The 144,179-nt window shown below is 42.9% G+C and overlaps 2 protein-coding genes and 1 non-coding gene across 19 annotated transcripts in view; all 3 read left to right on the top strand.

The window, feature by feature from the left end:
• The window catches only part of DMXL1 (Dmx like 1), a 139,838-nt gene extending 129,645 nt beyond the window's left edge, over positions 1 to 10,193 (top strand). For 5 of the 14 annotated variants that reach the window (XM_006081119.3, XM_006081120.3, XM_023745553.1 and 2 more), the window contains 3 exons: positions 1,198 to 1,250; positions 6,041 to 6,258; positions 7,936 to 10,193. In XM_006081119.3, coding sequence (XP_006081181.1) covers positions 1,198 to 1,250; positions 6,041 to 6,258; positions 7,936 to 8,160 — 496 coding nt within the window. In that variant the 3' untranslated portion in view covers positions 8,161 to 10,193. The other 9 variants (XM_023745296.1, XM_023745097.1, XM_023745477.1 and 6 more) reach the window with 7 other exon arrangements.
• Positions 10,194 to 67,447: 57,254 nt separating this feature from the next.
• On the top strand, positions 67,448 to 133,246 carry TNFAIP8 (TNF alpha induced protein 8). Of its 4 annotated transcripts, XM_023744757.1 has the most exons (3): positions 67,467 to 67,894; positions 96,618 to 96,820; positions 131,558 to 133,246. In XM_023744757.1, exons 2-3 carry the CDS (start codon positions 96,631 to 96,633, stop codon positions 132,121 to 132,123), a joined length of 756 nt encoding a protein of 251 aa, XP_023600525.1. In that variant the 5' UTR covers positions 67,467 to 67,894; positions 96,618 to 96,630; the 3' UTR covers positions 132,124 to 133,246. The 4 variants fall into 4 exon arrangements, with proteins under 4 accessions (XP_006081177.1, XP_023600525.1, XP_006081174.1 ...); XM_006081115.3 differs by lacking the exon at positions 96,618 to 96,820 and having other exon boundaries at positions 67,448 to 67,894; XM_006081112.3 differs by lacking the exons at positions 67,467 to 67,894; positions 96,618 to 96,820 and adding an exon at positions 91,366 to 91,754.
• Positions 133,247 to 142,246: 9,000 nt separating this feature from the next.
• On the top strand, positions 142,247 to 142,403 carry LOC111825626. Its single transcript, XR_002828811.1, has one exon. It is a non-coding gene; the product is annotated as a U1 spliceosomal RNA (small nuclear RNA).
• Positions 142,404 to 144,179: the final 1,776 nt, after the last annotated feature.

The raw sequence follows: 144,179 nt of genomic DNA, 5'->3' as shown, positions 1-144,179 counted from the left end.
AACCCCAAAAACTCAATTAGTTATTGGCCATGCTATTTAGTTAATGCTCACTATGGCTCTATTAGCTAGATAAGCGATTTTCAACCTTTTTCATCTCATAGCATACATTAACTATTAAAATTCTGCAGCACACCTAAAATATATTAATTTTTGCCCATCTGACAAAAAATAGGTATAATTTTGATTGACATAAAAATTATTATCTACCATATTTGCTCCAAAGTGACTTTTTTAAAAAAATCAGGTGTCTACACTTGTATGTAAGGATTTCTGGTACCAAGAATTAATCAATCAGATGCAACCTTTTTATGTAACATGACCAATGAGATTCGACTCTATTATATGATCTATATATTTATGGTTCAAGACAGGGCATTCACACCGGATGGCTATTGTTGTGTTGGCTGTTGTCATTTTTTTAATTTGACAATCTAAGGGAAGAGAGGTCAGTATCCCTGAATACATAGTCGGGTATTTCATGTTTTAAAAATTCTTGCAACCAACCAGTTGAAATCACTGACTGTTTCACAAAAAGAAACTAAGATTGCTAATTGTACATTAGCTAATAAGTGATAGCCTGTCTCCATCCCCTCAAAAATCTTTAAATATGTCTTTCTCTGCCTCCATCTCCACACCCCCACTTTTGACTTCCTTCATACAGCTGAGTTATGAGGTCAAGGCCAACTGAGGCTGGTGAGCTTTTATATTTAGGGGTACGGCCTCATTTTGCCCTAGAAATGGGACTGTAGGAATATGGAGTTTTTAACCCATCTTCCATAGAAATTCTTACATATATTGGTGCCTCCTTTGCAACTCATGGAAAGGCATAAAAGCTGCTCCCATTCATAGTAGAAATAAGTTTTCTTTGCACTCCAGAAAATTCAGTGTATCCTATTTGTGTATGGGAGTCTGTTAGAAAATCAGTGAATATAAAAAGTAGCTTCCCTATTCAGGCTTCATATAGTAGTATTTGTAAATACATGTTAATGTGAATTACTCAATTTTATGAGTTATTAGTTTTTAAATTTTGTTTAAAATTAATCATACATAAATATATTGGTTACTTGTATTTGGTGTGTTTATAAATTTAAGAACTTTCTGAGAGAGCAAGGTTTAAATGTTACGTTACAATATGAGACATACTTTTTATTCTGTTAACTTTGTGTCACTCAAGAGTAATCTTTTTTTTTTTTCCAGAAACATATGTTTGTGGGATACTCTTGTAGCACCTGCCAATAGTTTAGTTCATGGTAAGTTTTGAAAGCATTTTATAAATATTGAAAGTCAAGAAATTCATAAACTAAATATTATTTTTAAATGAATATGGTTTTTTAAATGGCATATTTATTAACCCATGAGGTTTATTTTGCACTTGGTGGCACAGTTTAAAAGCAGAAATAATGCAGTATGCATAATTAACCCTTCACTATACCTTAATGAGGGACAGTAGAACAGATAATATAAAAATCATTTGTCTTTACTTTGGATCTGATGGTTATAAGTCATCATTGTGAACATCAATTATTGCATAACATTTTGTTCCCACTCACCATTCCTATTTAACTAACATTGTACTGGAAGACCTAACTAATGCAATAAGACAAAAGGAAATAAAAGGTGTACAGATTGGAAGAGTAGAAAAAGAATGTTTTTATTCACAGGTTGAAACAAATATCTCTGTAGAAAATCCCTAAGAATCTACAAAAACCACTTCCAGGAATGAATGTCTGAGTATAGCAGAGTACAGAATACATGATCAATACTAAAGTCAGTTGCTTTCCTATAGACCAACAATTGGCATTTGAAATTTAAAAAATACTACCATTTATAATATCCAAAATAATGAAATATTGAGGCATAAATCTAACAAAATATGTATAGCATCTGTTGGAGAAAAAAACAGATAAAAGAAATCAAAGATCTAAATAAATAGATATTCCATATCCACAGATTGGAATACTCCATATTATTAAGTTGTCAGTTCCAACATCATAGATTCAATCCTATCTAATTAAAGTCCCAGCAAGCCATTTTGCACATATCAACAAACTGGTTCTAAAGTTTGTAGAGAGAGGCAACAGATCTAGAATACTAAGAACTTTAGAAAAACAAACTTGGAGGACTCACATTACCTGATTTTAGATCTTACTATAAAGCTATAATAATTAAGATACTGTGATATTGGCTTAAGAATAGACACATATCATAGAACAGGATACAGACATACCTCAGTGATGTTACTGGTTCAGTTTTGGACCACCACAATAAAGTGAATATTGCAATATAGGCATACATCATTTTATCGCACTTCCCTTTTTTGAGCTTTACAGATGTTGCATTTTTTACAAATTGAAGGCAAGATCTTCCACTAGCACAAAGATTACTACTTGCTTTATTGCTATATTCTTTTATTGCAGTGGTCTGGAACTCAATGGCAGTATCTCTGAGGTATGCCTGTAAAGCGAGTCACACAAGTTTTTTGGTTTCCCATTGCCTATAAAAGTTATGATTACACTATACATACTGTAGTCTTTTTAGTAACTATTGCTCTGTGGTATGTGATGCTGTTTGATAGCATTTTATCCACAGTTGAACCTGCTTCTGCTTAGTCAACTAAGTTTATGTAATATTCTAAATCCTTTGTTGTCATTTCAACAATCTTCACAGCATTTTTACCAGGAGTAGATTCCATCTGAAGACATCTTTCTTTGCTCATCCATAAGAACCAACTCAGCATTTACCAAGTTTTAGCAATTCGGTCACATCGCCAAGCTCCACTTCTAATTCTGGTTCTCTTGTTATTTCCATCACTTCTGCAGTTACTTTCTCCACTGAACTCTTCAACCCCTCAAAGTCATCCAGAAGAGTTGGAATCAACATCTTCTAAACTCCTGTTAATATTGATATTTTGACCTCTTCCCATAAATCACAAATGTTCTTAATGGCATCTAGAATGGGGAATCCCTTCCAGAAGGTTTTCAATTTACTTTGCCCAGATCCATCGGAGGAATCACTACTTATGGCATCTATAGACTTAGGAAATGTATTTCTTTTTTAAAAAAATATGTTTTTGTGAGGAAAGAAGAGGTATAGGGAGATGGAACATTGTCAATTGACTGCCTCCTATGCGCCCCTTAATGGGGATCAACCCCACAACCTGGACATGCGCCCTGACCAGGAATCAAACCCATGACCACTTGGTTTCTGGGTTGATGCTCAACCGCTGAGCCACACTAGCCAGACAAAATGTATTTCTTAAGTAATAAGAATTGAAAATTGAAATTACTGATCCATGGGCTACAGAATGGTTGTTGTGTTAGCAGACATGAAAATATGAATCTTGTACATCTCCATCAGAGCTCTTGGGTGAGCACATGCATTGTCAATGAGCATTAATAATTTAAAAATAATTTTTTTCTGTGCAGTAGGTCTCAACAGTGGGCTTAAAATAGTCAGCAAAGCCCTAGCCAGTTTGGCTCAGTGAATAGAGCATTGGCCTACGGACTGAGGGGTCCCGGGTTCAGTTCTGACCAAGGGCACATGCCTGGGTTGTGGGCTTGATCCTCAGTAGGGGCCGTGCAGGAGGCAGCCAATCAATGATTCTCTCTCATCATTGATGTTTCTCTCTCTCTCTCTCTCTCTCTCTCTCTCTCTCTCTCTCTCTCCCCCCCCTCTACCCCCCCTTCTCTCTTAAATCAATAAAGAAATATATTTAAAAAAATAGTCAGTAAAGCACATTATAAACAGATATGCTGTCATTCAGGCTTTGTTGGTTCTTTTTTTTGTTGTTAATCCTCACCTGGGGATATTTTTACATTGATTTTTAGAGAGTGGAAGGAAGGGGGGGGGGGGAGAAAGAGAGAGAGAGAGAGAGAGAAAGAAACATCGATGTGAGAGAGACACATCAATTGGTTGCCTCCTGCATGCTCCCCAACCAGGGCCAGGGATCGAGCCAAGGTAGATGCCCTTGACTGGAATTGAACTTGGGAACACTCTATCCATTAAGCCAAACCAGCTAGGGCATGTTGTTGTTTTTTATAGAGCACAGGCAGAGTTGATTTAGCATAATACTTACGGGCTAAATAATATAGGCTTTTTGGAGTGTAAGTGAACATTAGCTTCAGCATTTTGAAAAACCCTAACTTAACTCTGGTGCCGTGTCACATATAGAAATTTTTTGATATTTGCAACCATAGTAAAACAAAGATTTATATTTTTGATATTTATTTTATATATTTAAATGCCATTTAACAAAGAAAAATCAACCCAAAAAATGAGTTCACGTGTCACCTCTGACACGCGTGTCATAGGTTCGCCATCACTGTCCTGGATGGTATCTTCTTCCAATATAAGGCTGTTTCATCTGCACTGAAACTCTGTCATTTCATTATCTTAGCGGGATCTTCTGGATAACTTGCTGTAGCTTCTCCATCAGCACTTGCACATTTTAAGTTTTGAAGACAGATTCTTTCTTTAAACCTCACGAACCAAACTCTGCTAACTTCCAACTTGTTTTCTGTAGTTTCCTCACCTCTCTCTGTCTTTATAGAATTGAAGAGAGGTAGAGCCTTGCTCTGGCTTAGTTTTGGCCTAAGGAAATATTGTGGCTGGTTTGACCTATCTGGACCACTGAAACTTTCTCCAAATCAGTAATAAAGCTGTTTTGCTTTCTTATAATTTGTGTTCACTGGAGTAGCACTTTTAATTTTCTTCAAGAACTTTTCCTTTGCATTTACAACTTGGCTCTCTAGTTCAAGAAGTCTAGCTTTCTGCCTATCTTGGCTTTTGACATGCCTTTCTCACTAAGTTTAATCATTTCTAGCTGTTGATGTAAAGTGAGAGATGTGAGACTCTTCCTTTCACTTGAACACTTAGAGGCCATTGTAGGGTTATTGATTGATCTTATTTCAATATTGCTGTGTCTCAGGGAATAGGGAGGCCTGAGGAGAGGGAAACAGATGGGGGAACAGCCAGTCAGAACATACTCAACATTTATTAAGTGTGTCATCATATAGGCATGCTTCATAGCACCCCAAAACAATTATAATAGTAACATCAAAAATCACTGACCACAGATCATCATAACAAACATAATAATAATGAAAAAGTTTGAAATATTGAGAGAATTATCAAAATGTGACAGAGCCACAAAGTGAGCAAATGCTGTTAGAAAAATGACGCTAACAGACTTGCCCTATACAGGGTTGCCACGAGCAATACAGTGTCTGTGAAGTACAAAAAAGTGAAACAAAGCAAGGTATGCTTGTAGGTAGCCCAGTAATAAACTCACACATAAATAGTGGATTGATTGTTAATAAAGATACAAAGACAATTCAATGGAGACAGTTTTTCAACAAATAATTGGATGCTGATATGCAGAAAAATTAACCTCACCCTTTTCATGAAAATGAACTAAAAATGGATCATAGAGTTAAATACAAACTACAAAATTCCTAGAACAAAATGTAAGAGAAAATCTAGGTGTTCTTGGGTTTGGTGATGACTTTTTAGATACAAAACCAAAAGCATAACCCATGAAAGAAATAATATATTTAAGATTTTTAAAATTATTCACTTATCAACATTTGAATAGCAAGTAAGCATACGAAATAATGTTCAGCATCAATAGTTATCAGGGAAATGCAAATTAAATTCACCATAAGATACTACTCTATACACTGAAATGGCCAAAATTAAAGATTCTAGGATAACAAGTGTTGGTGAGGATATGGAAAACCCGGAACACTCATGATTTATTGATAGAGGTATGAAGTTGCACAACCACTTTGGAAAACTGTTTGGTAGTTTCTAATAAAGTTAAACATACACTTAATATGACCCAGCAGTATATATTCATTCATATATATATATATATATATATATATATATATATATATCCATATATCCATATATCCATATATCCAAGAGAAATGAAAACACATGTCCACAAAAACACATGTTCTAACATTTCACCTTGGCTAAAAGCCAGAAGTCTGTTTCTTATACTATTAAATGATTTTTACTTTTTTTTTCCTTTCAGCTTTTATTTGCCATGATAGTGGAGCCACTGTTTTAGCATATGCTCCAAAACATCAGCTACTAATATCATGTGGCAGAAAAGGTTTTACATGTGTCTTTGACCTTCAGCAACGACAACAAAGGCAGCTTTTCCAGAGCCATGATTCTCCTGTTAAAGCCGTTGCTATTGATCCAACTGAAGAGTACTTTGTTACAGGATCTGCTGAAGGCAGCATAAAGGTAAACAGTAATGCCACAATATCTACAAAAAGAAATCTTCAGAAACCTTAGGCCTTTAATCATAATTGATGATGTTAGTCTCTTTAAATAATATATATATATTAACAACTCCTTTGTAGTCAACCACATTAATTGTTATTTAATAAATCTTTTAACAAATGAAGTAATGATTAACTTAAAAATTATCTTTTTCAGATATGCTTAATTAATGCATATAAAAGAACTAGATTTTTCCATGGATATAAATACATTTCAGATGTTAAAATTAGTCTTGACTGCATGTTAAGCATTACTGAATTCTATTTCAGGTACCATGAAATACACTGACATATTTCCTTATGCCATTTTTATTTATTTATTTATAGTTTAACATGCAACTACTCAGTGCCTGATTCAGTAATTCTGAATGTACCTGGATAAGTCCTGCCTATAACAGTCCTTAAACCCCACTGTGTTTAAAACCAAGGGGTTTTTTAAATGTTAAGCAGCTTATTAAAAATGTACCCCACTCCAAAAATTCTATTGTTAGGTCCCACCCCAAAAATACTTAGTAAGTCCAAGGTTCAGGAATGTGCATTTTTATAACACAGACCTAGTGGTTTTGATGGAGAGTCCTGTGGCCACACTTGGAAACATCTGCAGAAATAAGTTAGTTTAGAGTAGTCCCTAAATTATTCTAATGGTCAGCAATCTACTGGGGGTGTTTGATTTCTTAGAATCCATTAATTTAAATGCTAGAGAGTCTATTTAGTGCAAATAAATTGGACTACTTTGTTAGAACTGGCATATTTTCAAAATTCTTAGCAAGGAAAAATTAATTATATTTGAACTGCCCTCAGTTTAGGCAGTTTATACTGTGTTTTAGATTCGTTCTTTATTTTGTACTCAGTTTTATTATCTAATTGAGTAAAAAAAAAGATTTGAAAGTAAACAATGTAGTATATTCAGAAGTCACAGTTTAACAAGTATGTCTAGAATGGTAGAAATTAATTTATTTCTTAAAGAAAAGTAAGATTTTTGTTAATGAGATCTAAAAATAAATAAATAAATAAATTGGTTTCCCTAAATTTAAAACAATGTCCTGAAAGCATTTAGGTTCCACATAAGTGAAGATTCTTATCAATTACTTTAGGGACAGACATATTTATTTAGAAAGGGATGAAAATAGAAAGTTTCTATTTAGTAAATTAATTATTCTGAAGTTATAATAATTAACCTTATCTTGTAGCTGGAACATAGATTTGCCTTATCTGAGGCCTCTAGGTATCTAGTGCTTTTCAGTGGTTCTGATCCCCTGGGGGTATTTTACATTATAGAGACAAGATTACTTCACTATAGAACTACACAGCAAAAGCTTTGCTGAGAGATAGGAAATTTTTATGGTAATCCCTATAATATTGCAAGTTTTTGTAGCATTGTACACTTAACATCCTTGTACCTGAGTTTTCTCATCTCCAATGCAGGGTTAAAAATACCTCTCTTACTGGATGGGTTTTGAAGAATGTAATAATATCTAAGTGAGTTACATTCTATTCAGAACTCAGGCCTGCACAGGCTTTTCTCCATCTTTGTTTTAGAAATTCCTTTTCTGCACAGGAAGACAGGCCTACATATTATATTTGTACTTTTTAGGTAGTCATCAACCCCAAGTTTTATTTTGTTCTTAATATCTTGCAGATTTGGAATCTCTCTACCTTTAGTCTTCTTCACACTTTTATCAGTGAACATGCTCGGCAATCCATTTTCAGAAATATCGGAACCGGAGTGATGCAAATTGAGACAGGGCCAGCAAATCACATTTTTTCATGTGGAGCTGATGGAACAATGAAAATGAGGATACTGCCGGATCAGTTTAGCCCATTAAATGAAGTATTGAAACATGATGTGAAATTTATGTTGTAACATTTTGACCATAAGATCTATAATTTAGTACCTATTCCATAGAAGTGGCCAACACATATAATGTACATTGGTTACTCTCAATGCCACAAATAAGCTAATGCTTTCTTGTTTCCATATTTATTTTATGGAGCTTTGCCCTTGATGCACTGATGCCTTAAAAATTAACAAGGTCATTCAGAATTAGACTCTGTTGCCCAAACTAGAATGTATAAGTAATGCTGTAACATTACATATTTATAGTGTGTTATAGTGAGGATGTCACAGTGTCAAATGAGTTTTGTTTTCTTATGGTTGATAAAGTCTTCTGCAGATACCTCTGCATGAATTTCTTCCACAGTAAAAATACCTTTTATGTAAAAGCAGTTGCATATCCATCATCACTTAATTCACCATGCTCTCAGTTCCTTTTTCAAACTTATACATCTGAAAGTCTTCTCTTAACTAATGATAGATTGATATTTGAGTAAGAATCAAAAAAATAATGTACATCTCCATTAAAACTATTATTGGGACTTCAGTGATAAATGAGCCAAGTGGCTCATTATATAAATTTTCAAGTTTCCCTACTGGAGCCCAAGTGTGTGTATGTGTGTGTGTATATATATGTGTGTATGTGTGTGTGTGTGTGTGTGTGTGTGTATTATATATACACACATTTAATTACTTTATACATATATATGTATATATATGTATATATATGTATGTATATATATGTGTGTGTGTGTGGTTGTGTGTATATATGTAATATACCTTGCACATCTTATTTGAACATACTTTGTGTATATATTAGAAAACTACAAGTCTTTTCATGTGTTTTTGCGCCATCATTACTACTACCACCAGAATAACAACTTTTTTTGCAGCTATTTGTTTTCATGTTCTTAAAAAAATTTTTTTGAATTCCCATCGAATTTTCACATGAATTTCAGGAAGACTTCCAGGATTATTATTTTAAAGATTACATTGAGTCAAATATGTCTTAGCAGGCAATAACAATTCTGTGTTGGTATATATGAGACACTTAAAAGTAAGTTTATAAATTAATGAAAGGATTTTTTGATCATCAAACAAACATTTTACTTAAATTTTATTTTTTAGGTGCTTTTAGTCTCAAAAGTTGTGAAAACCTTATAGCACATTTGTTTTAAAAACAAATGTGAAAACAGTCAAATTAAATAGGTAGTATTTACAAGTGTAAAATACCTGCCAGATCTACCATTAATAGAAAATAAACTGAACCTTATATTTTATTATTTTTGCCAAAATATATTATTTTATTATAAAATATGACCAAAATATTAAAAATGCAGTGCTTTTAACTTAGATGTGCTAACCCTATTTCTCTCTGTTTTGCTATACCTTTTCTGATTCAGAATTATAGAAAACTTGATAAATACTTGATTTTAACCAAGGAGACAGGCGGTTGGAACTAAGTGTTTGAGGGACAATTATATGCTATTGAGCTTAAATATATTTTGTTAATAGGGACTATAAGGACATTTTTACGTAACAAAGTATAAACAGCTATTATATTGGAAATTAAAGAGTAAAATAAAACAAAGAAAAGAAGGGCTGGTAAAATGAATTTTGTAATATCCTCAGGATACTTTTATCTTAAAAGTATATTGTTAAATATTTTGTAAATTGTATTCATAATTTTAAATGTGTTGAGCAAGTTGCAGTGAAAGTACTGTCATTATGTAGAGAGTTTATGTGCACATAATAACCTGTACCATAAATTGTGCAGTAACAGCACGTGACTGTTGCCATGGAGGAATCTGTGACAGCATTGCAAACAATACCATTGTTTGATGTAGTTAAGCTTAAATTATTTTTCAGTAATTTCTTCACAAATCAAGATTCAAAAGGCTTTAAACATTTTTAATAAGAAAATTTATTATGCTTAGAAAAAAGGCATTGTGGGTGAACTATTATGCATTTTAATTGAGGGTTTATATGAATAATAAATTATGTAAGCCCATATGTAATTACATCCAGAGTCATAATATTTTAAATAAACAATCATGCAGTGACTTTTTTTTAGCATGCTATTGTTTTAAGTAATATTTATGAGACTTGAGTTGACTTAAAGTATATGTCACATTTTAAAATGGAGAATTTCTGTATTTGAATTTGGTTAATGTAGGAAGGATTGAATACTTTTCCCAGTATTCCTGTTCTTCCTTTTCTACATCCTTTTAACTTAATAGGTAAGCATTATTCAAAAAAGATGAGAATAAAAATAGTAGGAATGCATATCTAAGTATAAAATGATGTACATATATGCAAAATTTCATTCACATTAATGAGGTGAATACATCAAAATACATTTTTTTAGTTGTGCATTTTCTGAGAATGTGGCTTTATAATGATGGGACAATTCACAACATTTCAAGCCTCATTTTCTGAAATGTAGGTATTTGCATATGTAGAATCATGCAACAGTCAACGCTATCCTCCTTTCTTGCTCTCTGTCTTGCCCAAATTCATTTCTTCTTCTTTTTTTAATTACTTAAAAAAAATAACATTAAGGAAATTTCTCACATTAGTCTCAACAATCAGAACACAATACAAAGATACCCACTTAAAATCCTTATACAACCTTAGAGGTGTGATCTTACTAAACAAAATTTAAATCTCATATGGCAGGGAGCCACAGCCAAAGTTAAAAGAACAGGTGACTAGAAGAAATATGTGTATAGTAATTGAAAAAATATTAATGTCTCTGTATATAAAGAGAACTTTCAAATAATAGGCAGATTATTGGAGAAATCGGCAAATAACTCCCAGAATAGGACATTGAAAAAGCAAGCATGAAGTATGGTTAAAGAAATGTTTCTATCAGATCGGTTTAAAGTTAAAACAGTGACATCAATATTGGTGAAGATGTAAGGAGATGGGCACACTCAAACACTGCTGGCAGAACTAAACTGCTACAGTTACCTAAACATATTGAGTAATCCTACTTTTGAGAAATTATCCTATAAAGATAAAAGCACCCTTACACAAAAATATATGTACACAGTGTGTATTGAAATATGTAAATGTTAATTAGAAAAAAATTGAAATCTAAATGTTAATTAGTAAGTTCTTGAACAAATTGTGGCACATTCGTACAATGGAATATTCTCTCAACACTAAAAGAATGTTAGATTTGTATCTGCTAATCTGAAAAGAGGTTTATGAGAAAGATTGCAAAGTCAAAGGTGTAATATCCCATATTTGTGACAGTTTAGTCCTGTATAGGTTTAGAGACAGAACTATGTATGAAAGAATACGCACAAAACAAAACTTTTAACATAGGAGTAGGAAAGAAGGAGGTAATATTTTTCCAAACTCCTTTAAACCCCACTCAGTAAGATGATACCAAAGATTGTTGTGTTGGTGGGAAAAAAACAACTGTAATTTTAATAGGACTAAACTGGGAGCTGCTCTGTTGAGTAAGGTCAGGAATCCTTTTTGTGAATTGCTGGGATATTTTTGGTGCTTGATGTTACCTATGTAAGAAAGGATACCATTTGGAGTACTTGGAAAAAGTTTAACATAGATTACTTAAATGTACCTTTCAGTCTTCTAGAAGTGTATGTAGTTTTGCTGCAGTAACTTTCAAAGTTAAATCTGTTTTTGAGTTTTTCCTGATTTTTCTTCCCTTTTGCTTGCTTAGTATTTTTCTGTATGTATATGGCCTGACATTCAGGGAGGTAATGCAGTTAGAGTGTCACATTGTTTCACAAGGCTTCTTGGAAGAAAAATTTCTTTTGTTCTTCCACTGCAAATACAGATGGGTGGTACAAACAATTGATGTGACAACCTATTTCTTTCCGCAGTGGAAATGCTTTACTCATATACAGCTGATTGTCTACTCAGTGTTAGTACAGGTATGACCTTTGTAACAGAATTTAAGCAGTACAGTGCATCGACCTGGGATATGTGTTAAATAAGCTTTTAAAACTATATTCCCCCCACATGCAAAACACTCCCCAAAACTTCAGTATTTTCATCCTAGTCCATCAGGGTCAGACTTGAGCCCCAGGTTTCCCTCATCTAAGTCAGGTTCAGGTGTGTATGTGGTGCCTTGAATGAGATTCCTTAAGTATAGTCTAAAGACCTCTGAACTAGTGGGAAGTTATGTGCCTTCCACACACCAAGCATACAGTGATGAGGCAGAGGTAAGGTAGCTCCCATTCCTAAAGAGGGAAAATAAGAGTCACATAGTAGTCCCTGGTCTACAGAGATTCTGACATTTAGCTGGGCACATGTCAGCAGTTCCTTGAGTAATCCATTTCCCTGGAAGTAATTCTCTGCAAGTGGTAGCTCTATCCACTGGGTTGTTTTTTCCTACCTCTGAGTCATCCTTCCTTTTCCATGAATTTAACTGAGTACTGTTCTCAGCCCATTTCCTCACAAGAGAAGTTTGAGGATTCAAAGGCCTCTACGTTTGTGCTATCCCTACCCCTTATGGTTCAATTTGGAAAAAATGCTTTTAAAAACTGGGGTTTCATATACATTAAATTTTAATCCACTCATTAGACAAAGCCTACACCCATATTTTTTTTGTAAGACAGGCTCTTCTCTACCTTGGGCCACCTATGAGGTTGCTGTGGTGTACAGATTTTTAGAAATTTTACTTTCTCACAAAAGGGGTCTACAGGTTACATCCTTAAATCTGAGATCTTAACAAAAGGATTTATAACCACAATCTTGCCAGTGTCTTGACTCTGAGACCATTGTTGATCCACAGTATTGAATAAATTTTTTAAAAATTCATGAGACCATTGCTAGGTAGAGGAAGGAACAGACCTATGTGTGCACACAGAAAACTACACAGAAGTAAGTAGCACACCAACTCTTTACTGTGAGTATTGGTAATTAGAGGGAAAGAAGTGAGGCTGTTGAAGGAGAACATTGGACTCAGAACCCAGTAAGGGAGAGTGATATGCTCCCAGTGTTTCACGACTAAGGTGGGAGCCTCGTTAAAAATCAAGTAAAGCGCCTGGCCTGCCTGGCTCAGTGGTTGAGTGTCAACCTATGTATGAATCAGGAAGTTAAGGTTGGATTGGTTGTGGGCTCAATACCTACTGTGGGGTGTGCAGGAGGCAGCCAATCAATGATTCTCATCATTGATGTTTCTCCCTCTTCCTCTCTGAAATTTTATATATATATATATATATATATATATATATATATATATATATTTTTTTTTTTTTTCCAAGTAAAGCGTTGCCAACTTGGACTAGTGTCTCATGGGTGTAAATACACAAGAGACATCTATCAATAGAACTAGGAATGTAGGCCATATATAATTTATAGAAAAAGACTTTCACAGTAGAATTGTGCAGCCAAAGACGGAACAAAACTAGTCTTTGTAGTATTTGGGATAAAGCTCAAGTGAGATTTGAGACAGTTAAAAAAAAGTTCAGGTAAGGAAGAACCCACATAGACAAAGACTCCAGTGGCGCAATCACAAAAATAACATAAAAGCATTCTCAATTTCTGTTAAGAATGGCTGAAGGGGTGAACATCTAGAAACATGCAGAGAATTGGTTTCTTGGGGAGGGTGGCTGGTGGAAGTGGCTAAGATTGTGCAAAAAGTCACCCTTTGCTATAGCATCCTATTTCCAGGAAGGTGCAGCACCCTTGCCCTTGAGAGTAGTTACCCTGGGTCAGGGCTCCTCAGCAGGAGGAAGGTCTACATTCTAACCCATCCAGGTGGAGAGCTAGTCACAATGAAGTCCACAGGGGTAGCTGAGGCCAGGCTGGCTTCCCATAAGCCCATGAGACTTTAAGGGAGGAAGCCCTGCAGCCTCCGCGAGTGGAATCACAAGCGCATCAGACATCACCGGATCGACTTGAGGCCAAACAAAACAAAAAACCCCACGTGGGATTTCGAGGTTCATAGGGATAATCATGACAACAGATGCTCACATTCACACTTGCTTTTACGTGCCAGGCACGGTGCAAAAAATACATTTAAACATCTCAACACACTAGGAGGTTGGCATTTCATTTTTACAACTGAAGAAACTGATGCCCAGCTGGCATGACTCAGTGGTTGAACATCGGAGTATGAACCAGCAGATCACGGTTTCATTCCTGGTCAGGGCACATGCTTGGGTTGCAGGCTCAAGCCCCAGTGTGGGTTGTGCAGGAGGCAGCCAATCAATGATTCTCTTCTCTCTCGTCATTGTGCGCTCTCTCTCTCTCTCTCTCTCTCTCTCTCTCTCTCTCCCCCTCCCCCATTTTCTCTGAAATCAATTTTTAAAAATATTTTTTTTAAAAAAAGAAAGAAACAGAAGCCAGTGCCTCCTAGCCCCTCCTCCCGACCTTGAATCTTTTGAGCTTGTAGTGTCAACTCTGGTGCCGTGTCACATACAGAAATTTTTTGATATTCGCAACCATAGTAAAACAAAGACATATTTTTGATATTTATTTTATATATTTAAATGCCATTTAACAAAGAAAAATCAACCAAAAAATGAGTTCGCGTGTCACCTCTGACACGCGTGTCATAGGTTCACCATCACTGTGACCTAGCCAGTGGTTCTCAACCTTCTGGCCCTTTAAATACAGTTCCTCATGTTGTGACCCAACCATAAAATTATTTTCATTGCTACTTCATAACTGTAATTTTGCTACTGCTATGAATCATAATGTAAATATCTGATATGCAGGATGGTCTTAGGCGACCCCTGTGAAAGGGTCATTCACCCCAAAGGGTCGCGGCCCCCAGGTTGGGGAACCACTATAAGGCCCCTCCTTTCCAGCTCTCTTAGGCCCTTCCGCCCCTTCTTCCGGGGCCTCCCTATAACCTTCTCCCCGCCCGCCTTTGCACTGTCCCTTCTGAGTTCTCCTTCGACACTCTCCTCTCCCCTTCCCACAGGCCCACTCCACCCGGACTCTGACTTCTTTTCTCCCCGCCTGCTCTGGCGCGCTGGGTTGATCCGTCCGCGGGAGCCCGCGACCGTTGGAGCGACTCGGAACCCGTCCGCGGCGTCAGCTCGCCCAGCTCCTCTCCGTCCAAGCGCCGCCGCGCCCCCTCTTCCGAGTAAGTGGCTCCCAGGCGCGCGGGTCCCGCAAGCACCCTCGTGGGGCTTTCCCGGACGCTGGGCTGCGGGCTGCTACTGGGAGCGCGCTTTCCGCCCCCCGAGAGTTTCGGGAGTGAGTGAGTGGGTGTGAGCGGGTACGTGTGAGCGAGTGTGTGTAGCTGTATGTGCAGGCGCGCACAGCCTGGAAACCACCCGGACGGAGTTTTACCCAGGTCCTGCGTCGCAGCGACAATCCGAGAGATTCGGGTAGGAGCCCCTCCAGACTCGGGCCGACCCTGAACTTCCACCCCCTGTCCCGAGCCCCACTCGCAGTTCCTTCCTTCCTTCTGTAGACGCAGCCCCCGCTAGGTGTCACGCCCTCCTGGTAGCAACTCTTGCTGTGGAAAGGGACTGCCCGGGTTATCAGGGTGCCCCAGATTGCCGACCGAGTGCTGGCCTGAGTCTGTAATCCAACCCCGCATTGTAAAACTGGCGGGGACTCGACTCCTGCCGCGAAATCCAACGGTGGAGACTTCATTGAAGAAGTTGAGTGCGCGCGCACGTGCGGCGCTCCAGCGCTCAGCACCTGAAGCAGGAACACCTGATGAGCGCCCTGGGACTCTGGCGGTTGGCAGGCACTTAAAAGACCAGGCTGACCAGCCAGATTTGGGCACCTAAAGGGTGTTTATTGACTCAGTGACACCGTATCTCTAAAGCCATCTGATTTGCTGAAACACAGGACTGTGTAAAAAGCTGCCCCTCCTCTGAGGGAATCATGGGAGCCTAGGAGACAGTGGTTGAGTGCCCAGTGTTGAAACAACAAAGTCCTTGGGTTACTTAAGACTGATAATTCCATCCCTCCATACATTATTTTTATGGGGGGTCAAGATGAACTCAAATGTAGGGCATATTTCTGCATTTTAAAACAGTTAATAGCTTTAATTGAGAGCAATGCTGTTTTTGAATCCGTCTATGAAATGATTCCTTGGTTGCTGAGGTCCCATCCAATTCTAGTAGTCTCTGAATTCTTCTAGCTCTCAGTTTATTGTTACTATGTTCCTTCTGTGAAAGTGGAGATACCCAGAAAATCTCCCCACTTCCTTGATAAGAATTCCTTGAAATGACCTGGTGAGTAGAAATTATTCATTGTGGTGTGAGGATAACAAAAACTCTGTGGCTAAAGAAAATAACCAGAACAGAACAGCCTTTAGTTGCCATTGTGCGTTGGCATATGGAAGTTAGCGTTGTTAGAGCACTTCAAGTGCTGCTTATCGCACCAGATATTTTTATCCTGGTTTGAATCCTGTGTTACCCAAAAGTGTTTCCACAGAGTTTAAGTAAGGAAACATTATGCTTTGAAATGTAAACATATGACTCCATCTCTTTAAGGAAAGAAATAATTATCACACTTAATTAAACGCCTGGAAACATTTATTGCCACCTTCTAATTAGATCTGTCATGGGAAGTTAAGTCAGCAACAGCAAGCTGTTGTTAATACTGTAGCTGGTAACACAGTTACCTTTTTTATAGATTTTCTGGATGCCTGTTCCTGTCCACACATGGTAATTGCCTCCCCCACCCCTTGCCCGCTTTTTGAGGTTTACCTGTAATTCAAATAAGTAAAATTTAGGCAAGTGGATTACCACTTACCTCCCTGTAAAATAAGAATATCTTAGATATTGGATGTTTTGTATTAAGCTTTTGCATTATAAGCCATGATGTTCATCTAGATTATGTGGTAATTTAAGAATCATTAATAAATTGTTAATGTAAGAAGATTTCCCCCCAAAAGTAGTGATCCTCCACAAATGGGCTTTTACATTTTTTTCTTTCAGGGAGACTTCTATTGTGTTAATTGATGTTCCAGTGTTTAAATTAGAAAACGGATGGTGTGAGCTGGAAAATCTTCTCATCTTTGTTGTCTCTTGATTTTTTGTTTCTGCCTGTCTTGCTAGATATACTCTTCATTTGTGTAGTGAGGTGTGGTGAGGACAGGCTGTGCTGGGATCCCAACAGAGTGGCAGAAACTGAGAGTGAACACCCACACTGCCAGGGCCAGGAACAGAGTATTTTATGGGGCCTGTTCTCTGTAATTCTTCATTCTTTTGAAATTGGAGGAAAGGGTTTGGGGAGGAAAATGATTGCATCCAAACAGTCCTCTTTGGGAAATGCCATGTGGGGGGAGGAGCAGATTTCTAGGTCGTTTATGCCTTGGGGAATTGCAAGTCGGCTGACCCTTGAAGCTGAGTCTGCCACAATGCTGAGCACTACAGAGGCCTCCCAGTTCATGAATCCCCTTTACCCTGTTCTGCTTGGGACAGCCCCTTGGAGTGACACGTTTCCTTCTGGCCATGTCATTTGTACTCCATCAGAACTGAGCTTTGCCTCCACACCCTGCAGGATGGGTCATTTCCCCGCTCCCCCATTCTTGTCAGGTACAGATGGAAGGGATTGAGCCCGGGTAACCCCAGGAGGCTGGGGAAGGTCAGTGATAACAATAGGGGCCCCTGTTTCTCTCAGAGGGAAAAGGAACCTTAATGCAACCCTAGTGCCAGGGAGTTATGCACAGGGGCCAACCTGGGTAAAAAGTAGACAGTTCGCCCCATTTTGGCATCTACAGAGAATCAGCTCTGACAGAAGTGAAGGGAAGGCACTGTGTGGTGCCAGATTAACTTTTATCGCCTCACCCCTCCTCACACTGCCCACATCCTGCATTTAATACCAAACGCACACTAAGAACTCAACAAACACTGAAAAGGAGAGGTTTACACCCCAACCTTTATGTCCCCTTCTCTGTTTTTTATGACTTTGGCCCTAGGGTCTGAGCTAACCACAGGTTCTAGACCTTTGTCTGTCAGTGGTGCCTCTCAGTAGCTGAAAATGAATGATTCATTCAGAGTTTAAAAAAAAAAATCAGTGAACCTTGTTGCAAAATGTAAATGAGGTCAAACAGTATCCAGTGGAGGCTAGTTTGCAGTTTGCATCTTGGTGGTAAGAAGAGGAAATGAGCTACAAGTAGCGGGCAGATAATTCTGGAGTGTGAGAGGCGAGAGGCACTTTAGAAACCACCTGGCCTGTGAGTCTCAGACCTTTAACGTTTGCCATTCACAAGTTGGGAGGTGTTTCTCTCCATCTAGTTTGCAGGAGGTGAGCACCGTTCATTCAAGAGACTGAAGTGAGCACATTTCTTCTTTCTAACTTGTTTTTATTGATTGGTTATAGTGAGGAAGAGAGAGAGAGAGAGAGTGAGAGAGAGAGAGAGAGAGAGAGAGAGAACATTGATTTGTTGTTCCATTTAGTTATGCATTCATTGGCTGATTCTTGTTGTGCCCTGACCAGGAATCGAACCCACAACCTTGGCTTATTTGGACGATGCTTTAACCAACTGAGCTACCCAGCCAGGGCCAGCATGTTTCTTCTGATGTCTGTTTCAAATAACCAGTGTCTAACAGCAATACACCGAATTCCATAGGATTTTGTTTTCTTGGATTTTTATGTCAAGCATAGAAGTTACCTGAGAAACGTGTGTGAAAATGTCACAGGCTCCACAACAATCAGATAACACCCACCCATTCTTTTGGAGAGCGGTTGCTTTTTCTCTAAAAGCAAGTATTTATGGTTCAGAACCAGCTGCAAAGCTAGATGGGTGCTATCAAGTTTGTTTGCTAGGGTGGTGCTTTTCGATGTAGAACAAAGGGATCACAGACCGACGTGACTCTCTCTCCAGGTGCCTGAGGGCTAGGCATACAGCACGCTGCCCCACGAAGAAGGAAAAAGGGTGAGAGGTCACAGGAATGGGCTTCCATGGGAGCGCCCCATGCTGAGGGTTTAGTTGCTTACAGACAATGGAATTAAGTCCGAAATTCCACTTGTGGTGGTTTCCTTGAACATTGGGAATGAAGATGACTTTTTTTTTTTTAAATATATTTTATTGATTTTTTACAGAGAGGAAGGGAGAAGGATAGAGAGTCAGAAACATCGATGAGAGAGAAACATCGACCAGCTGCCTCCTGCACATCTCCCACTGGGGATGTGCCCGCAACCCAGGTACATGCCCTTGACCGGAATCGAACCTGGGACCTTTCAGTCCGCAGGCCGACGCTCCATCCACTGAGCCAAACCGGTTTCGGCTGAAGATGACTTTTAAGTTAGTCAAGTAGTGGTTGGTTCACATGAGTCTGCTGCAATCAGCTGTTCATGGCTCAGCCACCCCTGGCTGTGCGACTTTGGACAATCTACTGAGTTCTCTGAGCGTGCTTCCCCTGGAAACCGGGAGAGTATTTACATCAGAGGGTGGTTGTGAGGGTTAAACCAGCATGTTCCTCTCCTGCTGTCCTGTGTGCAGAAGGCGCCCAGCAAAGGGTAGGCTTTGTCGGATTGGCCAAATCGGTCTCATTTCAAGAGGATGGTGTTTGTAAGCAGCCCTAGTGGCGTAGAGAGGTAGAGAGGGAGAGTGGTATCTTGCATTTTATGTGCTCTTAGCACAAACTTCCTTTTTTCCAAAGAATGTAGCACAGGCAGTGGTGGCTGAGCCATGAACAGCTGGGTGACTGTAGCACAGTTTCAGTGATTCCCAGCTGCACTCAAGTGATTATAGAGGGAAATCTTGCTGCTGCTGCTGCTGCTGCTGAAGAGAAATGAGCCAGAGCAGGGCACCTGGGCTGTAGGTGTCTGGGCCTGAAGGAGAGCTTGGCATCCAGTAAGCCTCCCTGTGGCTGAGAAAGCTTGTAAAAGACCCATTACAGTTCAGTTGTGAGCAGTGGGTTGGCCTTTCACCACTGGAGGTCCTTGTTTAAAACAGGTAATGGGTGAAACCAGGTTATCCAAGACAGGAAGACTTGTCTCAGCCACTCTGGGTGTCGCAAAGGCGCTTGGGCCAGCACGTCCTGGGGGGATGGGGGAGGGGGGTTGTGAGAGTTCTGGGAGGCAGAGGGCAGGGACGCACCTAGGGTTACCCGTTGGGGCAAGTTTTTCTGGGGACACGCCATTCCGAAGGGCACATGGTTACACATGAATGTTTGCAAGGAGCCAAAAAGTAAGAAATAACACACTCGGCCAATACCTTCTCTATGCCTAGCTCTTATTCCTTCAAACCAGATTTATTATATGACTGTCAACCAAAGTGGCAGAGGCGGAGTTTGTGGCGTGTGCTTGTGGAGACCTACCTATCCCCGAATTCCGCAAAGTGCCACGGTGGTCTTCCGAGAAGAACTGCAGGCACAGCGTGGGCAACAGATGGCAAAGTTCGAAACAAACTTTGATGACGCAGACCTTTAAGAAGTGAGTCCAGTACCTGATCACACAGCTCTGATCAGGAAGCAACTCTTATTTTTCCTTCTTCCCCTTTAAAAAGAGGTTGTTTTCTGGGAAAGGGCTGGTGTTTGCTTAAATACTGTCACTGCCCTAGAAGCAAAGCGGTCTTGACTTAGCAATGGACTTGCTCCTGCCTCAGTGTAGACACGGTCCCCAGGCCCCCGGAGTGAACTGGGAGAGGTGAGTGAGCTCAGACCTCCCACAGCATGCAGTGCTGGCCTCTGGGCTGCACACGCTGAGCCATTTCGTGCCTTTGCTTTTATGCCCTGGAATGGCAGTGCCCGAGGGAACGGCTACTATGACTTGCCAGGGCGAGAGACCACGTGTCAATGGGGCGCCTCCCAAGGAAGCAGCGAGTCCCTGCCCCTGTGTGGGCGGTTTGAGGACGTTTTTATCTGGACAGCCAAGAGGTGATATGACAAATGAAACTTTGAACTTGCCCAATATGCTGCTGTATCTTAGGGCTCCTCTGGGGCCATAGCTCCCAACTTGACTGCATGACAGAATCAACTGGGAAGCTTGGTACCAAAGGTGCAGGTTCCCGGGTCCTGCCTCCTGCCACATCCCAGAGGATGGGCCTGGCGATCGGCATTTCTACAAGGTCGCCGGTGACTGATGTGCAGGGAATTGAAACCCCCAGCCTGGGAGACTAGTGTCAGTGTCTTGTACAGAGAAGATTATTCAGGAGCAGACATCTATAGGGTTCCCCCCCCCCCCCGCCAGGTGGAAAGAACAAATCTCTTGAAAATACAAACTATAGCTTTCAAGTTGAAAGCAGATTGAAACGAACACCTGTGTACCCATCCTGAGAAATGTTAAAGTGGTTTGAATAGTAAAGGCATTAAATTATCTTCCATGGCCCTGACTGGTTTGGTTCAGTGGATAGAGCATCGCTCTGTGGACTGAAGGGTCCCGGGTTCAATTCTGGTCAAGGGCATGTACCTTGGTTGCGGGCACATCCCCAGTGGGGAGTGTGCAGGAGGCAGCTGATCGATGTTTCTCTCTCATCGATGTTTCTAACTCTCTGTGGCTCTCCCTCTCCCTTCCTCTCTGTAAAAAATCAATAATTTTTTTTTTAAATTATCTTCCATGAAGGTTAGTCGGGGTTGGTCCGATCCAAAGTTGAATCAGTGACTCAGACACTGTCATCAGGGACCAGGTCTTTTTGTCCTTCTCTTCTCCCATCCTTAGCATGTCAGCTTTTTCCTACAGACTAGCCACCTCGTGGGCAGAAAATGGTTTCCTCAGCAATGGATATCTTACACTCCCCAACCTCATGCAAAGGCAGGAAGTGTGTGTGGACGTGTGTGTGTGTGTATGTGTGTGTGTGGGGGGGGGGGGGGCGTACAGAGAGGGCAGCAATAAATCTGTTCATCAGGGGATAGACTCTTTCCTGAAGCTCCCTCAGGCCTCATTGGCAGGAGCTGAGTCACAGCTGCCAGGGAAGCTGTGCAAGTGCACAGGGGCGTTGAGGGGGCCTCCACAGGAGGGGGTGCCAATAGGAAGAAGGGAGAGGGGCATGGTTATTGGGCAGACCAATACCATCTGCACTAGACCCAGCTCCTGTGCCCTGGAAGCTGTCTATCGAAGACCATTATTATTACTGATATAATAACCCCAGGTTTTATTGGAATGAAAACTGCCTACCCGTGATGAGTAGTTGGTAGAAAAACAGAACAAAGATGTGAACCGTGTTGAAAGGTACATATACTTAATTACAATGAGCAGTGACTTTCTAATGTCCAGGATCTGGGTTTATAAAAATAGCACAACTTCCTGTGGATGTCTTCATCCTGCCTTCATACCCGGAAGATGTCCATCAAATAGAGTGCTCTTTATGGTTCTGGAAATATTCACAACCCCAATGACAGTCATCATGACAAACATTTATTGAGTACTTAAAATGGGCAAGTGCTTTATACACATTGTCTCATTTCATCTCAAGGGATCTATGAGAAGGGTATTATGGTTAATCCGAGTTTACAGATGAGGGATTGTGGTTTGGGGAGGTTAAATAACCTGCCGCAGGTGCCTGGCCGAGCTGGGGTGCACACCCGGCAGCTCGGGTGTCTCACCTCCCATACCTGTGCTCTGAACTGCTGTGGAGTTTGACCCTCAATAAAATGCTACAAATTCCCTCATTTTCTGTGAACTCCCAAAGGCTGTTACCTCTCCAGCAGTCAGGGTCTTCTTCGTAGTTTGTGTCCCAGTTTTATTTTTCACATTTTGTTATTGTCAGTCGTAGGAAGGAGAACCATGGGAGGGTGCACTCACCTGGTGACCTTCAACAAGTCACCAGTCACGTGGCCCCCAGGATGCATGAGGGCTGAATTTTCCTGTGTACGTACACAGCAGCCTCTTTATTTCTATAGGAAACTCTATATGTGCTGCTCATCAGTTCTCATATCAGTGTCTTGAGACATTTTGATTGAAGCTTTCTTTTTTTCTTATTGTCTAAAGTTTTACTATGTCTCCTTTTTCCCTGACTGGCCTCCCTCCAGTCATTTCCACCCCCGAGGACAAGCCCCCAACACCCCAGTGTCTGTGTCCATTGGTTATGTTAATATGCATGCATACAAGTCCTTTGGTTGGTCTCTAATACGCCCCCCCATCTCCCCTGCCATTTGTCTCTGGATCTATTTTTGTTCATCAGTTTATGTTGATCATTATATCCCACATATGAGTGAGATCATGTGATATTTATCTTTCTCTGACTGGCTTATTTCGCTTAGCATAATGCTCTCCAGTTCCATCCATGCTCTTGCAAATGGTAAAAGTTCCTTCTTTTTTATAGCAGCGTAGTATTCCATTGTGTAGATGTACCACAGGATTTTAATCCACTCAACTGCTGATGGGCACTTAGGCTGTTTCCAAATCTTAGCTATGGTAAATTGTGCTGCTATGAACATAGGGGTGGGTATGTCCTTTTTTATTGGTGTTTCTAGTTTCTTGGGATATATTCCTAGAAGTGGGATCACTGGGTCAAATGGGAGTTCCATTTTTAACTTTTTGAGGAAACTCCATATTGTCTTCCACAGTGGCTGCACCAGTCTGCCTTACCACCAGCAGCGCACGAGGGTTCCTTTTTCTCCGCATCCTCGCCAGCACTTGTCATTTGTTGATTTGTTGATGATAGCCATTCTGACAGGTGTGAGATGGTGCCTCATTGTTGTTTTGATTTGCATCTCTCGGGTGATTAGTGACTTTGAGCATGTTTTCACATGTCTCTAGGTTGATTGAAGCTCTTTCTGCAGCAGATTTCTAGGTGGGGCTCATGGAAACAATATTCCCCCATTTTTTTTGATAACACTTGGTGAGCCTTTATTAGAGGTGAATTTTGTTAGATATAACATCCTTGGCACACATTTTCTTTCCTTGAGAGTCTTAAATATGTTACTCTATTTTCTTCTGACAAAGTATTGTCAAAAAATCTGATTATGGTAATCTGATTTTCTTTCCCTCTGTATGACCTACTCTTCTAAGCATTTTGAGATCCTAATTATATGTCTGTTTCCTTCCATCTGCCATCTACCTAGCAGTCCATACAGTGATTAGTGAGCTATTATGTTACCCAATCCAAGGTTATGGCTTGGCCAACCACGGTGCCAAATAAGCTCTTGCTCCTGTGAACTCAGAATAAGACATTTACTCTCAGAACCTATAGCTTTTCATCTCTGTAGCCTCAGCTGTACCTTGTACAATGTACAGCATTAGCACTAAAAATATGCTTGTTTATGAAATAAATGATGTGAAAGGATGTGGGTTTTGTCCTTCCCCTTTTAGCCTGTCGGGAACCGTCCAGCCCCGTTGACTCTTTCCCCCCAATCAGGTGACTTTGCCTCTGACACAGCTGTGCCCACTGAGGCAGTCTCTCCCCTGAGCCGAAGGGGTGTGGGCGCTGCACCCATTGTCTCGGGTTGTTCCTGTGTTCACAGTGTCAGACTCAGACCATGTTCTCACGTTACTGGGTTTCCAGGACCAGCACATGGGAACCCCTGGCTCACAGAGTGTCTGGCTCTACACTGAATGTCACCGTGACCTCCATACCCACTGCCCTCCCTGTGGTGGGTTTTAGGTAGGGCTTATGGGAACAATGACCGCTCATTGTGGGTTTTAAGGCCCAGGCCTCTCTGGGGGAGGAGGGAGGGGGCTGGAGCACCACCCGCTCTTTCCTTTCTTGGCTGACCTTTTCACCTCTCACTTCATGTCTGCCAGAACCCATGGCCGGACATCAGAGTGGGAGCCCTAGGCCCAGATGTGATCCCTGATGCATTTTGTTTAACATACACACTGTGCTTCATTTTTTAACTTTTAAACGCCGGCTAGTGGTGCCTACCTGCCGGTTTGGCCCAAGCCTCTGCTGCTCGCCGTTGCATTATCTCAGTCATTTATCGGCCTGCCTCCTATAGGCAGTGGGTTTGTAACAACGTCTGACACAAACTCACATTTCTCAGCACGTCCGTTACATGGGCAAGACCTTGGGCTGCCCGGCCTTATGCCTGGCCCACGCTAGTCCAGCGGTGTCCTGCCCTGGTTCTCCTTGTTCAGTCCTGGTCTGTGGGCCATGTAGACACTCTGTTCCTGTCCTCTTGACTATCTCAGTGCCATGCAATTAGCAGAAAAATAGAAAAGAAAAAACAAAAACAATGTCATGGGACATAATTTTAAAACACATTCACCGTACAAAAGCAATGGTGAGAATAATCCAGAGGTAACGGGATAGTGGCTCTTCCTCAACAGATTGAATGCTGAGGTGATCTCTTATTTCAGGTGTGAAGAAGTAGCCTTGACCACACAGGGAAATCTCACAGGTAACAGAGTTGGTGATAGGGAAAAGCCACCCTGACATGATGCTGACCCACTGTTCTGTTCTTGTCACGCCCCTGAGGTGAGGCGGTGAAGTCAGGCTCTCCGCCCCTGTGGCTGGGCCCAGGGGAGGCCGATCATCAGCCTGACCCACCCTGGTGCATTTTCCCCAGATGGAGCATTTCACATTTCAATTAAAACAGTCCTGGGGATGACTCTTTGTTCCTAGGAATCTCCACAGAAAGTATGGACTTGTGTAAAAATATAACCATTTTCTATTCTGCTTTTATTAACTCAACAGAGATCATGCTAAAGACTCTGCCTTCTTTTCCTTATTCCAGCTGCCTTTTGCCTTTTGCTTCTCATTGGCCCCTCTGTGAGCCAGGGTGAGGCTGAACATTTATTGAGCACTTACTATGTGCCAGGTATTGTACTAAGATCTTTATATACATTGCCAAACCCTAGGTTCAATCATTATTATCCCCATTTCAAAGAGAAAGAAACAGACCATGAGAGTTTAAGTCCTTACTCAAGGTCAACAGCATAGCTGATAGTCACATCCATTGATTCTTGACCATATTGCTGTATACTTACTTCCTCATGCAGAAATGCAGACTTCACCAAGCCAGCTTGCAGGGGTTTTTCTACATCAGTAACTGAGCAGGGCTCCAGGGTGGAGCTAGCTACTCTATGATGTTTAGATCTTAAACAGACTTCTCTCAGGACCTATTCAACACCCCTGATTTGGACTCTGTAGCATGAGTGGGAGGGGGAGAGGGGTCATGCAAATGTGGCTCAGAGAGACAGTTCCAGGATTGGAAATCCCCCTGTCAGGGCTGCAGACAAATGGACAGCTGCAAGTCTTGCTGATAATAGGTCAGCAGTAGTAGCTAACACCTCAACAAGAACGTAAGAGGGGAGGTGAACTTATATGTGTCAGTTTTGAAATTTGTTAGACACTCTAGTAGTGAATTTCATGGAGAAAGAAGTTAAAAATATTTAAAATAAGGTTTTTGAATTTCTTACTGTCTATGCTGTCTGTCTCTACATATGTCCTCAGATGGTCTTTTTATTTTGTTTTAAGCATCATTATTTCTACTCAGTGGAATATTACAGACAAATTTTGCTTACACGTTCTCTTTGAAGTAATTAAGCAAAGGATGCTGATGTTATTTGGTTAAATGGAACTGGAAAAGCTCGGTCAGGCCTGGGAAAGGTGGACTGCGGTGGCTGGCTGTGTGATCTCCCTGAGATATTCAACCCTCTAGGTCAGAATTACCAAATCTAAGATGTGAGGTGTAGGCTAGATCTCTCATCTCTCCCACCTCTGAAATTCTGCCGTGCTGACTGTTATCACCTGCATGTTTCATTGTCATTTTGAGCATGGAAACGAGGGGAGGCCAAGCCACTGACAGCAAGCGCAGGAATGCCTGCGGCCCTCGGAAGGCATGCTGTCTGCTGCGGTGGGACGGGGAATTCTGCACCAGCAGCTCAGGGTGGGAAGCCAGAACTCAGGCCCTGAGTCTTTCCGGGAGGCCCCAGGGCTATAACGAGATAAAACTCCATGAGTAAATTTATTTTTAGATTATCTTTGTGTTCCCCTTCATTGCTAAGATTAAGTGTTGTTAACTATAGTAACATGAGGAAATTTGCTCTCTTATTACACAAGAGAGCCCATCTCTGACTCTCTAAGTCTTCGAGTCTAAGAGGTGGATACAAATGACCACAAGTGAATTCAATTTGGGATAAAAAGAGTTCATTACAGTGCTGTTCTTAAGAATGAGCAAAACAAAAACTCTAAGACAACTTAAATAGGCATGGGCACCTGAAAGACATTATGGTACTTCCTGGAGGTGAAACATCATGCAGCTTTAGAACAAGGTGGCTCTCTGTGCACTGATACGGAAAGATCTCCAAGAGAGATTAAATAAAAAAGCAAAATAATGATCTCATTATATTTAAAAATAGGCATATTATATACTTATGAGTGCATAAGCATTTTTTAGAAGTATGAACATTATACTATTAATAATGGAATTATTAGTTGGAAGAGGGGAAAAGAAGTTTAACTTTTCATTTGATACCTTCTATAGTGGTTAAATTTCAAAATCAAAGTACATTTGGTAAAGGAGAGAATTTAAATTTCAGTTGAGATTTTGAGGCATTCTAATACTTCCTTAGAAAAATCTGTATGAACAAAGCATGCTAAGCAAAGCAAGATGTTGTCTATAAACATTAAGTAACTCCCCCATTCCATCTCCCAGCCTTTACTATACTTCTTTTAAAAAAATTTTTATTGATTGATTTGAGAGAGGGGCGGGGGAAGGGAGGGAAAGAAACATCAATTGGTTGTTCCACTTATTTATGCATTCATTGGTTGATTCTTGTATGTGCCCTGACCGGGGATCAAACCTGCAACCTTGGTATTGGGGTGATGCTCTAACCCAGTGGTCGGCAAACTGCGGCTCACGAGCCACAGGCGGCTCTTTGGCCCCTTGAGTGTGGCTCTTCCACAAAATACTGACTTCTGCGCATGGCCCACAAAGTTTCAATCGCACTGTACATGTGCGCCCGTACGTGGTATTTTGTGGAAGATCCACACTCAAGGGGCCAAAGAGCCGCCTGTGGCTCACAAGCTGCAGTTTGCCGACCACTGCTCTAACCAACTGAGCTACCCGGCCAGGGCTACTGTACTCTTCTTAACCCACAGCTGCTCAGTTGTCAATGGCTCCCAATATCTATCAAAAACAAGTCCAACAGAGCAATATGGTGGAGCAGCATAGCACGGCCTGCTGGTTTGTCACCCATGCATTCAGACAATTCTTTGCGGGCCTGTTGAGCACCAGGCACAGTGCTACCTTGGGGATGTGTAGGTGAGTGGCATGCTTTTAAGAGACTCTGACTTCTCACTTGTAAAACAAGTTTTCAGGACTAAATACAACAGCAAATGCAAGGCTCCTGGCCCAGGCCCCAAAGAATAATATTTGCTCACTTGCCCCACCCTTTTCTGTGAGGTCAAGGCAAGGCCTGATCCCCATTACTCTTCCGCATATTTCCTCCGGTTCTCATTCCTACACTGTGCATTGTTCTAGAACACAACCCACTCTTCTCTGATTTTTTCCTTGCTGGGTAAAGCCCCCTCTCCTGCCCATCATTTCTCTTTCCTTCGGGATCCAGTTCAGATGCGTCTCCGCCATGCAACCTTTCTTGACACTCTTCTTTACCAGGAACAAAATGACCAGAAGTAATGTCTTCCTCTTAAGAATTTGAATAGCTCCTCTTATTTCCCTGTTTTTATGTTGACTTGATCACTTATGGCATTTTACCTTAGTTTGCAGCTCTCTGTGCCCTTGGCCCGACTAGAGTATCTTCCCGAGGGCAGTACCTATGTTTTGTTCATCTCCAGAACTCATCTCTTTACCCATGTTCTCAGAAATATGTATGAATGAATACTCCATTTTAATGATTTGCCCAAATATCCTTTTTTTAAAAATATATATTTTATTGATTTTTTACAGAGAGAGAGGGAGAGGGATAGAGAGTTAGAAACATCGAGAGAGAAACATCGATCAGCTGCCTCCTACACACCCCCTACTGGGGATGTGCCCGCAACCAAGGTACATGACCTTGACCGGAATCAAACCTGGGACCCTTCAGTCCGCTGGCCGATGCTCTATCCACTGAGCCAAACCGGTTAGGGCTGCCCAAATATCCTTTTAACTTTCATTATTAGGATTATTTTAGTTTGAAGCAAAATTTTTTTTTAAATGAAGATTTTTTAAAAAAATCCACTATCATTGGCAGGTTAAGCAGAGTTTCTTCCAGGGGAAAGAAACTTGGAAATTGTGGAATTGCTATCCTTACGAAATTTTTAGGAAGAGACATACAGGCATCTATCCAGGGTGGTCACCGCCCTTTCCATGAGTAACTGGCTCATAAGTTTTTGTCTGATGAAGTGAGATCTTATCCTAACAATTTAAAATAGCCTTGGCTGGTTTGGCTCAGTGGTTGGAGTGCTGGCCTATGGAGGGTCCTTGTTGGGGTCCAGCCCCATCAGGTCCAGGGGTTCCCCAAGGTGTGGACGGAGTCGGCGAAGAAGGAATGACACGGAGGCAGCATTCAGGTGATCATCATAGCCAGGTTCCTCTTTATTGTCCTACTAGAGGCCCGGTGCACAAAATTCGTGCGCAGGTACAGTCTCGAATTCGTGCGCAGGTATGGTCCCTAGGCCTGGCCTGCAACCGGGGCCATCTTCCCTAGCTGCCCGCAGCCGGCCCTGCCCCCCATCACCACCCACCCCCCATTCCCTGTTTTCCATCAGGTGATTGGTGCCTGAAAGCCGGGGGAAGGAATCAAGAGGTGGTCAGTGCACCTCATAGTGACTGGTCCAGCGGTAGTTCTGGTTGTTCTGCCGTTAGGGTCAATTTGCATATTACCCTTTTATTATATAGGATTACATCTATATTTATACTATTTGATCCCATAAGCATGCCTCTATAATTACATCATGGTATGTTTTGGGTCAGGTTCTACAGTTCCTTGTTTCTTATCTGACCTTTGCCAAAAATCCTGTCTCTATCTAGTTCTGTTGATTTTAATCTTGTCTAGGTTAATCTCTGTGTTCCATTACAAGGGCTATTCCAAGGTCACTGCTCTGCTGATAGGCTACAGGGAAGTGACTGAAGGAGTTTATCCTACCCAGTAAAGGTTATGTCCTCCCAGCCTAGCTGCTTGCCTTCCCTGGGACTGCCCTGTGTCCGTGGGTCTCCAGGGATATAGGCTTTGGTGCTTTCCCTGGTGGGCAGACCCCTGGGGATGTGGGCCCAACAAGTCCCAAATTTATTGCCAACAGTTTTAGTTCAAGTTCTTCATACGTAGTACATGGTATTTCTGTAACACTAGGGGGATTTACTGATTTATTCTCTTCCTTAGTCCTGTTAACTCCTAATCTGGGGAAACAACCTTTCTTGGGGAGGTGGTCCTGGTTAAAACACATAGCGCTTAAGAGGGGGAGCGAACATATGTCATATATGCCAGGTCCCTTGAAACATAAGCTGTGCAGATGTTTCTTCCCTGCAGCGACTGCGTCAAGCAGCAAGGGTGGACCGGCTCCTGGCAAATTCCCCCATTTTATTTTTTAAATGACAGCGCGTGTAAATCAGCGGCCACCTCTTGGATTGGGTTGTTTAAGACTCGGAAGAAGACTTGTTTGTGATTTTGCTAACAGGTCAGTCCGAGGCTTAACCCTATATGGCTCCCCACAGGTCCTGGGTTTGATTCCCCATCAAGGGCCTGCCTTTGTTCCCTGGCAAGTTCCCTGGACCCAGTAAGGGGGGCAGTGGGGTGCACCTGTGGGAGGCAACCAATCAATGTGTCTCTCTCATGTGATGTTTCTTTCTCACTGTCCTCTGTCCGTCCCGTCACTCTCTCTAGAAAGCAATAGGAAAAATATCCTTGGGCGAAGATAAAAAAAGAAAGCAAACAAACTACACTAGAAGTAAGTAAATTAAGGTAACCACAGGAGAAGTAAATGAAATTTAGAAAGACTAAACATAAAGTTATAAATGTTCGTGAGAAAACAACTTCATTTTTCATATTCCTTTCCATCCTTATCCATAGTTATATATTACTAGTGGCCCGGTGCACGAATTCATGCACATTGAATGGAAATTAATTAGAAGAAATATTTTAATATTGCTATTCACCCTTTCTCTATAATAGAAGTGTCAACCAAACTCACGATCAACAATGACAGATCGAAACACACATGTGTGATTGGCGCCAGCGAGAGCTTTATATATATATAAACTTGCTTAATTAGACCTGCTTTCTGATTTAGCTAAACTTTTTCCAGCCCAGTGAAGCACCCCAACTTTTCTTTCAGGTAATTGTCAGCAACACAGCAGTAAACATCAACATGAAACAGATTATTATTGTAGATCACACAGGGAGAACAAAGGGAAAAATATTTAACTGCAGCAGTGTTTGACTATATTCTGTGCAGTGACAAAACCTGAAGTCATTTTCAAGGTCCACCATTTCTTACTTCTTTTCAGCCGGGTCAAGTTTCTAAGTTTTCTAAATCTCCATTTTTCGGCTAATGAAGAGAAAATAGGATTCCATCGAGTCTCCTATCTACCTACTCCAGGACTTCTGTGAGGATCAAATGAGATGAGGAATGTGAAAATGCTTCACAGACATTTGGTTAAAGTGTAAAATGTTTTCACCTGGCTATGAAGCAAGTCATGTTTCTGGGCTAAAGAAACTCCAAGGAGGCTAGTTGCTAGGGAGAGGAAGCCGGTCGTTGCTTTGTGGTGTCATTATCCGGTGCCCACAGCGACCGTTTCCCAGCTGGGCTGAGCTCTGGGCCACATTTTGCACTATGGGGTCTCGGCAGCGTTGGCTGTGATTTGGTGAGGTGTCGCTCTGGGGTGGCAGGGCCTGTGTCCCACTTGGGGGAAGCTGAGTGTTGCTTTTTGGGTACCAGATCTGTGGTGCCGTTTCTCTCTAAATGACCAGTGCGCATCATGGCAGCTCCTGCGTAGAGTGTCTGCCCCCTGGTGGTCAGTGCACATCATAGAAACCAGTCGGATGGTCGGACACTTAGCATATTAGCCTTTTATATATATAGATAATATATTGTAGCTGTGACCATACTATATATACACAGTTTAGTGTTCTGCTTTTTTCTTAACATTATTTTCTACACAGTTCCACATGTTTAATGAGCATTTGATTCTGTTTCTCACTGAATTGTTTGAGGTTCAGTTGAATGTTGCCTTTCTTGAGCAAGAAATGAAGATAACCAAGCAAAGATGTAGCTTGAGGGAGTGTCAGCCTTGTATACTTTTAAAAGATATGATCTTATTTGGATGTTGCTGAGATGTACTGGAGCAAAATATTAACCTGATTGAATTTTGCAGCACAATAAATGAGATTAAGATCATGAGCCACTTTAAAATGTTTTCTTGAATGAAATATGCGTCTTTAAGAGGCTGGACAGTGTTTGCCCAGGCAATGGCTCTTTATTTACAGAGGCTTGCAGGGAACAGCTGGAAGGCAGCTTTTCCTATCAGCAGGCTTGTGTAACTAGCCCCACGTTGTTTGCTAATGACTTCAGGTCTCCAGCACTAATGGGATGGAATAATTTTACATAGAAGAATCAATCTCTAGTCTCCTTTTTCAGAAGAAACTAATCTGACCAGTGCCTATAGCAATAAGGTGTGTTTAACATATGGAAATCATTAGGCTCAAAACCAGAATCTCTTTGGATATAGTCTACAAAGAGGGGGTAGGTGGGGGGCTTTAAAACTAAACTTCACAGAATTCTAACAAGCACTATATGCCCATTCTTGGAACTCTGTCTTCTTGCTTTGGCCCTAGGCTAAAGTGACTAGATTTGTACTTCCTTTATTGATTTAAAGCCACATTCACTCCTTTTTACAATGAGAACCAACTGTCTACTAAATGTTTTGTAGCTTTCCTATATAGAGATTCTTGATTATTTTACTACTTCTATCATCACTCAGAATCATTAATACAAATGTTGAGTCAAGGTAAATTTACCTTCTGGGCCAGGTTACCTGTTAGGAATTAGTATATTTTGTAATTATCTTTCTCTGCTCTGCTTACTGTGTATAATCTCCTATAATTCAACATAGGGATGATGATCAGATTTCTCTGAGTTTCCCAAAGTGGTGACTGCATTTTTGTGTGGTATCTATGGTTTGGCCTATAAAAAGACCCTTGAAAGATAGGTCTTGTTTTGTTCTGTTTTTATCTGTGGCCTAAAGAGAGGTATTCAGTTTTATTGTTTACCCAGCCCAGCTACAGTGAGTTCCAAGAAGACCTATGAGAAGGATTCTGTCAAGACCATGTCTACATAAGAAACTTCCAAACCTGTACAAAATTTTGATGAAACATCCAAATTGATGACAGGCCAGGGAGCAAGATCTCAAATGCTGCCGAGAATAACAGTTTTGCAGGTTCTTTTACTGATGCATTTGAAATTAAAGGAACAGAAAGGAGATTACATGGAGGTAGGAGAAAGCATGTGCTCTCTTGAGGGTGGTTTTGGCTTATTTCAAAGGCATGTTACCTTAGATCAGTGGTCGGCAAACTGCAGCCCCTTCCACGTGCGGGCGCGCACGTACAGTGCGATTGAAACTTCGTGGCCACACTCAAGGGGCCAAAGAGCCAAAGAGCCGCATGTGCCTTTGCTGACCACTGCCCTAGATGCACAGAAGCAATGCACAGGGCTTGCTCAAGGCAAAAATAAACCTTTTACTAAAAGGATATATGCCTGGGGAGTGACTACCCACCATGACCTGCCCAGGTAGGAATTTATGATCAGATCACTCTGTGAGGTTATTTTCCATAGAATCCCCATCTTTTGTTTATAACCATAACATTCCTGAATTCAAGAGGGGAACTGCATTGGGCTTCAATTTTCTTTAAAATATTGGAGGATTCAGAAGAAAGGTTGATTAGAAACCTGTGAAATGCCTTCAGTTCCTGCGACCGGGGCCAGAGCGCCTAGAGTAGGGATTCTGCCAGGTGTAGGCTGCTTAGACGTCATTGATGGACAGCAAGCCCTTGCTGTTTCTTACTTCCAGTGTCTTCCCTCATTACCATCCTGACTCCTGCCCTGTCCCACTGCCTGTTTACCACCTGTGACACTGCTAAGTGCCTTGGGCAAGTTAGGAATGTCAGGGTGGAGGCAAGTCCTGAGGCAGAGGTGAGGCAGGTCTCTCTGTATTCCTTGCAGTATTTCCTAAAAGCCAGGGATGGGATCACAATCCAAACTACCAGCTGCTCCTCCTTTTACTACACCACCCAGTCCTTGAAGTCAAAAATCAAAAAGTAAAAAAAAAAAAAAAAAAAATTAAATGACAGAATCATCCAAAACATATAAGAACTCTGCCCAAGGCACAACTTCACCAATAGTTTCATTTAGTTTTTCTTTTCTTTTATCATTCAGTCAATCAACCAATGATTACTAAGTGTCTTACTACAGCATGCAGAGAATTGAAAAATGGCAAAGAAGGTCCCTGTCCCCTGGGAAATGTAGATCTAGTTCTAAGAAAAAAAGTTAAGATGCAGCCTGGCCAGTGTTGCTCAGTGGCTGAGCATCAAACCATGAACCAGGAGGTCACTGGTTCGATTCCCAGTCAGGTTATGGGCTCGTTCCCCAGTAGGGGGTGTGCAGGAGGCACCAATTGATGATTCTTTCATCCTTGATGTTTCTGTTTCACTCTTACTTTCCCTTCCTTTCTGAAATCCATAAAAACTTATTTTTAAAAAAGTTAGGATGCAAATAATCAGGTGGGTATTGTTTCTATTGCTGCATAACCAAGTGCCCTAAAACTTAGTAGCTGGAAACAAGAATGAGCATCTATTACACACAATTTCTGTGGGTCAGGAATTTGGGAGCAGTTTAGCTAGGTGATTCTAACTTGGGTTCTCTCGTGAGGTTAGATTCAGGGAGTTGGCCAGCTCCACAAACATCTGAAGGTTTTGCTGGGGCTTTTTCTGTTTCTTTCCTGAGGATCCAATCCCAAGCTAGTTCACTGACAGAGTTGGCAAGTCTGTGCTGGTTCTGAGCAGGAAGCCTCAGTTTCTCACCATGGAGATTTCTCCAGAGGTTTACTGGAGTGTCCTCATGACATGGTGGGTGGCTTTCCATAGACTGGCTGATCCATCACTTCCACAGTATCCCATTGGTGACACAGGCTGTCCCTATTCAGTGTGGGAGGAGACTACATAAGGGAGTGAATGCCAGGAAGTGAGAATCATTGGAGAGCATCTTGAAGACTGGGTGTCTCAAGAGGCAAAGATCTTGTGCAGTAATGAAAAAGGAAAAACCGTGTTGGGGTGCTTCCAAGAAGGATGTTGTGGAAAAGGGTGTTGAGAAGGATAGGGCACCAGGAGCAAAGAGGGTTGATGGTGACAAGGTATGGCTGGGTGGAGCAAAACCTGGCAAGGTGATTGGGGCAAGGGCTGTGAGGTCTTGGAGGCCAAGCTAGGGAGTTTGGACTTCCTTCGATTGTTCGTGATGGGGCATTGAAGATATTTGAGCAGGCCAGTTACAGAATCCTTGGCCTATTGTAGCTTTGGTCTGTGTGTGAGCTTTAGGATTTCTATGGCCTTAAACCCTTACCGCCTTTTTTTCTCTCAGTATTTTCCGTGTTGTCAACTCTTAATTTCTAAAATTTTATAACACTTCCGCCCATGCCCCTTGACCACACACTACTTTGTACTGTTTAACTTTTCATGTTCTGTCTTATCACAAGTAGATTACAAGGGCCATAAAGGCCATATCTTTATCCGTTTCTATTTCCCCTGCTGTACCTGGCTCATAGGGTGTTCAATAAATATTTGCTGATTGGATAATAGCAGCCAATTATTATATGTGTGTTTAGCCACTGTTTCCGGACTATAGTGCATAATTTACAGTTGAACATTTTTCAAAAGAGAGAGCAATTACAGTAGATGTGATTTGTGTGTGTGTGTGTGGGGGGGGGGATTGTTCAGAATCAGTTTTGTGTGCTTGGCATTTGCCAACATATTTATAGGAAACTTGGAAGAATAATTTTATTTTTTAAAAACTCATGCATTATTTTCAGTTTCAAAGAGAGTTCTTATTTTGTCTAAATTGAGCAAATGGAATAATAATCAAATGTAGTGAAGTAAGGGCTGCTTGTCTCTCTGAATAGTGAGAGGCAGCCTCTTCCATGCACATATAAGACATGTATGGAATAAAACTTGTGTTTAGGGTTTGGGGCAGGGTTTTGTCTTCCTCCCTCTTTCTTAGTTTGAAATGATCGTTGTCCATGTATTTTCATCAGCCAAGTATTTCATCGTAATCTTATGAAAGTTGGAGACTTCTGGTTTCAAGCTAACAAAGGTAGTTTCTGAAAATCCCCCTCAAACAACTGGAAGAAAAAAAAAAAAAAAGCAAAAACCAGGAATGCAGACTATATCCTCAGCCCCAGTTGGGGCTCCTGTGGGAGGCAACCAATTGATGTGTCTCTTTCACATTGATGTTTTTCTCTCTCTGCCTCTCTCCCTCCCTTCCACTCTCTCTAAAAATTGATGGAGAAAATATCCTTGGGTGAAGATTAACAAAGAAAGAAAGAAAGAGAGAGAGAGGGAGGGAGGGAGGGAGGGGGGGAGGGAGGGAAGGAAATGGGAACTGACCTGGAAGTATTAAGGCATATATTCATAATGTACCAGAAATATAGTCTAATGTCTTATGGTCACAAAAACTCATCTAATTGTTTTGTGTTGGGGACAGTATAGGGAAACAAGAGTCCAGGAACTGGGAAGGGCTGAGGTAGCTGTTCCTAGGAATTCTCCAGTTGATCTTTAGGAAAGAAGACACCACTTAGTTACATAATTTTTAAGGTCCCATCCAGCTCTGAAATACTTTTGGTGTTTCAGTCCCCCTTTTTTTAGCAAGTAAGAGAAAAGAAGGATTGGTTATTCACTTACTAGATATAGGACCAAAATCACAGGACCTATTGGGGTCGGACTGGCCAGTGCATTGAACTGGAGCTTTGATCCATCTATTGTGTATGATCAGGTCCTTTAGTTCTAATGTATAGCTTTTCTGTAAATGCTTACTGGTATTTTGTGGACTAGAAGATCCTTGTACTCAGAGACAAACTCAAAAGGCTTGCATTCCAAGGGAGATATTCCAGAAATATTGTCATTCTTTTATGAGAGAAAATAATTTCTAGAGCATACTGAATAGTTATTCCCTGTTCTACTTCTAATATGTTTCCTGCTAGTCATTGGGTGAATGCTAAAAAAAAACAACAACAAAAAAACAACAACTCACCTTCCTCTGGGAAGGATGGGCTGAAAAGACTTCTGTTTCTGTGGAGAACTGGTTCTGCAGAACTGTCGCATTCTTCACCTGTAGCAAGTGGGACAGCTGCTGCTTTTCCATAGCCTCCCCTCCTTCCCTCTAGTCTTTTAATGGACATTTTATGAGCTCATCTCGGTGGGGGGGGGGGGGGGGGTTTGCGCAGCTGACCATCTTTACATCAGGGTTAGCTGAATCAGTGCATTGATTCCCATTCTTATTTAACACTGAAAGCATATGATCTAAGAGGGTTCACCTACAGAAACAAAAACTCAAAACAGCAGAACAAAGCAACTCTCCTGTCAAATGCAGAGGAGAAAAGGGGGGGAAGTGAAAATACCCCTTGATTTCCTTCCTGCCCTAATTTTGCCTCAGCGTTGAAGGAAGGATCCCTCCTAATGGGATTTCCCACTTCTGGGTGGAGATTTGATATTGTAAATGGTTATACTTTGAGCCATTACAACTATAATTTCTGCCTTCATTCACTTAATTTTAGCATGTTTTAGAACTTTACCTGGAAAGACTCACCTGTCACGTCTGCTCTTCTCTCCTCTGCTTCTATTTTCTGAGAAAGACCAACTGTTCCTGGGCCCTAGAGCCCACACAGCAGAAACCACAAACTAGGAAACTGGGGAGCTGGGGCCTGGTTTCCCAGCGGATTCCTTCAGGGGAACAGCTCTGCAGCCAGAATAAACATTCCAATTCGGTTAGAGATAACTGCTTGGTTTTCCATTACCCTCACCAGTGAGATCATTAAGAATATACTCACTTTAATGAGTATTGTGTTTTGTTTAAATTTATTTATTTCAGAAAGGAAGGGAGAGGGAGAGAGAGAAACACCAATGATGAGAGAGAATCATTGATTGGCTGCCTCCTGCATGCCCCCTACTGGGGATCGAGCCCGCAACCCAGGCATGTGCCCTTGACCGAATCAAACCCTGGTCTACTGGTTCATAGGTTGACACTCAACCACTAAGCCATGCCGGCTGGGCTGTTTAAAGTGTATGTTGTCTGGTAGAAAATGCTCAGAGTTTGGAAGCTAGAGGATTGCTTGGGTCCCAGTTAGTGTTTTGCTGCTGACAGTGTGTTAGGCAGAAAACACTTTGCCTCCTTCCTCCTCCCTCTGCTCTCTCCTGCCATACTGAGGGCGCTGCTGTGTGCTCCCAGCTGGGCTAACTTGCGCCTCTTGTGGGTCACCACAACTAGGCTTCTTGACTTGAGCCTCAGAGCCCTCAAACATTGGAGATAGGCTTTCCCCTTCTGCCATCACAAGGTGCCATAGTGTGAAGTAACATGAAAGTGTTATGCCCGGCCAGTGTGGCTCAACACTGATTGAGTGTTGACCCAGGAACCAAGAGGTCACCGTTCGATTCCTGGTCAGGGCATATGCCTTGGTTGTAGGCTCGATCCCCAGCGTGGGGTGTGCAGGAGGCAGCCTATCCATGATGTTCCTCTCTCATCAGAGTTTTCATCCTTCTATCCTTCTCCCGCCCCCCCCCCCCAATCAGTAAAAACATAGAAACAAATTTAAAGTGTTGTGTGATGGCATAGAAACCAGAAGGATGGAAGGCTTATATCAGGCAAATAAAACAGAAAGGGAAAACAAGTTGAGTTCATGTACAAGTTTCATGCAGTGTGTGCTGAGGAATAAGAGTAATCATGGCAGCAACAGAAACCGATGGGAGGAAGAAGGGTGAGCCTGTGGCACGCACGTTCATGAGATGATCACCCTTTGCGCAAGTTCTCGCCCATCACATTAAGTGAACCCTGTAGTGAGAGTAAATACAAAACAACCTTACTTGGCTTCTGGCACCTTGTGCAATAGTTTCCCACCAATGTTAGAGATGTACTATTTCCCCTACGTAAATTCACCAGGTAAGTGGTCTCCAAAGGTCAACATTTCAACCAGTTTGAATGGAAGTGTTTCTACCCCCTTTCTTTTTATCTTCTGAGTATAAATGGCAAGACTGCCTTCTCTGGGTCTTCCTCCCAAGGGCTCGAGTGATCCTTCCAAGAGACAGAGATCACCCTGTCATCTCCCAGCTTGAAATTCTCAAAAGGGCTCCCCCTGCTTTCAGGATCATGTTCGCCCTAACTCCTTCACCCAACATATTAAAGGCCTCCTTATCTGGTTCCAGTCCAACATTCCAGCCTAATTTCCTTCCCCTCTTCCAAGGGCCTCTGGGCTTCAGCTGTTTTGAACTATTTCTTATAGTTAGTTGAATCTAAACTTTTACCCATTTTGCTCCTTCTGCTTGGAGCGACTCATGCTTTGAGATGCTCCCAAGGGTGCCCTCATGCCCTGTAGCCCCTAGTGCCCCCATGAAAATTAGATGCTGCTCTTATGGATTCCTCCAGGGCATCTCTCCAGGACTTACTCTACTGTAACTGCAGGTCTATTGGTCTGCCTCCCCCTCTAACAATAATCATAATAGCCAGCATTTGTTGAGCACTTACTAAATACTAGTCCCTTTACTAAGGGTGTTATTTATATTAACTCATTTAATCCTCACAGCCACACTTTAAAATAGATGATATTATTAGCAACATTTTAAGGATGAGTAAACTGAGTCATGGGACGTTGTACAACTCACTGAGGGTTTTGCTGCTACTAGTTGGTAGAAGTAGGATTTGATCCCAGGCGTGTTGGCTCCACAACCTGAATCATTCCTTACTGTCGGCAGGGACTGGACCCCGTGAGGGCACACAGTGGGCATGCTGGGCTTAAGGGGACACGTGAATGAGTGAATACAGGGAGGCACCATGAGCTTACTGAGGCCAGCTGGTCTGAAACAAGGGATGTACCAGATTGGCATTTAAACGACTACTTCCTCCTCAGCGGTTCTCAACCTGTGGGTCGCGACCCCTTTGGCGGTTGAACGACCCTTTCACAGGGGTCGCCTAAGACCATCCTGCATATCAGTTATTTACATTACGGTTCATAACAGTAGCAACATTACAGTTATGAAGTAGCAACGAAAATAATTTTATGGTTGGGTCACAACATGAGGAACTGTATTTAAAGGGCCAGAAGGTTGAGAACCACTGTGGTTGTCAGTTTTTTATGTGATCCCTACTAATCTTACCTTGATCAGTAAGAAAAATCCTGAGTATCTTCTTGTTTAAACACAGAGTGAATTGCTTAGAGAAAAGAGCTTGTGGGGGTGGGGGCAGAGTGTTTACTACAGAAGGCAGTGATGACCTTCTGGAAACTTCCGGTCCTCAATGACCCACAGGGAAACCTGACCTCTTTCCCTGCCGTGGTTCATGGTGCAACCCTAGGCAAAGTCCTTAAAGCCTGCACTTCGGTTACATTCTGCATCATATTGCAAATCTTGTTACTGTCTTGTTAGGAATGTGAAATCCAAGACCGTGATTACATGAACTTGCTTCTATCAGATGAAAGTACCGTAACTATCCCTGTTCCCTCGCCACACACCTCCCCAGAGCATAATTTGCTTTTAATAAACTGATACTGTCCTTTCAGAAATTATTTTAAATTGTCTATGTAAACCTTGTACACAAGTTTCCCTTTTGGATGCATCAGGAAGCAAATGGAAACATCTGTTTAATACAAATTGATTTAAGTGGTACATTTTGCTAAATTCTAACCCTGTGTTTAAAGCTGCATTGCACCAGAATAGAAAAGTCCTGCAGGAATGGCAAGGTGAAAATTATCTTTAGAGGGCATATAATTAAGTCATGTGTAAGTAAGTCAGTATAATATGTCTCAATCATGATGTAAAGAGAAAAATAATATCACAGCGCTTAGAGAGAGGAGTGAAATAAGCTTAAATCTTTAAACTCCAAACAACAGAAGAGCAAGTTTTAGTGCTGTGAGCTCCCAGGTGCAGCCTCACCCAATGAGCAGAATTCAAATAAATAAGCTGACATGCAAAAGGAAATCCAGGCCTGAGAAAATGTAGGTTATTTAAAACACCTATTTGATAGTCATTTTAGAGGTTCCTCCCCTAAGAAATGAACTGACTTTTCTTCATTCAGAACTGTCAAGTTTATTAGGCTCATCTACTCTGAAAGAGAACAGACCATTACAAAATTGTCAAAGTTGCTTCTCTAAATAGAGCAAAGAGAACAATAAAATAAAGTGTTTGTTAGATATATTAGATACTCAGTGAACAGATTTGTTAAAGTGACCATTTTCTTAAATCTATGGGGGAGAGGGATACTTTCTAGTTGTCAAGGAGGAGATGAAATTTCTAAGTTTTTGTTTCAGTTTATAAAGACTATTAAAATATAAAGGTTTTAATCTCAGAAGATCTAGGTCCTTCCTGTTTGAATGGTAGCATCAATTCTAATTTAAAAACAAAATGCATTAAACTTTAAATCTACTTTTTACATATTACAAAGGTTGCCCACTTTACGTGACAAGTACAAATATCCAAATCACCATAGCTCGGGTTTGGACTGTTTGTGGAACGACTTTGCCTCAGACCTGGGTGGGCAGAGAAATCTGCTTTTTAACAAGCCCCCCTGTTGACTCTGATGGTGGAGGACCACAAAGTGAGAAACACTGCCCTGAATCTCCACCTTCTGAGGGTTCCTCAGGGCCCCAGCTGACCTGTCCTGGGGACCTGGCTTGTCCTGGCCGCTATCCAGTTCTGGGCGGGGTTGGCCTTGGCCTGCCACTGTCTCCTTCCTCCCACTTGGTCCCTCAGAGAAAGAGGACACTGGCTGTGCTTTGTGGCTCCATCCTTCCAGAGGACGGGACTTCTGCTGAATTCCTGACTCTCTCCCTCCCCAGCACGGAGAGGCCGTAGCTTTTGGCCAGACTGGCCTGAATGATCAGGAAACAAGTAGGAAGAAAACTCTGCTAGGTGCTCAGGATCTCTTAGTGAACCTACCCTTTCTTTGGTCCTTGCTTTTCATTTTTTATAAAATAAAAAGTACCATAGGGGTGGGTTCCTCAGAACAGGTAGCCTGTCCCAATAGTTGTCCAAGCCACTACCTTTATGAACCTGGAATTACTTACACTGTGTGTTGTTGTTTTTTAATGGAAGTAATACGTGTTCAATGAAACACCTCAAACCTTAAGAAAGTATATGGGCTTAAGTAAAGTAAAACAATTAAAACACTTTTCTTCCCCTACTTTACAGTTAGAAGTAGTTTTCCAGAAATTTCCCATGCCTATTGAATATGATATATATGTGTGTGTATATATATATATATATATATATATATATATATATATGGCATGTATACACACAAATAGGATCATATTACTGTATTTCTTGGACTCTAAAATTGATACACCAATTTTACATGTGAAGTTATGAAATGTGCATTCATAGTTGATAAAATATAAAATGTTACTCTTTTAGAGCTCACTTTTTCTCCCCACACATTCATTATTTTGAACATCAGTCCATATTGTCAGAGAGAGAGAGAGAGAGAGAGAGAGAGATCTACTTTATTCTTTCACTTCATTGTATTCCATATTCTAAATCTGTTTTCAAATACATGTTCATATTCCAAATTCATGAATGTATCATGATTTAAGAATTCCCTTAATTGTTGAACATTCGTGATGTTTACAGATTTTTATATTTCAAATAATGCTGCAATAAACATTCTTTTTTGCATGTCACTGTATATAAGCAATTATATGTATAAGGCAGGTTTCTAGAATTGGAATTACTGGGTCACAAATTGTGCACACAGTACTTTTTTGTTGTTGTTAATCCTCATCTGAGGATATTTTTTTCCATTGATTTTTAAAGAGAGTGGAAGGGAGCGGGGAGAGAGAGAGACACATTGATGTGAGAGACCCACATCCATTGGTTGCCTCCTGCACCCCCCCCCCCAGTGGAGCAGAGGATCAAACCTGCACCCCAGTACCTGCTTTTGACTGGGAATCGAACCAACCAGAGACTCTGCAGTGCATGGGCCGACGCTCTAACCACTGAACACCCCAGCCAAGGCACACAGTACATTTTTGAGAGCACGTTTTATAAGCCTCTTACTAGCTTCTGTGTTTTTGAGTGTTAGGAAGGAACCAAGCAGACAGATGAATGGCTTCTTCCAGGATCCCTAGCAGGGGAAGTTTCTGGAAAGGTAGACAGATACATCTAGTTAAGCATCTATACTTACCCATTCATACCACAGTCTTTCGATTCTAAGATGCATAGTTTTCATTTTTTAAAGAATTCTCACTTGGGGGTGTATTCAGATAATGTCATAGCCCTCCCCCGAAACCCCTGCTATAAAATTGTGTATCTTACGATCGATGGCATTTTGGAATTGAGGAAATACAAAGTATAGTGTATTTTAGTAAGTGTGTGTATAAGGCTTATCTGGAAAGTATCCTTATCTAATTTAATGATGAAAATATAGTTCTAGTTATTTTCCCATCAAAGCAGTCTTGGAAACCAGCCAGGGTTTTGCAGACAGAGTTTATCAGCAGCTACTGCTCTGCGTTAGTGTCTGCACGTGTCATTTGAAAGCAAACCTCCATTTACTCAAGAGCCCCGTTTCTTGGAAAAACCAAGTCCCAGGCAGCACCTTGAGAAATACTAAAGCCGTGTCCCTTAGGATGGCAGAATTTAGAAGCTGGTTCCACCCCCTTCACTTACAGAGAAGGAAACTTCTTATGGCTCAACACATGGGATTTTGTGCTACTTGCCCAGCTGAGAATTGGTATAAAAGAACATTATGAAGTGACTATGGCAGAGCTGGAGGCACACGGGGTCAGGAAGGGACAGCCTTGCTGCCGATGGCGCATCCCCGTCCCACTGACGTCCCTACTCTTCCACCTGTGACGGCGCTGAGGGCCATCTGCGTCATTTCCCAGGGGCCTGGGGTTGGCAGGTCTGGGCCCTCACATCTGTTTCTCCTGTTTAATTAGGTTGGAAATTAAACCACCGCTCTCCCCCCGACTTTTCTTTTTCAATGTCCCAGCTGGTGTGCAGTACTTCACGCAGGCTGTGCGCTCCTGCTCTTGGCACCGAAGGGCTTCCATTACATCAGGGACGGCCTTGGGAGTGGGTCTGAAACAGTCGGCACTTAATAAATATTCTTGGCTGTCGCAGCTTTTTTGGTCTTTCCTCAGACGGTTCTAATAGCGCGCTGGCAGGGTGTCTGAGCCAGGGTGCCCTCCGTGCCCCAGGGACGCCGACCCCTTTTCCCTTCAGCTATCATCTATCATGTCCCAATCCCGTGTGTGGAGAAGCAAAAGCAGCGTGCCCGCGTGTGATAAAATTGTCCAACTGTTCTTGTTAACTGTCAACTGGTATCGACGCAGACAGTTATTTTACATTTTCAGTTGCTTTTTGTGAAATACAAAGATCAAAGTCCTTTTCTGCACTTTCCTCCCCTGCTCAAACCACAACTTCCTTCCTCTGCAGTAAAAGCCTCTGCAACATGCATTAGTATTCGACTTCCTCACCCTGGGTGGCAAGTAGTCATCTCATTGGACCGAGATGAAATGCACCCACTTCATGTGTGGGTGCCTCTGAGTCTCTGCACGGACACACGGCCGTGCAAGACACTCAGAGGGCTGTATTTAGAAGCATATGTTGTTTTTATTTCTTAAATGAAAAAATACTTTGTGGAAGAGTCCTCAGTAGTTCTCAACTTCTTTTGGTTTGGGACTGTTCTGAGAATCTGATGAAAGCTCGGGGACAGGGACGGGGTGGAGTGGGGGGGTGAGACTTGGTAACCAAGGACAGCTGCGGTTCACTCCAACGTGGGCTCAGAAAACGGCTCCTTTCAGCAGTTGTTTAAATGATAAGTGAACAAGATGGTTCTAAGACTAATGGAAAGGCAGGGGATGGTTGGGGGAAGGGGGAGAGATCAGCCAAAGGACTTGTATGCATGCATATAAGCCTAACCAATGGACACAGACACCAGGGGTGAGGGCATGAGCGGGAAGGGGGTGGAGGGGGGGGGGGGGGGGGGCGGGGAGTAATGGGGGGATAAGGACACATATGTAATACCTTAATCAATAAAGAAAATAAATAAGACTAATGAAAAGATAACAGCACAGGAAATAGGGAAGAGCTGGTTCCACAGGAGAATGCAGCATCAGTGTCAGACTGGGAGACGCACAGTGGGAGGACGGGGGCACCACACCCAGTCTCAGCACATGCTGACAGCCGAAGCCCACCGGGGCTGCTGGGGGGAGGGGGTGGGCTTCACTGAGGAAAGTTCTGTTCTCAGCGTGACAGGAGCTGTGTGCCGGCCCAAGGAGCCCAGGGCGCAGGTTATCTGGATTTCAGCTCTAATGCTTCCCAGTGTGAGGCCTCGGCCAGTCAAGTGACTTCATTTCTTTTAAGCTGAGGTAATTTCTAAGTTTTCCCAGGGGCAGTGGGAAGAAATGGAAGCAGGCACACAGGACTGTGGGAGGCCTGCGTGGGATATCCCGAATGAAACACCTGGCGCATAGTGGGATTTCAGCGAGCGGCGGTTCTTTTCTCTTCCTCTGTGAGCCTGTGATGTCTTCTGTGGGAGAGCTTTTCTTTCCTAAGAAGACAGAGTTTAGAGCAACAGAAATCACTAACTGCCCTGAGGGAGATTGTATCTCTCAGAACTCAGATGCCTTTGCAGAGATAGGAAATAGGTGTTACTTCCAGTGCCACCCACACACAAGACGCCGCTGGGGGGCAGTGGGACTGGCACTGTCTCTGGTGGGCACTGTACGGACACGGGGAAGTCTGTGGAGCCATCCTGGAAGGGCCCAGAGGTGAGGAACCTCCCCCAGGACAGTCCCTCCAGCAGGGACACTGCCCAAGGCTGTAGGCCAAGTAGCTGGTCCCCCCTGGAGGATTACCTGAGGACTGCTCTCTGCAGTGGAGGGAGGGAAGGTCTCAGAAAGCTTGGAGGGGAGAGAGCCAAACCTGGTCAGGGCCAATGCCTAGTCTTTAAGGCGGTTGAAAATGCTTTGAAAATGGGGGTATCCCCTTCCCTTCCTTCTCCTTTTTCTCCCCTTCTCTGTTCTCCAAAATCCATAAGAGTTTTTGTTGTTGTTAATCCTCACTGGAGGATATTTTTCCCGTTGATTTTTTTAGAGAGTAAAAGGGAGGAGAAGGAAAGAGGAGAGAAACATCGGTGTGAGAGAGCCACATCAATAGGTTGTCTCTCACACACACCCCAAAATGGGGCAGGGAACCTGCAACCCAGGTACATGCCCTTGACCGGAACTGAACCCACAACCCTTCGGTTTGAGGGCCAGCACTCTAACCACTGAACCACACCAACCAGTGCATGTAAAAGTTTTTTTTAAAAAAAACCAAACATGATATTCCAAAAGCTTAAATATTCCTAGCTTTATTTGGTGTTCATTTTAAAGGGAACAAAAGGGGGAAATGGCAACATGAATTTTGAAAGGTAAAATGAAAATAAAGAACCTAATGAATGAACCCTTTTATACTAATGGTATGGGGAAATAAGCTGATTAGAAAGTGGATGAAAATTACTGTGAGGTGCTGATGAAGAGCCCTGAGGGTGTTCACTCGGGAAGGAGGAGCAGAGCTCCGGTGTGTGGGGTTTGGGTGTTAAGCAGAGGAATAGACCATCCACAGACCGCGGTGGTCCTCCTGAGGCTCAGCAGGATGTTACTTCGGTTGTTTCTCCAGGTTATTGCAAAGTCCGGAACTGGCTTCTTCAAGGCAAAGTGTGTCTTCATCGGTTTCCACTATACCCCTCAAGAGCCACCCCTCCCCTCTTTGAATTCTCTTTCTTCTGCATCCTTTCTATTTCACCTTTTTTTCTGGGTTTTTGGTGTTGTGCAAAATAGATTTAGTGTCATGATATGGACTATTGAAAATAGCACTAGCTAAAACCCTTGTAATTATAACTCAGAATCAGCATACATGGAATTCTTATGTAGAACATACATGGGTTCCATTTTCGATGGGAACCCAGGCATTACGTTTAGTAGAGGGAAAATGTTAGGTAACTGCAGAGCTGTACCAGGTCTGTGTGCTATGAGGGGATATCATTTTTCATACCTATTATCTGATAGGCAGAGTTTGATAAAGCCCAGGGTTGGAAGGAAATGGGCAAACAGAGGCATTCTCAGTCTCAAACACTACTGATAAGATTGCAAACTGGCAACTTATGTATCAAAATATAAAACCTGTGTATCTTTTGACCCAGACATTCCACTTCCAGGAATGTATTCTTAGGTAATAATTGGACACATGCAAGAATGTAGATGCTCAGATGTATTCTTAGGATAAGCATTGCAATATTATATGTGATAGAAAAAAAACTGGAAACAGCCCAAATGATCATCAAACTTAAGCAAACCTAATTTAATTCAAGATAACTTAGTTGGGGTGCTGCCGCACAATGGGCTAGTGTTGAACCATGACAGGAAGAATAAAGAACTATATACTGACTTCGAAAGATGTTAACAATGTATTATTAAACTCCAAAGTAACATGTTTAATATGATCTTTTTTAAGTAAGAGAGGACAGTGGGGAAGGGGTAAACATGCTTATTTGGGGTTCGGGGAAGCAGGGGTGAGGTGGTATCTCCTGCGGTTGTGATTTGCATTTCCCTAGTGATTAGTGATGTTGAGCACTTTTTCCTAAATCTTCTGGCCGTTTAAATATTCTCTTTAGGAAACATGCCTATTCCATTTCTTTGCCACTATTGAGTTGTGTGAGTTCCTACATAGTTTGAATACCAATCCCTGGTCAGATACAGGGTTTGCAAAAATTTTCTCTCATTTCGTCGATTGCTTTTTCAGTTTGTTGGTCATTTCTTTTGCTGTGCAGACCTTTATAGTTTGATGTCATTTGCTTTTAAAATTTTTGTTTCTAGTGTTATATCCATAAAATCATTGCCAAGACCAATGCTGAGGAACTTTTTCAGCCCCATGTTTTCTTCCAGGAATTTTATGGTTTCAAATCTTACATTTAAGTACTTAATTCATTCGAGTTAATTTATGTGATTGGTGTAAAATAGGGGTCTGTTTTCTTTCTTTTGCATGTGAATATCCAGTTTTTCCAGCACCATTTACTGAAGAAAGTATCTTTTCCCTATTAAGTATTCATGGCTCCCTTGTCAAATGTTAGTTGACTGTATATGCATGGGTTTTTTTCCTGGGCCCTCAATTCTGTCCCATTGGCTTATGTGTCTGTTTTTATGGCAATATCATGTTTCGATTACTATAGCTTTTTCATATAGTTTGAAATCAGGAAGTGTGCTGCTCCAGCTTTGTTTTCTTAGAAGTGCTTAGTAATTCCATATGAAGTTTAGGATTTTGTTTTTCTATTTCTGTAAAAAATGGCATTGGAAACTTGATAGGGATTGCATGGGATTATAGATGGCTTTGGGAAGTATGGACATTTTAACAATGTTAATTCTCTCGATCCACTGAACACCCAATATTCTTCCATTTGTTTGTGTCCTCTTCCATTTCTTTCATAAATGTCTTCTAGTTTTCAGAATACAGGCCATTCATCTTCTTGGTTCAATTTATTCCTAAATATTTGATCATTTTTGATACAATTTAAATGGGATTTTTTAAAATTTCTTTTTCAGATAATTCCTTGTTAGTACAGCAACTGCTTTTTGTGTGTTGATTTTGTATCCTGCAAATTTACCAGATTTGTTTATTAGTTCCAACAGTCTTTTGGTGGAATCTAGGATTTCCTGTATATAAGCTCCCGTCATCTGCAGAGACATGGATGCTTCTTTTAAATTCTGGGATTGTGTCTTATGAAGAGGCCTTAAGAGGGGTGGTTCTAGTTGGCACGTTATTATAACCATAACAAGATCCTTGTGCTTAAGAAGGGCACATACTCTGTCTGGGGAGACAAGGCTCAAGCCATGAAACATTTTCTTGCATCTAGCTCAGCTTATAAACCAAGTGCAAAATTGTACGGCATTGACTGATGTATTTATTCAACAAATATTTGAGTGCTTACTGTGTGCTAAGCATTTATGTGTGACATCTGGGATTAAATCCGAGAACAAAATTAAGCTCGTTTTTCTCACTGTAGACAGTAATTTCTTCACATGTAGTTAACATACAATATACTGGTATAGAAACAATGTAGCATAGGGGTAAGAACCCTGTGTCTGTTTTGTTGACCATGAACCTCCAACCAGTGGGACAGGGTCTGTCTGACAGAACCGTTTAGCAATAGCTGTGGGCTAAATAAATGCTTATGGAAATAGCCATGTGCTCTGGGAACTTTCAAACCACTGGTAAAATCAACTTTTCCCATCATCTATAGGATGTTTCTGTGTCTCCCTCATAAATACAAACAAGTTTCTTTGACAAATGCTAGGTTGTCAAGTACAGTGGCACTGTGTACTGTAGGACTTCTCATTTTGATTCAAGAGAGGTGCTGGGTATGGCACGTAGCACTTACTAAGCTCATTTGAAATGAATATGTATGAGTCTAGCATCTTTGGGAAAGGTTGATTTGGCCGCAAAAAGTCAGGAGAAGGAAGACTCCAGGAGTACAGGAAATTTTATTTCTTGTATTTATTGGTTTTAACACTGCTTAATAAAATTTTGGGGAGGAAGGAGAGCACCTCAGATCCAATTATCAGAGTGTCCCAGTAGTCTAGTTATTATATATATAACCTTTTAGCCTTTTATATATATATATATATGTGGCCTGGTGCATGGATTCGTGCACATTGAAAGGAAATTAATTTGAAGAAAGATTCATGCAGTAATTATATTACTGCAAAAAAATTACATGTCAAAATAGTATATATAATATCTATAATAATAAAAGCATAATATGCTAATTAGACCAGACATCCTTCCAGATGACCAGGGCTGCAAGGGAAGCTCGGGTCCTGGGTGCCAAGGGAAGCCAGTGCCAGCAGCCGGGAGAAGGAAGGCCTACTCTTGCATGAATTTCATGCATCGGGCCTCTAGTAGTATTATAAAATTAAAATACAAAATATTTTAATATCGCTATTCGCCCTTTCTCTATAATAGAAGTGCGCAAGTCAACGTTTATTTTTAAATTGCCAGTGCTCATTATATGTACCGGCCGGTTGGTGAGTTGGACGGTTGGATGGACATACAGTCGGTCACTTAGCCTTTTATATATATAGATTGAGTGCTGCAATAAAGGATTCAAAGTGAGGTGGGTCTTGGTTCAGACATGGAGAATGGGAGTCTCAGAGCCAGGTCACAGAGGTTGGTGTGAGCAGTGTTTGTGGAAGACAGTGGAAATTGGTGAGACTAGAATTTTGAGGTTTTATAGTGGAAAATAGTAAGGAGAGCACTACATGGTTAGTATAGGATCTGAGTAAAAGGAGTCTTCAGAATTGTGCAGAAGATTTTGGGCCATCAGAAATAGGGAACTTGCACATTGTTTAGCAGAGGAGGGACAACTTGAAAATGGCATTGAAAGATTTGACATCTGTGTGCAAGATGGGTTACAATTAAGCAAGCTGGACTGAGCCCACTCAGAGGCACTTGGAAATCCAAGAGTGAGAAATGAGAGTTCAAGCAAGGAAAACAGAGCATGAAGGGGGAGACTTGAAAGAAGAGTCAGTAAAGCATAGTGAGTATGAGGAGTCAAATCTGAACTCTAGGATTAAAATAAGTCAGGTTCTGAGTGCTCTGTGGTCTTCATGGTGGCGTCTGGACAAAATCTGCATATCATACATTCTCTCTGTGTCTGGGAAATTTCCTCCCAACCTAGCATTCCAAACCCAAATCAGTGAGAATTTGAAACATTCACAGTTGGTAGAGTTCAAGTCACTGATCTGGATTCTTGCAGAACCAGGGAGGCCACATTGCATGATGGTTAAGAGCATGGACTTTGGTGCCAGAAAGAAATGGGTCCAAGTTCTGGTTTTGCGTTGGATAGGATTCTTAAAGTGCCTAAGCCTCAATAACCTTGTCTTTCCAATGGGGACAGTAATGCATCTCCTTCACTTGCTGTCAGGGGCCAGCGAAAGAATGCATGTATAGCGCTTAGCAAAACACTGCATCGTACAACTCGGTACAAGTTGCTGATTGTAATTGTTCCTGAACTAGGAGAAACACCTCCTGTGTGAATGCATGTGTGTCTACTTGCTTTTATTCTAATTCAGGGGTCCTCAAACTTTTTAAACAGGGGGCCAGTTCACTGTCCCTCAGACCGTTGGAGGGCCGGACTATAGTTTAAAAAAAAAACTATGAACAAATTCCTATGCACACTGCACATATCTTATTTTGAAGTAAAAAACCAAAACGGGAACAAATACAATATTTGTATTTGCATGTGGCCCGCGGGCCATAGTTTGAGGACCCCTGTCCTAATTAAAGAAACAGCCGTCAATCTGTTAGCATAACCAATAGGCTGGCATGTGGTTGATGGGGAAGCCATAGCCAGTGACTAGCACTCAGGGGAACAGTGCCCTTGGGACAGTGTCAGGTCATTCTCTGCAAAAGTTGGAAGTAGGCAGGCCCTGTGTTGCTGAACAGACTGAGGAAGCTGGAAGGGGACACTGAGATGTAAAGGGCTGGAAGGAAGAGTATCAGCTGCTCATGGCCATGAGCTTGTGTACAGGTATCAAGCTTTGCTGTCAACTCCAGGCAAGTCTCTGGTAATGTCATCTACAGCGAGGATGCACCCCCCAAGAAGGGCTTGATTTCCGTTCCCACGTGGGTCTCTGGGTGTCCTCCCTGCCCACAGATTGTTTGTTTGTTTGTTGTCTGTAATGAGCTCAGCATTTGTCCAAGGCCAGTTTCGTGGCACTCAGTAGAAACAGCAGCTCCAAGGTTGTCTTCTCTGTAGAGCTGGTATTTTCACCCTGTGAGGGAAGAGTTCTGTGTTTCCTCTCTGGGAAGCTTGGTTTCTAAATACCCCAAACCACACAGCGGTAAGGTTCAAGTAAGTCTTGATGCTCTGGTTCCTGTGCAGCCAAAAGGGGGCGGGGGGAAGTTTGCAGGTCAGAGCCACAGTTCACCTTTATCTGTGGCCTCTGTTTTTTCCTGTTCACGGTAATCGTATAGATTCCAGAGCCAAGATAAGGAATATTCTACTTTGGGGGAATGCAGCATGTTTGTGTTGTGTCTTCTTGATTTAATGACTTACTTGATATCATCGATATACTCTAGGGGAGAGGCTCTCACACTTGCCGCACATTAGAATCTTCTGGCTTAAAAAACCTAGCCCCAAATAATTAAATCAAAACCTCTGGGGGTGAGACTTGGAATCAATATTTTAAAAAACTCCTCGGGGGAAACAGCATTCTTAAACAGTAGCTTTCAACCTGTGGCAGTCTGGTCCCAGGGGACATTTGGCAATATCTGGAGACATTTTTGGTCGTCACAACTAGGTGAGTGGTGTGCTACTGGCATCTAGTGGGTAGAAGCCAGAGTGTTGAACAACCGTCTGTGCACAGGCCAGCTTCACCATAACATACATAATTATGGGGCTCAAAAGGTCAACGGTTCTAGGTTGAGAAACAATGCTCCAGTGGTCGGCAAACTCATTAGTCAACCGAGCCAAATATCAACAGTACGACTGAAATTTCTTTTGAGAGCCAAATTTTTTAAACTTAAACTATATAGGTAGGTGCATTGTTCTTAACTTAATTAGGGTACTCCTGAGGCTTAGGAAGAGCCACACTCAAGGGGCCAAAGAGCCACATGTGGCTCGCGAGCCGCAGTTTGCCGACCACGGCTCTTGAATAATCAGGCTTACGAAATGAGGTGTGCCAGAGCGGAAAGGTATGCCCACTCTGAGGAAAGCATGGCATGCAGAAGTTTACATTTTTGGCCTCCCAGCAAGATGAGAGGAAGTGGCTCAGCAAATGCCTCTATCCTTTGAGCCTTCTCCCTCCTGCCCGCACTGTGGTCCTGGTCTGTCTTGTAGCTGGTGCACCTCCTGGCTCTGATTTTTTGGGGCAGGATCTCTTCCTGTGGGTCCATAAGTTACTGCACTTGAATGGCTTGGAAGACGACTAAGGTTTGGAAAATTAAACCCATAGAAATTAGCCAAGTTAAATAATTTAAAATCAAGCTTTTGAGTTGCTTATTTTCTTATATAAAGTTTCCTAAAATTAAGGAGTGCATTTAAAAGTGTTTTACATGTGCTATAAGAAATTTGATTTTGTGTGCTGTAGAGAGTTCTTTCTCTTCTTTCCTTTTGACTGGATAAGAGGAGGCGAGAAAAGGCATTTTTAATCTTAGCGTGGTACAGTTTTCTTTAATTTTGAGACATTCAGAAATACTTTTATAGCAGGTAAACTGGAATCTATATTTATTATATTGTATAATTTATGTTATGAACTTTATCTCTCCCCATCCAGTTTTCTAGTGTGACACACATAAAAGATCTTTGCCATAAATAACTTGTCTTTCTCCCAAGTACACTGTCAAATTTAAGGTGTTTAATCGAGGTGGCAAATTGTAATATTAAATATAATGTAACATATTAGATATACTAAAAATGTTTTTGTTTTCAAAAACTGATGAAAGTGGGTAGTTAAAGCTTTTGAATTTGCTCTGATTCATTGATCCTATGCAGGTGGTTGATTGCCAATTGTGTTTTTAAAAAATTTATCTCTCTCTTTTTTAATATATTTTATTGATTTTTTACAGAGAGGAAGAGAGAGGGATAGAGAGTTAGCAACATCAATGAGAGAGAAACATCGATCAGCTGCCTCCTGCACACCCCCTACTGGGGATGTGCCAGCAACCAAGGTACATGCCCTTGACTGGAATCGATCCCGGGACCCTTCAGTCTATAGGCCAATGCTCTATCTACTGAGCCAAACCGGTCAGGGCAAAAAATTTATCTCTTTAAAGGGATTGAAATAGATTTCAAGTGGTACTTTTAATGCTCTACATCAAGCTTTTGTACTAGAATTAAATTCATGTATATGAATGTGGGGTTATGCCTATAATAGTTTTTTCAGTTTTTTCCTTCCCTCCCCCCCCCCCCCTCTATTGCATGAGTTCTTTGACTCCAATGTAATGGAGTTTATTTATTCAGTATACATTTCAGGGCCTACTATGTGCATTTTTCATTAATTGCTATAATAGTTTTAAAAACTATTTTAGCCTGTTTTAGTGTGGTTTGAGGCACTCAGCCAATACTCTTGCATGCTGGGTGCCTTTTACACCTAGTGGTTGGAATGTTTTAAATTAAGACTAGACGAGTAACAGTTCATGTAATATTTGGCATGAACACTCCAAACTTCTGTGTTGGAATAACATATCCTGTTTCTTCATTGAATTTTAGTAATGACTCCATAATCCAAGGGGTAATTTAATTTTCATCTAAGCCTGGGTTTTGTAGCTGTGCTTTTAATTTAATTTATTATTACATTTAATTTAGTTTTCTTCCAATAGGTAAAAATTAAGGTTTTGCTTCCGACTTTGGAGTTTTGTTGCATGAAGTTTGCAGAAAAGTAATTAAGTTTATGGTATAGAGGCTCTTTCCTAAAAATTTGATTGTCATGAGAACCATTACAAAGTGTGCTTAATAATAAATGGTCAAATATTCCTTGCAGTCTGAGTGTGAACATATGGTGTGGGTGTGGGTGTGGGTGTGTCTGTGTGTGTGTGTATGTGTGTTGGGGGGTGGTTGTTCTCTGTTGGGACTGGGGGACAGGATGAGGAGAAAATAATTAAATTAGTGCTTAAGGATGGAATGGATCAAGCCTGAACTTTGAAGTAGAAATAACCAAATAACCAGGAACCATTCTGGTTTCTTGGAAGGGCAGCATTTGGGGAGTTCACCAATATATATATTGGTGTAACTTTATTCCAGAATGTTTGTCTACACCTTCATTATACTAAAGAACAGCTAGGTGAATTGGCTGCCCCTGTGTAGATATTTCCTAGGATTGGGACCGGTGTGTCCATACATGTAAAAAGAACCTGTTTGGCTTGGGGAGTACTGGAATAACAGGGTGGGGCAAGAGTTAATTGTTTTCCAAATGTTTGAAAGACATGAAAGAGGGATTAGATGCATTCTGTGTATCCTGTAGGCACAGAACCAGTGAAATACAGGAAAACAGGTTCTGGTTCAGTTCAAGAAATGTTTCTTTGAACTGAGACACTTCTTGAACTAAGGGGGGAAAGATGGAGGGAGTGAAGAGGTGTAGGAATTCCCTTCCATCGTAGGTTGTCAGTAAGACCACAAATGGGAATGGACACGGGATTCCCACACTGGACTGGAAGTAGACATTGGATTAGATTAGTGATTTTCAACTGGTGTGACTCGAGAATTTTTAAAACATGCAATATCTGACTATTTAATCAGGGGCACTGACCTCTTTTCCCTTAGATTGTCAAATTAAAAAACAACAGCAACACAATGGCTGTCTGGTGTGAATGAATCAAAACTATACCTATTTTTTTTTTTGTCAGATGGCAAAATATATAATACTAGGGGCCCAGTGCACGAATTCATGCACCTTGAAAGGAACTGTGGACTGCGAGGCTGTGGTGGGCACAGGGGCGGGTCTCGGCCCATTCTCTTCACCCCCACCCGGCCCCTCCCACCATGGCCCCTGATCCCCTGTCTGCCAGCAGCCCCGCTCCCACTGCCACCACTCCCATGTGCTGATGGTGCCGGCCCCGCTCACATCTGCTGACGGCGTGGAGCGATTGGGGCTGGCAGCAGCAGCAGGTGCGAGCAGGGCCAGTGCTGTCAGCAGATGCAAGTGGTAGCTATTGTCCCGATCACCTCTCAGGAACAGGGGGAGGTGGAGAAATCCTTAGGGGCAATTGGGGCCAGCAGTAGCCGCTCGCACCCGCTGATGGCGCTGATGTGATTGGGGCCGGTGCTGGGTGCCGGCAGCAGGTGCGAGTGCTGGGTAGGACTGCAGCTCATGGGAGCAAAGAATTTTCAGTAACCACCAGGGGCTCACCCTGATGACAGCAACCAGCACCCCACCTTGGTCTGGCACCCCCGCTCACCTGCTCCACCATCCCACTGTGGCCGACGCCCGCCACATTCTGCACTCTGCCCACTGCTGCTGATGCTCACTATGTTTCGCGCACACCCCCTGGTGGTCAGCACACGTCATAGCGACCGGTTGTTTGGTTGTTCTGCCATTCGGTCTATTTGCATATTAACCTTTTATTATATAGGATTTTTTTTTTGGTGTGCTGCAGAATAAGTAATTAACTTATGTATGCCATGAGATATAAAAAGGTTGAAAATGCTAGATTATATGGACATTAGACATTGGACTAAGTTGCATGCCAGTCTAGCCATTCTGTGATTTTTAGGACATATTACATCCCCTGAAAAATGAAGATACATGACATTTGAAGGGGAATTTCAGATTCATCAGTTCAATATCCCTCATGGCTGTTTCTTTCCAGTTTCCACAAGTGCTCCTGCAATTATATCCCCTCTATTACCACATTAGTATCTTTCTCCAGATAGGAATATCCTCTTCAGCATCAAAACATGCCTTTTTATTACCCATCTTAAAAAGCAACTGGAAAACAAAATTCTACAATCCAAAGAAGGCATCCAGCTCTGGCCCTGCTCTCCTCAAATAGGTTGTCCCTGCCTATGGTCTCCCCCGCTTGCTGCCCTTGCTCATCCCTCCACTCCTCCAAAATTGTTTCTGTTCAAGCCATAGAGACCTTCAGTTTAACAGTGTGTGGACTCTTCCATCCTCATCTTACTCAGGCTCAGCAGTATTCCTCAGGTTCCATCCTGCCCTCCTCCTCACACACTTTCCTGACTTGGCTTCCAGGCATCACACCCACTTTCCCCCACATCCATAACTCCCTCGTCTCTACCACTGAGGTGCCCAGGGCCCAGTCCTGGCCTTTCTTCTCCACTCTCTGAGCGGTGGATCTTCACCTGCCTTGGGCTCTTAAAAGAAGGGCTCAGTTTTAATTCGAGTGTAATCAATTCAGAATCGCTGTAGCTGCATGGGCATCAGTTTTTAAAATGTTGTTTGGGTTGTTTTCTGTTATCGGGGTATACTACTAATGTGCAGCCAGGACTGACAATCCCGGTGAATTCATCTAGGCCCGTGGAATAAATACCAAATACTAGCGAATGACTCCCAAATGAAAGTATGTAAAACATATTTTCCAAGCTCCTGACTTGACTGCTCTGTTATCTATTTTACATTTCCTATAGGAACAGGCATCTGTTTCCAGCCCTCCCAGCCTACTCCTCCCCGGGGCCTGCTTTTCTCATCCTACCCTTTATACATACAGCTCTCAGCTGAAAGTCTAGGCGGCATCTTGAGTTCTATTCCCTGGGCACTTCACAGCTAATCCAACTGCAAGTCTTCTCTCTTGTCCTTCCAAATATGTGCACCTCACACCTCAGCACTCCTACTGCCACCATTTCTCTTCTCAACAACCGTCGACTTCCCCAGTGCTCCTGCCTCCCCCCCTCATCACCTCTCCTGTAGTCAGAGTGCTCCTGTAAAACCCCCAGACCCTGTCATTCCCTTGCTTCAAACCCTCCCGTGCCTTCCCATCACAAGGAATAAAGTCTGCCTTTCTTACCACCAGCTAAGGACCCCTTGCCCAGCTCTCCAACTTCATCTCTTACACCTCCAGCTTTCCCCGCTCCTGTTAAACCACACCGACTAGCTGTTCCTGAAACTTCCCAACCTTGTTCCTACCCCAGAGCCTTGGCACCCAGCCTTTCCTCTGCCTGGAAGGCCCTTGCCCTAGCATGCTCTTTGGCTGTCTCCCTCACTCTTTTCAGCTTTCTGCTCAGATGTCACCCCAGGAGAAGGCCCCTCCAAAATGCTCCTTTTTCTTCCGGTTGATTCCCTCGCACTCTCCCATGGCCTTTATCTCTGTTGGACATCCTGTTTTCCTGGCTGCTTTGCTAGAACTTTGTCCCCGCTCTGTCCCCTGCACTGTAAACAAGCCATCCATCATAGATGACCAATAAATACTTTTGACTGAGTGACAGAGGGCCTGATCCCAGGACCTGCCTTGTGTCACTTCTGTGGCCCTTGGTCCCTTTTTCAGCCCCTGAGCAGATCATGCTGCCATAGCCAGGATCTGCTGCTAAGCTGATCTCAGAACCTAGTCTCTTACTCAGCCGCCTCCTCTTGGCCCCTGCCTGTGCACAGATGACTCTATAGAGGATGGGGAAGAAGTAGGGCAGCATCCAGCATTTTAGTGACCTCTGGGTGGACACCTGTCAGTCCTCTCTGGCCTGCTCAGTGCCAGTCCACACTGCTCCTATTTCCATATACAGATGCTTCCTTGCTAGTCCACTCTCCTGATTTTCTTCTTCCTCTTCTCTCTGCTCCTTCTCAATCACTTTCCTCTTCTTTGTCCCTCTCTTAAATGTTGGTATTTCTTAGGACTCTGGGCTCTCCACTCTTCTCTCTCCCTTGGTGATCCTATCCATTCCTAGGGCTTCACATTGTCACATGGCTATGAGCTCCAAATGTACGTTTCCAGTCTGACCTCGTGTCTAAGTTCCAGCCCTGGATGTCCAGCTGTAAAGTGTTCATTGGTACCTGGATATCTCATAGGCAACTCGAATTCAATATACAGGAAGCTGAGCTCACCTTCTCTTCCTGTCTTCCCCTCAGTAAATGAAACCTAGGAGGCTTCTTCCTCTACTCACCCCTGTCCCCTATCAATTGCCAATATTATCAGTTTGACCAGGAAATGGCTGTAGAACCTATGTTCCGCTTGTCACAGTTTACTGCCAGCGACTAAGACCAGGACACCACCGTCATCTCTTACCTAGATGACTCCTCGGACAGTTCACATGCCACATGCCCCCTAGTCCCACCCCACAGCAGCCTGACTCTGTGCTGCTGTTGGTCTTTATATCTACCTGATAGTCATCCCCTGGTTAAGATGCCTTGTTGGAGTTTTGATAAGGTTGAACGTTTAAACAGGGCTTATAATGTTTTTAATAACCTGTTCTCAAACTGACTGTACTTGTTGGAGTTTCTTGGAACTATCTGCCTCCCTCCTTTCATACTCCAACCCTGCTGTCCTAATACATCACATATCTCCTCCCGCCCCCTGGTTTACAAGTCCTAGGGGCTACTGTTGGGCATAGCAAAGCCTCAGTAGATATGTGTTGAACAAGTGTGGGAAAGCAGTGGCCCTGGATTGTAATTGCCAGTGTCCTCAAATTCTGACTTCAATTGTCTTAAAAATGTAAAGGCTTCCACAGTCAAAAATGTCTGTTTTGTTGTGTAGTCCTGTGTGTATGTTTTTCTGAGCTCTGTAGTTTCCAGGGGATTGTTAAAAACAGAACTAAAAGAAGTGTGTGGGGTTCTGCTAGCAAATCACTTTCAATCTGTGCTCTTTGAAGGGCCTTTGAGTTCTGAGCTTAAGAGACGCCAAACAGGACTTGGAACCAAACCGCCTTGGTGACCCAGCGGAGCAGGGCGGCGAATCGGCTGAATGGGCCTCTGCGGTGAGCCTTTTCAATGCGGGCATGTGTGAGCCGGGATCCAGATGTCTGAGGCCTGCTGTGACTCGTCTGAACGGTTTATGAAAGTCTCAAACCTGTTTGGGAAGAACGCTTGAACACAAAAGCGTGTTTGGGTCTTGAGCAGCAAATCTCATTTAAAAGAAATAGACAGAACTTAAGTAAGTTAATAGAAGTGGGACTGTTGGTCTCCCTTGTAAAGAGTCTAAAGAAGATTCGGGAAAGGTTTTTGGCCCTAGAAGATCCGAGTCAGAATTTCAAACCTCCCCCCGCCCCCTTTGGGTTGGGAGACTCTGGGTGAGGTGTCCGAGTCTCCCTCCTCCCAGAGCTCCTATCTCTAACTCCCTCAGAACAGGGATCAGAGGGGCTTAATAGTCAGCGCTGAGTCAGAAGGATAAGCAAGCAAGGAATGACACACTTCCTGCCCCGAGTTCCAGGGAGTTTTTATGGCTTGTTTTTCTGTTTTGCTTTGAACATCCCCTAAAAAGACAGGAGATTGCCCTGCCATCTTCTGATTGGCAGCCTTGATTTATTTTTGTGACCTCATGGGATATACATGCTGCCATACATTCTTGTGACTCACAGAGTTTCTAAACTTTTTTTCTTGTTACAGAAGTATATATAGTATATTTATGAACTACACTTTGACCAAAAAAAAAAAAAAAGAAAGAAAAGAAAAGAAAAATGGGGGAAAAAGGTATTCCTTAATTTCACCATGCAGAAAAAAACAAACATTGTGAATATGTCACAGCAGGCTTTTAACTGCATGCCTGTAGTTTTTCCTCTATAAAAATTATATACTACTTAGTATAATTCCTTTGCTTTTATATATTGCTTTGTGGCCTTTGTGAAGCGTTCTCATGTTATTAATTACTCCACAAGATCATTTTAAAAGGCTGTTTTACGTGCCACTAGATAGATGTACCATAGTTCACTTAGCCAATCCCCCATTTGGATAGTTGGGCTGTCTTGTTTCCACTGTTGGCATAACAACACACAGCTCCCTTGAACTGGAGCCGTCCACACTTGCCTGTTTCATTGGCTGTATTCCTGGAAATGGTTCAAAGAGCGTGTGGCGTTTGAAGGTTTTGATCTTTATTGCCACTTTGCCTTTCAGACACTTTTACCTATTTTACATTCCCACCATATCATATAAAGTTCTGACCATGTCCTGGATGGCCCTTACCTATTCTGGTCTTTGCCTAACTCCCAACTCCTTCTCACACCCTTCTTCCCCGTGCTTCCAACCCTGCAGCCACACGGCCTTCTTCCACTCCCTTCCCCGGAGCGTGTCAAGCGTGTGCTTCTGGGGCTGGACACCTCCGGCTCTGGCGCTCACCTCCATGCACCTCTGCCCCCGTGCGCTCCGTCACAGCCCCCTGTTCCTTCCCATCCTGGCAGCTCTCAATCTGTCTGGGAGTTATTTGTGTTGGCTTATCTGCCATCTTTTTCTCCCCGAATGTCAGTTTTGTGACAGGTGTTTTATTTCCCACTGCGTCCTGAGTCAGTGCCTCACATGCAGTGGGTTCTGGGTAAATGCAGGCTGATTTGGTCAAGCGAGGGAAGAACTCGCCCATCACCTACGACTGTGCAGTATAATGGGGATCGCGAGATGTGTATAGTGATCGCTGTCCCTGGAGCAGAACATGCTAGATGCTGTAAGAAGGCTTCGAAGTGACAGAGGGAGCTCGTGAGTGGGAGCTGGCGTCTGGCCACAGGGTCCGGGAAGGCCTCGGGTGGGAGACTGGCGGTGTTTTGTAGCTGATGGTGGTGGGAAGGACCCAGGAGGTCAAGGCAAGCGGGTGAGCAGAGGCCCGGAGGTGGGCCGGCAGGTTGATTCTGACCTTGAGCAGCAGTGCAGACTCTGACCATGAACAGTCGGGAAGCATTGCACGTTCCTCATCAGAGTGGCACGGTGAGGGAGGGCCGGGAAACACTTGTTAAACTCAGTTCTAGGCGCAGGTGGTAATGTGCTTTGGGAAGATGTGCCATGAGGGCACCTAAGTGGAAGGAGCAGGAAGGACAGGCCAGAGGAGGGGCTGGACAAGGGGAAGGCAGACAGGGCTTGGAAAGGTCGGGAAACATGAGAACTCAGTGGCTGGGGGTGGGGTGGGGTGGGGGGAGATAGTGAAAAGAGTGAGGTTCATGATGACACTGAGGTTCAGATCTGAGACTGACGGAAGGTGAGATATGGAGCCCAGAAGAGGGGCTGTTTGGGGGTAAGGAAGGGTATGTATATAGTTTCAGCCTGCCCTTTGCTGCATTGGTGAGCATTTTCTAGATTAAACTAGCACACCTGCCCTCCTTTGTCCTGAAGGCCTTGGGTGACGAGTAGATAGAGGGAGACAGAAACACACCCCAAGACAGGAGACTCTGGGCTCCCGTGGCCCCTCCTCTGTAGGAGCAGGACTGCTTAGTGGGAGGGAATAGCGGGCCCTGGACGCCTCTCCAGGGCACCAGAGGTGAGAGGCTGTTCGCTGGCAGTGCCTGCTCCCTGTCATATGTGGAAGGAGCTTATTTGATGTCAGCTTGTCTTGGGGTGAATTTGTTCCGTTGTCAGGCGGAGGAGGGTGGGGTGGAGGACCGGTGCTGTTTGTTAGGTACAGGAGCGAGGGGGCTCTGGGTACAAAGGGAATAAGACGCAGATGGGGTGGCACATTGTCCTTCCACTGCAAGTGGTCAGAACTGCTGTGTGCTTTTCCTGGGGGCTGGAGGGCGGGGGGCAAAGAGAAACTTATCTCAAGACAAGGTGTCATTTTTTTATCGCTCTTGAAATTTAAAAGTTTCTGGAAAGTTTCTAAAATTCAAGTTTGGAAATGACCTTGTGGGTCAAATGACACAATGGCAAAGCTCTCTGCCCTCGGCAGAGGGGACGGAGCTCAGACCTGCTTTGCGGGCATTCTCTGGAAAGTCGTCTTTCACAAAACCACCTTCTGCTACCTGCAAAGCGAGGGCGCAACAGAATCCAATGGACATGAGAACAGGAGACGCACAGATAAGAAGACAGCAGAGCTTGGGGAATGAGTGCCATCCAGACCAAGAGGAGGATTCATGATGACAGGATGACAGGTGGGGATGGGATCCAGAGAGGTCAACACAGAGAAGAAGGAGCGGGTTTGGCGATGCAGGGCAGGAGAGGAATTCAGCCTGGGAAATATCAAATGCTGCGTATTAACTAGAAATTCTAGAAATTTATAGAGACCTTTACTCTGAATCAGAGAGTTTTTCTTGGCAAATTGAGGGTTTAATTAATTGAATATTTTATTACTGGGGATCATGTTCAATTTCACACGAAGGTTTGCAGTGGAAGAATGCTATAAATGTCAAGACGCTGTTTTTACTCAGGTCAGGAGAAAATAAACCCCAGTCCAGCGCCAGCATAGTTATTGCAGCAGAGGCCCCGTGATTCTCTGCTCCGTATGCTGATGGTGGGTAAGTGTGAAGAGAGACGTGAGCCTGCATCACAGGAGACAGACGTGAGTGCTCATTCTGGAGTCCTAACACCGGCTCCCCCTGCAGCTGCACAGCCACGCAGCCAGCGGTGTGATTCCTGCGCCCGCCGTCGGCCTCCCTGGGCGGCCTCATTCTCTCGCTTGTGAAATGAGATTGGATATCAGAAGTCTGGCCAATACTGCAGTTAGGCGATTCTAAGAGAGAAAAGAGAAGGACAGTACTTTTGTGTTTGTTTCTGAGTAACATTTCATAAAATGTCTACTTGAAACACAGAAACACATTCCGTGTGGTAGCAAGGTCTGCGTCCCACACGTGTTTCCCGTGCAGCCCATTCGGGGGAGGCTGTGGATGACAGCTGGAACGATGACAGGCTTGAGAAGTCTCAGCCCAGCCCGGCCTTTGCTGCCAGCGCTGGCCCCCTGCAGCTCTGTTCACAGTTTAATTCGCTGCCAGGTGTCCTTTTCATTTTCCAGGCAGTTCCATATTTGTGCTTTCTGTCTGGTTAAACCAAGGACACGTTCATGATATGATATGAAGAGAGAAAAAGCCAACAGGTTTGGAGTAAGACGCACCTGGCATTGGGCTGAGGAGGAATATTAAATTTATGACGCTCAGTTTCCTCACCTGTGACCAGAGGGTGATGGAGCCCACCTCCCAGGGTTCTGACGAAGACTGAATGACCCCCGGGAGAGCGTCATGCATGCTGCCCAGCACCCAGCAGGTGCTCAGCCAGTGGGACTTCCCACCCTGGTGGAGGCATGAGCCCTGCACTTTTCTGCCCGTGCGAGGCCTCCTTGGGTGAGAGAGGGAAGGTCTGGCTCCGCCATCTCTGTGAGAATATCTATAAAACGCTCTGGAGCACCTTGTCATTCTCAGGCGGTCCTGCCTTCTTTCCTGCTTCACCGATGACGGCTTGTTCCTTGAAGAAGAGGAGAGGGACAAAGAGAAATTGACTCTAGGAGACTCTGGTGGGGCCACAGTTCCAGGGAGGCCCATAAGAGAGTGAAGGTGACTGAGAGTGCGGAAGAGGAGGGTCCAGAGAGGATGATGGGGAGTGGGGGAGGGGTTGCAGCTCAAACATAAAGAAAACACCACTACTCTAGGCAGCCCCTTATCATATCTTGCACCAGGGACGAGGGAGCGTCTTGGGAATGCCAAAGCAGGAAGGTCAAGGTGTTTCATAGACGTTTCCAGTTCTGCCTCTGAGGCTATAGAGTCCGACGAAATAAACAAACTAAGATATCTTTTTCATGCAGGCACATTTCATTATTCTTGTGGTGATTTTGCTGACTGTGTGGCCGATAAGGATGTAGGTGGCTATAAAGGAAGTATTTTTCTTGAGGTTTGTAATAAGCAGTCCATGAAACTGGGCCAGAGAGAGAGTGTGTGCTGTGGAGGTTGCTCTGGGAAGGGAGGGCCTAGCTCTTACGGCTTCTCTTCCCAGCCCTGCCTCATCCTGCAGAGCCCTGTGGAATATGCTGTTTGAGCTCTCTCCCTCTCTCTCTGCTAGTCTCTGGAAATTGGGATTGCCACCAACTTTCACTGGGTGTGAGGACAGCAAAATGATTCAAGCAATAGTGCCCTGCTCGGAGGAGATGCCTAGATGATGTGCTGATAACGAATGCCCACGGAAGAGGAGGATCTGGTTTTCTCATAGCCGCCGTCAGTCCCGTGGTTGCTGATAGGTGGAAAAGATATCAGATAAAGTGGACCCAGACTTCCCTAATGAAGGCCCATACAGTATCACCGTGAAGCTCTGGGTGCCTCTGTCACAGGCAATGCCAGTTGTACTCCCAGGGGTGCGGTCTGGGGGCTCCCTGCTTCAGCTGCAGAGCTGTGCTCCTCAGAAAAGGATGGAGAGCCACGTGTACCTGGTATTCCTGACCATAAGTTCCCCTAACAGAGCTGGATCTGGGCAGATTTCTGGTCACTGGGCCACCAGGCAGTGCTGGGGTCCAACCCCAGCAGGTCCAGGGGTCCCCAAAGGTGTGGACGGAGTCGGCGAAGAAGGAATGACACGAAGACAGCATTCAGTTGATCAGCAGCCTAGCCAGGATCTCCAGCCAAGTTCTGTCTAGGTTCTCCAGCGAAGTTCTGGCTAGGATCTCCAGCAAAGTTCTGGTGTTTATTGTCTTGTTACATCTGTATTTATACCAGTTGATTTTAATCCTGTCAATTTCTATTGCAAAGGTTAGGGCGTTTCTTATCTCCATTCCAGGGAGTAAAGATTATGTAGCTTAAGCGTGATTGTTTGTAGTTAAAGTGATTAACTACCCGCCTGGCACTTAGTTAAGGGGTTTTATCCCCTCCCTAACTTCAGGGAGAAATCCCTACCTGGGGAAACAACCTTTCTCGGAGAGGTGACCTTGGTTAAAACACATAGCGCTAAGCGAAGCAAACATATTAAGAACAGTATGCTATATACGCCAGGTCCCTTGAAACATATGCTGTGCAGATGTTTCTTTCCTGCAGCGACTGTGTCAAGCAGCAAGGATGGACTGGCTTCCGGCAAGGCAGGGTTTCTAGGGCTGGCAGTCCCTGCTGCCTCCTCTGCCCTCCCAGCCTCAGGTGCGGTGATGCCTCTGCATTGGCCACCAGAACGGTTGATCCTTGGATCTTCTGAGACTGTTCCAATTTGCAAGTCCTAGGGAAGCATGGAAGAGCTGTATTCATATCCACAAAGGCAGCCGAAGAGAGTTAGGTACTTTTCACATAAGGCTAATCTGTGAATTTTGACTGTTTCACAAATCTCCCTGACCTTTAGCCCCGGTCTATGATTCTTCTTTCTTCCCACATAAAGTAGGATGACCAGAATATAGAATTACAACTGCCGGGGCAGCTTAAAACAGCAGGCTTTGAATAGATCTGAGCATGTAAGACCCAGGCATTCTGGTCTCAAGGACAAGAAGAGGGAGGGATGTCTTAAGGAAATGATCCCCTGCCCGATTGGTAGCCCATCCAGATGTGCTGATGTGTAGTTGTTTTTATGGGATGCTGTACCACTCTTCCTCCAGCAGCCCCTCCCACAGCTGTACTTTGCTGCTCCTTCCTCTCCCATTGGTAGTGGACCGAGTGGTTCCTGGTAGCCACCTAGCCATGCAGCTACCTCCGGGGATACATTTTAAGGAAATGTGAGAGGCCCGTCCATCTGGTTATTTCTGCTCTTTGCACATTGTAACTTACCCTTGGACTTGCAACTGAATCAGGGTTTGGGAAGTCCTTGTGCTTTGGAAACTTGCACTTCCAGGGGGAGTATTCTCTTGGCATCTTCTTTGACCCTTAGTCCCTGATGAATTCCTAGCATTAAGGAGCCCGTCAGAATTTGGGATGATAACACAAAGACACGTAAAAGGGTGGTTTCTAGGGTGTAAAATTCAAACCATTATGAGTTAGTCACATGATACCGTAGGCTAAAGAAAATAAGAAATGTATAGTATGTTTGGAAGTTGATGTTGATTTGATATCTTTTTCAGCCTTCTCTCCAAATTAGTAGTGGGCATCAATGAACCGAGCCCACTAGATCCAGCACACTTGACTATTGCCTTTCACTAGGTATCTTTTCTGCTGAGTCCCTGGTAGGCTCAAGGCAAAGTGTTATTGCTTCAGTGGATAAAAATAAAATCAAGAAACTGACAGGTAGTAGAGGTAAGACAGATAAGTCACTGTAGTAATATAAGGACAACGTGAGTAGGTGCCCAGAAAGTGTTATCAGAATGCTCCAGGGAGCTGCCATGGGGTTGAAGGAGGACACTGAAATCCTACACAGGTGGAGGGGATACTCAGAAAAAGGGTTCAGGGAGGTGGTGCACTTGAAGCACATCAGGCAGGATCTTACGTGGTGGGGATGGGAAAGGGAAGGATTTGTGGGTGGTGATGACTGTCAGAGCGCCGGTAAGTACATAAGCATCTAAAGTTCTATTCAATAGTGCCTGTGCGTATATCTGTGTGTATGTGTGTATATATTGTGTGTGTCTAGGTACAGTCAGATGTACATTTTATTTTATTTTTGTAAATATATTTGTATTGATTTTAGAGAGGAAGGGAGAGGGAGAAAGAGAGAGAAACATCAGTGATTAGAGAATCACTGATCGGCTGCCTCCTGTACACCCAACACTGGGGATCAAGCCCACAACCTGGGCATGTGCCCTGATCAGGAATCGAACCATGACCTCCTGGTTCATAGGTTGGTGCTTCACCACTGAGCCACACCAGCTGGGCTTTTTAAAAAATAAAAACCTTATATTCTCTTCAAAAATGAAAGACCGAAGATTTTAAGTAGAAGCATTGCCCAAACTCTGTTCTCTAGTTCTGAGAACAAGAATACCTCCGAGCAGTACTTCCTATTAATAGACATTCATGTTTATACTGGCCAGGTAGGAATGAGGTGTTTTTTGATTTTCTTTTGTCCAGGCATCTATGATTGGGGCTACTCCCTTTTTTTAAAAGTATGTTGAAACATTAGACTTCCTGTTTCTGCTTGATTTTGAAAATACCTCCTGCTCGCCTATCACAGGTAATCTCTGTGTTCTTGTGTAGCCGTGGTTTACAGGTAGCAAGTGCAGGCAGCAACCAGTCCCTCCTCACTGGGATGTGGAGATCTATCTGGAGTCACAATTAAAGGCTACCGAATGCATTCCACTACAGGTGACGAAACCCAGCTCCCAGAATAACAAGCAGGACAACTTTTAAAGTGACTGTTGTTGACCAGTGTCTTCTGTGCATTTGCGTGGTAAGCTCACGGTGGATTTTTCTAAAGGACGGTATAGATTTTTCTGAATTACTCTCGGGAAGGACGGACTCTTCCTGAGGTTGAGACAGATGCCATAGAATACAACAGGGTGGCTGTGTGCGTTCCTCCGGTTGGTGTGACTCTGCCAAGACTCTGTGAGGCTGTCCTGATTGACAGGGAGAAAATGCTGAGACTAGGTGAGTTAAAACTGCCCTCACACTAACTTGGATTTAATGTGCGTGACGGAACCTGGTGGAGAGTTCAGATGACTAAGTAACCTGGTGTTGTCTACAAGGGAATGACTTTTGGTGGCAGCTTTAAAGTGGTTGTGTTCAACGAATCATGGCTTTTCTTTTGCTGTGACTCTGGGTGTGGAGAACTGGTATTAAGCTGAGGGAGGTTTGACTATTGTGGGTGGAAAAAATGGCATCTATAATTTGCATGTAGACAGTTTCATTTGTAGACAAATGAAGACTTGAGATGTTTCAGAGATGGGGCTCTGAAAAGATTGAATAGCTTTTTCACTTAAAGTTTCTTCTTTTTTTTATAATTTCCACAAGTTTATTAACTCTAAGGCATCTCCGGTTGCCAGTGGTCTGGTAGTGGCAGTAACGCCATGTGATGGCTGCAAACTCAAGGATGTTTATTTCTGTTCTCCCATTGTGTAGATGTTTGTCAGAAGATCCCTGCTACCATTTCCTCTAACAGCCAATAAGCAATTTTACCCTATATATAAGCCCTTCTTGTACTTTTAAAATACACCTAGGCTTGTTTTCAGCCATATTGAATGCTTCTACAAGTGTACTTAATTTTGTTAAGGCAAATTTGGAAAGTTTTTGAGGATTGAAATAAAGAGAGCATTTATACAATTTTTTCAAGTTTACGTATAATATTTATTGAAGTTTATCTAGAATTTTCCTGGTCAAAAAACTTTCTGGAGCTTAAATTGAATGTTAGAAAGGAACTGAAAGTGTGAAGACCTAGGTGGGCGTTAATAGATCTAGATTCTTGACTCATTAACTGAATGCTTGTCAGCTAAGACTATTATTTCCTAGACCCATGACTTCTTCTGTGATACAGAATGTGGTCACCGGCAGGCACATCCTTTGTGTTCAATGTTCATTTGCCTACCAGATGCCTGGAGCTGTGCACGTGATTCTCTGTCAGCTTTCTCTCTATACGCATATAGGCATATTCTATCTGATATATAAAAATGGTTCTGTGTCTATGACTGTATATCATGGCACATATGCAGTTGGGATCAGAGCCAAGTTTGGCTGGGAAGGTTTTATAGAAGAAGGGGATTTTGGGTAGGGTTCCAAAGGGATGGGGAGTTATATACTTTGGCAGAAAGAAGCATACATAAAGCTTCCAAGGCTGGAGTAAGTCAAACACATTCGGGAATAAGCATGAACCATTTCAGAGCAAGTGATACATTACTGGTTGAAGAAAGCCAGGGCTGAATGTGAAAAGGCAAGGGGATGAGTGTGGGAGAGAACGGGGGTGGGGGTGGGGGGACTGTGGGAGCTTCTCTAGTCCATGTTGCTGGTAAATGTCACCCTTGGATACCAGCACCCTGGCCATGTTGCCATCTAGTGGAACTGGCCCAGATGCACACGGGAGCATCACCCACCTCTTCTCACTTTAGGTCAAATTAATAGTGTGGTATTGGAGGTAGGGAAGCTTACTGCTCTTTCCGCCAGGGTATTTTAGATGAAGAATTAGCCCAAGGAGATGGATGTAACCATGTTCTCCAAAATTATATTAATTTTGCCTTAGGGAAAAAATGGAGCTGAATACCAATAAATATATTTAAATATATAGAACACATTTATCAAATATAAATAATTTCCCATACATAACAATTGCTGAGAGTGCAGGGCATACATGGCCCTTTGGCTCAGGGCATGGAGCGTGTGGAACCCAGCATTGGAGGAGTTCTGCAGCGGAGTGAAGGCATAGCCCATCTGGCTCTGGGCTGGCTTGTTATTTCATGTGGTTACAGAGTCCATCCTAGTACAGTGGTGAAAGAGGAGAGCCCTTGACATGGACCCCAGAGCCCACAGACCTCAGAGCTGGAAGATACTGTAAAGAGCTGTACTTAGCCTGGCCAGTGTGGCTCAGCAGTTGAGCATCGACCCAGGAACTGGGAAGTCGCGGGTTCGACTCCTAGTCAGGGCACATGCCCGGGTTGCGGACTCACTCCCCAGTGAGGGGCATGCGAGAGTCAGCCAATCGATGATGTTCCTCTCTCATCGATGTTTCTATCTCTCTATCTCTCTCCCTTCCTCTCTCTCTAAAAAAAATCAACTTTAAAAAAACATAAAAAACAAACAAACAAAAAGAGCTATACCTGCCCTCCCTTCCACCCATCCAGGCATGTGTCCATTCACCAAAACTTACTGAATTCCTGTTATGTACCAGGCACTCTTCCAGGTACCAGGGAAATGCCAGTGAACAAAGCAGATAGAAGTCCCTGCCCTTAGAGAGACAACCTTCTGGATAATAAGCAAGCAAATAAGTAGAACATTCAGAGGTAGAGCAGGGGAAGCTAGATCAAAGGAAAACTAAGCTAAGATTTATGTTAGCTACAGCTTTTAAAACAAGGTAATAAGGCTTTTCCTATGGCACACTTTTCTAGCTACCTCTGGCCTTTGGCACCTGTATCCTTGATTTTTCTTTTTTTACTAGAGGCCCGGTGCATGAAATTTGTGCATGGGGGTGGGCATCCCTCAGCCTGGCCTGCACCTTCTCGCAATCTGGGACCCCTCGGACATCCCTCTCGCAATCTGGGACCAATGGCTCCTAACCGCTCACCTGCCTGCCTGATCACCCCTAACCACTCTGCCTGGCTGCCTGATCGCCCCTAACCGCCTCTGCCTACTGCCTGATTGCCCCGATCCACTCTGCCTGCCTTCTTGATCACCTCTTACCACTCTGCTGCCTGCCTGAATACCCCTAACTGCTTGCCTGCCTGCCTGATCACCCCTAACTGCCTCTGCCTCAGCCCCTACCACAACAGCTTCATCCAGAAGGACGTCCGGAATGATGTTCGGAAGGTCGTTCAGCTGTCTGGTCTAATTAGCATATTATGCTTTTATTATTATAGATATGTTCTGTATTTTTTAAAATATATGAAATATATATATATGTATGTTATGTGGGATACTGTTAATGGAAAAGGAAGGACAAGATTTCTTTTAAGTGAAAGGGGGATAGGATTGTTTTGTGTGTGTGTGCGTGGGGGCGGGGGGAGGATTTGCTATCGTGTGTCCTCACTGAGAATGTTGAGAATGTGCTATTAGATTCATCTGAAAGATGTGAGGAAGCCAGGCCTGTGAGTATCCTGGGGAAGAGCATTCTGGGCAGAGGGAGAACAGATGCAAAGGCCCTGAGGTGGGAATGGGTGTGGTATTCCAGGAAAGGCCAAAGGGCTGATATGAGGAGGGGAGATGAGCCAGACAGGTGGTGAGGAACCAGAATAGGTGGCACCTTGTGGACAGTTATAATGAATTGACTTTTACCGGGCAGGAGATGGGCTAGTGTAATCTACTAATTTTACAAATGAAATGTAGGACAACGAAGAAGTCAACTCAGGTGTCCATGGTTATTCAGCGTCCTAGTGCCAGAGCTGGGATGAGAACCTACCTCTGACCCCAGCATTCTTCCCACCACCCTGCTGCTTGGTGGGACGTGGGCCACATACCGGCCCAAACTTCCAGGTGCAGTGGCTCCTCCAGCAGCTGTTGCAGCGGTTCATTCTGGTTGTTCCCCAGTGTGTCCTGCCCACCTTACAGAGGACCCGCTGCAAACACAAGAAAGGGTCAGACCTCTCATCTCCGAGGAGTCCCCTGCCAAATATTGCCTTTCTTTGTTTTGATCTGGAGATAAATCCTTCTGGTTTTCTAAATACTATAATCTCATAAACCAGAATCTACAATCTTCTAAAGCCTCCCTACGTTCATTGCTAAGTTACTTGGATACAGTTAACACAAGATAAGAGTGACTGATGGTTATTAAATGCAGTTTGACCTGGACAATTTTTGCTCAACATTCTTTGTCTTCTTGCTTTACTGTGAGTCAGTTCAAGCCTTTGTTTTTCTTCCATTCCTTTAAATCTTATGACTGTTGTCCTCTGGACACAGGCCAAATCTTCTAATTTCACTTTCTGTCGAAGGTCGGACTAGTGCTAAGTATTGAGAAAAATAACTCTTTGCTTACCTGAGTCATCCCCTCTCCTCTAGTCACCCATGGCCTGTACTCTGTGGACAGAGTAACGCGAGGTATTGGTGTAAGGTCGTCCCATCTTGTGGAGAGAACTAAGTCATCCCTGACTCTCTTGCCTCTTCTGTCCCTTTTTCCCATTATGGATACCTCAAGATTTACATTAGCATCTTAATTTGCATTTAGAATTGTATAGCCCTTTTTCTGTGTGTTTTTTTATGTTCACTTGTATACGTTGTCTATAAATGAGCTCTCAAATCCTGGGGTTAACATTGATTGGCGTCCTTTGGTATCAGTACTTCCAGTAGTTAGTTCTTCATCTACCCCTAGAGCATGAGGGCGAAGACCCCCACAGTCCTTTGCTTGTGGTCTTTGGGAGAGTTGTCCTCGCTGGCTTTGGGGAGAACCTGAGGAGGAGTGCTTGCTGGGGGAAATTCTGTGATCAAAACTCAGGACAACAAAGCAAATGCAGAATTATTTACCTGGGGGTTGCTACCAGCAGCAAGGAGGCCTTAAGAAAACTTGACAAGAAACATTTCTTCATTTCCAGCTTATGAACAAGTGTTTGCTACATGTGGGTGGTGGACCCCGAGAGTGTTCAGTTACAGGTGCCTGCAAAGACAGCCTGATTAAAATGCCGACCGATTTCCCCAGCTTCCAGCTTCCAGAAAGTCATTCTGTTAGAATTCAATGTTTCGGCTGTAAGACTGCTGAGTGGAAGTGCAGGAATGCAGTGAGCTGTGCACTGGGTGCCTTCCTCAAAGCAACCCCAGGTGGACTTCGGCATATCCTAAGGCAAAAAGCTGGCCTGATCCTAATAGCCCAGTGCTGCCTGTTCCTACTTAATAAGTTCCTACCCTTCACAAATGTGTCCCTGAGCGCCTTACCACACACCCTTGGTTCCTGGGACAAATCCCAGGGCAGGCCTGACCTGGCTCCTGGCTCCTGGCTCCACATTAGTCTGGAGCTTTTGCACACCTTTGCCTACCTTACAAGTCTTGCCCTGCCTCCTGTCAGGAAGGTGGCCACCCCTTTGTGGCAAAGATATCCCCACACAGGCCCCTCAGGAAGCCCATCGGGGATGGTGGGCAGTATCATGCTGGGAGTGGAGGAGGGAGCCCAAGGAGTCTGGGCCTGTCTCTCAGGCTCTCCTCCCTGCCTGTGCCGCTGAGATTTCTCAGCAAACCCCCCTCCCCTGGGGGCATGGCTGTCAGTTACCTTTGCCATGGGACAGGCAAGCCTTGGCCTTGCAGGAGAGGGGCTTCCAGACTGCGCTCTGGCCTTTGTTGGCGGCGAGCTTGAGGAAATGGAGAAGAATGGGCTGGTCATGTGGTGAAGCCGGCAGCAACATTAGAAGTCCTCGTTAGCTGCACAGGATGTTATATCAGTTAGGGCTCTTATGCAAGAGAGAGAAACCCAGTGTAGACTGGCTCGTACGAAAGAGAATTTTTTATTAGCTTACATAACTAGAATGAGTTTTGATTTAGCAGTTCAGTGATGGCAAGAACCCATTTCTTTCCAGTCTGCCCTCTGTGGTTGAATTTCATCCTCAGCTCGCTTCTGTCCTGGTGGTTAGATGTCTGCAGCAATTCTAACTTCATATCCGCAACACTCCGTCCAGAGGGAGAGAGAACTGACTTCCGGTGGCTCTATCACAGGAGTGAGTGACCTTTTCTAGAAGCCCCAGAAAATTTCTGGTGTTTCATTGACTCACACTGGGCCATCTGCTCAGTCTTAAGCCAGTTTACTGACTATAGAATGTGCTGTGTTGATTGGCTTAGGCTGGATTGCCTAAACCAATCACTATATGGCTAAGGGGATGGGAATACTATGTCTGAGTTAAAATGGTCAGGGCTTTCCGGCCGGTGTGGCTCAGTGGTTGAGTATCAACCTATGAACCAGGAGGTCTTGGTTCAATTCCCAGTCAGGGCACATGCCTGGGTTGTGGGCTCGATCCCCAATAGGGGGCAAGCAGGAGGCAGCTGATTGTTGATTCTCTCTCATCATTGATGCTTCTATCCTTCTCTCCCCCTCTCTTCTTTCTGAAATCAATAAAAACATTAAAAAGTTAAAAAATAAAACGGTCAGGACTGAACCTGAGAGCTAGGGGTGAGGGTAGTTTCCCCCTCAAACAGCACAATGCAGAGGAGGGGGGACGGCAGTGATGGCTGGTCAGCTACAGTGTCTGACACAGGCTTCCGTTCACTGTTTTTTCTCTGTTGCTTCTGGTGACTGGCTATGATATAACACTGTGAGCGGAGCCCTGCATATTGGATTCCACCCTCACTCCCCAAGACAATGACACAGATACTATCAGGGAGACCAAGGACACATACTCCAGGAACTGCGGATCAGGAAGGGAAATTCTCAAAAGTTGATAAAGTATCCCCAAGGTACCTTAGACCTGGTCTGGTAAACATTGAACAATGAGAACAAGAACTAGAGAAAATTATTACAGGCAACCTTTAACCTATAGTAATTATAAGTCCCCACAAAACACTTAAGTCCAATACCATTTTTCTTTTAAAACAGTGTAATACGGCCATATGTCCCTGTAAAGCAGCAGTTCTCAACCTGTGGGTCGCGACCCCTTTGGGGGTCAAATGACCCTTTCACAGGGGTCGCCTAAGACCACCGGAAAACACATATATAATTACATAATGTTTTGTGATTAATCACTATGCTTTAATTATGTTCAATTTGTAACAATGAAATTGGGGGTCACCACAACATGAGGAACTATATTAAAGGGTCGTGGCATTAGGAAGGTTGAGAACCACTGCTGAAAAGAATATCCCTACCTTGTATAGATATGAGCATAATTGCTAAAGTTGATTATTTTACCTATTTTAATTGGTATTACCAAGCTCTGCATAATATAAAGACTTTGAAGCTGCACACGAACAAACAAAACAGGGCAGTCAGTCCTATGGGGCTTGATTTCATTTACCCCAGACGAGACTCCTAGGAGACTGCTGTCTGGGCAGGGAAGGACTGGGACAAGTTCAGAGGGCTCTTGAGGCGTGAGAAACATGGTGATACAAAGGAAACCGCCACTTTTGTCATGAGTAAGTTGGAGCAGAAGAGCAAGCAGTTTATCTTTGCAGATGAAATTCATGATTAGGGTACAAGATTACAAACTTAGAGCCTGTCTCCAGCCAGGAAATATTCCCTGCCGTGCCCCTGCGGGAAATACATGCACAGAGGCCAACCAGGGCAGAGGAGCCTTTCCTTATGGGTGGGCTTTGACTGAATCCTAACGATGACCTTGAGTGAGCTAGCTAGACTCTCCATGTGCCAGAAATCAAATCCAGGAATTCTGGGCTGGATTGCAAAAGGACATTGGTGCTTAAATGCATGCTATGTCCCAGGGCAGCTGGCTGCAGAGGACACCTCCACAGTGGAGGTCTCGGACATCTAGTTCTAGTCCCTGTGAAGACACTTGTAGGACAAACCTTTGAGCATGTCCTATCAACTTGCTCAGCCTAATTTCTCATTCATGACCAAGTGTGAGGAATAAAGAAATAAAATGAGAGGGTGTGATAGGAAGTGTAATAAGGAACTGAGATGGGGTTGAAGTAGGGACTTAAATCCTCTGTGCCAGGACAGACAGACAGACAGACAGATGATGGCACAGTGTATTGCATGCTGCAGATGTCTTAAATAGCCACCAAGTGGCTGAATGGCTGATTGCCCCAAGTTGAGTGTCATTTTTTGGACACTACAGATACTGCAGTACAGCCACAGCTCCCTGAATAGCAGGGTTGTTTCCTTTGCCAAGCCCAGCTTGGATTGGATTTTGGCTGCCAGGCTCGTGTTCTGTGACATCCAGATGTCAGGGATCTTGTGGGATCAGTGTACATGAGGCGAGATCAGAGAGTGACTCTGGCAGATACTTCTGTTAAAAAGTGGTTTCAAAGCCATGGTCACATGGCTGATTCTGAGACTGATGAGCCCCACCGGTGTTTTTGGTTTCCTCTTTTGCTAAGAGTCTGATTGCCAGTGGTGTTGCATGCTATTGTGGTTTATCGTTTTTCAGCCATCCTATTGCTCAATAATCCACATGTGCTCCACTCTGAAACGGTTAACACCGGAGCTCTACCTGAATAGGAGAGAAGTTATTTGTTTATTCTTATTATCAGTTTATATAAACCAGTGGTCCCAAACTCAAATATCTGCAGGAACCAGGCAAGAAATACGACTGTGTACGTAAATGGTGCTTTGTCTGATCAGGGGCCTGTAGCCAACTTGCAGAGAATGGGTCCCATCTAAAGGCATTAAAGTTCAGGTGAAAAACAAAACGTATCCGGCCCAAGAAAACCCTGTGAACTGGATTCAGACCTAAGGTTATCAATTTGTGATTCCTGGGCCATCTCATCTGACTAATCAGCTATCGTTGTTATGTTTGCTCAGCTTCAGAGATGCCAGATTTTATGAATGTGAGCCTTTTGTAATTTTGTTTTTATAACACATTTCAGCTTTTTAACTTAGATTAAAAGACTGACTATTGTTGGGATAAGTGGTAAAAACCATAATTTTTACCCACAAATTGGAAATACTTCAAAAGAAATAATGTCCTCATGAAAATCATTTCTTTGGTGCATGGCCATTGGAGGTTGAATCAATTTGGAGAAGCAGAGATCGAAATCTCAATCAAAACAATTCTGAGGGTTTTACATCATTAAAAAAATTGCATCACTAAAGATAAGGAACCCCAAGCATTTGAAACATATACTTCTGCCCTGGAAGTTGTCTGCTGAGTATATACACTCCTTTTTGCCTTTTCTTACTGTTAGCAGGGGTGGGGTTAGTGACCAGGGTGGAATTGGAAGTGGGACAAGCTTTCTCAAACTTCCAGCCCACCCTACACTTCTACCATGAGTGCCATGAGTGAACAAATAAACCAGGGAGTTCATTTATTCTTAGATGTTAGTCACCCATGGGACTTTCTGCCAAGGGATGCTTGGATTTTTAAAAGAATCTGATGGTAGAACAGAAAATAGGGCTTAGTCCACAGTACCACGTCTCCAACGAGAGTACTTCCTGTCGTGCTGAGAAGATGATTGGAGGGTTGAGAGCCTCCCAGGTAACGCCTTATGTTGCCTTGCTTCCGGTAAGGCCCACTGGACTAGCACGAGCCACTGAGCATGGAGTGGGGTTCAGCTTCATTCTGTTTTAGTTACATTATTCAAACTCACATCAGAGTCCATGCAAATTACTGCAAATGTGTTTCTGTAAGGGACTGATGGCACCCAGCTTCCCTGTGTCTGGTGCTGGCTGGTGGGAGAGTTCTGGGAATTTAAATATGCCTTCAGCAAAGAGACTAAAAACTGTGCTGAAGTTGTGTTCTTTTGACAGTGCTTTCTCTTCAGGGTGCTCTCAACTTGTTTCTTTCAGTGAGACTTTATCAGCCACTAGTCCACCAGTCCTTTCTGGAACTCCATGCACTTTGGCTTCTGCCACCAGTCATGTTACTAAATTGTCTTCCTCAAAGCTCCCCAGTGACCACCTGGTCATCATATCCATTGGCCTTTACTTTAGCCTTTCTTTCTGACTGGTGAGTCTTTCACCCATGGACTATTACACATGCTGCTAACTCTACCTGGAACCATTCTTTCTTCTTTTCCCCCTCACCTCCTCTTCCTTGGCTAATTCCTGATCCTCAAGTCTTAGCTTCTTTCAGGAAGCCTTTCATGATGACTCCCTTCCCCAGGTTTGGTTTATGAACTTGTCCTATGAGCCTTCATAGCACTCCATACTTTTCTGCTGTTGTACTTATCATACTATATTTTGTCATACTCTATTTTAGTTAGTGTCCTCCCTTCTTCCCCGCTGTGCTATGGACTCTGTGAGGACAGGTACCGTGGTGGTTTTATCTATACCATGTGCCTTGTGCCTATACATGGCAGATGCTCAATAAATATTTGCAGAATGAACTACCTAAATGACGATGACATCTGAACAGTGACGTCTACATTTCCTGTAGAGCGGACAATGAAGCCCTGGTTTCCTCCATCAACCTTTGGTTCTTCCTAAGACCTCCAGTCAGAATATGTTAGATATTGTCAATAAAGAGCAGCTTCTGTCCCTGAGGAGGAAGGTGGCTTTCAGGAAACCCAGGCCATTCACATTTAGCCACTTCATGACTAGGGAGCAACTCTGTGCATTGCTTATGTTAAACAGTGATGGCTACCTGTCAATGAAACCAAAAGAGAGATGAGTTCTAAGGGTTCTGACTACCAACAGAGTGGGTAACACATCGTTCAGGAGACCAGGCTAATGGGTGATAATGATTTTACCATCATCGTGGAGAAAGAATCTGAATATAACTGATTGGCAACAATAGGGAAACATATACTAAGAGTTAGAGGGACTGATAAATGCTGTGTAGCTATAAAACTGTGTAGACAGTACTGTACTTTCTGGGCCATGTAAGGAATTTCCAAGGTAATTTTAACAATGTGCAGTTTCACTTTAATGATCTTAGAACCTAATGTCCCTCCTCTCACCTCTGAGAACATGATTCTGCTATATGACGGGTGTGACATCTATAGATCTATGTAGGCAAACAGGCTTTCTAGAGCATTTAAGAGAATTGTGAAATCCTGATCGTATGCATCTTCTTGTCTCTTGAAATTGGATAGACATTGTTGACTGGGTGTAATAACAATGAAAAAGGACAACTTTATTAGATAAGGTTTAGTGAGCAAAAAGTAGGTTCATATCTAAATTACAGAATAGTGTGATTAATAATATTAGTTTGTAAAAAAAAAAAAAATGATCCGTAGCCTTTGTTTAGTGAAGATTGCTATGCAATCTACTTTAGGAATATTTTCATCCAAAACTGTGCAGCACTTTCTTGAAGAGCCCTGGTTATATGGGAACCAGTCTGATAGAAGAGGCTCAACCGTGTACCCACACTGGTTGTCCTGCTCAGACCTCAGACTCAGGTGTGTGAAGTGGAACTCCTCCCTTCCCTCCTGCCACAGCCATTGCTCCTGGACTTCCCCTTTTCTATGAATGTCTAGCTCCCTCTTTCTCCACATCAGCCAGGTTCACAGCCATTGTGCTGGCTGTGCCCTCTGACCTCTTACTGCTCTGTATCCCTCTCGGAGCATATGGCATATTTGCTTTGAAATAGCATTATCTGTGCTCTGCTCAATCAGAGACACCATAATATAGAGAAAAATAGCAAGGAATGAGGTCAAAAGACCCACATTCTAGTCTCAGTTCACACTTAGTCTGATCTACGTGACCTTGGGCCAGTCACTTCATTTCTTGGAGGATCTGTACCCTCACCAGAAGCAAAGGAGCCAATAATACCCAAGATTTCTTCCTTACAGGTTTGTTATGAGGGTTTGTAGCCACATATGCAACAGCACATATCAAGCTAGAATGTCCCATTTTGCTGAGATGAAGTAAGAGTAGAGATATGTTCTGTGATATATCTTGCATTATACCTAGTGTGTAGTAGGTACTTGATAAGTTATACTTATTGCTGACAGTATTAAGAGATAGCTTAATCTAAACACAGAATTGTTTGGTTCTAAGCTGGTTGCTGGTTCAGAGTTTGCCGCTATGGCCCAGGGAGTACTTTTTCCTTCCTCTGGTCCAGATCACAGGATATTTGGGACAACCAAGGTGCTGGCTTTTTACATTCACAGGTTATTTTTATTCATTAACAAAACATATGACAACATTAATTACATATTGTGCAATGATGGATCCCAACGTGGCTTTAAAACACAGCATGTTGTGCCCTAACCAGTTTGGCTCAGTGGATAGAGCGTCGGCCTGTGGACTGAAGGGTCCCAGGTTCGATTCCGGTCAAGGGCATGTACCTTGGTTTCGGGCACATCCCTAGTAGAGGGTGTGCAGGAGGCAGCTGATCTATGTTTCTCTCTCATCCATGTTTCTAACTCTATCCCTCTCTCTTCCTCTCTGTAAAAACTCAATAAAATATATTAAAACACAGCACATTGTAAGCACAAACAGGCTCCGAGGGGAAGCTGGCCTGAGAACCTAGTTTAATAGAATGTTTACCACCTGAGAGAAGTTCATGCCTTGAGCAAGGAGGTGTCTGGATTGCCATCTGGGATTTATCAGTGTATCGATTCAGGTGGCCCAGTGCCGGATGTTAGCTCTTAACATAAAGGAAACAGAGCTCCCATTCCGAGGACAGGAGGTTGCTGCTCTTTTAAAGTGGGCAGCTGCTGCTGGTACCTTGCAGGCCCTGGAAATTCCAAAAACTGCAATGGAATTTTGCTCCATCTGTTTTATGAATGGTTCCTAGGACAACTGGTGGGTTTGGTAGGTTGCTGGTAAGGTTGCTTCCATGAAGATCAGTACAATCCATTAGGTAAAGCCTGGACTCGAGTGGCTTCGACTGCGGGTGTTTGCATTTGCTCAGCACTCTGTTTATGAAGATGTTAAAGGAAGTGCATCCATTCTGCGCGTGTTGTAAAACAGAAGGGTTGCAGCTGTCAGACTGTTTTCTTCTTGGCTCATTTTCTGATAGATTTTTTTTTTGTAAACCTGGTAGATTTATGAATTAGTGCAGATTATCAGCCTCAGTTCTGCAGATGCAATGCAAATTTCCTTTTGTTGTTTTCTTTCTTTGAAGATAACATATTTATGTATGCAGTTCGTTGTAATGTACTTTTTGCATAAGGGGAAATTAAGCTTTTTCTTATGTTGACATAATTCAATATTATGAAACGATTAAATAAGTAGTTATTTAGTTATGTCGTGCCTTCAAAGTGTCCAGCATGTGTTCTATCCTAAAAAGAAGCAGGGGGAACCCCACAAGTTATAATTGTGTGTTTTAAATGACTTACAAATCTGCCTTGAGTGGCTACTCAAGGTGTTCTGATTCATCATAAGGTTTGTTTCAAGTAATTTCCAGTTAATGAAAACAAGTAGCAACGTCTCTGAATGATCATCTACTTTTCAAATCATTCACATCTATGTGCAGGGGTGCACATTCATGATTTTGCCTCTAGTTGAGTCATTCACACTCACTTGCATTGCCCTTACTTTTTGTGGGAGAGACAGGTCAGTGTTTCAGCGGGCATCTGGGTGCCTCACCCACAGCCTAATGATCTCTGCTGCCTACATGGGTGTAGGGACTGGGGCAGCCAGCAGTGGTGGCGGGTATGAATGATGATGTTTCTAGCTTTGGTGGGCACTTGGATTTCAACCCATGGTCTCATGTAAAGGAATGTGTGTGTGTGTCAGTCTGTTCCTTCAGGGATAAGGATACTTCTAGACAGCGTGAGTCTAAGGAGGCGTTCAAGCAGACAGGTCTCAGTGGCAGCTGAAATATGCAGACTGGGACAAAGGTTCCCAAACATTCTTCACTCATGCCTCTATAGTGTTTTCATGTCCTGTCTAGGATAAAACAAATACCTGACAGTTTCCTTTATGAACTGCTTAGGTCCAAATAACTTAGTAACTAATTATGTACCAATACTAGTAATTTTGTAGACATGTGAAAAAATACACACAAATTGAAAGCTAGAAATGAATGTTTTTACTTCATTCTTCACCAGAGTTACTTACTAATGGCATGTGTCAGTCAGGATCCCATCAGGAGACAAACTACCCGGTACTTTTAATACAAAGAAATGTTTACTAACAAAACAGGATGGTGTCTCCTCAAAAAATTAAAAATAGTATCACTCTATGATCTAGCAGTTCCACTCCTGGGAATATACCCCTAAATAACTGAAAGCAGAGATGTGGGCAGGTTTCTGTGCACCCATGTTCACAGCTGCTTTATTTATTTATTTATTTATTATTTATTTTATTTATTATTTTTTGTTAATCCTCACCCAAGGATATTTTTCCATTGGTCTTTTAGAGAGAGTAGAAGAGAGAGGGAAAGACAGAGAAACATCAATGTGAGAGAAACACACTGATTGGTTGCCTCCTGCATGCACCCCGACCAGGGTTGGGGAGGAGCCTGCAACAGAGGTATGTGCCCTTAACCAGAATCGAATCTGGGCCCCTCGGTCTGCAGGCTGATGCTCTATCCACTGAGCCAAACTGGCTAGGGTGCATAGCTACATTATTTATAATAGCCAAAAGGTGGAAGCAACCCAGGTGTCCATTGACAGATGAATGGACAAGCAAAATGTGGTACATACATACAATGGAATATCCTTCAGCCTTAAAATTTTAGGCAGGAAATTCTGACATAGGCTACAATATGGTTCAACCTTAAGGGCATTGTGTTAAGTAAAATAAGTCAGTCACACACGCAAAAAAACACTCTACACTTCCACTTACGTGAGGTACCTATAATACTCACATTCAGAGACAGAAAGTAGAATGGTGGTTGCCAGGGACTGAGGGGAGAGGAGAATGGAGAGTTGGTGTTTAATGGGTACAGAGTTTTGGATTTGCAGAATTAAAAGGGTTGTGGAAATGGATGGTGACGAGAGCTGCACCGGAATGTAAATATATGTGATCCTACTGAACTGTACTCTTGAAAATGATTACAATGGTAAATTGTATGATTTTTTTTACTACAATTAAAAATTATAATGAAGAAAACAAAGTATTTTTTAAAAAGAAAATATTAATTGATGATGACTGGCTATTAGGAAGTAAAGAGGATTCTAAAGAATAGAGGCGTAGCCGATGAAAGGAGCAGTCATTTTCCCCGGGTTTGATATAGAGCATCAAGCATGAGCTTCCCTCACTTCCACTCCAGACCTTGTTGGAGAGGGGAGGGCTGGCTCCTTGGATGGCAGAGAGGTCACATGATGCTGTGCTGGAAGAACCTGCTGGAAACCCACCCTCTGGGATGCTGAGGACATCTGCTCATGGGGAGTTTTCTCCCTGGACGCACTCTGCTACATAAAACCGCCTGGGGGTGGGGTGTCAGAAGCTGCTGGGGGCTGGGTGCTGTGACCACCCAGAGAGGCAGTTGCTGGAGAAGGTGCCCAGGTGCCAGGGGTGCCACGTGTGCCTGTGGGAGTTTGCAGCAAGACCACACCAGAACCAGGGAGGAAAAGTTTGTCCTGTAATGTCCCTACACTTCGTTTCACTGCCAAAGCTTAGAACTGTCCCAGCTGGGCAAAGAAACCAAGCATTTCAAGTCCCATCTTTACTTCCTCACAGCCAGTAATGAAGGGTGCATTTGGAAAATGGATCACTGACCACCTCACAACTTCTCAAACCTTCAAGTCAGATCCGATCCCACCACCCTCATTTGCTTTCCCGCATTACTTTTCAGTTGCTTTTTATCACAGCAACCACCAGCAACCTAGCTTTGCAAAGAGATGATGTCATCCAAAGAAATGTAGCACATTCTAATGTTACACCTTGAGCTAGCTTGGATCAGTCGTTCATGCAGTGTCTGAGACAGGCTGCGTTTCCCTCCAAATTTAAAATATCCTGCCACAACCCCTGGGAGTTTGCTATAGTGCCCTGAGGCACCAGGGCACACAATTTGGAGATCTTAGGTCTAAAATGCATCTCTTTCAGCAATCCTGACCACACCACTCTAAGATCTGAGAATCTAAGATGCTGATTGGTTAAGAGTACAGAAGACTCAGATGTAAAGTGAAAATTGTGTGGGGTCAATATTGTTTTTGAAAATGTCTTAGGGAATTACCAGATTGTAGAATAACATACATCTTCCAGTATATATAAGACTGACTGTCTCAATGTTTCCTTTAGCCCTGGGACAGCTGGCTGTTTCTTCGGGACCAGATGAAAGAGTTGCCTTATCTTTGGAGGCACAGTGATTTGAAAAAATTACATAGTCTTAAACACAGCATTTACCACCAGTGCCTGAGATGCTTATAGTGTGAGAGGCAAGGAGACGAGAGTCAGGGAGGGACCAGCAACTTCCGTGCTTACTCTGGGGCATGAAATCATTACATGGGGATGGTGGCTGATGCACCATTTAGATTGTTATTTTCTCTCTCTGTTTGGGGCTGATTGTACATAGCTGACACTGAGAAAGTTAAATGGCATGTGATGGGACGTTGCTGTTGAAATAGAGTTTAGATTAAGAAATTAGTGATTTAGCCATCTTCTGTTTCTACTAGGAAGTGAATGGGCTTCCTAAGACCTTTTTTTTAGGTAAGTAGGCAGGCACACTGTTCATGTTAGCAGTTTCCCAGAAAATACATTCATTTTGGTGATGTCTGCAACTTTGTGAGTCATAATTATTACCTATTTCTGTAGCTGTTCTATAAGGAGAAGCTGAATAATTTAAGTTTTATAATCTGACCTATTCAAATGGGAAAATTCTGACCTATGCCTTTCTGGGCTACCTGCAGAACAGCCCACCCCCAACCCCGTTTGGATAAGTTCTGCTTTGGTTCACAGATTCACCACCTGCTGAGTTTGTCTGTTGCGTTTCAGCCTTGGCTGCTGCCACCTGGCAAGCCTAGCCAGCCTGTCCCTTCGCCTCCCAGCCTTTCCTGACTCTTAAACAGTGACTAGTTGGCACAAAGGTTAACTTCATGGAGATCCTACCCGAGTCAGAAACTCAATGTGAAGATCAGATTCTGACAACTTGGAGTGCATTATACTTTCAAACAGACCTCAGACCAGAAGTCTATGGTCCAAATTCCACACAGGGAGTACCACTTTGTTTTCTTTGACCAAAATTTCAAATTTCGTTCAGAAACATGAGTAAAGCTCTTAACTGCTCAGATGCAGTCAGGTAGGGCCCACTGCCCAACCTGTCTTGGCATCGTTTTCAACCCCCTCAGAGTAGGCACACGGAAGGGAAAAGCGATTGTCACTGCCTCTACCTCGCCCGGAGCTGCTCGCTTCTGAATTCTTCACAATAATAGATGACAGAGGTGCGGCTGGCACTGCAGAGTTGCACAACTGCTTCCCATTGCATTCAACTGCAACCCGCTAGCCAATGTGAGGGGGTCTCCACTAGGTTAGTGAAAAAGAAGATTCAGTTAAAAATGTATGTTTATCTCGTCAAAAAATTATTTCAATGCTGTAAGGAGTGAAGATAGTAGTTAGAGTGGAAATAATTTGATAATCACCGCCCTTAAACTTGAATTTCAGTTCATTATGAGGAGGAACTTTCAGATGATTAGAAAGGAAAGCGTCTGTCTCTGAAGGGAGTGAGTCTGTGAATAGCAGTAACGGAGGAGATTTGGATGAAAGAGTATTGCCTGGGATGTGCTTAGGAGATTGCTTTACCAGCCGGGAGAGGATTAGAGTAAAGGCCCTCTTAGGTACTTTCCAAGCCCGAGTTTCTGTGACTGATTGTTGATCACTTTTTCCTCCTGCTGCTTTTCTAAAGGAAAGCCAGGAACGTGTAGGTAGGTCAGAAGTGACCCGTCTGGCCTGGATGGTATGGTTCAGTGGTTGAGCATCGACCTATGAACCAGGAGGTCACGTTTTGATTCCCAGTCAGGGCACATGCTTGACTTGTGGGCTCAATCCCCAATGTGGGCATACAGGAGGCAGCCAATCAACGATTCTCTCTCATCATTGATGTTTCTATTTCTCTCTCTCTCTCTCTTCCTCTCTGAAATCAATAAAAATATTTATTTATTTATTTATTTTAAAGTGACCTGTATAGCCCTAGCTGGTTTGGCTCAGCAGGTAGAGCGTCGGCCTGCGGACTCAAGGGTTCCAGGTTCGATTCCGCTCAAGGGCATGTACCTGGGTTGCGGGCACATCCCCAGTAGGGGGCGTGCAAGAGGCAGCTGAATCGATGTTTCTCTCTCATAGATGTTTCTAACTCACTATCCCTCTCCCTCTCCCTTCCTCTCTGTAAAAAAAATCAATAAAATATATATATTTTTAAAAAGTGACCTGTATAGACCCAGTCTCAGCCCTGCCTCTCTTCTTACTGGTGAATCCTTTCTGTAGCCCCTCTCATGTTACCCCCATGTTGACCTCATGAACCTGGGGACAGTAAAGAAGTCCTTTAATTTTCACTTTCTATTGTTGGGCCACACACATGAAATTGCCACACCTCCTTCGTATAGTATCTGTAAAGCCAGCATTTAGGACTTCTAAATAGATGCTGCACAATCTAAAACAATCTGGCCTTATTCACAAAAAGTATTTGGAAAAGAGACAAAGGGGGACTTCATAATTTTCAGTGCTTCATCACATTATTGACTCATTCCATTATAGCTACTACCCTGTTAATTAGATGGCATTATCCCCACTTTACAGGTGTGCAAACAGAAACTCAGAAAGGCTAAATGACTTGCCAGCTTTTAGAAGGAAAATGAGAGAAGAATAAGTAGGGAAAACACCTCCTAACACAAATGAGGTAGTACGTACTGGGCTATGGTGATCAGACCCAGGTCAGCCAAACTGAGCAGTGTTATTCTGCAGGCTCCTGACAGCTTCGGATCAGAAGGGTTAGTTAGAGTCCTGACCAAACTTTTAATTAAAAAAAAAAAGGTTTGTAGTTTCATGTACCTGAATAAATAGAAGCTATTGAACTTACAGTTTAAAGCATTGAATATCAGCAGTGGAATAACTTTAATTTGAAGCTGTGATCTAAGCATTTGAACAGAGTGCTTTGAGCTGCCTATGCTAGAATCATGGCCAGCTCAAACTCTGGAAATCTCCCAATATAGCTAGCACTCTTTGAGTTATTCTTCTGCAAAATAAAGGACTTGAATTTTACATGAGTAGTTTAATAGAGTGAGAAAGTCTGGATATCGGAGACAGGAGGCCGAAACCGCATTTGCTGTAGTCTAAAGAACAGTCTTACTTAGTCTTGTGACATTGAACAAATCCTATCACCTCCCTTTCTTTAATTACATGTCTGCAAAATGGGTACGACGACCCAAGGGAGCTAATTGGAATGTCTGAATGAAACCTATACAGGCATCATTGCTAAATATTATAAAAGAAAAATCATAAGTCATAAATTCTTTAGATAATAATTTCAGACCTGGTTTTGAGAGTGTGTGTGCTTAATCACCTATTCAAAACTTTTTAGCAAGGAAGATTTCTTAGGAGAGAAACAAGAGCAAACAAGAAAGCCTCAGAGGCCACTGCATCCCAGGTGCATTGTTGCCCTATGTGTGTGCTCACCTCAGGTGTCAGCACTTCTTCTGTTCCCTCAGAATCCTCTACTCACACTCCCAGCACTAGTGAGCAAGGAGGATATATTGAAGATGTCACTAAGGAGAGGGTTACCCATAACAAACTGCAAACTCCCAGGCAGGGCCCGGCAGCAGCTTTCTCCCCTCTTCCATCTCCACACTCACTCTCATGTTCTTCCTTGATTCAGAGCAGTTCTGTCCCATTCCCCCGGCCCCCCAAAGACCCCCACCTAATCCCAGTACCCAGCAATGCATAAGCTGAAGAACTCTTGAGGCACAGGGCGTGGCCTCCTGGGAAGGTGCTTAAGTGACCTCCACTGTCATTGGTGGCCCCCAGGGGCTGTGGAGAGATACCCATTGAGTCCCTCCTCTCTTTGGAAGGTTAAATGCAACAGAGTGTCTGAGGAGGGTAAGAAGGATGCACACCCTGCCGCCCCAAACACGTGAGACTGAAAACATCTTTCACGTGTAAGGAGAGAGGCTGAAAACCAGCTTTACATATAGATCATGGAAGTCTTCAAAGCCTTTCAAAGGTATAGACATAATAGAAGACAAGTTGAGGGAAGCCTCAAAGTCAAATAGAAGAAATCTACTTTTGATACCAAGTATAAACAACCTCACCTCCCCCCTGCCCCAACCTACAATCTTATACCTCACCTCCCCCCTGCCCCAACCTACAATCTTATACGTACAGATTCAAAATCTTATCAGCAGGATAGAAATAAAAATGTTGAGGAAATGACTGTTTTTTGTGACCTGGGGTTCTTATGACCTAGAAGCTGTTTAGTATTTTTCACTGCAGAGATCGTACAACGTTCTTGATGTGAGCAGAGTATATCATTCCTCCTAAATAAACTGCACCTTCTCCTTCCAGGCTTGCTGGCCTTCTCATTTGTCTAACAACTTACTGACCTCCCCCATTCTTTTTTTCCAAATCCTTCCCTGAGGATATGTTTATTGATTTGAGAGAGAGAGAAACATTCATGTGAAAGAGAAACATTGATCAGTTGCCTCCCATAAGCACCCTGATCCCCTGTTCTTAATAGACATCTGGGCAGCTATAAGCAAAAGGCCCAAAAGCCCAGACTTTAAAAAAAATTTTTAACAGCTTTTTGAGGTATAATTTAAAAGGAGATTGTCCTGCTGCTCTGTGCTGAAGTTCAGTTTAAATGTGGTGTGAATAAACCTTCCTTAGAACCAAGGTGACATGGAAGATTGAGCTCTTTGTTCTGTGGTCAAAATTATAGCAGTAAGGTCCGTAGCAGTGGGGCCCCTTTTCCTGTGACACATGTAAATATTTGATCATGACTGACTGAAAAAACCATCAGAATCTTAGCCAGCATTTTAACTCTCCCATCTTGACACAGAAGGTGGGAGATTCATAATTAAACATGGGTAGGAGTTCAACTTAATATTTAAATGCAGTTTGATATTAAATGAGAAGTGTTGCTAACTTGGTTGTTATTTTTTAAATCAGGTTGTCTCTAATATATTGTTGGTATGACTCGCAAGCGTTTTCCAAGCCACACAAAGTGATGTTGGAGTTTTTCTTAAACATACAAGAGCGAACAGGCTCCACCTACATGAGATAACAAATCATTATTATATTCTAAAGCATTATTCACTAGGGCTAGAAAGGAGCTAATCCCCTTTTGAATAAATGCAGAGCAAGCCCTAGCCGATTTGGCTCCGTGGATAGAGCATCGGCCTGTGGATTGAAGGGTCCCAGGTTTGATTCCTGGCCAAGGGTATGTACCTCGGTTGCAGGTTTGATCCCCAGCCCTGGTTGGGACATATACGGGAGGTAACCAATCGATGTGCCTCTCTCACATTGATGTTTCTCTCTCTCTGTCTCTCCCCCTCCCTTCCACTCTCTCTAAAAACAAATCAATGGAAAAATATTCTCAGGCGATAATTACTAACAACAACAACAACAACAAAACGCAGAGCAAAATCAAGAGGAAGTGACTGACCTAGTGTGTATGTGCAAGTCCCAGACAATCAGCGGCCTTTTGTCATCATTTTGTCATCATTGCAGGGTGGGGGCATGGGGCAATGTAGTGCCCAGGGAACACAGAGGGCTTTGAGGTTGTACAGGTGAATGAGGAGCATCCTTATCCACATACTTAAAAAAAAAATAAGCTGAGCATTCCTTGCACGTCAGCTAGATCAGGACATTAAGTTCCTCTCCAGGTTTCCTGAGGATCATGGTGAATGTTCAAAGATCACCCGAGCTGCTGAAATGACTCTAAATTGAATTTCAAGGCTGACTTGGCAGCATTTGAACTGTTCACTCAGCAGTTGTTCTCCTTGGCTAACCTGAGCTGGGCTGAAGGTCTTTTGGGGAACCCCATGGAAAAACAAGTAGGACATTAAGGACATGTATTTTGACACACCTTGTGTGGTTTGTACATCATTAGACTTGCAAAATGACATTTAATAAACAGTTCTTATGGAGGCACTTGCTGAAAGAAGAGGTTGAAAGTGAGTACTGCCTGTGGTGGATGGGGCCTGGAATTTGGGTTGCCTGACTTTGCATAATCATCACCTTGAAAAGGTGTTGCGTCTTCCTCCAATTATAGATGACCGGGAGCTATCTGTCCTGTGCAGTGTGCAGTCCTGATGAAATCCTGCAGGGCTCCGGTGGGGGTGGGGGTGGGGGGACATCTGGGCTGCTGTGGTGGAGGGCAAAGACAGATGGTGGTGGTGGGCTCCCAGAATGTCCTTTCCCCAGACAGGACAGGCAAGGTCGCTTCTGACTAGTGAGGAGCATTTCTTTGGATTCAGAATGAGCCTCTTGTCTCTTCCATGTCTGAGGTTGCTGGGTAGAGGACACACCGAGCAGCTCCTGCTGCAGGAATAGCAGAGGGACCTCGCAGGAGCCCCGACTTCAGGGGGCGCAGCTTGTTACCCTTTTGGTGGTGAGGTCCGTTTCCGGGAGGCCCTGCAGTACTGATATTTTCCAGATGTTTCTCCTCTTGTCTCCTCTCTGACTGGCTGTGTCTTCCTCTCATCATCCTTCCCTGTCAGTGATATTGAGATAAAATCCTGCTTGGGTCTTAGGCATGTTAGAATCACTCAGCAGTTGGAAGTGATTTCATATCTAGGCCTTATATTAACATTTATAATAGCCTTCGCTGCTTGTGAATATCATAAATACTTTTTTTCTGTTCAAATCCAATATTGAAATAAAACCCAAGAGCATCTTTTACAAAAATTTACTTTTATTGGTGTGATAATTTGTAATAATCTGTGTGGTACCTTGTGGTTTTCAAATCACTTGTTTATATTACCTTATTCAACACCAAACATAAATCTGTGAAGTAAATAATACTGTTTTTATCCCCATTTTCCAGATGAGAAAAGGAAGGCTCAGAGAGGTTCATTAATATGACCAAAGTCATACAAATAATAAATGGCAGGACTACATTTTAATTCAGACTCTTTAAATCCATATATTTTGTATATTGTTTCTATTAAGTTTATCATAGTGCCTTTCCTGTTGCCCCTACCCCCCCCCCCCATATAAAAATGGTAAATGAGGGAGGAAGGCAGCTGGAAGTGAACTTATTAAAAGAATATAACTTCTCTCACATTTTTCTAATCGCTCTGTATCTCTCTCCATAAGACAGGTATATCGATGGCCGGCCTTGTCCCCACCTCTCCGAAGTAAAAACCAAGGCTTTACTAGCTAAAATGCCTTCTTCTCAGCCAATTGTAGGAGCCTGTGGAGCAGCCCAGGGGCAGAATTTCGATCCGTTCTCTGGGCTCTTGGCCTCTTTATTCTAACCGCATTTCAAAGGCTTGGATACACCCCCACCCCTACCCCTACCCCCACCCCCGACCCCCCACCCGCCTTTGGCATTTTGAAGGGATTTATCCAGGATTGTTCTGAGAAGCTGGGGAGGGAAAGGCTTGCTCTCTCTGAGAATGGATGACCCTTGGGTAACTGCAGAGCATCTGGGCTGGGCTTTGTAGTCGAGCGCTCGCCCAGTTACACTGAGTGAGCTGCTGGGTCTGCTGTCCCCGTGCAAGGTAAGGGGTGGCGGCCGGCCGTCCCCACTCTCTTCCCAAGTCCCTCCTCTGAGGCTTGTGAAGCAGGTCCTTCCAGTCACGTGGACCCAGATCCACGTTACTTTCCTGCAAAAGCAACGTGCCAAACCGAGCAGCTTTAAAACCCGCAATTTGAGGGCGGATAAGACCCCAAGACAAGGAGAGCTAAATGGGCATCGAAAAATGTCACCCAACGATTCAGAAACGTTTCCTGGACTGCTGATGCATTTACTATTTTGCAGCGCGCCCTTTTTTTTTTTTTTAACTTCACTGAATATGTATTTCGCTGGCCTAGCCTGTCTCAGTTTCCTTTGCCGACCGCACCCCTCTGCCCTGCCTCTCAGCGAGCCAGGCTGAGGCCCGGCCTGCTCCCCACCTGCCTGCGCCCCTCGCCCTGCGCCCCTGCCCGCGGGCCGCCAGGGCGCCTCCGCCCCGGGACGGGCTGGGGCGAGCGCCCGGGGGCGGACTCCTGCCGCCCAGCTGAGCCGCGATTCGTCACTCGTACAGAACTTTCCCCCTTAAAATCCCCGCTCCCTAACCAGCCCTCCCTCCCTGGGGAGGTTTTGATTTTAGTGGCTTTCCTTCCTTTTATTTTGCGTCGTGTTGGGGGTTGGCATCGAAGCGAACTTGCGGCCGGTCCGAGTGCAGTTTCAGAGGTGGCCGCCCTGCCGCGGTGACCCGGGCACCATGCACTCCGAAGCCGAGGAAGCCAAGGAAGGTATGATTCTGATTTCTCGGGGGCCGGCCAAGTCTGGCGGAGGAATGTGGAGGGAGGGCGCCTAGGGGAGCAGATGGGAGCCGTGCGGGGCGCGGTGGGTACTTTGTTCCTTTCCCTGCGCCTTCCCGGCCCTGTTAGAGCTGCCTGTGCCTAAGGCTGTGCCCTCCCCATCCAGCCGCCCTTCGGAGCGATGGGAGGCAGAGCGGGACCCAGCTCCCAGGCAGCCCACTGAAGGCTGCCTTGTAGATTTCTCTGGAAACGGAGCGGCCCGGTATTGCCTCCAAGAATACACAATGTGCTCGGAAAAGCACCGCCTGCATCAGGACAGACCCTAGCCCGTCCCCTGGAAGAGCCCTCAAAGTCGAGGGTCTCTTGAAAAGGGTTTCAGAACTTAGAAACGCCCTGTGTTCCAGGCTAAAAGGGGAAGCTGAGGGAGGGGGAGAAGTGAAAGCTCTTTATTCGGGGAATCGGGTGGTTTTTTTTTCCCCCTTGCTGGCTTTTTCAGCAGCGAGTTCATTCTGTTGGGGGCTGAAGGGGCTGAGAGATATGACTGGAGCCTTGTGCAGCGTGAAACTGAGGAGAGTCTGTCTGTTTCTAACTTTGCCAAAGCCGGGGTTTCATTTACTCCTAACAGAGAACGGGTGACAAGGCTGGACAAGCTCCAACCAAAACACAATTATACGCTCGTGTTAGTTCGGGGAGTTTATTTGTGTGTGAGTGTTTGTATGCTTTGTTTCCTGAAACTTTATGTCTACAAAAGTCCTCTTGTACGCGGGGGTGGGAGTGGGGATGGCTGGGGAAAATGAGCGTGAGGGCGCAGAATGTTCACGATTGTGAAATTCCTTTTCTTTGCAAGTAGCCTCTTGGCCAACTGGTACATGTTAAGTCAATCACAGCAGCCCCGGGAGCCCGAGAAGCCCTAGGAGAGCCCTTGGAAGTTGTCCTCTCCGGTCTCTTACTGGTTCTACCAAAGTAAAAGCTCCGTGTTTCGTAATATCGTCTCTGCGGGCCGACGTTTTACCTTCTTATGCCATAGAGGGAAGTAGTCCATTAAAAAGAGGCTCCTTTAATAGAAATGCGGGGCTGGTGCGAATGAAAATGACAGCCAGGAGCATTGCTTTTGAGCTTGATGTGGAGCTTGGGGGATTACCGTTTCCTTGCTGTGACCTGCGTCCTGATGGAGCTGTGTGCTGATGGGTACTTCTCTTTTCTGTCTCATTAGCAGCAGTCTCTAGTAAGGCAAACGTAGTTGAAGGAAGGCGAAGAGGAAATGGGCTGAGAGAATCCAATGGTGAACTTCTGTCTCAATGACAAGTAGCATTTAAGTCGGTGTTTTCTCCCGGGCATGGTTTTCCTTTCTTTTGGGTAAAAAGGGAGAGGGGAGAAAGTAGAAAGACAGTATCCCGAAGTACCTTACATATTTCTCTGGCAGTGCCCACATTCTTTCCTCCTGCCCAGCTCTCTGGTTGTAACCCTGAAAGTGAGTGTAAAGAGGTCCCTGATGGCCCCCCTTCTCACCTCACCTCCACGTGTCATCATTTTCATTCCACAGATCTGCGGCAAATTATCTGGCCTCCATGCTACTTAGAGAAAGCCCAGAATGTTTCTTGTAAAAGAATATGAGGTGCTAGAGTTTTAAATTGATGGCAGTTAGGGTAGAATATGGAATAACTCTTGAGGGAGATTGATCACATACTTTATTAACAGATGAAATTATTGCAGCTTCTGCCAGGAGGTAAAGGGTGAGTGACTGTGTGTGTGTGTGTGTGTGTGTGTGTGTGTGAGTGTGTGTGTGTGTGTGTGTGTGAGTGTGAGTGTGAGTGTGTGTGTGCGCGCGCGCGCTTTCATGTGTCCCGGGCAGCTCTCAAAAGGCTGGTTATTGGCTGGGATCTAGACCCACCACTGAGATGTCTATGAAAGGAGCTATGCTGTGTAGATAACATCTCACTTCTCTATCTTTATTACTCCTTTCCCCTCTCCTTAGCTTTTTTCTCCCTCTCCTGTGGACTTCTGTATCCCATGCAGTGTGACATCACCATAAGCTCTTCACAATGTCTTCACTGCAAGAAGATTGTCTTCAGATGCTTCATGCCTTCGTGCTGTAATGGGAGATACTTTTAAGTCATTATTCTGAACCGAGGGGCAAAACTAGTATACTTTGTTTGGGGATGAATCTGAAAAGAATACCAAGTCAGATTCAGAGGTCCTTGGAGGCCAAGATATTTGTGAATGTAGTAGCAATGACTGGGGATATTGTTAAGCCATCGTAGCTTAGAATGTACTTGATCCCATGCCAGGAGTGTTGAACTTTCATCCTGAGTCTATAGCCACCTCTTAAAGAATTGATTTAATTTTGCCTGCTTACAAATAATTATGTAATTGTGCTTGAGTATTAAACAGAGAAAAATAATTCAGGCCTCACTTTAGTGAAAGCTGAATACATTTAAGATATTCAGACATACAATGATAAGAAAGCAAGAGATATGAAGGAAAACCCCACTTTATTAAAAAGGGGAAGCCATTAAAAGGAAAGATACAAACAGTATCCACCCAACAGATGAGGGCTTCCTGAGGAGATAAGTTGATGGCCATGTTTTTGGCATTTAGTTGCTTTCTGCTGAGTAAATTAATTAGATAGTAGGAAAAATGAATGGCAGTTAAGATCTCTGAGTGTCTTTCTGGTGCTAAGCATCCAGGGATCCAGGGCTCCTTCGCCCTGGTTTTGAAGCTTTGGTACCAGAAAGTGAGGACGCCGTTATTAAGGAGGGGTAGCCTTGAGAGAACTCGGAAAAGAGTAAGCGTTGAGCTGTGAGTGAGCTCGGCTCCTCCTCCATTGCCCATAATAGCATTTCCCACCACCACCTCATCCAGTCATGCATGCCTCACCAGGCCTGCTATTTCACAAAGAAAACAGTAGCCATTAGACAACTCCCTCAACTTCCTGCTTCCAGACCCACAGGCTCACCTCCACCCACACCCACCCTCCTGATGTCTGTGGAACAGGTGTGTGTCATTCTCACTGCAGAAGGCCACTCCTTCCACCTCAGGCTCCTCACTGCACCAGTCTGCTGCACGTCTTCCCTGGCTCCTTCACTTCTGTGTGTAGACGTGCTCAACCTCCCTACTTCAGGGTGTCAGCACTTGCTGTTCTTTCTGCCTGAAATATCCTTCTCTCCACCTGACCCCTTTTCCTGATCATTCCCGGGTTGGAGGCCTTTCCTGAATCTCCAACCTAAATTAGGATCCCTAATTGTCCTTTCTCGGAGCACCTATTCTTTTCCTCAAGGTCACTCATCACATTGTTTAGCATCTCTTCTCTAAACCATAAGCCCTTAAGGGCAAAACCATGTCTGTTGTATTCTTCATTGTATATCCAAGACATATCCAATAAGAGGTGATCATTCAATCTATATATATAAAAGGCTAATATGCTAAGTGTCTGACCATCCGAGTAATGACGTCACGTAGCAATGCCCAGTTTCCTTTCCCTAGCAACTAGCCTCCTTGCAGATTCTTCAGCCCAGGAACATGACTTGCTTTATAGCCAGATGGAAACATTTCACACTGTAACCAAATGTCTGTGAAGTGTTTTCCCATGCCTATCTCATTTGATCCTCACAGAAGTCCTAGAGTAGGTAGATAGGAGACTTGGTGGAATCGTATTTTCTTTTAATTAGCCTGAAAACCGAGATTAGAAACTTGACCAGACTGAAAAGAAGTAAGAAATGGTGGACCTTGAAAATGACTTTAGGTTTTGTCACTACGCAGAATATAGTCAAGCACTGCTGCAGTTAAATATTTTACCCTTTGTTCTCCCTGCATGATCTACAATAATAATCTGCTTTGTGTTGATGTTTACTGCTGTGTTGCTGACAATTACCTGAAAGAGAAGTTGGGGTGCTTCACTGGGCTGGAAAAAGTTTAGCTACATCAGAAAGCACATCTACTTAAGCAAGTTTATTCTATATCTATAAAAGGCTAAGTTGACTCGTGCGTGCGTGATACATATAAAGCTCTCGCTGGTGCCAATCACACTTGTGTGTGTTTTGATCTGTCATTGCCAATTGTGAATTTGGTTGACACTTCTATTATAAAGAAAGGGCAAATAGCGATATTAAAATATTTCTTCTAATTAATTTCCTTTCCCACTAGTATTTTATAAAATGAATGAATGACCTCCATTTAAAAAAGGTAATACTCAATATTTTGTTCAATTTTAGACATTCCTCTCTCCTTTAAAATGAACCCTTTAAAAAGAAAGAAGCTTTTGCATGTTTTCTACTTTTTCACTCTTGTTCATCCTTCAACCCATTGAAGTCTATCTTTTTTCTACCATTCCACTGAAATCACCAATATCACCAGTGACTTCCCAGGTGCTAAAATTACCAATGATCAGCATTCACATTTCTGTCCTGGTCTTATACTTGATCTTTTTTTGCAGCATTGGACACTAGGAGGCCAATGTCTCTGCAACCCTCAACTCCTTCCTTGGTTCCTCTGACACAACACTCTCCCGATTTCCCTTCCCTTTTCCACCTATTGATTTCTAATCTCCTTGCTCTCCAGCCTGGGCTCTCCCCAGAGCCACCTGTACACCCAGCAGCTGGTAAGCACGATGCTTTGAATGTCATGTAGTCACCTCAAATTCAGTATGTGTACACTGAGCCCATCATTTCCTACTCTCCATAAATCTGGTCCTCCCTTTGTATTTTCACTGATCATTGCTCTCTTTGGCTTCCAGATTACACATCTGCAAGTTGTCCTTGATACTGTCCTTTATCCTCAGATTCTTCCTGACTCTTCAACCTCCTCATTATTTGTTGAACGTATCTCCCCCATCTCTGCTTTGGTTCTCGCCCTCAGCATTTGTACCCTGATGGTGATAATAACCACCTTTGTCATCAGGATTCTTGGATACAAGAAATGGAAATTGATTCCTGCTATCATAAGCAGGAGAAATGTATTCAGAGTGTATTGGGTAGTTCACACATCCACAGAAAGGTTGTTCACACATCCTCTGAAAATACATCAGGAGACGCAGCGAGGACATACCCTAGAATTGCCTGGTAAGGAACTCACCATGGCCTTTTCCTCCTCTGTATTTTTCAGTTCTGTCACTGCTGGGACTTCGGATGTGGCCGAAATTTGGTCATCCTGAACATTCAAAAATCCCAGGCAGAAACCATCTGATTCATCAATGCTAGATTGTGTACCTACCCCTTGCTGGCCATGGGAGAGGGAACTTCTGGTTCCAGCTTTTGTAGTGGGAGAGAGGCCTGACTCCTACCAACACTTGCAAAATGAGGGTTTCTCAGAAAAAGGAAGGGAGTCGGACGTGGATCGCCAAAACAACAAATATCGACCACACCACCGGACTGCTCCGTCCAACCCTAGTGTTGCCCTTTTACTTCCTTCCTTGTTCCCTCAACAAATGCTGTTTCCTTTGTTGGGATCACTCTCTTGCCGCTCCTCAGGGGGGTCTTGTGGCCACCTGGACCCCTTTTGGAGTAGATGCTCTTTCAGAGAGTTCCCCCAACCCCCTGTACTCCCCTCAGTTGCACCACGTTTCATTTGTTATGGTTATTAGTTTTCTTTACCTTTGCCTCCATTTCATCATGAGCTTTCTGACAGCAAGATTTGTATTATTTTTTCTGAATCTCTGGTGCTTGACCTAGGGCCTCTCATATAGGAGGGCCTAATAAAGCATTAGCAAATTAATTAATTAATTTAAAAGATCATATGATCTGATGAAACTTTTAGAGTAATAAGTCATCTAACCTCACTTTATAGGAACAGTGCCTTTCAAACCTAGAGGACAAGCCCATGTAGAGTGTCCCCACTATAATACAGTCAATGGCAGAGAGAAAACAAGCATGCGCCTTTGATCTCTGGGGTCAGGGGCCGGAGTGGCTTGCTGGCATCTCCAATTGCCTTAAAGACTGAAGAAACAATTGTGAAACCAAAATGTATTTAGCTCTTCCATGTGCCAGACATGGTGCTAAGGATCTGATTGTGTATATTATCTCATTTAATACTTACATAAGAACCCTTTTGTTAATTACACATAACAATTAAGAAAACTGAGGTTCAGCCCTAACTGGTTTGGCTCAGTGGATGGAGCATCGGCCTGCGGACTGAAGGGTCCCAGGTTCGATTCTGGTTAAGGGCATGTACCTTGGTTGCGGGCACATCCCCAGTAGGGTGTGTGCAGGAGGCAGCTGATGGATGTTTCTCTCTGATCGATGTTTCTAACTCTCTATCCGTCTCCCTTCCTCTCTGTTAAAAAGTCAATAAAATATATTTAAAAAAAGAAAGAAAAGAAAACAGGTTCAGAGAGGTTAAAAACAGGGCCTAAAACTACAAAGCTGTGAACGTGCAATCAGGATTAGAACAAAGGCTTTCTGAACATCAAGCCTGAGGTGCTCCTGTGCTGTCCAGAAGCTGCCCTCCCCTCCTCGGGTAGCTTGGCACTCAGGAGGATGCTCTCTGTGGCCCAGTTTGAGAAGCCAGGAGTGGAGAGACCAGGTGTCTTGGAGGGGAAAGAGAATAGCCCATCCCTGCCTCTTTCTCTACTGCTCAGGGCACAGACAGGGAGTCTGGAGTGCACCCTTCAGACCAAGGAGCCCAGCAGGACTGGCTAGGAGGTGCCTGGAGCCCGCTGCAGAGAGGGCCCGGAGCACCTGTGGGACCAGAGGGGCCTCACTTCCTGGGGCAGTGGCCAGCTTGAGACAGAGAGTGTAGACTTCCCTGGTCACTGGTGTGAAACAAGGTTCAATTAATGTGTGTGTTACTTTATCACAACTGGGTGACTTTGCAGCATCCACGGAGTTTCAAGCTTCTTTAAAATCTGGAAGGCGTATACGTATACCAGTGCATGATTCTCAGCACAGTGTGTTCACTCAGTTGGTTCATCCTACCTCCTAATAATACATTAATTGGCAGGGACTATGAACAGGCATTTGCACTCTCAATTGTAGCAATATTTGCACTCTCAATTGAACATAAAGCCTGAACTGCTCCTCAGTTTCACCATCTTTTAACAGGCTGCTCTGTTCTCAGTGCTTCTGCAGAAGTTTCTGTGGGCTCCAGGTTACCTTGAGTCCGTCTCACCAGAGTATGTCGTAACTGAGTCCCCAATTCCCTCATGGGTTTTCCGGAAGCCCATTTTGATCAATCAGCTTGCCATTCAAATGACTAAGGTCAATCAAGTGCCAGGAAAGAGGTATGCCTGAAGGTTACCCCCCAAGCCCATTGTGTCAACGGGCTGGCTTGCAGAACCTTCCAGGGACCTCATGCTCAGCATCCCCCAACCTGCTAGGGCTTATGGCTCTCCAGGGAGCAGAGAAAGTAGAGACTTCCACTAGAAAGAGTGGAACTAATACCAGGCAGGATATCATAGAGAAGTTCAGTCGTTCCATGGTGGTGACTTAGGAATATCCTCTTCAGTCATCAAACACCCCAGTGGTTTTATAGAAGCTGCCATACCATGTGGTGTCCTCGCTGTTTTAACCTCACATGGGGTGGCAGCTTCTGTAATAGCACCGCTGCTAAGCATCACTGTACCAGTCTCCTCCCCTTCCCCAGCCCTTGCATTGCAGAGGGAATGGAGAGGACAGCAGGTGATGCGGTGGTTCGGCTCCGAGGAAATGCATGACACTTGGTGCTGCTGACCTTGATGTCATGTATACTATAAAGGGTGCAGCCGAGCTCGAGACACTGGACTTCGGTGTGATTATGTTTCCTTTTATGTGGTCATTGGGCTTGGAGTGAGGTGTGCTGACAGGGGCTAAAAGTGGACAATCCAGTTAGAGATGTGTGCCCTGCTGTCTCCTCAACAGTGGGTGTCAGGAGTAACCTGGTATTGCCTGACACCCCAGCTATGTAAGCTTACGTATATTTGGGCCTTCTCTTCCTCACTTCTGAAGTTTTCATCAGATTGAATATGCTTCACACCTTTCTTGTCACCTAATTAGGATGCCAGGGAACAGTCAGGGTAATGTAGGTGATTAAATTCCCTGCTCCTGGCTGTTTACCAGGAAGTAGCCAAAAAATGGGCGGGCAGGCGAAAGAGAAAGCAGTAGGGCCAGAAAACCTCAGGACCCAGTTCATTTCAGAATAATGCGGGGTCGCTGGGTTTGCTACAACCCGTCTGTCAACATTTCCATCTGTGTGAAAAAGATGGTAACCGCTTCAGAAACAGTGAGGTCGGCATGGTGTACACCTCTCTTCATATAGTGGAGTGTGCCTAAAACATAGCATTGACTGACTTATTTTTAAAAAATCAAATCAGTATGTGTATCTGTAATATTTAAGGAAGATGTGCAGTGAGAAGACTTTTATAATTAAAATGACTCTCTAACAACACAAGTGGAATCACCATGTATAGAGTTCAGAGCAATGTTGCAGGTCCCTTGTCTAACCTCTTCACTTTAGAGCAGTGGTTCTCAACCTTCCTAATGCCGTGACCCTTTAATACAGTTCCTCATGTTGTGGTGACCCCCAATTTCATTGTTACAAATTGAACATAATTAAAGCATAGTGATTCATCACAAAAACAATATGTAATTATATATGTGTTTTCCGATGGTCTTAGGCGACCCCTGTGAAAGGGTCGTTCGACCCCCAAAGGGGTCGCGACCCACAGGTTGAGAACCGCTGCTTTAGAGAAAAGGAGCTGAGGCCCAGAGAAGTGGTGTCTAGGCCCTTTCTAACCCCCTTGTGCCCATTTGGCAAACAAGAAATTTTGCAAATGTAGGTCTTGGCATCCTGGATTTTTGCGATCTTGAAGCAGGACAGATCTGCTTGTATAGACATCTCTCACTGCCTTCTGGGGGAACGTTAATGGAATGGTTGACACTTGGAGATTTCCCATTTCACTTCTCCTGCGTGTACCTGAGGAGAGTAAAAGATGAAGCATTGTGAAATCAACTTCAGCTCTGCGCATAGAGCCTGTGAGATCCCTGGTTTTGAAAGTGGTAGACAGAGTGAGAGGCAATTACACAGTGAGCTCACTTGTTTTCATTCCTTTGGGAGCTTCATTCAGGAAAATTAGCCTTTGAGGGTGCTGGCTGGGCAGGGGCTGTCTTGCTGGGTGAGAAGGTGTGCGTGTGTGTGGGTGGGAAGGGAGTCAGCATTCAGACACCGGACATGCTGTTGCAGGAGCAGATGGGTGTCACACACACACACACGCACACACACACACACACGCAGCACCTCAGGCCTGGTGTGTTCTGGGAATCAAATCGCATTCTCTTTCAGGAAATGGCTGTGGGGCTGCAGCCCACTGCTCCCCTAGCCGCAGACCAAGATATTTGAAACAATAAAAACAATTGCTTAAAACTTGTTTAAAAGGCATAAGGACCCTGAAGAAAAGTTAGAGCTGTAGTGTGTGCTGCTGAACAGGCAGTAAATGGCTGAGGGCGTGCTGGTCTGGGACTCTGTATGACTTCGAAGCCTGTGCTACTAGGCTGGTACCTTGTGGTATTTATGGTTTTAAAGTTGTACGGGCATTTATGTTTGTGTAAGTAGTAGTACTGAGGGCTTTCATTGCAGTGCACTTTTAGTGACAAATAAGATTTAATTTTATAAATAACGATGAGCAAAGTTTCTTCCAAGGAAATGGTGAGGCAAAGAGGCCACGAAACAGAATGCCCCCAATGACCACAATAGCTTTCAGCTCCTGAAGCCTTCAGGCCTTTTTTTGCCTAAGTCAGGGTTGACTCCCCAAAAGAGAATAAACAACTCATGAATTTCCCTTCCAATTTGACAGGCCATCTGTGCTTGCTGCCAGCTCGCCTGGCCCAGGTGTGTGTTATCACGTGGCCCACTCAGCTAGGCTGAGCCGGGGACCAGAGGTTTCCCCAGAAATACAGGCTGTTTTGCTTGCAGTGGACAGAAGACCCGATGGAGAGCTCAGGATGAGCACCGCTCAGAGGATGGGGCAGCAGACCCTGTGAGAATCTAGAGGAGGGAGTGTTCATCAAAAGTCACGATGGGCAGTATTGACTTCACAGAGGGCTTAGCAGACTTCAGCTTGGCCCTGTAGGCAAGAGGAGAGTGAAGGAAGGAAGCTGAGAGCATTGTGGAGTGGAGGGTTCATGGAGGGCACTGGTGAGCCACATTGCAGTGGTCCATGGGGCCAGACTCGGCTGCCCACAGGGACACTGTGGGTAAAAGACAGGCACTGGGAGTCAGGAGAGCTGGCCTCCTTGGTGTCTGTGCAACCTTCAGTGGCTGATTAGTCTCTATGAGCTTCAGGTTTCTCGTTAGAAAAATGCAGGCTTTCATATTAGACTAACGCATGCCTGAGATACGTTCTAAGAGGGAAGCAGGTGCTGAGCTGGAAGAGAGCAGATGCAAAGCTGTGTTGTAGGGATACCAAGCCCACAAGAAGCCTGGGTTGGTCTGGAAGACAAGACTGAGCCTGGGTCAAAGGGCCCTGGCAGTCAAGTGTGGGAATATCCAGTCATCATGGAGGAGGTGATTCCCCTCATGTGATCTCCGAGGGAGTGACTGAAGAGAGAGGAGGAGTTAGCCTCTGAGAACACCCACTTCTACAAGGGAAAGGGGTATAGGGAACAGAAGTGAGTAGCTCAAGAGGTAGGAGGAAAACAAGAAAGAACAGGGGCTTTGGAAGCCAGGAGGATGAGAGCCCCGGGGAGGCGTGGTGAGCCACGTTTAAAGAGAGGTTCCCTGGAAGATTACCTCTCTTAGGGCCTCAGTAAAAGCTGAGAGCCTGGGTTTGAAGAGCTTGTCTGCTAAGAGCTGAGAACACATCCCAAGTATTCAATCAATATTTAATGGGAACGAGGGAGGCCTGTGGGCCCAGAGATGACTGCCCCGCTGTGAGCGCCTGCCCCATCTCCTCAGGGAGGGAGACCTTCATGTCTCTACTGGCCTTCATGTCCCAGTTGCCAGCAGATTCCTTTCTGATCGCCCCTGTCATCTCCAACCCCTCCCTGTGGCATCACACAAAATCAGCTCTGTGCCTGAGGGTGACAAGCTGAGGTAGGAGGAAACTTAATCCAGCTCTTCATCCTGGGAAGCTTTGGCCTGTCTGAGAAATAGAGAATTTTTCTCCCCTCCCTTTCACCTTCACTTTCTCTTCCCCATGTTTTTCCTGCCTGTGACAGGAACACCTGTCTAGGAAAACCACTGATGTTTCAGCCAGGAATGTCCTAGATTTGAAACACAGGGGACTCCAAGGGCTTTACTCTTATATGTGTTAAATAGCACTTGGGCCACACCCAAATTGAGCCATTAAGTTGAGCCATTCTGAGGTGCTAAGCAATTGTCACGCCAGTGGAAATATGCTAGGTGGCTCCTCCCTCGTGAGAACCAATGAGATAATGCTTGTGTCAGTGATTAGAGAGCTTCACTCAACGCTGTATAAAGAAGGTTTATCATCACACCCAAGATCAAACCCACCCATGGCCTGCCTACGATATTTACCCTATTAAGAGGTACTCATTTTGCCCTGACTGGTATGGCTCAGTGGATAGAGTGTCGGCCTGCAGACTAACGGGTCCCGGGTTCGATTCCGGCCAAGGGCCTATGCCTGAGTTGTAGGCATGTGGGGGTCGTGCAGGAGGCAGCTGATCAGTGCTTTTCTCTCATCAATGTTTTTAGCTATCTCTCTCCCTTCCTCTCTGTAAAAAATAATTAAAATATATATATATTTTTTAAAAAAAGAGTTACTCATTTCACATTCTGTAGAAAGCAGCTGCGCTTGTCCCAAGGAACTTTTACAAAGCTGTTTGATAAAAGTAAAATATAAGTGCCTTGACTGCTCTCCTTCATTGTGAAGCACTTAAAACCGCTTTCACCTTTCAAAGGTTAAAATTAAGTCAGTTATGAATTAACTAGAATGAAAATGCACCCCTCCCTGATATTACATGTTTAAATGTTGTTTGTTCTTCAGAGAAAGGAGATAATTAAAGAAGGATTCTCTCAGGAGAGTTTCCAAGGAGGTAGAATTCAGGGGCAAGTAGCACCTACTGCAAGGGGAGGAGAAGAATTGGGAAACCAGATTAGCCAAGGAAGTGAAGGGAGGAGGGGCCATTTGGCAGGTTTTGACATTTCAAGGGACAAATGAGGAAGTAATAGTGAGTGGAGGCGATGGGGAGTGGGAGGAGGTGGGAGACAGGGGGTGGGATCCAGGCCTGATGCAGAGTCCCCAGGGGAAGGGTAGGCCTGTGGAGAGAGAGGAAGGGAGGAGGAAGGAAATAACTAAAGTCAAAACAAAACAAAACCCAAAAGGTGTGCAAAGGTAGAGAGGTGAGCTGCAGGATGACCGGGGTGACTGGGATTAGAAGTTTTGGCCGTTTATTTTGTTTGATTCTACAGTTCTCAGGAGGCATGATGCTGTGTGGTCTCCAGAGTAGGACACAGATTTGGAGCTGTGAAATAGTGCTGTGTGCCAGGCACGGGAGCACTCCAGTTCTCAGGCGGGTTCATGCAGACCCATAAACAAGGCGTTGACACCCAGAACACCCCTGCTGAATTTCCAACTGTCAGTTGGGGCCAGTCGGAAGCCAGGGCTGTGTGATGTTGGCTTGGATTCCTAGTGACTGTATTACTGGATTATAAAAATAATTTCCTCAAATAGCTTGCAAACCGATGATGAATTAGAAAAGCAGTAATGCCAGCCTGCGGCCGTCATTTCAAAGCCATCAGCTGGGTTGTGCCATCCATTTTCTGGAAGGCCGGTGGAACTTTCAGTGAATGGCTCTTGAAGGAGTAGAGAGCCCTCACCCCCTCCTATGAAGCTGAACCTCACTTCTCCCGGGTTCACTCATTAACAAGTCTGATGGTAAGCAGGCTCACTGAAGAAATGCAGGCTGAGGCCTTTTCTGGGGAGGGCTGGTTTAAATTAGTTGGCTCACTCAACATACCCCTGACTTGATGATCAAGCTGATAACCTTAGAAGAGCGGGAGCAATTACTGGTTGTTGCTATCTATCCCAGCATGCTTTGGGGTTGCCCTCTGTGCATGTGGTTAAGTCATGGGGGAGGGGAGGGGAGGTGTTCTTGTTGCTCTCAGCAGTGGAATTCAGCTGGCTTGTTTGAACACGTATAAGGGTTAATCAGGTAAATTATAATGCTCTTGGGAGAGGCGGCCGAGCTGAAGCCTGACACAGCCGTCAGGGTTTCTCAGGAAAGGGTCATTCTTAAAATCCTTAATTGAGTTCCTTTCTTTCCAAAGATGGGTTCTTGTGGTGTTAGACCAGTTGATTAGACCAGATGATAAAGTTTACATTCCTGATGTATATTTGAATCCTCTGCATATTTGTTTCTTTTAAACTCTCAGAAGGCCCTTCCTTTAAAATATAATTGGACCAAGTGAAAAGAAAAAAGGAGTAAGTTGATTTTGTTGACATTCTACAGTCTTCAGGCCCTTTTGTAAATGAAGATGTGGACTGTCAATTGGACTATTTAATTGTAGAGGGTGGGAGTGGTGTTCTAGAATATCCCAGAGAATACCAGCAAATTGTCTCTTAAAGTAACATTGTCTGTTGTTTTCTAACCGCCTCCCCCCCCCCCGCATCTATCTTTATTCCATGAAATAGTCAAACCTGTTTTCATTGTATATCTTCAGTTAGCCAGATTTTTTTTTATGTTTGATGCTGTTTTTTAGTCCATGAATGACTCAATTGATTAAATGTAGGCAGCTACTAAACTTGGCAGTTTGTTGCCTTCATCATGCCTCTGGACAGGAAGTGTTCAGTATAGATATGACTAACCAGTTTCCAGGCTTAAAAATAAAGTAAGTGGGGGATTTCTGGACAGAATAGGTCTTTGTCACTCATTTCAACATGTCTGATAAGTGTGAAGCTCAAAGCCAACCACTTTGGTTTCTCATTTTTTCCAGGCCATCACTTCACCTGAAATTTTCTGTTATACAGATTGAAACTTATTTTATGCTGGTTTTTTTTTTAATGGAATAATAGGGTATTTGAATAGTCATGAGAATCAGCTAGAGTCAGTATTCTCTCCTTATTGCCTCTTTTTTTTTTTAAAAAAAATGTGTTCGTTTCTTTTTTTTTTATTAAATCTTTATTGTTCAGATTATTACATTTGTTCCTCTTTTTTCCCCCCATAACTCCCCTCCTTCCAGCTCCCACCCCACCCTCCACCCTCACTCCCCACCCACTGTGTTCATCCATAGGTGCATGATTTTTGTCCAGTCACTTCCCGCATCTCCCACACCCCTTTTCCCCTAAGAATAGTCAGTCCATTCCCTTTCTATGTCCCTGATTCATTATAATCACCAGTTCATTCTGTACATCAGGTTATTTATTCACTTGATTCTTAGATTCATTTGTTGATAGATGCATATTTGTTGTTCATAATTTGTATCTTTACCTTTTTCTTCTTCTTCCTCTTCTTAAAGGATACCTTTCAGCATTTCATATAATACTGGTTTGGCGGTGGTGAACTCCTTTAGCTTTTCCTTATCTGTGAAGCTCTTTATCTGACCTTCAATTCTGAATGATAGCTTTGCTGGATAAAGTAATCTTGGTTGTAGGTTCTTGGTATTCAGCACTTGAATATTTCTTGCCATTCCCTTCTGGCCTGCAAAGTTTCTGTTGAGAAATCAGCTGACAGTCGTATGGGTATTCCCTTGTAGGTAATTGAGCCTCTTTCTCTTGCTGCTTTTAAGATTTTCTCTTTGTCTTTTGCTCTTGGCATTTTAATGATGATGTGTCTTGGTGTGGTCCTCTTTGGATTCCTTTTGTTTGGGGTTCTCTGCGCTTCTTGAACCTGTAAGTCCATTTCTTTCTCCAGGTGGGGGAAGTTTTCTGCCATTATTTCTTGAAATAGGTTTTCAATATCTTGCTGTCTCTCATCTTCTGGCACTCCAATAATTCTGATATTAGTGCGCTTAAAGCTGTCCCAGAGGCTCCTTACACTATCTTCACACTTTCGGATTCTTTTTTCATTTTGCTTTTCCAATTGGGTGTTTTTTGTCGAATCTTTGGTTTGATTCTTGAGCTCCTCTGGTCTGCTATTGGGTATAATATTCTTTATTTCAGTCCGTGTATGCTTACTTTCTAATTTCTTTATCGTAGCATTGAGGGTCTCATTAGTTTTCGTGAGGCTCTGCACAAATTTATGGCAAGCCCTCAAAATTGCGATTCTTAGCTCCATATCCTCCATTTCTGTCATGTTTTTTTGTCTCCGCATCTTTTATGCTTTCTTGGTGCACCCCCTTGTGGTCTCTGTGCGCAGTCTTGTTCTAGCCAAGCCTTAATTGTTGTAGTTAACACTAGAGGGATTTGACCACCAGGCCGACTGGCTGTAGGAATCAGCTGTGCGGAAAACGTCTGTCTTCTGGGGAGGCGCTAATCCAGCCTTTGCCTGAGGCGATCGGCTAATGGCTGTGCGCAGGGCTTGGGCGGGGCGGGCTCAACAGGGCGGGGGGAGGGAGCCGCTATGACTGCTCTCAGTCCGTCCCCAGGGGCTCTGCCTCTCTTTCCCATCAACCGCTGCAAACCTCGGAGGGGCCGTAGCCAGACAGTCCCGCTTCTCCCGTTTGAGTCTGGGTCCCTAGAGACTCGCCCAGATCTGTAGCCCAGAGTCTGAGACTCACTCCTGATTGAAAACGACAACCGCGCCCTCAGCCACCAGCCCGCTTTGCGCGCGCACCACCTCACCACCGCACCACCATACCTTTAAATTTTCCACACTACGCCTCCTCTGAGCGTCGGAATGCTGTTGTTTTTGCTTCTAGTTGAAGAGTCTCTCCTCAGCCAGCCTTCCTGTGGTTCTGGTTGATGTCCGTTCCGACTTTTAGTTGTATTTTTGAAGTGGTTGTTTACGGCGGCAATCTCCGGTGTTTACCTATGCCGCCATCTTCGATACTCTCTAAAAATGTGTTCGTTTCTTCTTATTGCCTCTTTTATGCTTAGCTCCATTTCTTTGTTTTTATTATTCTTTCTTTCTTTTTTTAGCTCCTTTTAAATCATCTCCCTCCTGCGGTAGGTTATGGGGAAATAATCTTCACTTGCCTGTGTAGCACCTCAAACTCCAAGTAGTGAGAATGTGCCTGGACATCTACATGTACTGTGTGACTCGTCTTCATTAATCTAAGCTCCACTAGAAGTAGCATTTCCCACCCCACCCCCACCCCCCCAAAAAAGTTAGTTCCAGTCAATCTAGTGATTCTCAGATAATTTTTTGTCAGGTAGCCCTTTAACAACCCAGGAAGAATTATATGATTTTGACAGATACCAAATGTTTTTGGCATCTTGTTGCCTATAGCTATTGTTTCTGGATGTTAAAGATAATTTCATATTTTCTTTTTTCTTGCCAGCTTCCTAAAAAATGTAATTTTCTCTGCCTTAGTAAAAATGTTTTTCTCTCTTGTCTTTCTTATTCTAAGCAGCTTTTTGGGGGGCCAGGGGAGGGTCTTAGGGATTTAAGAAGTCTTAACACCACATTTTGTGGAAGTGCTAAAGTTGACACAGCATTTATTAGATGAGAATGTCTCTAAGAACAATAAAAAGGGGTTTCTCTTTCTAAATCCTTAACTCTGTGCAAGTGTTAGTCTCTGAGCTTTTATTTTATTTTTTCAGATGTGGAATTGTGCCATGGGATGATAATTTAAAATACAAAATGCATGCAAATATTTTTAGTTTGGGCTAGGGTAGTTATTAATGATTCTTTGGAACAACTAGACTTCCTTTGCCAAATTTAGAAATAAATCATAAATTTATAACGGACAGGATTGGTTACTATACTTGGTTTGAATGTGACGTTGGCTCTGAAATGCTTGTTCTTCTGTGCTGCTCATGGTCTTCTCCTGTTTTCAAGACCCAGGCAGAACAGAACAGAATAGGCTCTGCTGTGCATTGGGTTAGAGCTTGATAAAAATCTGGTCTTTTGAAAATACAGGAATCCTGTACCCCAAATACCCTCTGCCTGTTCCAGCAGGATGCTGCCATGGGAAAGAGAACTATTTAAACAGGGAATGAAACGATTCCCTGATCTGAAATGTTAATTCCCTCTACCTGTGCAGTGATCAAGACTCTTGTAGGTTTTATCATGATGGGCACATTGTAGGGAAACAGAAAATGCTTCATAACCAATGAAGTGTGAGGATAGACATATGATCCAGAGGGTAAAATATTTTGCAGAATTAAAATCTTTGCTGGTTTCATGAGATTCGTGGATCATCCAAAGATTGATTGATGATGATCCATCATCTGGCCTTGCTGTCTGTTTTGTTTTCGCTGTTTTTTAGGTATAGGAGGGCATTGTACACGCTAGGTGGCTGTACCATCCATGGCGCCCGCAGTCAGCTAAAACTAAAATCATGATGGGCATTCAGAATATACTGTGCATATGGGGGGCACTTCAGAAGGTCCAGTAGGACCTTCTTGCTCATTCCTTTGGAGGCTGTCTGGGTGATATTCAGTCTCCTAGCCAGGGTTTTTTTGTTTTGTTTTTTAATATATTTTTATTGATTTCAGAGAGAAAAGGAGAGGAAGAGAGAGATAGAAACATCAATGATGAGAGAGAACCATTGATTGGTCGCCTTCTGCACACCCCACATTGGAGATCGAGTCTACAACCTGGGCATGTGCCCTGACTGGGGATCGAACCGTGACCTCCTGGTTCGTAGGTTGATGCTCAACCACTGAGCCATGCTGGCTAGGCTCCTAGCCAGTGTTTTGAATCACAGTGATTAGGCCTATGTTCAGCGCAGGCCTATGGAAAGGCTTTAACCAGACCAGGTTTGCCCATGGAGAGTTGTCTTTTAAGTTTGGATCAGACTGGCTTTATTATCAAAACACTTGTAGTACATCTTGTAGAGCAATAGGAAAAGGAGTGTTTTAGGTGTGACCCTTGTGTTTGAAATACCTGCTTTTTTCCCTACTAGTTTTTTTGTTTGTTTTCCCACAAAAGCATCTCTCTGTTTCAATTCATTGGAATTGTACATCTTCCTGGGTTCCAGCCACTGGGGTATGGATCAACCCAAAGAAGTTTATTACCATTAAGTCTAGTTTAAAATAAAAAGCAACTTTTAGGAGTAAGATTAGAGAAAAGAAAGCTGTTACTTGATTCGGAGACAGAGAAACAGTGGATGAATTCAAATCTAAAACTCTTTAGGCTAAGTAAAGGAGGCCTATAAACCCCATGTAATGCTTTTAACCACTAAAATCCCAGCATTCATTTGTTAGTTTATACCTAGAAGATGAGAAATGGTCTTTATCGGACTTCAACAGCAAAATAAAGGCCTCAACCCTCTTTAACCATGAACATACATGCCCTGAAGTTTAATCAAATGATGGGTGATAAAGTCAGCTCCTGGTCAAAATGATCTCAATTGTGAAAAGAAAATCTTGCTTCTAAGACCAGAAGGGCCCAGTGTGTTGGCCTTTCTAGGCTTGGGCCACCGTTTTGCATGGAGCCCAGAGACCATGGAATAGCTGTTACTAAGACCTCTACTGACCCAACACCAGCCTCCAGCCAGAGTTCTAGGAATCTTTTCCACTACCCCTAATGATTCAAAAATATATATGTTAAAATGTTTCAGATTCTTCACCCTCCATCAGAATGCAATGAGCCATAAGTCAGCTCAAGAAAAGATGACCTGACTCCTGACCCCTTGATACTTTATTAGATGCCATTAAAAACCTTGGAGAGCTGGGATATTGTTAAGGCCTACATGTGGAAGCTAGTCTCTTAATCCAAGAATTCTACAGTTTCCTTTTTTGTGTGCCTGTATCTAAGATTGTGCTATTTTGTAATAATACCAACTTAATGGAAGAAATATGATGTGAGACCTTTGCTATTCAAGAATTAAATTCCTTTTGATGTTGGCTAGGGTCTCAACATTCATTTAAACACAGTTTCTAAATTTTGGTTGGGGTAGTATGGAATAAGTATGGTATATGGTTTTATTTAATTCTGTAGGATGTAGTGAAAAAAGATTTCACTCTTATTCATCAACAGAGGAAATATGGCAGAATTCTTCCTGGGTATTTGCTGTAGACTGTGCCCTGCATTGGAATGTGGGTGGAGTTCCGGAATTTGTGTATTTGTACGTTTCAGGGAAATAAAGGTACAGAGAAGCACTTGTTCGTTGCCTATATAAAGACTAACTGTACAGCTGACAGCTTAAAAATACTGTATGAGACGACATTTCATGTCCAACAGTAGCATCTGTTTCCTTCATTCCAAGATCAGCAAATGGCATTAACGATGGATCATGCTGAAAATGGAAGAGGATAAACCCTTCTTTTTGGCACATCCATTAACTCCTCTCACCATCCTTTTCAAAGCAGGAGTAGACTGAATGGCATAAATGGAAAATTGACAGGAGTTTAGTTTAAGCGGGGGCGGGGAGGGTGGAGGGGACTGTTCCTTTAGGGTAGATTTAATTTTCAGATTTAGAAACTGACTCAAATCATACGTTCTAAAAACTTGATTCATTTTTTTTTCTTAAGCGTGTATTATACATTGGTTTGCATTTTAGAGAGAAATTCAGTACTCTTTTTCTAAGGTATCTCCTGCCTTTTGCAGCAATGAGAACATTCGAAATCATATAAAGAAGAAAATTTCAATAAAGTGGGTTGTCTTTATCCTAGAAACATTGTTTTAATGGGAGGTTCTGTTATTTATCAAGAACTTAATATAAAATGTCCACTACAGGTCATTAGTAATATTTCTCAGGAACAAAGATATGTCCATAAATCGTACTAATCATTTGACTCAGTAAAATTATATTCATGGCCTTATGAAATAAGCATCAGGGAACCGTGTGTTTAGATCTTATAAGGCCACCAGTCTTTTAGAAAATGAGTCTAGATACCTTAAAAGGACCATCATAAATTGCCTCCTAATGTTTTATAAAAATGTTAATTAATACCGTTCTTACTTACTTATGGAGATCTTTGTCCTATGTCTCTTGACCAAATTGACCCTGACAGGATGAACTGATTCTTCCTGGGCATAAATGACATTTGGATTTATCACAGAAAGTACTCAGCCCCTTTGTCCACCCCAGAAACAGAATCTAGACACTGTGACACCCACCCCCTTCCCAGCCTGCTAGGCACACTTACTTCCCTTTAAAACAAAAACTGCCCTAAATAGGGTAGCTCTTACTTAGCACACCAAGAATGACCCCCCAGTAGTAATTATTGTTGCTATTGTATCCATTGCTATATAATATCCCCAAATCTAAGAGCAAAGAGGTTCAGATCCCTGTGCCTTTTACCATATTGATCACTTTATCTACTATTCAAGAACTACTAGGACATGTTTCAGTTCATTTAGAAACTGGTTTGGAATTTTTTAAAGTCACTTCAAAACTCCTCACCAGGGAAATCAAGACAGGTGTGCACCAGGAACCTGAGCAGGTGTAAGGTAGTGTGGAGCCTCTGCCCGAGAAGGGCGTGCAGTGTGGAGACCCGGCTCTGCCCTTGCAGAGTTCTCATTCTGGAGGAGATAGCAGACAAGAAAGTAAAGACGGACACACAAGGGGAGCGCCGCATCGCTTAGAGAGGTTCAGGAAGGGCTGCGGCTGAGATACTTGAGGTAAAACTGTTGAGATGGATGGCACTGGCAGGAAGCTTTGGAAAGCAGGGGCATGTGGTACGTGGTGCATGTCCCATTGGTGGTGGTACAGTAAACAATTCTAGGAGGCCCTGGGTCTAGTGTTAAATCATCTGCAATCACATAACTAGATTAGTCCCTTTTTGGTTCCTTTGGAATGCTTTGCATCATTCACGGAGAATGCCTGTGTTTGCGGCTGAATGACTTTCGCCACCTTACTCACACTGACTCACCTTTTATGCCCTGCAGGTAAACATGGGGCATGGCCTTTGGCAGGCAATAATATCTGACTAGAAACAAATAATATTGGGGATTTTTTTCTCATTGAATTTAATCATTTAAAAAATTTTAAATGATTTTTTTATTATGATATATTTAGGGGAGTAGTATCAGTTTCCATTCACATGCATATCTAGTTTACTTTTAAAATGAACTTATCCTATCTAATAAAAGAATAATATGCAAATTAACTGTCACTCCATCACAAAGATGGCGGTGGCCACAGAGCTGGAGCGAGCAGGAGGCTTGGGTTTCCCCTGGCGATGGAGGAAGCCAAGCTTCCACCTGCCCTGGCCAGACCTGGGCTCTGCTCAAGGCTACAAAATTTCACTTATAGAAGATAAATAAATCCCAGATGCCTGCTTCCTGCCGGCGTGGCCTCTGCTCAAGAAGCTTTGAGCCAGACCAAGGCTACAAAGTTTCAATTATAGAAGTTAAATAAATCCCAGATACCTGCTTCTAGCCCGCGGGCGTGGCCAGCCTGAAAACGGCCATCAGACCCTAACCCAGACTGGCCAGGCACCTCAGCGGGACCCCCCCACCCTGAAGGGGCTGTGACCAGCCTGAAAACAGCCCTCAGCCCCTCACCCAGGCTGGCCACACCCCCATGGGGTGAGGGTCCCCACTGAGGGGCTTGACCAGCTTGCAAACAGCCATCAGCCCCTCACCCAGGCTGGCCAGGCACCCCAGTGGGACCCCCACTCTGATCCGGGACACCCTTCAGGGCAAACCAGCCAGCCCCCACCCATGCACCAGGCCTCTATCCTATATAATAAAAGGGTAATATGCAAATTGACCCTAACAGCAGAACGACTGAGAATGACTGGTCACTAGACACACACTGACCACCAGGGGGCAGACGCTCAATGCAGGAGATGCCCTCTGGTGGTCAGTACGCACCTACAGGGGGAGCTCTGCTCAGCCACAAGCCAGGCTGATGGCTGCCAGCACAGCGGTGGTGGCGGGAGCCTCTCCTGCCTCCTCAGCAGCGCTAAGGATGTCCGACTGCAGCTTAGGCCTGCTCCCCGCTGGCAAGTGGACATCCCCCGAGGGCTCCTGGGCTGCAGGGGGATGTCTGACTGCCAGCTTCAGCCCGATCCCCCGGGGAGCATGCCTAAGTCAGCAGGTAGACATCCCCCAAGGGGCCCCAGACTGCGAGAGGGCACAGGCCAGGCTGAGGGACCCCCCTCCCCTGAGTGCACAAATTTTTGTGCACCGGGCCTCTAGTTTTTTTAATAAAAAGATATTAAGTAACCATAGGAAAATAAAATATAGGTAGTGAGTAGACAACAAAGGCAGTAAGTTATGATGGTGGTACAGAAAAGACAAGGAATTAGGATATTGCTCAGGTAGGTACAGGTTGGCTTTTTGGGTAGAGAGAGATTTCAGCAAAGATCCTCTGGTGAAAAATGCAAAGCATTTTGATGAAAAGGTAGATTAAGAAGTTGGCTCAATGGTTGAGCATCAACCTATGAACTAGGAGGTCACGGTTCAATTCCCAGGTTTTGGGCTTGATCCCCAGTGAGGGGCATCCAGGAGGCAGCTGATCAATGATTCTCTCTCATCATTGATGTTTCAATTTCTCTTCCCCTTTCCCTTCCTTTCTGAAATTAATAAAAATATATTTTAGAAAAATAGAAGAAGAAGTTGGCAGAATCCAAGAGATCTGTTGGAGAGTCAGATGTGGGAAGCAGTCTGGCTCAGCTTGATTGGCAGCCAGGGGAACAGAGGGAGGGCCTTACCCTATGGAGTCACACCCAAGGCTCTCTGAGAAGTGATTCAGAATGGTTCGAGCCTCTGATAGTGTAAGGCCAGGGTGGCTAATGCATATGCCTTGGGTAGTTTTCTGGCCGCTATAGGCATGTTGCCAGGTGGTATATTGGGGGGGGGGGAGTATTTCTCCCCACCATCCCCTCCAGTGTTGCCAGGTCATTTTTCGAGAAAAGCTTGAAATGTGAGTTTTTATGTCACTGCTCCCAACTTTTACACACACACACACACACACACACACACACACACACGAAGTATTATGAGGCTCCCTTTTTGAGGTGATAAGAATGTTCTGAAGTTCGATGGTGGTGATGCATGACATTGTGCATATAATAAAAATTATTGAAGTGTACACTTTTTAAATGGTTACAATGGTGAATACTATGTTATATGAATTTTATCTAAATTTAAAACAGAAAAAACATTACTGAGGCCCAACAAAATGCATTACCAGCCAAAAGTTTGTCAGCTCTGTTTTAGATGAAGGAAGTACTGCTTGTAATTTTGATAATCCCAACATAGTGTACCTTTCACAGGGGAGCCAGGGACCAGGAGGAGTTAATGGGGGTCACATTGTGACCCTGAATTAACCTTTGGGCCTCTGTTAGCCTCATGGTTTCTTCCATCTCCAAAAGTAGGACTGGTGATAGAAATGGTGAGAGTTGGAGTGATGGCTTTAATTCATTCTGGAATGTTGAATGAGTGGGTGAAAATACAAAGCTACTAAAAGGTGGGGGCTGCCACAGTGGTTTAGAGAAGTGATTTATTTTGTTGTTATTTGGCAACTAGTCGTTAAATTGATCCGTTATGTTATTTGCCAAAGTTTACTTTAACCAAATATCTACCATTAGGGAAGTAATCCGTCTCCAAGACAGCAAGTTAATATATTTAGGAAAACGTTTTTTAGTTCTTACAAGAGAATGATTATAATGGTCTTTTTAGTTATTTTCTTTAACTGAAAAATGACTTTAATATATCAAGTATGTGTCATCAACACCAAAGGGTTACAATTATTTTAACAAACTATTTGTCTTTATGGTTCTTGGAGATTTCGTTGTTTTTTAATTCTAAATTTAATTTGTTAGCCAATTTCAATGACTTTTATATTATGTCCCAACTTAATCTTCAACTTTTTCTTTCTTAACAAGCTAGCAAAGAAAGGCAGAATTTATGCCTTTTTAAGTTTCCAATTTTTATGAATCAATTCTTTAAAACATGCTCTTTTTTGCCCTGGATGTTAGGTCAGTTGGTTAGAGCATCATCCTAATACACCAAGGTTGCAGGTTTAATCCCTGGTGTGGGCACATACTGGAATCAACCAATGAATGCATAAAAAAGTGAAACAGCAAATTGATGTTTCACTCTCTCTCCCTCTCTCCTTCTCTCCCCATTCCTCTCTCTCTCTCAAATCAATTTAAAAAATTAAAAATGCCCTTTTAAATCTTAAAAAAGCAACATCTATTTCAGGAACAAAATAATCTTATTATTTCTTCAGAGTATGGGTTATACAGTAATTCTTCCCAAATCCAAATGTTATCAAGATAAGATATTTTTGGATGCCTATCTTTAGATATGAATTACTCATTTAGAATAAACATTTTCCAAAGGATTACATTGGAATATTCATAGCTTAGGTAAGAGTATTTGAGATAAGTAATAATAATAATGTAGTTTATAGTATCTTATTTTGCTTGTGTCTTATAAAAATTATAACTCATTCCCCATCCTCCCCCTTTTTTAAAATGGCAGATAAAGATTAATTGAACATACATTATGGAAAGAAAGAAATAATTTCTTTCCATAATGAAAAGAAATAACCCATCCCAAGGATTTTACTGTCAGGGAAAATGGAAACAAATAAATATGATATCAAGCAGTTTGCAGTAAGAGTTAGAAAGAGGACAAAACATTTCTGACTGATTAGTCAATAAAGGCTTCGTTGAAGGACTATGAGGGAATGGGTAGGATTTCACCCAACATGGCTCTCCCTTTCCCCTTAACATTTCTGCTGAAATGTCTTCTTTTCATAAAGGCTTTCCTCCCCTACTCTGGATAAAATAGCAAAGCCCTGCCCCTGCCATCCGTTTTTACTCTTTCCCAAAACACACACACACACACACACACACACACACACACACACACACACACCTTATTTTTCTTTTAGCTCCTGCCACTACTTGACTTTTTTTTTTTACATGTTTGTTTATTTTTAGATCTTCTTCTGCCAGAATCTGGGTTTCTTGAAAGCAGGCACTTTGGCATCCAGTAGGTGCTCAGTAAAAATGTGTTGAGTGAAAGAATGAGGAAATGAATTAATGACTGGGGAAGGCGTTTCTGCTAAAAGTCTGTTTACTGGGTAGAACTCCCACTGGTATGGAAAAGCCAAGTTCAGCTTTCTCCCAGGATCTTTATAAAATGGGCACATTTACCACCTCACCTCTCTGTGACCCACTTAACACATGTAGAAATAAGGTGCCCAAATGTAGCTTCCTGAAGTCTGTGGCCTAATAACAAGTGGTTATTACTTGTTATAAACAAATCATTATTACTCTTAACCTTCCCACCACTTCCCCCAAGAAAAAACCTCCTCAGAATCTCACTGGCTAAACGTAATTTAAATTATTTCTAAAATTTGTAGGACTCACACATGTCCTTGGCTTTCTGAAATACAGGTACGCTGATGGACAGAATTTCTAATTCCTAACTAGCCAGTAGGAGCTCTGTAGACCGGCTCTGAAATATAGTCCCACTTATTTCTGTAAGGAAGGAGTTGCCCACGCCAATGCCTGCAGAGCCAGGAAAGGAACATCCTTGTGTGAAGATGGCCGGGAGGGCTTGTGGAGAACTGCAGGGGGTGGGCTCCCTCTAACGGGGGCAGCCACACTGTACCTCAAGACAGTCATTGCTGTGTGGGAATGGGGGACCATTTGGCCAGATCTTAGAATGTTTCAAAGAAAATCAGAAACATAGATGTTGAGGTTCAATTTCCCAATTTTCTAACAACAGCCACTAATTCTAAGAACAGTGTAACACTGTGCAGGCCAAATAATGCGGTGTCCTGGTCACAACCTCTGCAAGATATCCCGATCTTAATATAACGGGTACCTGAGCATTAGGGGCCAGGAGAACAGGTTAGAGAGGTGCAGAAGCCACTCCACAGAGAAGTGCCTCATTGGGAGTACCCAGCGGGGAGAGGCGCTGCTCCAGTGGCGCTCAGGGGTTTGCCAGGTTGTAGCCTAAAGTTTCAGAGATTCTGTGTATTGTGATACTTGGAATGAGATTGTTTACCTTAAGGCCCAGCAGATCCCATTAACCATTCCCTTACCTGTAAAGGGCCCTGGCCTCTAGGATGTTGACATGGCTCTAAAATGCATGACTAACTTAACATTTTAATACAGTTATTGGGGAAAGGTTTTGACAAGAATGTTGGGAGGCTGTGCCAAGATGCATATTTGAGAAATGCCCAAACTGAGGCCAAGAGGCTACTGCTCCCAAAATACTCAAACAGATGGGTTTGGAATATTTGCATGGGTGATTCCAGAAGATTTGCAGTAGCGATGGAGTTAGCTAAATATGGTCAATTCTCCACACAAAAGTGGCTGGTTATTCTGTATGTTTTGCCAAAGGGCAGGGGAGAAGCCGTAGACAGAAAAAGAAAAGGCATGTCTTTTATTTAGATTCCTCTCCTTTAAAACAAAGAGTATTTTACATCCCACATGTAAGACTATATTCTTGTTCATGGAGTAGAAGTTCATTTGTTAAGCTCTAGATCTATGCAATTGAATTGACTTCCTGACACATCTTCATGAATTGCTGTAAAAAAATATCGCAGAAAACATATATGCACAACCCACAGATACAGACAACAGGGAGGCGGTGGCCAGAAGGAAGGGGTGTGGGACCTGGGTGGAGGTGGCAAGAGGAGGGGTGGGGAATGGGGACATTTGTAATAGTGTCAACAACAAAAATAAAGTTAAAAATACATTTTGATGGGTGTCATGGAGGCAGATTAGAGAACAGGGATTTATTCACTCCAGGGTAGCTGGAGTACACATGTTAAACACTTTGAAGAATACAGAGCTGAATGGACATGGTACCTTAGTTGTCCAAAGTCATAATCAAGTAAAGATACAATAGGAATTTAACTCTCCCACATGGCAGAAAAAGCATCTTAAAAGGAGAGATTTATTCCTCTTTGGATCTGGAGAAATCATTCAGCCATGGATTTGGAAACGCATCTTGGAAAAGGTGGCATTTAAACCGAACCTTACAGGATGAGCTGGCCTTTTTCAGACAGATGGAGGAAGACGGGGAGGGGAGGTACACAGCTTCTCTTTAGTGTCTACTCTGTGATGTGTGAGACCTGTGAGCCTTTTGTCTCTTTTTTTTTGGTTCAAGGAGTTGCTTTATCTTGGGGAGCAGACAGACTCTGAGAAGTGGGATTCTGCAGCTGGCTAAGCAGCATCATGGCATTCGATAGAAAATTCATAAACAGTGAACACTGTCTTCATTTCACTTTTCTTACTGAGCGGCCATGTAGGCAGCAATGACCTTAGCTTTGCCACTAATTCCATGCCCTTCTACAAGGCACTTGATTTCTGAGCCTCGGTTCTCTCACCTGGCTCCCACAGGGTTAGGTAATAAGAGGACCAAACTAGAATGAACACTTTCATACAGGGGGAAATATTTTGCAAACTGTAGAGTTCTACACAAATGTCAGCTGTAATTTTGTTGTCTGGTTGTCCTTGTTCTGTGGCCAGGAGCCACCTGATGAGACCAGAAAGGGTATATTGACTGCCTGTGCCACTTTTAGGGGCTGGTTCAGTAACCAAACTGCCCTTCAGCTGGGTTTTAAAACCAGTAACAGGTTTTCTAAGCACCACATGGGTATAAATATTCATCAGAGGCTAGGGCCTCTGGCAGGCCTGGAGAACTTGGGAGTGGAGAAGCAGAAATCATGGAGCTTGTGTAGAGGACTTTCACCTTCATTCTGGGGTAAGATTGGATTCTATCAACAGTGAAGAGGCTGCATGTCCTCGAGAAAATATGTACGTAAACACAATTGAAAAGTCTTTAAGGAAATCCTAACATATTGGAACAGCATAATTAGTAAGGAAGGGTTCACTTAATTAAAAAAGAAAAAGCATAGTTTACTGAGGTCAGTTTTGTATAACTGCTTATAGGATATTTTTATTTAATTTGAAGCCTAGCAGTAGTTTAAACTTTTGTTAAAGTAGCATGTAAAAGAGACTAACTTTTCTATTCTCTCGGATACATTATTAAAATTCTTGGAGGCTTTAATATAATAAGTTATATTCTGAAAGCATTTTCTCTGGATTCGGTGTAGAAGCTTCTATCTATTATGTTAATGAAAAAATTTTGAGAGGGAATCAAATCTGTTCCTAGTCCACTCACACCATGCCTCATGACCAAAGTGTACTCAAAAGCATAGTCTATTTGAAAATTTAAAGTACATTCTTGTTTCTACTCCCACCACAGAAACCCTGGCAGGTGGGGGTGGGTTTGGCCACTCTCTGGCCAGCCCTGAGCCAGGCACCACCATTGTAAGGAAACTCCACCAGAAATTCAACTGGTTTCTCAAAAAAAAAAACACGAAAAGAAAATTTAAAGTACAGTCTTCTAAAAGTATACCTCGGAGCTGGGGTCCTCCAACTTCATTATACAACTGAACCACATAGGTCACTTCTTACAAATGCAGCTTCTTAAGCTGCAGTCTTGGGGATTCTGATTCAGTGGGTCTGGCAACCTGTATTTCTAGGAGGCCCCCAGGCCCTTCTGATGCAGGTGGCCCATGTCACCAGAATGATACCTGTTCTGTCCGTCCTCTCCTTACAAATACCCTCAGGAAAATCAAGTGCCTTTGTAATGAATTTTCATGGGCCTTGACAACCTTATACATAATTTATGAGTTTTTCTAAAAGCCATAGGACCCACATGTATCCTTGGGTATGTGCCACACAGATACACTGCTGAACAGAATTCTTAGTCCCTAACCAGCCAGGAAGAATTCTATAGGTCAGCTCAGAATGCAATTTCATTTATTTCTGAGGCAGAATCTTTTTTTCCTTCAAGGTTGATCTCTGGGGTCAATCTCCTTTTATCAAATCTTGCCTCCCTGTCTCACTCCATGTAGCAAATTAATGTTCCCTCTCTTTGCTACCATTGCATCTTGCGTTCTGCATGGCTATGTGCCCCCCGTCTTACACAGATGTCTGGAGATAAGGGATAGTGTTCTTTATCTTTGAAACCACACTATCTGACACATACTCAACAGAAGTTTTGTTGAATGATTCATGTCTTTGGGTTAATGTACTCTCTTCTCCCCTCACTCCTATTTCACAAGACATGACCACAAAACTGTGTCATCCCAAAGCAGCAGAACTTCTACAATATCTACCTTAATGATGATAGCAGTATTAATGACAATAATAATAGTTTCTAAAAATCAACCCAGTTATTTTTAAATCTGGCACTATTCTAAGCACTGCATATGAATTATTTTAATTTAATTCTCATAAAAACCTTAGGTATCCCCATTTGCACATGAGGAAACTGAGACACAGAGAAGTTAGGTAGTTTGCCACTGGGATACAGGCACTTAGCAGGAGAGCCGAGCTTCTGACCCTAACAGTGTGACTTTAGAGCCTGGGTTCACAATGCCCCTATGCCTACCTTTGCCCAACTGCCTGTCTTGCCCTCCCCTGTGTGCATGAGATGATTGTGAATTCATTCCAGAGGAATAGCAAGGGCCTAAGTCAATTGGTTACTGACCTTATTCCACAAATTTGATCATGGGTTCTCTGTGGAGAACTTGGGCAAGTAGACTTAAAATGTTTCTTTACTGCCTGGTGCTCAAGACCTTTAATATTATTAGTGCATTTTGTCCACCTCAAAGGAGACCTTAGTACATATACAGTTTCCCAAACTTATGTAACTAGAGAGAATCCCTCCCACCCCCCGCCATAAAACTCTTAACTTCCTTTAAAAAAACAACAAAAACTCAACTTCTTGAAGAACTAGTTTTTGTTGTTAATGTAATTTGGGGGAAATGCTAGCTAGTGCTCCTGTGGGGTTCCCAAGAAATTTCTCAGGTCCTAAAAATTTGGGTAGTACTTTTGACCTTCTCTTACTTAGCTTGAGTGTCTTTAGTGCTTAAGTACTTAAGTAGAGTCTTCAGTAACTACATACATTTACCTGGGATAGTTACAGATCTGCTGTCACCATCTAATTACTAATAGTGCTCTTTTCAAAGGTACCCCATTTAGAGGATAAGCTCTATGATTGCCCTAATCATAGCACTTATATCCACCCCCCCACCCCCATTAAATAAAGACCTGTGTTTCACACTCACTTCCTTGTCATCACTCATTGAAGGACTCCCATTGCTATTGCATGGGTGGGAACAAAGGTAATATAGCCAGGTGCCTCTAGCAACTCATCACTTTATGTTGGAGTCATGAATGGAATTATGGACACTTCCAGTTTATAGTCTCTCATCACTCAAAGTTGTATTTTTTAAGAACTGCAAGCCTTTAATACTTACTGCTCAGTACCTATTCATAGTTATCCTTATCAATGCACAGAGAAAAAAAAACCAGACTCTGAAAGGGTACCAAAATTCTAAGAACAGTGTTGCCCCCTGGAAGCAGGGGTTGGGGTCAGACTATACAGTGGGTGGTAAGGCTGAAACAGAGACTTTTCACTTTAAATATTTACATTCTTCCCTTTGAATAACAAACACATATTTTTGTATTTTAAATTATATTTTAAAATGTTTTAAAACTGCTCTGGAAAAACAGACTATTTCAAGCCCAGCTGGGTTTACCTTATGGAATCCATTTCCTCCTCAGGGAGATGTGGTCTCTGGCTTTTCTTTTCTTTTATTTCACTTGACTTAGTTGAATATTATTGTCTTCCTATACCTTCAAGAGGAAGCCGCTTTAAGCTCGTGTAGTATAATGAAATTCTTTTTTTTAATTGATTTTAGAGAGAGATAAGAGAAAAACATCGATTGGTTGTTCGACTTTGTTATGTATTCATTGGTTGCTTTTTGTATGTGCCCTGACCGGGGATCGAACCCACAACCTGGGTGTATCAGGACAACACTCTAACCAACAGAGCTACCCATCTAGGGCAATATAATGAAATTCTTTTTTAAAAAATATATTTTATTGGGTTTTTTTTTTTTACACAGAGGAAGGGAGAGGGATAGAGTGTTAGAAACATCGATGAGAGAGAAACATCCGTCAGCTGCCTCCTGCACACCCCCTACTGGGGATGTGCCTGCAACCAAGGTACATGCCCTTGACCGGAATCGAACCTGGGACCCTTGAGTCCGCAGGCCGATGCTCTATCCCCTGAGCCAAACCAGTTAGGGCTATAATGAAATTCTTAAGAGAAAAGCTTGCAGTTGGACATATCAGAGTTCAAGTTCATCTCTTACTTAATGACTTATGGCCTTGAGAAATAACTTAATTTCTCAGGGCATCAGTTACCTTATATATAAAATGAGGATAATAATAACTTCTCTGTTGGGGTGATTATGAAGCTCCAATAAGATAACTACAGATTCTGGGTAGTTCTCAGGATAATGTAGTAAAAGTTCAAAATATGTTAGCTAGCCATGGGCTCTCAGGACTGAAAATCTCCCATTCTGACTTTGGGTAGGCACAGAATTCATTTCTATTCTTGTAACCTCTGTCCTAATATTTACCAGACTGACATTCCTTAGGTCCAACAATACCACTTCATATCACCAGTTTTTTTCCAGTCCTGGTATTAGTGAACCTGGAGGCAGCAGGGATCTCTAGTGAGACCTTATGCCATGCAGAAAGCAATCAAAGCATCATGAGATTTCTGGAGCAAACTGACAGAAAAAGAGCAGAGATGGGGTCTGTTATGAAGTAAAAGGAGCTGAGACTCAGAAAGTGACATTTTTCAATTTCAAATCATTACAAAACTAAACCATAGGAATAAGAGACACAAAGTCACGAAGAAACTCTAAAATTAAGGTAGCCTGAGTTTACACAGGGAGAGGCTTCAAAGTGTTTTCTTTAGGGCATAATTTCTCTTGTCCACAAATTTGGAAAATAGGTAATAAACGGAGAAATGAGTAGAAAGAACACAGTGTGTGCAAGTATTTGGTGTGAGTCCCTGCTCCTCCATTGCAAGTGATAGTAAGTAAGGGAGCAAAACCCAGTGTGCATTGGCCATGAGCCTAGCACATTGCTGGATGCTTTCAGATTTGCACCTCATTAAATCTCACTTAAGCTGAAATGATGCTCCACTTAGCAGATGAGAAAACTGAGATTCAAAGAAATTAAATTGCACTCAAGTTTACAACCCAGGACTCCTGACCTTGAGCCTTGTATTTCCATCCACGCTGTTCTCACTTGGCTTCCTGCCCTGCATTTGGGTTCCTGGGAGGCTTCGGAAACTCTGGGTGAGATCATGTGACTGGAATGATCTTGTCGGCTGCTGTGGATTTTCACTTCAACTTTATCTTTGGTTCATTTCCTTTACATCTTGCTTCTGTTGCACAGTTTTGCATGGATGTTGACACTGTTTCTCCTCCTGTCTTTTTTGTAGTAGCCTTTAGTTCTGTTCTCCAATTTTCTCTAGACAAAATAACCTTGCACTTCCTATCACAGTCCCTGTACTACTGACTTTATTACTAACAAGAGATTCAACATCTTTTAAAAAGGGAAATTCCCTGATAGTTTTAATATGTATTAGATTTTTTTAATGTCATCATGGAAGAGGAAATACAGCTCCTTGATAACTGAACTGTGTGAGGTCTCTGTTTTCACACAGCCATCTGGCATTTTGCGTTTCCCAGCTCCATATTACTTCCATGAGTTGAATAATTTTGACCAAATGTGATTCAGTACAAAAGACCATCAGGATGTGTTTGAAGTTTACTGTGTTGAGTTCTTTTATTGATTGATTGATTTGATGGGAAGGGAAAGAGCAAGAGAAACATCAATTTGTTGTTCCACTTATTTAAGCATTCATTGGTTGTTTCTTGTATGTGTCCTGACTGGGGATTGAACCTACAACCTTGACATATCAGGACAACGCTCTAACCAATTGAGCTACCAGGCTAGGGCCTAATTTGTTGAGTTCTTTAAACAGATCGGTGGAGAAGATTCTGTGCCAGGCATTGTGTGAGACATGTCCTATATGGTCCATGCCCATTTATCTTTGGAACAATTCCAAGAGTTAGGAATCATTATTCTCATATTAGAGATGGGGAAACAGAGTCTCAGTGATATCTCTGAGCAGCATGGCAGTACGAGGAACCATTAGATACAGAATATTTGGACTTTTATAAGTAAACTCTTCTTTTCCAGGGACCTGGGGGAATTAGTTGCCACAGGAAATGTGTACTAGAAGACAAGCTTATACTGTACTTTTTTCCCCTTTAAGTTAATATGGGTATGTTTTTAAGAAGGTAAACTCATGACTCTTCTACAATAAAAAATGTGCATATTAAGGATATTACTTGCCTCGTTAATTAATGATGAATCAGTCAACTCTTATAGTAGGTTCAAAGGAGAAGTCCAAGTACAACACAGGCAAACAAAAAAAGGAGAAATTAGTTGCCCCTCCACTAGACATGTGTGTCTCTATGGACAAGAGGCATTTGCAATACTATCAGTTTTCTGCAACTCAAAGTGTCAAATAATTAAGTAAAGAAAAATAAAAAGACGCTGGAAGGGGTATATTACAAGTTCTAATATCCCATTGAAAAACCACCCAGTGATATTCTTTTCTTTATTGGCCCATTTTAATGTCATTTAAAAAAAATAATTTTTATTGATTTCAGAGAGGAAGGGAGAAGGAGAAAGAGAGATAGAAACATCAATGATGAGAGAGAAGAAACATCAATGATGAGAGAGAATTATTGACCGGCTACCTCCTACAGGCCTCACACTGGGGATCAAGCCTGCAACCTGGGCATGTGCCCTGACGAGGAATCGAACCGTGACCTCCTAGTTCATAGGTCGACGCTCAACCACTGAGCCACGCCAGCCAAGCTATATTTGTATTTTTAATTATGTTGCCCTTTTAAGTGAGCATGTACTTTTTGGAAGTGGTAGGTAACACACAGAGTGAATGACAGAACTTGTCGCTGTAATGATGCATACTGTTGGTTTTTAACCACTTGGGGTCAGGAAAATTCATACACACCAAAATGTGTGTTCAGTATCAGGTTAAGGATCCCAGATGTATTAATTCTTTCCAGACTATGTTCCTTTGTGTGAGGGCCTCATCTGTGTGGCCTAAGGCCAATTTGGGGGTTACGGTGCCTGGCACCTGTCTTTTCTCTCTGGCTAAGATTGCCTCCAGCTGGCTGCCTTGGTCAGAGGTCTGACCCTTCTGGGGCAGCCCCCTCACAGTTGGAATCTCTGCTGCTTATGCTGACTGTGGTCCTCCACCCCCACCCCTGCACTCTCTTTCTCTTTCTGTTTGCTGTTTCTTCTCTATCCTCTTGAATTTCCACTTTGGGATTTGTTGGTGTGGGGGCTCTCCAGCCATTCCGACTATTCCTTACTTCTCTGGAGCATTTCCAAATCCCAATGTAGGCAGGTCAACTCTCAGCCTGCTGACTTCCTGTGACAGTGTTTACGGTTGCTTATGGCCCCTTGCTGCTCCCCGAACTGTCTTTTCTGTTAAGCCCCATTTAGATTTGGAGTTACTCAGAGGCAAGAGAAATACGATTTTATATATCTGTTTAAAGAACTTTTATTAACAGACTACAACAGCGAGACATGCTCTCCAAATTGTTTTCGTTTTCATCCTTTCTAATGCTGGGCCCACTTGATCAAATTTTAACAAGGCAAGAATTAGCAGTGGCATAAATGTGCATCTGTCGTCACCATTTAAAAGCTCCAGGTATAACAAGTTTGATGGGTGAAGAAAGTATGTATTTGCTGGTGAGGATGTAAAGAAGTGACTTGAATGTCCTCTTTCGAAAAGTGTCTATTTAGGTTCTTTGCCCATTTTTTGATTGGGTGGTTTATCTTCCTTTTGTTAAGTTGTATGAGTTCCCTGTAAATGTTGGAGATTAAACCCTTATCGGTGATAACATTGGCAAATATGTTCTCCCATGCAGTGGGCTTTCTTGTTGTTTTGTTGATGGTTTCTTTTGTGTTGGAGGGGTGGTGGTGGTGGTAAGAGATCAACTGAAGGACTTGTATGCATGCATATAAGCATAACCAATGGACACAAGACACTGGGGGGTAGGGGAGGCGGGGGGAAGTTCAAGGGGGAAAAAAAAGGAGACATATGTCTACTCTTTGTAATACTTTAAGCAATAAAACAAAATTTAAAAAAATACGTGACTTGAGTGCTTCTCTGTATTAGCAATTTCTGAGTTGGGGTAATGTTATGGGAAATTTTTGTTAATTTCATAAAACTATAACTTTTCATTAGTTAATGCTGTACAAATGTGTGTGTTTTTTAACCTTCTGAGTACTTTGTAAAATATATACAGGGGTCGGTATATTTTTACCATTAATGTTTATCTCCAGGTTTATAATTGTTGATGTTAAAGCCAGGATTCCCTGAATATCAATTTGCTTTTCAGCAAACATTGCTAAAATGGACTATTTGATTAAGCCAAATAGATTTGAGCTACCAAGGATGGGGGGAGGGGCAATAAGATAAGTAGGTGCAAAATAACATTTACAATTGTTTCCCGTAAAATACTCCTCAGTAGTTTTAGCATAGTAGTAATCCTTTGTTTACTTTTAACATATGGCTTCATTTTTCATTAGTCAACAACGTACATGTATATTTTAAAACACAAGTGAATTCACCTAATAGATAAAATATTGAATCAGTACTTTCAGCACTTTCTCCTTGAGAACATCTATCCACATCTTGGTCGCATCCCAGGACATACCTTTGGTCCATCCCTCTGTTACATGCTTAATCATAGGTCCAATCAGAAGCAGAAGTTTCCTTCTACTGTATCTCAGTCAGAACCACTGAGTATTTGAATTGTTGTCCTCTGCTGTTTTCTCGTGGTGCATAACAAATCTTCCCTCTTTAAGAGAGCTGATTGATGACTGTAAGAGAAACCACCCTCTGGAGTGCTCTTAAGGGGAAGAAAACCGCATTGTTAGCTAGATAAAACAAATATCTGTTTCATTAGCCTTTAAAGCAAACAAACAAAAACTCCCACATATATATTTAAAACTCTAATTTTGCAGCTCAGCATGTTTCCATGGAGAAGTATTTAAGTATAGTGAAGAGGGGAGAAATGGACTCTGCTTCTTTCAGAAGCGCCATGTGCCAGGCACCCTTTTAGGCCCAGGGATGACACAGTGAGCAAGACACAGTCTCTGCTCTCAAAAAGCTTAGATTCTGCCGTGCCAGTTTTGCTCAGTGGTTAGAGTGTTGGCCCATAGACCAAAGAGCCTTGGGCTTCCCGGTCAAGGGCACATATCTCAGTTGTGGATTCTATCCCCAGTCCCGGGCAAAAGGCAACCAGTCCATGATGCGTGTCTCTCATGTCGATGTTTCTCCCTTCCACTCTACCTAAAAATCAATGGAAAAATATCCTTGGGTGAGGATTTAAAAAAATACTTAAATTCTGGTAAGGAGAGGCAGACACTAAAAATTTAGGCAAATGAGAATTTCAGGAACAAGAAAGTGTGATGGTTAGCAAATATTTTAAGCGGAGCATCATTTTCTAATTTACATTTTTAAAAATCCTGGCTACTTTGTGGGAACAGATTGGAAAGGGGCATAAACTAGACTGATGTGTGTGGAGATGGTGGGAAGTAGATAGAATTTAGAGAATCGCGGCAGGTAGCATAGAAAGAACTTGATAATGGACTGGGTCAGGGAGCGGATAGTATGGTGGCTGACTCCCAGGACTCTGACTGGAGCAAATGGATGGAAGGGATGCTATTAATTAAGATGGTGATAGAATGGAGGAGGAGTACTTCGGGGGCAGGAGGAAACCAAGGATTCAGTTTGGGACATGGGACATTTGAGATGCCTGCAAAATAGCCAAGGAAAAGAAAAACCTTGAATGCATTTGCAAAATGAATTCGGAAAAGAGGTCAGGGCTGAGTTATGACTGTGGGTGTCATTGGCCCATGGATGCATCTGAAGCCACGGGAGTGGTGAGGTCACACAGGAGTGAGGGTAGAGCGAAGCAGGAAAACGGTTCAGGACGAGCTCTGAGATACACCAGGCCTTTACAGGATCTGGTAGAGGATGTGGAACTGACAAATGAGCCTGAGCAGGAATGGCTAACGGCGGTTAGTTTACTAGGAAAAGAAAATCACATTTCATGATCACAGACCACACAGTCCTGGCCAAGAGCTCCCAGCCGCAACCCCCAGTTGGCTCCAAAGAAGCCTCCACGAACGGGAGAAAATAAATCAGCTGCAGGCACGTCTTCCCTGCAAAGGGGGAGAAAGAGCTTCATTCTCATTTTGAGAGGTGACTGCAGAACAAAACCGAGCGTGAAGCTACTGCCGTGTTTCTAGAGCAGGGTTTGAAGTTCCTGAGATGAGTGTGAGAGCCTCAGAGATCAACTTCTCTGTCCTGCTTCCGACGTGGTTACCAGTAAAGGAGGACCAAGCTTGCTGAACTGGCAGTAGCCTTGCCTTTTATGCTTTCTCTTGTGGGAAGTGAAAGTGCTGCACCACAGCGTTTCTGTTTGGTCTCTGTGTTTGAAATTAAATGGGATATTTAGATTTAATAAGAAAAGTAGCCTAGACGAGGGGCAGGCTTGCAGCCAAGCCTTGGAAAAAGGAGCACAGAGGCATCTAGGACCACACTCCGCCAGCTTCAGTTTTTTCACCATGTGTGTATGATGGTACTCCATCTAATAGGCATTGCAGTGAATCCCAGATAGGATGTTTGCGACTGTGCTGTGTTCTAATAGATTAAAAGCAGAATAACCTTTCAACTTTATATATAACAAATACCTGAAATCCTAAGTTACTTACTGTGTATTTGAAAATTTGGGGGTATCCCTTTCTGTATCAATCAGGTTTATTTACTTGTTGAAGTCCATATCATAAGTTCAGTAATGGAAGATAGTCCCTGGTCTTAATATGGTAATATTAATTTCTAAGCAAAGTATTGACGACATAGCTGAAGGTATAAAATACTTGACTTGCAGCCCTGGCCAGCATGGCTCAATTGGCTGGGTGTCATCCGTGCACCGAAAGACTGCTGATTCCATTCCCATTTCTTTAGCTATTGGTTCTTAGGTGTGAGTTAACCCATAGACTCTTTTGCAAAACCACTGGAGAATAGGAATAGAAATGGACTACTTGCTTAAATGATGAAAGCATAAAAAAGTTTGGAAACCTTCACAAAGTTGCCTGTTTCTCATGCTTTTTCACTTTCCTTTTCTTTCTCAAAATATATTTCATTTCTTCTTCTGCAGTTTCAGTTCAGTTTTCAGAAGTTTAAATATCAACATTTGTTTGAGGGTACGACTTCTAGTCCAATCACGCTGTTCTTTCACAATGTGTGGCCCTGCATATTCAGGAATGATGTTCTGGTCTCAGGGAACCACTCTGCAGCTGCCTGTACTATACACCATGAGCTACTTTGGCCCAAACTTCGAATCCAACACGGCAGTTCCACACTGAGGCAGTCACTCCTGATACGTGCTCCCAGCCTGGATTCGGGAGCAGCAGTTTTCTAATGTTGCTGGCCTGTCCAACTAGAAGTAATTTTATACCATTAATGTCCTGACTCATTCTTCATAATCTGTCTTTTTAAGCCTTTTATCTTTCATTACTGGATGAGTGCTTTCCAACACCCAGACCTAGACCTATACACGGGCATATGTGGAGAGAACAGCTGCTCCTGGACCCAAAGGTGGAGCAGAGACCCTGAGCTCTACAGCTCTGAGGACCGAGGCAAAGGGAGAAAGCACAGCTGCAGTGGAGCCACATGCACAGTGGGGGGTGGGGATGGGAACTGGAGAAAAACTAAACTTGGTCTGGAATAAACATTGCTTGAGCATTTTCACTGATTGGCTGTAAGCTAGAGACATCAGATAGTGTCTCATTAATATTTAACACATACAACTATTATAATATGTTCCTTAAACCTCTGTCAAATTAAGTTATGATAATTCGAGAGGTAAACTCTAAGACTCAGCTTTTTCAGAGTATATTGTTCATGTAGCACATATTATTGGCTCATACAGTATGGTTATTTTCTGAAAACATAGAAAAGTGTAAAGGGAGCAGTGGCCGTTCATCAGAAATAGCAAGTGACAAGAAGCTCCCCAATGAATTTTTTTCCCAATACTCAGCTTCTGGGACTTGAAATTCAGGGTGGTTAGGATGGCCAAACTGGTAGGTATAGACCAGTGTCTTGGGAAATTTGACTTTTTACAAGTGTATTGTAACGCTGGGCTCTCCTTTGGATTTGCTTCCATGATTTTGCCATTTTACTCAATATCATAGCTTTGTCATCTGTCCCTCTTACATTTAAATGAGTTTCTTTAAATTATTCTTGGTAACTGTTTCCCAGAGGACACTTGTGGAGTTGATTTTATATTTTTTGATGTCTTTCTTATCAAATGAAGCTAGAGAAAAATTGCACAAAACCTTACTCCCTCCTGAGACATACTCTTTTTATAATTAGAAAATGTTATTTTTAAGAAAGTTGAACCCTTTAACTTCTAAGCAAAGTACTGACAACATAGCAGAAGGTAAAAAATACTTGAATTCCCGCCCTGGCCAGTGTGGCTCAGTTGGTTGGGTGTCATCCCATGTACCGAAAGATTGCTGATTCCATTCCCAGTTAGGGCACCTGCCCAGGTTTCAGGCTCTATCCCGGGTAGGGGGCCTGCAGGAAGCAGTTGATCGATGTTACCTATCACATTGATGTTTCTCTCTCTCCCTCCCCCGTCTCTCCCTCTAAAAATCAATATTAAAAAAAATACTCGAATTGCCAAAGACTTTAAAGATTATGCACAACAGATTAGAACCTAATGCCCAGAAATGTAGGGAAATTTTTTTTTAGCTCTTTTCTAAACAGAAACTAATATCAGTAGATGGGAGGCATATTGTACATATAGTGGGAAAATGAGAAGGAAAATGCACCATTGTATCTGTTTTTAATTTGCTCTGTCACTGATACTGATCTGTTATTCCCCCACCCTTTGTTTTTCAGTGGCCACAGATGTCTTTAATTCCAAAAACCTGGCCGTTCAGGCACAAAAGAAGATCTTGGGTAAAATGGTATCCAAATCCATCGCCACCACCTTAATCGATGACACGAGCAGCGAAGTGCTAGATGAGCTGTACCGGGTGACCAGGGAGTACACCCAGAACAAGAAGGAGGCCGAGAAGATCATCAAAAACCTCATCAAAACAGTCCTCAAGTTGGCCATTCTGTACAGGAATAATCAGTTCAATCAAGATGAGCTAGCGCTGATGGAGAAATTTAAGAAGAAAGTTCATCAGCTTGCGATGACCGTGGTCAGTTTCCATCAGGTGGACTACACCTTTGACCGGAACGTGCTGTCCAGGCTGCTGAACGAATGCAGAGAGTTGCTGCACCAGATCATTCAGCGCCACCTCACCGCAAAGTCTCACGGACGGATTAATAATGTCTTTGATCACTTTTCAGATTGTGATTTTCTGGCTGCCTTGTATAATCCCTTTGGGAATTTTAAACCCCACTTAAAAAAACTTTGTGATGGCGTCAACAAAATGTTGGATGAAGAGAACATATGAGCATGTGAATTAAGATGGTGACTGCTCCTGATTTATCTGAAGATGGAGCGCTGTTGATTTATGAAGGAAAGAAGAGTTTTTTTGAAGAGTAAACATATTTCAGAAAGACTTTGCCCAATCCAAGTGTCAGACATTAATGACAATGTCTTGTGAAGCTCGTTTTATTTGAAGAAAAGCATATTGCCAACAGTTGTTAAATGCTTCTAAGGGTTAACAGAACCTGGGAAAGATGTGTGGTTGCATAACGCAAATGTCGAGTTATACAGAGGAAAGTATGTGTGGCTCCAAACCTCGACGCATCTTTTTTTAGGGCAGTTGTGTTGGCAGCACATTGGATATTTCTAACATGTACAGAATTATGTGTTTTGATTCACTTTTATTCCTTACTATGTATATATACCTCTTTTAAAAAGCCAAGAACTTTCCCTTGCTGTCATTTCTCCATTTGAAACCATTCCATTTTCAACTCTACCTTTGTTGTACATTCTTTTGCTAAATACTTTTGTCATTGACATTCAAGAATTGTCTTTATTAAGACATTAAAGAATTAAGGTAGTCAAATTGGAACCCTCAGAGAAATGGAAAACTGCTTCTCTATTATAGAAAACAACTGTATTTGAGGTTATGAATAATGTTTAATATCAGATATGCTTCTGGAGGTGAGTCCTGGTTTTTAGTATCAACCTGACACTTCCCCAAACATGATAATTCCCCAGAACGGAATGGCATGCCATTGCTTTGAAATGATTGCTGAGGGCTTAACTTTCATGTTACCTTGAAAATGTGCTGATGGAATCTCCATTTTTAATATTCATTTCAAATGTAAGAGACAAGGAAAACTCTAGATTGTTCTTGATATTAGGGCAATAAAAAGTACGTGATATTAAGAAAATTAAAACAATCTTTCTTTTAGAGATGAGCCCATCAAAATAATTTAGGGGAATGAGGGGCAAAAGGGAAGAAAGGATATTACCACAGAACATGAGAATGAAAATGAATGCATTTCAATGTTTAGTAAGGTTTGATAGGTAAATAAAGAATGCCACTTTTTTATTTAACTGAAAAGGTTTTTGCTATTTTTTTATTTGCTATTGTGATAAGTAAACCAGAGTATTTGCATTTCGAGCAGTTTGTATGTTGTTTCTGTATATTTTATGTGTGTAAATGATAAAGTAAACATTTGCTTATTTTGTAAAAAAGAAAGGAAGCCTGTGGGCCAACAGTATCACCTAGGAAATAACAGGCAACCACCAGCACTAAACATTTGCATTGTCATCATGTCTGTGATTCAGTGTACTCCTGCCTTGAATTTGACTGCCTCCTAGAATAGTGACATTCAAATAATAGTTCCCTGGGAAAGGGCCTACAACTAAAACTTCCAGAGATTGGGATCTGCTTTAACCCACTACCACCTAGAGAAGGTAGCCAGCTTCCCTGGGACCCTCATGTGTCTGTCTAAGACAATCAGCAGAGGCAAAGAGTATCTCCCTGTTCGATACTAAATCCTGACATAAAGATTTGAACTTAAATTACTCTCCTTACTTCCTAGAGCTAGTGGGTGACTCCTATATGTCATAGAAATAGCATAGTGACTGCAGAAATGACCCCTCTAGCTTCATGTTCTGTGGAGTAGCTCATAAATTTAGCTCAGCAGCCTTCCTTGTCCAGCTCTTCTTTCTTCACTTGAGAAAGCTGAGTGTGATCTGTGGGAGCTCCTGATTTGGTGCATTCTGTTCTCTAAGACCTCCCTCAGCAAGTGTGGAAAATGGAGTGCCGGGGCAGACAGTGTGTGCTTCTTGCTCATCTCTAGCTACGGAGAGGACCACCAGAGAGAGAGGACCTAGGGCAGTGGTCGGCAAACTGCAGCTCGCAAGCCACATGCGGCTCTTTGGCCCCTTGAGTGTGGCTCTTCCTAAGCCTTAGGAGTACCATAATTAAGTTAATAACAATGTACCTACCTATATAGTTTAAGTTTAAAAAATTGGGCTCTCAAAAGAAATTTCAATCGTTGTACTGTTGATATTTGGCTCTGTTGACTAATGAGTTTGCCGACCACTGACCTAGGGATACATTTAGATCAGTCTGGACACATCCGATCTTAGAGTTGTGCCTGCAGGTGTAGCTCTACTCCTAATCTCACACAGAAGGAAGGTAGTGAGGAGTATCCTGAGGGAGGGAAAACTGTTTGTTGTTATCTCTCAGCTTCATCTTCTAGAAGGAACTCATCGCCTTACCAACCCTGTGCCTGGGAGGCATGCCCTAAGGATCAGTTATAAAGTCTTGATCAGCAAGTTCATCTTTGATGCAACAGGACTCTTTTTGTGCATGAATTTAGTTGTGGGGTGGGGAGGAGGGTGTAGTGGGGGTGGTTAAAGCTAGAAAGAATCCAAATGTATTTAGGATAGATAATTTTGAGCCAAGCAATAGTCATTTTGGGGGTCTTATGAAAGTTTTTTAAAGATTGAGTCTTTTTACATTTTGGAAAAAACTTATGAATTGTGTTGTAATTGCTTTTTAAATTTTAGTGCTGATGGCTTCTCTGCAAAATTATGAGTTAATCTGGTAGATGAGTGATAATACTAGTATTTTTAAAAAATATATTTTTATTGATTTCAGAGAGGAAGAGAGAGATAGAAACATCAACGATGAGAAAGAGTCATTGATTGGCTGCCTCTTACATGCCTCCCAATGGGGATCGAGCCCACACCCAGGCCTGTGCCCTGACCCAGAATGAAACCATAACCTCCTGGTTCATAAGTCAATGTTCAGCCACTGAGCCACGCCAGCCAGGGATTATACTAGTTTTAACAATTGACATTAACTCACTTAATCCCTGCCCCAACCTTCACCATTTTACAGATGAGGACACTAGGGCAAGAGAAGTTAAGGAATTTGCTGAAGGTCACATAGCTATTAAGTATCAAAACCATAATATCAATAAAACTGTATTTTCCTTTAAAGATAGAATGGATAAAGGCAATTCTAGAAACACCATTGGTTCAGAGAAGAGTGGGCAGTGTTCTTCTAAAGTGGTTTTCACATAACGACATTTCAGATAATATTTAAGTTCCACAGGGCTGCCCTATTCTCAGGTCTGGGTGTAATTTATACAAAGACATTTTATGAAATTTTCAACATGGCTCCTCACTTGGGGGCATCTCATGGCTCAGATTTCTGTCCCTTCTGGAACTTAAACTCAAGGTGCTCACAATTAACGATGACTTTGAGCACTGATACGTGAAGTACCCCAGCCCCCAGGTGGTTTTCAGTGGACACAGTGATCTGTGTGCACACACCCAGAAAGGAAGCAACAGCTCACCATTTTGTCCCCAGAAAAGGTATAACGCCAGTTTGCAACTTTATGATTTTCCAGGTTTCCAGTTTGGAAATACCTGAACAAGTAAGTTTAAAGATAACCTTGTGTTTTTCTGATTAATAGACCTTTCATATACAACTCAAAATTAATTTTAAAAAAGCAAATGTCAGTGGCTTTAACACAGAAATAATGTATTATATAACAATATCTCATTCATAATTATCTGGAAAGTTTTTTTTCTCCCACTATATAAATAAATACTTACATAAACATAAAGCTTAAACGTAATGATGGATTTTTTTCCTTCACAAGCATTTTTTGGGTCTACATTTCAAGTTAATTGCATTTTTACTGAAAATTTAAATTTATCCTCAAGATACTTAATGAGAGCACATTAAGCTAAGTTATAATTTAGCATATCAATCTTGACAGATAATAAATAAAAGATGAATGTGTCTATCCATATGATGAAATATTTGTTGTAAAAAGTTAAATGCTATTTGATTGCTAAGAAATTAAAATATTCTAATAAAACAAACTTAATTAGCAAGTTAATAGGATTTATAATATTTTTAGCCAATCTTACATTTCCAAACTTGTATTATCTAAATTAATTGAACCTTTCAGTGTTTGAAAAATTACTGGTTTACTTGATATATTGTATTCCTGGGCATTAAGCTTCTGTGTAATTTGTTAAGCTCAAAGCAGGTTTTAACACTCAGTGCTGTTTATGACAGGTAAAATTTTATCCTAGCTCTGAAATAATTTTCTTACTGTGATTCAGATAAAGTCTTTTAGAAATACCTAATGAAAACACTGAGGCACTAACCAGAAAAAAAATGAGTCAACTTTTTGTTTCTAAAGTGGAACAGAAAAATCTTCAGGAGCTCATAATCACATATCACTAGTATGGCAAAACTATTGAAAATCCATTTTCTCTTTTATTGAGGTGTCCTCGTGGTTAGTTATATAGGCCCAGAGCCAGAAAGACACTTTTATTTTGGGGAATTTCCCAAAATGGAAACATTTTCCCGTAATATTGATTTATGTCTGTCTAGCCAAAGATGTGTTTTCCATCCAGCAATGAACATGGGTCCCAAGCTACAGGGGACAACTCACTCCGAATCAGCCCATCGGCTGAGCCCTGAAAAAGGATATGGACAAGCCAGCCAGCGTTCACGGTTAAGAGAAAAACATCTGTGCTTTGGAAAATGTTCCGCAAGCCCAGAGAACGGTGCTCTGTGTCCACCTAATTTCCAGTGGATCTTCATAAGATGAGCCAGCCAATGGATAAGGCCCCTCCTCTTCCTGCATGGGTGGCTGAGGAAATTCCCTGCCCTCCCCACCAACAGCTGCATAACTATATTTCTGCCTCATGGGGTTTGTCCTTAGCACAAGAAAAGAATATTTTATTTTAAGAAGTATGTGTTTTGATTTGCAGAGTGATCTAAGACAACATGCTTCTCTGTACTTTAGTTTTTCCATTTAAAAGCTCACGGATAAAGTCACTTAAAACTGCCTGTTGTGAGATATGAATATAAGCATCCGTACCTAGATTGTCACCATTATCTGAGATGACCGATGTTTTATAAGAAATCAAGGTTACATTTTCCTGGAAATGGACTCTTATCAGCCCAGCAAGAGCCACTAGGCACCCATCTGCAGTGACTGTCAGCATCTTTTGCTGCTAAGACCAATTGTTTTCACTAAAGGAGAAATACCTGCTAAGCACATTATACATTTATAAAAGGTATTAAATGTCCTGGACAAGGACTTGCTGATAATTAGATAAAAGTGCCAGCATTATTGCTGTTCCCTTATCACAGCGATGTTCAACCTTTTTCATCCCACGGCACACAGAATCTAATTACCAAAATTCTGCAGCACACCGAAAAATATATTTTTTTGCCGATCTGACAAAAAAAATAGGTATAACTTTAATTCATTCACACCGGACAGCTATTGTGTTGTCATTTTTTTAGTGGACAATCCAAGGGAAAAGAGATCAGGGCCCCTGACTAAACAGTCAGGTGTTGTATGTTTTGAAAGTTCTTACGGCACACCGCTTACCAGCGTTGTGTTCTCATAACTAAGGAGTCCCATTCTCGGCTTGCTGAAACAGTCACCGGAAACCCATGAGTGGAAACACTCCATAGTATTTTCAAACACCAAGTGCAGGAGTCTGTGATCTCTTCTGCCTGGGGACTCCCTGGAGGGTGGCCAGGTAGGACCTAGCAGGGTACACCGGGCATGTGCGTGGGCCTTTTCCAGGGTTTCTGGCTCCATGAATGCCTGAGAGCCTTCTCACCTTATCTCTAAAGTTTGGATAAGATCACTTACTTCATATTCTCATTTTTTGGATAAATTAAGCAAAACATGGAGGGCTTTGCAACCTCCTGAAGACTATTCCCGTGTAAGGTATTGTTTACTAAGCAAAGAAAGTAAGTCTAAAATAACAGATTTCCGCAGCCCAAGACAATTTTATTAAATCCCAGTCTCCTTAAAAAATTGATTTTTGCTTTCAATGTATAATGAACACCTATTATGTGTCCATCACCAGGTTGGGCCTGGGAACTACACAGAAACACCTCGTTCCTATCCTTGAGGAGTTTACTCATGTGGGGACAGACTAGGCCACAGGTAAGTTAGTATTAAATTGGGATTCCCTGGATGAGGAGGGTCCCAAGAAAGGCTTTGTTAGCCTCGAATACACTTTCTGGCTTTAACATTTTCACAGTTTTTTGAGTTTTCAATTCATGCTTTAAAAGCAATGAGCTCAAAGTAGTGGCAGATTTCTTTTCAAAATCAATGGCAAGTACGTGTGTGTGTGTGTGTGTGTATATGTGTGTGTGTGTGTGTGTGTGTGTGTGTGTTGTGACGGTGCAGGTAAAAGAAAAGTGTTTACAGGCCCTTTTTTTCATTCAAAATAAAAATGTTTGTGAATGAGTCTATGGCATGACATAGATTACAAACTGTACTGAGTGGAGGAATCTGAAAACAAAGAAGGAACATTTTAATTAACAATTAACATTTTAATTCTTGGGGATATTTGAGAAATAGGAATAGGAAACAATTATTTAAATCATGTTTTTTTATTATTATTCGTTTTAAGAAATAGATTATAGCCCCACTTGTGAAGCTGGATAAACTGGCTTCAAGTCCTTGTCCTCAGGGAGGTAAATCTGTGTCCGCTGAAACCCCAGGCGAGGACTCAGAAGCACGTGATTGAACGGGTCCGGTGAGGATGGCCCTTCCATATTTCTTGCCAGCCATGCCTCTGGCTGGTTTGGTTCTGTCTGCTCCCTTGTCACATGTTTGTCACTGCCTAGAGCTTCCTGCATCTTGAAAAGGAAAAGTTAACAAGCCCTGGCCGGTGTGGCTCAGTTGATTGGAACATGGGCCTGTACACCAAAAGAATCCACCTTCGATCCCTGGTGGGGAGCATGCAGGAAGCAACCAATCAATATTTCTCTCTCATTTGATGTTTCTCTCTCTCACTCTCTCTCTCTCAAAATCAATAAAAACATATTCTCAGATTAAAAGTAAATAAATAAAAGGGGAAAAAGTTAACAAACAGCATGTCCTCTTGCTGGCAAAGGATTGGAAATCAGGTCCAGGAATGCAGCCTGAGGTTTAGACCCTAAATGTATCTCATCCCCAGCGGCTTTCCCTGTGGCTCTAGCCAGGACAGGGATCCTTTCCTTTTCATTGGGTATGTCTAGAGAGTTGGTGTGCCAAGTTCTTTTTGGACACATCACAGCAGTTCCTGATACCTGCTAACTCATGACAGGAATTTTTATTTTTCCTGATTACAAAAAGATGGGCTTTGAAGTTTGAGTTTGTCTTGTCTGTCTCTTGATGAACCACGTAATTTCAACCAAGGGCAGTAATAATAACAGGGCTGATTGTGTAAAACCCTACCCTGTGTGTTGAACCAGTTTTGCATTTATCAGCAGGCCAAGAAAGATGTCTGCTCTGACCTGCATTCACGTGGCCTTTGCCACACTCCTTTCTCCCAGCCTTTAATGAAGCAATCCCCTGATAGGACATTGGCTCCCACTCCCTTTAGCCACCTTGGGAAGGATCTCTGACTTCCTGGCTGCTGTCAGCACAATTCGAGTTTGGAATTTAACAGCCTAAATTTGTTCATCCTTTTCCAATGATAATTTCAATGCAGATGGTCAGATGGTCTCCCTAAGTAGCTTACCTTTAATTTTTCTGTTTAGTCCTCATAATATTTAAGAAAATCTTTCTACATATACACGAAGATTCCACTTTTAGGAAAAGAGTTAAATTCTAAGTTGATGTGAAACCCACTATGCAAATCACACGAGCCCAAGGAGCAAGAGAGATGAACCAGTGAGCCCCAGACGCGTGGTGGGCTTCCCCTCACCGTGTGTATTATCTGTAGATGCACTTGCTTAACAGTAAGACTGGGGTAGCAACCCTGCCCGGGGGCAGCAGCATAGGCAAACATGTATGGGGCTAATCAAAACTGGAGAGAGTTGAAGATTCTTCTCTTATTTAAAAAAACTTTCATTTAAAAACAATTAGAGACTCACAAAGAGAGCAGAGAGTCTTGCGTACCCTTCATCTGGTTTTCTCTGAAGGTGACCTGTTATACAGGTGTGGCACAATCTCAAAACCCAGAATTGATATTGATATGTTGTTACTAGACCACAGACCTTATTTAGTTTTCACTATAGAGGGTTCATCTTTTTAATGTGCATGTATGTGTGTGTGCATAGTTTCATGTTATTATATCCCATTGTACCACCATAATCAAGATACAGAACTGTTCCATCACCACAGAAGACCTCTCTCCTGCCACCTACCTCTCTGTGCTCACACCACCTCCCTCCCCATCCCCCTCTCATCCCTAGTAACCGGTCATCTTCTCTCTATCTCTACAGTGCTATTATTTTGAGAATGTTACATAAATGGAATCATAAAGTATATAAACTTTGGCAATTAACTCTTCACTAAGCATGACACCCTTGAGGTCTATCCAGTTGTTGTGTGTATCGGTAATTCATCCCTTTTTATTGCTGAGTAGTAGTCCATTATATGGATGTACAAGAGTTTGTTCAACCATTCATCCACTGAAGGATATTTGGGTCATTTCCAGTATTTTTCTACTATGGATAAAGTTGTTATTAATATTTGTGTATAGATTTTTTGTGAAATAATTTTCTATTTCTCTGGAATAAATGCCCTAGCATATGATTGTTGAACCATATGGTAAATGCTGCATAAAACATGTTCCAGAATGGCTATACCACTTTACGCGAACACCAAACTAGTTTCTCCAAATCCTCACCAGCATTTGTCAGCATAGCTGTTCTAATAGGTGTGTCATTATAGCTCCTTGTGATTTTACTTAATGAAACATCTTTTCAGGCTCTTGTTATTTTATTTTTTGTTTTAAATTTCCATTCATTTCCTTTCAGTCTTCCTTTTGTTTTTCTCCCTACCCTCCTCTTCCTCCTCTTACTAAACTTATTGACATATAACATACATATAGAAAATCATAAGGTTGCAGTTCTAGAAATTTCTCACAAAGTGAACACACCTGTTAACCAGCACTCTGATTAAGAAAAATATTTCTATCACCCAGAAGTTCCTCACCCAACTTACCCACTGTTCTGACTTCCATCTCGCACTAGAGATTAGTTTTGCCTGTTTTTGAGCTTCATTTAAGTGGAATCATTCAATATTTACTCTTTTGTGTCTGGCTTCTTTTGCTCATTTGATTCCTCAAGTATTCTTTTGAACCAGCTCTAAGAGTGACTGCCAAGTTTAGGCAATGAATCTCATGAGGATACTCTCCACGGTGTGTTGTACAGTTAAATATAAGGGTAAAGGGGGGTAAATAGTGATGGAATAGAGTCTTGACTCAGAGTGATATATACACAATACAACATACAGATGATGTATTATAGAATTGTTCACCTAAAACCTATACAATTTTATTAACCAATGTCACCCCAATAAATGCAATAAAAAGTAAATGAGAGTGTATTTAGAAGACTTGCTTAATCCTTAGGGCATTTTATATTAGCAGTTGATATTTGAGGAAGATTCAGATTTAGAGTTAAATGTTCATCTTCATTTTGAAAACACTCACTAGCTATCATGCGGTGCCTTTCTTTTACGCCTGGAACGTAATAACATATTCAACCAAGGGCACCCGAACTCTGCTAACAGTTTCATTCAACTAAACCAAATTCCGTCTCGCCGATCTGTGGCTCCCTCCAACAACGACTCCTCTCACCCCCCACTGCCTGACTGAGATTCTGTTCACAGTGGATTCCAGCCCTGGGAAAAGTGATTGGTGGGCTCCTTCTGCATCACCCTTGTCTCTGGCTGTAGATTTGACATAAATGCTATGTATACAATATGTAAACCATATGGGCGCCATCTGAGAAGGGCCTTTCTCCTCTGTTAGCATTAAGGATAAGCTGAAAACTTCTAAGCCTGCTTGCCTCTGGCTCCTTTATTCTCTGTTAGGACTTCCTTGTTTTAAATCCTAGAATTTCCAAGGTCGTGACAAAGTGAGTGTGGATGAAAAGAGATGATGGCACTTGTTATGTTGCTCTGGATTTGAAGGTTTTGACTCTGGCCTAACTTAATTGTTGAGTAAGCGGTGCTTTATATTAACTGATTAAATCTATACTTTGCCAGATATACTGCCCATATGTTGTCAGTAGTCATCTGGCCTAGATTTTAGGAATTGTCCTGATTTCTAATGTTATGTCTTATTGTCATTACATGTGCCTGGAGTTTAGTTAAGAACATGTATGGTCGCTACTTAACGGGCAGGAGAGAGATCAGGATCATGAAAGTGGTTTTCCCAGGGTGAGGCTCACCCATTGCATTCGGGTGTGCTGACCCCTGCGATTTCCCCAAGTGCGCGACGCTCGACCGTATCATTTGTGGTGGCGGAGGACTGCATTTACCTTTGCCCCTGGTTAAAAAAAATAACAGTAATATGTAGAGTTGAGTACCTAAGCTCATAGGAAATTAGGACCTATAATCACTTATGTTTTATCATTTACATTTGCAGCTAGACATGCATTCTCTTTCAATTGTTAACAACATTCTGGTTTTTCTTTAGGACTAGCACCTGTGCCCATCTCTCTATCCAGGTGCTACTGTCACCTCTGGTGCCAGTTGGGCACATGACCTGGGTCTGGCCAATCAGAGCATTTTATTTCCTTTGAGTCAGTGACTGATTCCAGGATGAGTACAGGATGCAGCCATGTAATCAGGTTCAACAATAGATCATCCTCTGACTTCTGCTTAAGACACAGGCAAAGAACCATTCTCTCCTCCCACTGAATGTGAAACTACGAGGCTTGCGCCTGGAGCTTCTGGCAGCCAATGTGCTTCCATGAGGAGAGAGCCAGTCCGAGAAAGAACAAACCTGAAAAGCAGAGTCAAGAGGTAGAGAGAAAGTGAGTCCTGGTGCATCATATGAAGCAGTGCTTTCCGCCCGCCTGTAGTCAGCCTTGCCTCCGACTTCTTGAGTTTCAAGAGCCAATACATTTGGTATTTATTGCTTAGACCATAGTGAGTCATGTTTCTGTTCTTATAATGGAGAGAGTTCTGATTGCTAGAAGATGATCGCTAGGTTGGTTCTGCATTTCCTGTAAAAATTTCTTGCTCTTTTAGAGAAGGGAGAGGGAACACAAGGAACCTCTATTCCCAGGAAACTTTGCCAAGAAACAGACTGAGCACCTGGCCTGGTCAGTGGAGAAAAAACAGCTAGAATTCAGAATTAAAGTCTGTCCTGAAATATCATGAGGATGTATTGGTTCAAATTCAGGTTTATTATTTTTAAGCATTTGTGAACATTTATTTAAACTACTTTGGAAGGCTGCAAAGTGTCCTCAGGTTAAGAAAACAAGCTTTGTAGTTGAAGCTCAGGAAAGGGATTTCATTTCATTGAGCCTCAGTTTCCTCATCTATAAAATGGGCACACCCAGAGTGCCCATCTCAAATAATCATTGAAGGCACATATAGCACTCAGAACAGGATATCCATAAATAGAAACTATCACTATTAATAATGCTCTGAATTTTTCTTTTTTGGGTTGTGTGATGAGTCCTATTATATCCTTGGGCCAGAATTAAAAGTCAAAATAATTTAAAATAGAAGCACAAACTCTAGAAAAAACACACATATTAGGTGTATTAAACATTCTGTATGCTGCTTAAGATTTGTTTGCTAGCCCTTCCAAGTGGTAGGTAAAGGGAAATCTAAACCTGGTGTTTTCCTATTTCCAGGAAAGAATGAAGTTTTCCAATGGTGGTCTCCTTTCTCAATTCAAAGCTGTTTTAAATTGTCAATGACAGTCCTTCTCCTGATGGAAGTAAGAGTTCAGCCTGAGCTTTACCTCCTGAGCACTTAAACATAAACCAAAATAAAAGGCAACAACAAACAGTACAACACAAATCAAAAAGCGTAATTCAAACGAGTGTTTGTTTACTAGTAGTAGCACATGCCTGGCTCTATGCTAACTCTCTTTGTGGACCATCTGTGTCTATCACAACTCTGGAAGCTAGGAACTCATCATCGTTTTATACACGAGAAAAATGCAGGCCCCGAAGGAGAGGACTGTTAGAGGACTCACAGGGGTAAGGGGAGGCTGGGATGATAAGCCAGGCTGCCCGCCTCCAGAGCCACCCGTTAGTCACCACGCATCGCCTCCTTGCCTGTGTCCTCTCAAGCCTGCAAG

The sequence above is a fragment of the Myotis lucifugus genome, unplaced genomic scaffold (assembly GCF_000147115.1).
Source record: "Myotis lucifugus unplaced genomic scaffold, Myoluc2.0 scaffold_0, whole genome shotgun sequence".
Taxonomy (NCBI): Eukaryota; Metazoa; Chordata; class Mammalia; order Chiroptera; family Vespertilionidae; genus Myotis; species Myotis lucifugus.
Note: the sequence above shows the minus strand (reverse complement) of the source record. Positions and strands in the feature narration are given on the sequence as shown.

Coding starts and splice junctions, on each gene's coding strand:
- TNFAIP8 (XM_023744757.1), top strand. CDS start 96,631: ATGGTGATAATAACCACCTTTGTCATCAGGATTCTTGGATACAAGAAA. Junction 96,821..131,557: donor ACATACCCTAGAATTGCCTG/GTAAGGAACTCA, acceptor TTTGTTTTTCAG/TGGCCACAGATGTCTTTAAT.